This window comes from Calonectris borealis, chromosome 11 (assembly GCF_964195595.1).
Source record: "Calonectris borealis chromosome 11, bCalBor7.hap1.2, whole genome shotgun sequence".
In the NCBI taxonomy this organism is placed as follows: Eukaryota; Metazoa; Chordata; class Aves; order Procellariiformes; family Procellariidae; genus Calonectris; species Calonectris borealis.
The window spans coordinates 19,820,302-19,952,974 of NC_134322.1; the positions used below are offsets into that span (position 1 = coordinate 19,820,302).

General features: G+C 40.1%; 5 protein-coding genes across 9 annotated transcripts in view; 3 read left to right on the forward strand and 2 right to left on the reverse strand.

Moving 5' to 3' along the window:
- The first annotated feature begins 24,285 nt into the window (after positions 1-24,285).
- On the forward strand, positions 24,286-44,875 carry TPM1 (tropomyosin 1). The gene is given in 10 exon segments (XM_075160324.1): positions 24,286-24,640; positions 25,240-25,411; positions 25,414-25,670; positions 32,044-32,177; positions 33,435-33,552; positions 34,008-34,078; positions 34,899-34,974; positions 35,531-35,593; positions 35,853-35,922; positions 43,931-44,875. Coding segments are annotated over 10 exon segments (1,158 nt in total). The 5' UTR covers positions 24,286-24,526; the 3' UTR covers positions 44,014-44,875.
- A 15,138-nt stretch (positions 44,876-60,013) lies between these two features.
- Positions 60,014-72,246, forward strand: LACTB (lactamase beta). Of its 2 annotated transcripts, none has more exons than XM_075160322.1 (6): positions 60,014-60,280; positions 61,306-61,372; positions 63,646-63,836; positions 64,199-64,544; positions 66,200-66,365; positions 68,808-72,246. In XM_075160322.1, exons 1-6 carry the CDS (start codon positions 60,014-60,016, stop codon positions 69,349-69,351), a joined length of 1,581 nt encoding a protein of 526 aa, XP_075016423.1. In that variant the 3' UTR covers positions 69,352-72,246. The 2 variants fall into 2 exon arrangements, with proteins under 2 accessions (XP_075016423.1, XP_075016424.1); XM_075160323.1 differs by lacking the exon at positions 60,014-60,280 and adding an exon at positions 60,597-60,822.
- Positions 72,247-72,255: 9 nt separating this feature from the next.
- Positions 72,256-77,678, reverse strand: RPS27L (ribosomal protein S27 like). The gene is made up of 4 exons (XM_075160325.1): positions 77,565-77,678; positions 76,930-77,038; positions 74,442-74,552; positions 72,256-73,350 (listed from the first exon to the last, which is right to left on the reverse strand). The coding sequence occupies exons 1-4, from the start codon at positions 77,568-77,570 to the stop codon at positions 73,322-73,324; spliced, it is 255 nt and encodes an 84-aa protein (XP_075016426.1). The 5' UTR covers positions 77,571-77,678; the 3' UTR covers positions 72,256-73,321.
- A 7,345-nt stretch (positions 77,679-85,023) lies between these two features.
- On the forward strand, positions 85,024-116,416 carry RAB8B (RAB8B, member RAS oncogene family). 4 transcript variants are annotated; one of them, XM_075160329.1, is made up of 10 exons: positions 85,086-85,301; positions 102,086-102,146; positions 103,327-103,387; positions 104,763-104,840; positions 105,942-106,031; positions 106,833-106,898; positions 109,097-109,147; positions 109,645-109,669; positions 112,104-112,176; positions 116,213-116,416. In XM_075160329.1, the coding sequence occupies exons 1-9, from the start codon at positions 85,178-85,180 to the stop codon at positions 112,151-112,153; spliced, it is 606 nt and encodes a 201-aa protein (XP_075016430.1). In that variant the 5' UTR covers positions 85,086-85,177; the 3' UTR covers positions 112,154-112,176; positions 116,213-116,416. The 4 variants fall into 4 exon arrangements, with proteins under 4 accessions (XP_075016427.1, XP_075016430.1, XP_075016431.1 ...); XM_075160330.1 differs by lacking the exon at positions 116,213-116,416 and adding an exon at positions 112,653-113,850; XM_075160328.1 differs by lacking the exon at positions 116,213-116,416 and having other exon boundaries at positions 112,104-113,850.
- Positions 116,417-128,459: 12,043 nt separating this feature from the next.
- Positions 128,460-132,673, reverse strand: part of CA12 (carbonic anhydrase 12) — a 26,004-nt gene continuing 21,790 nt past the window's right edge. The window contains exons 9-10 of the mRNA XM_075159528.1: positions 129,566-129,650; positions 128,460-128,544 (exon numbers count right to left, since the gene is read on the reverse strand). Coding sequence (XP_075015629.1) covers positions 128,460-128,544; positions 129,566-129,650 — 170 coding nt within the window. The remainder of the gene's footprint in view (positions 128,545-129,565; positions 129,651-132,673) is intronic.

Below are 132,673 nucleotides of genomic sequence, written 5' to 3' on the forward strand. Positions count from 1 at the left end.
TGTCTGCTACATCCTACCGTATTCAGTTTCTTTCAGTTTCTTTCTAGATGTGAAAGCCGGCTGGCCATTAAGGAATGTAACGATTTATGGTGTGAAAGCTGGAAGTAGCCAGCTAGCTCTTGGCTTGGTTCTTTTCATCCCAAACCCACATGTTTCCCAGCCCCTGTGGGGATCCCAGCATTTCCTTTTAAGCTGCTTTAAGCATGATTCTGCTTCTCCATCTCTGCTTTTTATATTTGAAAAAGAAAATGCTTAGAAAATGGCTTTCTTGGAGACATTTCCTTCCAGAGACTAGACTAGAGCAGAAAATATAATTAGAATGGAGGGCACTGACTGAAGGTTTAATATTTCTGTCCTTAAACGGGCTATTTCACCACTGGGGGTAGTATAACTAAGGCAAAATAGGCTGTAAAATCCATTTAAGAAGCTGGCTAAATACATAAGCTGTGGTCTTCAGCTAGCTTTGTACCGCCATGGCAACAGTGCTACCAAGCTAGCTCAGATGTGTTTGTGGGAACTGATGCCATAGGAATGATGGCAGCATAGCCCAGAGGCTTCCTCCCTGCCAGAGAGGCAGTGTCCTTTCAGTGCATCAAACAAGACGTCCCAAGAAATGGCCTGATAATTTCTGAAGCCCCTCAGCACTTTAAAACACAGTTGGTAAGTGAATAAGCCAGCTGGTTTTGGACTTAGGTGGGCATCGGAAAGGTCTGGCATGTGGGAGCTGCTGAGGAAGATCTAGATTTTAATTTCTTCTGTTTGTTGTGATGACTAAGGGCAGAAAGTAGCATCTCTTGAGTCTAATGGCAACTGCCTCTTTAGGAAACAAGTAACCTGACTTGAGATAAATGCTGTGATGCAAATGTGATCTTAAATTAGGACTTCCAGAAAATTCAGACTGGCATATAATCAGGTAGGAAAGAGCAACATAGGAATCTTTATTCTAGCGGCTTATGATCAGCAGTCAGGATTCATCTCAGATTGCTGAGTTTTGTGATTAGTTGATATTGCATTTGGAACTTTCTTTGCCTTACTCTTCTGGACTTTGATCTTATCAAACACTTCAGGTATGCAGGCCTGGTTTGTCTGCAGAACCTTGCAGCATCTACAGAAGCAACAGTGTCTAAAGCAGCAGCTCCCTTTGGGGTTCTGTCAGCTGATCCAGAAGTTGATTTTTGGAGGTAGACTATGCAATTTGCTACTCTGCCAATGGAAGGCCAAAGTCTGATCTGTTTTTAAATTCCTTCTGACACCAAACTGTGATAGAAAAGGGAATTGCTGTGGAAGCCTTGAAAGTTTTCCAGGGTCTGGGTTAGCATTCCTTGACTTCTGGTTTTTGGGTCACTGCAAATGTATCCATACCTGGAAGAGAGCAGGATGTGCCAGAGCAGTGACACAAACCTCATGTTACCCTTGTTTTTGTATAGTTCATCTCTACTAGTTTTATTCTAGAAAACAGGATAGGAATAGTAAGAGCATGGAACAAGTCCTAGGCTGTAGGCTTTGCTGGGGGCTTTGCGATTGGCTTCTTTTGCTAGAAAGCCCAATGGAAGAGCAATAAAATCCTATAGGCAGAAACTTCCCCTTGATCCTTTTGTGAACCTCACAGCTGTAGGTGTCCAATACAGCTTGTCTGCCCTTTCTAGTATGTGAATCTCCTGTCCTTTGAATAGAGATCAAGAGATCCAAACATTTTGTACTGAGAAGATTTTGGGTATTGCTTAGCTGCTAGTGTACTGAGCTGGAGAGAAAGAAAAGCTTGCAGTTTTTTTGATTCATTGATTCATTCAATCTGTAGCATAATGATACATTGTACAGTATTTTTCCGACTGAACTAGAATCAGAATTGTCCTCCTCATCCCATTTCCTGAGACAGTTAAAAATTATTCTCCTTCAACTTAACAAGTAGAACTGGAGTCTCAAGCATTTTCTCCCAATATTAGCAGGAAGGCTGGGGTATCCTTTTGTTGTGCAATAATGTAATATTTGATCATGTTTGTAGAGCTGTTGCAGCATTTTGGTCTTTATCTGATGCTGAAGTTTGTGTCTAACAATGCTCGTACTGCGTTACATCATCATTGGTTATTTGTGGCAACAGTTTATAAAGCACCATCACATCAAAACGACGTCTTCAGTTACTCCTCTAATCTGGATAAGAGTGATGCCCAGGGGCTGGCCAAGGACAAGAGTCTCCTGTACGAGGCAATATAACAGCTCTTCCTCAGAGGTTTATTGAGTGGCCAAAGATGCAGGCAGGGTAAATAATAGAAGGTGACTCGCCAGGGCAAATTTTGGGATGATTAGTATTATAGCTTAGAATTATACCTTTTTTTTTTCCCCCCCCCCACTTTGATCTTTTGTGAATATTGGGTTTATGGCAGACAATTAGATGCCAAGCTGCTTCGGGTTTCCATTCTTTATTGCCAGTTCATATTCTGGATTTCATCTGAAATAATCTTCTCTAGGTGATGTAAATATTTTATTTCTGAGGTGTATTCTATGACCATTTGCTCATTGTGCTTATAAAGCCCCCTTCCATTTTTAAAGAGGCTCTGTTCTTGTTTTAATAAGGGCATAGAAATGTCCCAGCAGGATTGCAAATCCGCTAACAGCTTGATTTATCCTTATTCTTTGTGGAAGCAGGAAAGGAAATTCCTTTCAAAAGATACTGACATTCCCTGCTTTCCCTAGACTCCAGCAAGGTTGTCCTTTACCTATAAATGCTTTTCTGGTCAGCAATTGCAGTTTGCTGTAATGATAGTGGAAGAGTGGCCACACTCTTCCAACCTTGAGCCTAAGGTCTTCTCCACAGTAGTGGATGCCTAGGAGAAAATGGAAGAACAAGGTACAATTGTAGAGATCCTTCCCCAGGTATTTTCCTAGTCTCCAATAATCTGTGGTGTAAGGATCACCTTAATCAAAGACAGTGCTTTTGTGTTCGGTAACAATGGATTTTTTTTCTGTGAGTTTGTCTAGTTGCTTTTGAACCCTTAGAGGTTTGCTCTCCAGCCTGTGTGGAAATGAGTTCCACACTGCGTCTCTGTGTTTCCTGAATATGTAAGCCATGAACAATATACAGGACTCCTCCGTGATCTTCTGTCTCCAAAGCTTTGGTTTGCATCATGGTGAATTTGCTTTAATCTCCTTGGTCACGCCGAGACACTGTTGCTGGGGAAAGGAATACCACAGGCTGTCTGTCCTCTGGCAAACAGCGGACAGATCCAGGCAGCAATTGTTGTCTCTTGTGTGTAGGGCTGGAGTAAAGGCTGACATGAAGCAAGCAGATGACTGGCACCTCTGCAGGAATGCAGCAGAGTCACGGCATGGGTCTATGCTCCCTTGAACTGACAAAGCAAGCTATGTGCTGTGGCATCACATATTCTATGTACTAAAAGTACATGGTACACTCAGCTGGGCCTGCCCAGTGTGCTGGCAAATCCTAGAATGTAACAGTGCTCTGGGGCAAGTTTTTCTGTTTGTCCAAGGACCACCAAGTTGTTTGGAAAACAACAGAAAGACCATTTTACACACTGCACACATTGTCACCGTGATAAAAATCAGGCTAAATTTGAACTGTTCTTCTGTAATGTATAGTGCTCTTCATTTTGTTTGGTGCCTTCCTCAAGTAAATGCATGGCAGTGTGCATATGCATGTTCTGTTTTGTGGGTTTTTTTCTTCCAATTTTGCAGACTTTCTTCTCCTGGCTACCCCAAACTGCCAGTGGTCTGGGGAATATGGGTTAAAACACTGGTGTAAAAGTGTGCTTCTGTACTAATAAGATAAGCAATAGAAAAGTGATATATGGTCCTGACATTTTTTTCAGTGATGTTATTTCCATTCCTCTTCTTTTCTTCAGAATTAACTTCTGTTTTTCTGTCATCTCTCTGATGCTGTCATCCCTGAGTCCCTCCAGCCACCTACAAATTCCACTTTGGAATGGTGTCTGAATACTGAGGAGTTCTTCCATGTGCAGGTATGGGATTATTTTAGTGCAGTAGTTGCTCATTTACCTGAGCTTTGTCACAGGCTCTGTATGCTATAAACTATTTGAAACAGATCAAAATCTTGATAACTGGTTCAAAAGATCCAGGTTTTCTAGCTTATGTCTTCAGCAGAAAAAATCTCGTGTTGAGGAAAGTGGATAGCTAGGGAATTCTGACAGCCTAACAAAAAATTATGCCAAAAGATAAGTGATTATCCTCAAAGCCATAATTAGCTTGTAAGTTAACTTAAATACCTCAAAGGGAGTAAGTGAAGCTTTTTTTGCCACCACATTCATGTGCCTCTGTTGTTGTCACTGAATTTAGAGAGTGACATAATTAATAGGATAATTAATCAAGCAGCTACTTTGTAGTTTTCCTAAAAGTCATTCAACTTTGTTTAGCTTCAAGACAACCAAGTTGAACAGAGGCTTCTGCCAGAGCCATTTTAATTATATTTACAAAACTGCTTAAATTCTCTCCCTCTTTTCTGACCCTGTGCATGAAGGAACAGGAGGAAATCTGCATCGCTCTCTGTGGTCTTGAGTCCTCTGCACTTGTGTTCTAGACCTTATTCCATGTCTCTAAGGCTTAAAAATGGAGAACAGTGCATTTAAGCCATCAGCTGCTACTGCAAACTTGAGATGTTTTATTTTTTTAACTCTGGATTTGTGCAGTTATTGTTTCAGTGTCTTCTGCTACATTTTGGGAAATTGAGAAATTATAGAAATTATTTGGAGAATGAAATTTAGACAGTAAGCATTGAAAAAATGTGGCCTTGGTAAGTTGATTGTATGCATGTAATTTTTGCCTTCTGCTTTGTATGTAGATCTCATAAGGAGGATGACCAATAGTCTTCATGTATGTGTTACGTATTTCTAAAGGAGCTTTCTTTTTTATCTAATAAAGAGCACATTCCTTAGAGAACAGCAAGGGCCTGCAGGGAGCTGTTTGACATCTCTGACCCTTGGTGAGGTGTTACAGAGCAAGCTAAGGTCATTCCAGAGGTTGTGTTTTGATCCTCCGTTCCTTTAGGTCAGCACTGAGTGGAGGGGATTAAGGGATTGTTTTTAGCAGTCTGTACGAGGGGTCTACTGCTGGGGATAGCCTTGAAAAGAATGTTTGTCATTCCCACTGCCTGCTGTGGGAAATTCATAGGATCATTGCATCAAGTGCTGGGATTGCTAGAGAGTCTTAAGCCAGAAAGAGCCTCAGGCAAGATGTATCTTTCTTATCTAGCTGTGACATTTCTACAGGAGATGCTGTTTTACAGCATTTTGATTTAAGATACCTGTCATAGAGAACTGGCACATTTGCTGTGCTTTTTTCAAGTGATTTCTCCTATAATCTTAACTTCAGATTTGGGGGGGGAAGTTAAGCATTTTGTCCCAAGTCTTCCTCTCACTGTTCTTGCTCACGTGAAACTTCATTTATGGCTATCGGATCACAATATTTAGAGGAACAGTAGCTTGCCTTATAATTTGCTATCTGTACCAAAGCCTGCATTAATTAACTAGCTACCGCATTCACGTGCTTAAAAGTCACTTTACTCAACCTACTGGTGTTAAAAAGCGATATCAAAGTGTGAGTTTGGCTTGAGGGAAATCAATGCAGTGGAAACAGGAGATTTTCCTGGGGCACAGCTCCGAGTCCCAGCTCTGGCATTGTTCGCTTTGTACTGTCAGCTGGGTGCGAAACCTCCTGTTCTCTCTTTCGTAAGTTCAGCCTGTCCTATGCAAAGGATGCACCCACACAGCATGATGCAATATAGCCACAGGAAGGCTGCACTCTTCCAGGTATATTAGCTGTGGTGAGAAACACAGTTTATTAGCCGGTGTGGTTCAGGACAATGCAAGTTTTTCCACTTCCAAGATCTGAACTGGCTTATGTTTTGATAAAGCGCTGTATCACACAGTCCGTATCCAAAAGACACTAAGGGTAAAACCTTTTAACAATTCTAGCAGAATTTTAAATATACTCATTTTTTTAGCTTCTACTTTGAATGTAATGCCCTGTTATTTTATACAGAGACCTCTGTGTCTGAAAGTCTCCAAGTGCTTTCAGATTACTAGCAAAATTCTCCACTCTTGTCTCCTTTGTCTGTTGTCTTCTTTCTGCTTGACTTACCTGTTATGTCTCCCAGTGGTCGACAGTACTGCAGTCAATGTCAAAGCAAAGAACTTTTGATTGTATTTGCTCTGCACTATACTTATATACCCTAAGAATAATGAGAAATCTTCTGAATTAATTCTGCCTACTAAATTCTATGATTAAGGACAACAACAGTGCAGCATAAAAATCTCTGAATCCCAAAAGAGAATTTTGCACTTGAATATTTGATGAAGAGAAATGTTCTGATTAGGTCTTTAGTATATTGTGGCTTCATAATTTCGCATCTTGTATTGCTCAAGTCATCAGTTACTAAATGCTATTTGGCACAAAATCCCATTGATATTTCAAGAAATTAATTGTATTGCTTGAAAACATAGTATCATCCTCAGAACAGCCAAAAGGAAACAGTATTGTGTTTGGAAAACAAATTCAGTGGAACCTGTCTAGTTCACAGGTGGGAGGATCATTCTTGTCTTTTTATTGCCAATTGTGTTACAGAGCTGGTTTCATTCAACAGGAACTTATCATGAGATAATCTAATTATGAATAATTTTGTTTACCAGACAGTTTTTCTTTGGGAATAATCTAATTGAAGTCTCAAAAATTTGTCACCTCGAATATGTCCTATTATTGGTTTCCTAGCCCTTCTTCAGTAGTGCTTCTTTCATGGGTTTCTCTCTTACCCTTGATGATTGTTCCAGAAGAATAATCTCTCATTATTTTAATCTGTCTTCCCATTGTGAAGGCCTATCAGTTTAAAAATATAATTCTATTCTTCTTTCCTTATGCTTTCCAGAAGCACAAGTATTTGAAAATATGTATTCTAAAAAATATGTTTGTAAGAACGAAGGCTGGAAGGTGTTAAAAAAGATTAAGTTATTAGAGGCCTATGCAGCTGCCCATCACTGCAGAACATGAACATATTCCATGTAAAATAGCATGACCATTGTGGAGTATCTGTGATCTTCAGGGTGTGTTCTGTCTTGTCCTTTCACATAATTATAAATGGGAAATAAAATTCATGTAATAAATTGGTAGCTTATGCAGTTGAAGAATTACTATATTGGGCTCATGCCTTTTAAAAAAACAGCATTGCATCTACTGGCATGCTGTAATCCAGGAATACTGTTCCATAACTGTCGTCTCTTTCTACATCTCCAACTAAACTGCTACCCTGCAGTTTGTTGTTGCATAAAACACAGCCCTTACTGCTGTCATTTATCACATTAGCTCTAGTATTGCAGGAGTGAAAGTGTGAAGTACAGGATCAAGTCACTCTTCATTCTACTTACATCTCAAATGGATGGATGACACCACCTCTACAGGCTAGCCTTCCTTTTTTTTCTTTTTTTTTTTTAATTTCCCTCTCTCATTATTTCAAAATTAAGCCACATAAAACCTACCCCCAAATATCTGTCTGCTGACCAGAGCTGTTAAATGCTGATGCCAGAGAAATGAGCCTGGCCTGACTGGACTAATTAAGTTGGCCAAGGCACTTGAGAATAGCTCAAAGACGAGTCGCAGTGGGAAAGGGAGGGAGTAACACCAATTTCTTATATATGCACATATTAAAGGAAAGCAGCTGCTCTAAAATACCCTTGGTTAGTGAATGGCTCCACAGGCAGTCTGCTAAGGGAGCAATGTCTGGAGTTTAATAAAACTGACTTTTTAAAAAGCAGTACTTGAAAAATGGAAGGATTGATTTTATTTCCCCCCCCCCTCCACCCTTTATAATCAAAGTTGCTTTCACCGTAGCTTCTAACAAGTGATACTTTTGGCTTCTGCAACCTTTTTTGTGAGACTGTTAAAGGGAATATGCGACCATCCTAGCAGGAGGGCCCTACAGAAATTACTTTACCCTCAGGGTAAGATCTATGTGCTAAAGCCCTCTTCTATTTTTGAGCAATTGAAGTAGACTGCTTCGGCTCCAGAGTTTTTACTATTGCTGCTGATTTTGGGTGCTTTGTTGATTATGCTCCACCACTTTCAATGTTTTTCTGTTTTTATAGAAACAAAGACAGTAATAGCAATGGTTGGAAAATGGAGCCGACAGCAAATGTGAAGCTGAAATTCCCATGTCTCCCTTCCTTGGCATGTCGTTACTGAAGGCTCTTAGAGACTTCTGTTTCCTGTCGCATCCAATATCTCTTGTGGTAAAAGCTACCTACTACTTTTTGCAAGTGCTGATAACTCCTGTCTTCTAGCTGAAGTCCAGCATGAGTAACTATATTCTTCCTGCCTAAAATTCCTCTACAGTTTCAGTTGAACATGTTCTTCACTTCCTGAGTTAAATTGTGCAGCCTGTGAATTGCCAAATGGCAAGTGCCAACTCTTAGCTCTGTTTTGGATGAGCAAATCTCTCTGAGAAAGAGGAGAGAGGGAATGTTTGTCTCTATGAATTTAGTTTGTAGCGCTCTTTATAGAGTCCAATACACATCTTCATTGCAATGAGAAAGAAACACAGTGGGCACCATCTCGTTGAGATTTGTTATGTGATCAACGGTCATGAGGAAAGAAAGCTACTGGACTCATGGTCTCATCAGAATTTGTCCTACAGCAGTTCTGTGCTGAGCTTTGTATTGTCAAGTCCTTACAAAGAAAAATGGCTTCTCTCTTTTTTCTTTTTTTTGTTTTTTTCTTTCCCACTACATCAAAAAAAGTACAAAGGAAAGAGGAACTGTTATTTTTTCAATATTACATGATGTTTTTCTATATCTGGCTGGAGTCTTCAGCTGAATAAGGAAGTCATGAAAGCAAGGTAGGGAGTGAATAGAACTTCCAGGAAGAGATGTTCCAGCAACTGGATCACTGTTTTCATATCTAAGAGACCTGAGTACAAGTTCCTTCTCTCAGGAGAATTTCTACAGTAGGTAAGTGGTTTCGCTTTTCTGTGCCTCAGCTCCTCAGTTCTACGGTAAGGCTAACAGCGTTGCCTTGCTAGAGCTTGCTGTAGTGTATACCAGCTCACTCTGGTTTCAAGTGGATATCCACTGGGTGGGAATCATGGCAGCACCGGTGCTCCTTTTTTTTTGCTGAGGATGTTGGACTGTGGTTCTAGCAAATGCTATTCCAGACCTCACTCAATTCTCACTTCTCTGGTCAGAGAGTATAAGAAAGGGAGAGACCCAAGCCGGTGTGGTGGTTCGTTTTCAAAGGACTGGTGAAAGAGTTAGTGAGTATTTTGGGCAGAGTGGGAGGGTGTTTGGGTTTTTCCTTGCTATTTCTCCTTCTCCACAGAAAATGCTGAAGATTATTTGCATGTGTGTGCACAGTGGGAGAAGATGCCCAACCGAGATCCAAACACAAATGAAACAGAACTTGCGAAGTTCAAAGCTGACACAATCCAAGTTCTTGCTACTAGGAAAAAAAAAAGCTCCTCTATTTTTCCTTTATTAAAAAAAATACCATTCATCTTCCTTTTAAAAAAATGCATGCATTTAAATCAGCACACTGATTTTGGGGAAGGAAGGGAGAGAGATTTCTGTTCCCAAAGCCTGTTTTTAATCATCAGATGAATTTTGAGACAACCTCTGAACATTCAGCACTTGTGGTCAGTTTTCCCCGCCCAAAAAACTAGTGGTTTTTGCAGACATTCTATAAACACAGGAAGCTTTGGCTGTGCCTCTAACAGATAGGGAGACAGAAAAGCAAAATACACACAATATAAAGGCAAAAGCTAAACTTGCCATGCTAGCTCAGAGGAATATAGTGCAGAAGTCTGTCTTTATAGGCAGAGCCAGATGTTTCAAAGAGAATACCCCAAATCTGTAAAGTAGAATTCTGACATAACCTGCCTATGTTTTGGATTTCTTTTTAATTATTGATTTACCTCCCTGAAGCATGGGACTTTATAGTCTGTTTGAGTCTTTGGCTTGATTTTGTTTCTTTGGAGCAGGGAAAGGCTAAAGGAGCATGGAGGGCTAAAAAACTGTGCTGTGCAGAATTCCCATGGTGTTTGGATTCCTGATGATCTCATAACTGGTCCTAATTTGTATCTGCTGAAGTATTAGCCTCAATTTTATCTGCATGGATTAACCATGTTTTATCCAAGTTTTCTTTTCACCCATTTTAAAATTTCTGTCTTCTAGCTCCTTACTGAATGTCTCGTTTTTCTTTTAACGTGAGAGTAGCCAAAAAGAAATTCCTGATTTTTTTCCTGCACCACTTATTATTTTTATATAGCCTAATTGTTGTTAGTCTCCTTTCTAAAATAAACACTTATGTTCCTTTCATCCATGCTTTTTTTCAAAGAGGAGTCTTTCCTTCATCCAGTTCCCTCACTGGTCTCTCTCCTCAGGTTTCTTTTGCCCACGTGCTCACCAGAACTGAAGCCACTAATACAGGTGAAGGTACCCCCTTTCACTTTCAAATAATCGTCTAATATTGTAGTTATTTTCTTTTCTACTTGAGTGTTAACCTTTCTAACCTTGTCAACCCAATGAATAGAGATTTTAACAGAACTGTCAACAATTAGCCCCCATTAGCAGTTATACTTAGTTATTAATAGGTGAAATTCAGAACATTTTTTCCGAAGTACATTACTTCTCTCTGAAAAGTAAAGAATTTGCCTGATGTTAGTCTGTCCACTTTTCTCATTTCTACCCAGTTAAAATTACAGGAAAGAACCTTTGACTGGGAAATCTTTAACAATTTCTGATGATTTCTGTGAATAAGTTGTCATTGTTGAAGTAGCTGAATCTAAGGGCTTTTAATCATTCTGAATTTAGGATTATGAATCAGAATAATTTCATATTTTTTAGAATCAATATTCTTTGATGAACTTCCTCATTTTTGATCTGTTTTCTAAAATCTGTTTTAATATGATTTCTCCCTTCACAATCAAACTGGAACATGTCATCATTATTAGCCTGTTTGTTAACAGACACCCTGTTCCAGAATTTTTTGTTCTGTAGAAAAGTTTCAAAGTAAAAAAATCTATCAAATTGGACAAAAAAATACAGATTTTTGAAATTTCCATCAGAGTGAAACAAAAATAGTAAGGCTCTTTCATTATATTGTAGAATATTGGTGGTATTAAAATAACAGTGGAAAACAGGAAGAAAACAGTTTTACTTTGTAGTTATTATATGTTCCTGCAGATCTTTCAGATTTCAGTTGCATTATCCTGTGGTAAACTCCTCTGTAAAAAGTTTAATTACAATTCCACCAAAAAAGGGCTGCTTAATTTTTGGTTTGGTTTTGTTTTACCCTAACTGCTCTGTGTTAATAAAGACAAGTTAAAATAGTGTATATTCTATTGTACTCTACAGTTAGGAATTACAACATCTAAGGTATTGAATCTTTAACCCTCACTGCATCACCTATAGCTTGTGTTCAGAAAACAATTAACTTATCATTATAGGGTTTCTGCTGGAAGCTATTTAATTTGGTTTGGTCAAACTATCCATTAACATCCCAGACGGTTTCCAATTAAAATCGGCCTTTGGTGTATCCCTACCCCATCCTGCTCCTGCTTTCCCATATCAGCTCAGCCTGAAATCTGGAAATTCCTCTCCCCATGACTAATGGACACTGATGCAGTTCCTCCCTGCAAGCTCTGCGTCCCCTGCTCCTTTGGGTGTGCTTTGAAACTAGTTCATAATAAAGAACGAAAGACTCGTGGCCCTCCACATTGTTTTATTAAACTTGCTTGCGTGATAGCTTTAACACTGTATGCTCCTTTTCCTGTTTCCAACCTTAAGCCACATATGATAAGTAAAGAAATACCTTGTTTTACCAGTCAGTGTAGTTAAATGACAGCATAGTAGATAAGTTGCATATGTTAAAGCAGTTCTAGTGATGTACACCGAAACCTCATCTAAAAAGGAATCTGAATCAGCTATTCTCAAGGGAACTGTCAGCAACTTTGGAGGACTCCCTGCTGATAATCAAATGTCATCTGGCCCCACCAGCTGCAGGCTAAAATTGACCTACATTGGGTTTTTCAGATCAAAACCTTGCAGTGTCTTTGAGTCCTTTATTCTGCTGAACCGTTGTTTTCAGCAATATTTTTGGCTAATTCATATACCACAAGCTTCTATGGGAGATGTAGTCAACACCTGTAAATGCAGGATGCTGAATTAGGTCACGTGCAGATTTTCAAAGGCAGAAATAGAGCAGTGAGGCCCCTTTTCCACTGAGAGCAGCTGGCCCTGAACCCAAAAGGGTTTCACCCAGTCCTGCGTTTTTGCATTGTACTGATGAAGAGCTTGGGGGTCTATGGCCAAAGATCACCTATGTTGGTGTTACAGACATACTGGATCTTTTTCTCGAAAATTAATGGAGTGGGAATTTTTTTTTTTTTTTAATTTTGGCATGATAATTAGGCGTGGATAATTAAATACAAGATTTTAGCAACTTTGTGGAAGTAAAGGACCAGTGTGAATAACTATTACAGCTGTCAACATTTCTATGCTGTTTTTAGGGGATTAATATGCAACCACAAAAATTTGTTCCAGGCAGAAACTTGGCATTAAAAGATGCAGTCCAGGATTTTTTCTTTTTTCCTTAAATTTGAATTTAATCCATTTGGCCATTTTTAAGTAGGAAAAAGACTGTGTTTATTTGAAGGTAGAGATTCCTAACATAGTTCTGGTTTCAGAGGAAATATTTAGGGAACTAACAGGGGCCACAAGACACTGTCTTCTACTTTACCTCCATTCTGCCTCTCTTCAGGAAACCTATTTTGTGTTGTTATGTTTTTGCACTTAATCACAGCCTATGATAGGGATAGGTAAAAGTGTAGTTGTAGGTTTATTCTTCCTCTTTTTTCTCTTTCATTCAATTAGGTATTTGCAAAAGCCCGTAACTGGTTATGCCTATTGACTTTTGATAGCAGTTGAGGGTTTCTTTGGGAACTTTTGGGAAAAAAAAATTCTGTCCTCAGTGAGCGCTTTCTATGCCCACGTGTAATATAAATTAAACACCCCATGATGTCCTGAAAGTTGTCATCTTTCCCCAGTCATCATAACTGTCTTCCAACAGATAGGTTTTCAGCTGTTTCTGGAGTAAATGATCTATTATGAAGACAGTAGCAGCAGAAATTGATCTAGTCCCAATGCTCTTGCAGCTACATTTCTACTGCCAAATTTCTGCTGGGCTGGGAAAGAAAAATTTAGCTTTTACATAGCAAATACTGTATGACTTAATTTAAAATAAGAAGGGAATTCAGAAGAGGAAGAGGGAGAATGTTCAGAATGTTAAGAAAATATCTTCTTAATTTAGAGAGAGAGTAAGAAAAAGAAAATTAGGAAATCTTCTTACTTATAAATTAAGAACCCTCAAATGGAGGGTTCACTCAAGATTTTGTGAGCTGCAAAATGCTCAGCTGGCAGGGAAAATCACTTGGTGACTTGTTCATTTTTCTTTTTATCTTGAGTGTCTAGTTTTGCTTTAAAAATAAGCAGTGTAGGTTCTATGCTGAATTCCAGTACTGAGTAACATAAACCCTAAGATTTTTTTGTAAGTTCAAAAAATGTGCCATGAGGTAACAAAGAATCCGCTATTCTCGGTCTGAGTTTCGCTTTGTACATTGCCTGTGAACTTACAGTATTATTTACTACTGTTACGCTGTCTGTGGTGCAAAATGAGGTTCTGTTGCCCTAAGATCTGAAAAAATAAATGCACTGAGGGATGAGTGCTCATATTTGAATCATAAAAGAGGAAGAGCAGTACTGTAATCCCTGTTTTACTGAGACCCAGTGTTTGCTTTGTCAGAGATTGCTCGGATAGTCTGTGGCAAAGCTGACCAGAGTCTGGTCTGGTAGTCTAATGCCTTGTTAGTCTAAGCCTCTTGTCAGCAGCTGTATTATCTCGAAGACAAGACTCTGTTAAAGGCACTGGTGTGATTCCAGTGATTTTAATGATACTTCATGTTGATGTTTTTAATTTTTTAGTAAAATTTTACCCCTCTTCCCTTTGATACTGATGCTAAGATGTGCTGTATAGATTGCTAGAAATAATTAGGATATATCCTTGATAACAGGCAGTGTAGTGGAAGATGGCAATATACTTAGTTTGTGTACAGTTCTTGCAGTGCTTCACAAATAGCAATTTTTTAACCAGTTTCAAACTTTTTCACAGTATACAGACTTGGAACCAGAGGCACAAAGCAGGTAAGTGACATGGCAAAGGCATCAACTGGGAATCAGTGACAAGCTCTGACTTAGAATAGGGTTCCTTCCTTCCTTCTGATCCCTGCAATGTTACATGGGCTTTTATAAAACTTCTCTTAATTAAGAAAATTATGTAATATTTTTAGAATCCAATCCATCAAAACAGTTACATTTGCTCTTAGTTTACTGTATTTAAATTTAAAGAACAAGATTCAAAGCTCTTATGAAGCTTGGCATTGTCATTTATTGAATAATTTTTTTTTTTTTTTTTTGGGGGGGGGGGGGGACCAAAACATTCTCTCCCAACAATTTTGTCAGAATTTTTGAAAGCTTAAGGTCTTCATGCTTTGAAAACCAGTTGTTAAACAAAATAAACGGCGTGCAGGAAGGAGTGAAATTTAAAGTCACACAAAGTTCAAAAAGGATAAAAAGAAATACAAAGATCTTATTCTCAACACCAAGCTGCTACACTAATACTGAGAATTAATTCACCTCAGATTGGAGGCAGAAGGATCCCATTGTTTTTTTTTTTAAATATATTTTTCACTGAAATGAAATATCCCATACATAACATTTAAGACAAAGTTATCTTTTATTATTTCTATTTTTAACATATAGTGCCGGAGTATATTATATTCCCTGTTTGTAGAGCACTCAACAGCCAGAACTAGGTATTTTTCCTATACATCCATCCTGAGGTTGTATTTTACAGAAGAGAGGAGGTCCTGCAGATACTCGGTTTGATTAGAGAAAACAATGGTCAGGTCTACTCTGCAGAGAAGAGCACCATATTGGCAATTCCAGCTTTAGCTCCAAGCAAGCTGCTGATTCTACATTGGGCAGCATAATATTGTGCAGAGATACTAAGCAGAGTTTGGTCCTGGCAGTGCTGTAAGTGCTAATTAGCCTATATACCTTTCTGTACTAATGCAGCTAAACTTCTTTCAGTTCTGACACTAACTTGTTTAGCACTTGCTTGGGGATTTTTACAAGATGCTCATTATGTGATACATACATGCCCAAAGGATCTGCAAAGTGAACCTGGTAATAAGTGATGCTGCAGGAAGGGAAAAAATAAATAATAACAATACCAGTAAGTTGTAAATATATCATTGCCTTGAGTACAGGAAATGCATTTATACCCTGGAGTATTATAGAAACAGGCACTGATATCTTGCTTTACAGCAAAGTAATTTGGAAAGTACTTGGTGTGAACAAGAAGGGCTCATGTGTGATGTGTATGATGTACTTTTCTGATTTGAGTGGTTGTGGAGAACAACAGAATGAAATTAATGCTCTGCTTTTGCAAGGAAAATAACGTGTGAAACAAATCTGTTTTGTGCAACAGCCCTAACAAAAGCACAGCGGATTGCTTTTCTAAGGCAAGTTAAGATTTAGCTGCTCAGCATGAGCCCCAACTTCTGACACAGGATTTATTTCAGCAAACCAACAGATCTTAAAATACAACTTACCTATTACACACTCAAATTCAAATATATTAATAAAAACCCACCCTTTTTTCCTTAGTGTATACTTGGCATCAGTGTGCACATGTTACATATCTACTGAATGTTACCGGTTTTATTAATAAAAAAGATGAGTGAACACTGGCCAGATCTTGCCTTGAAAACCATTCAGGCTATCAGGAGCAATAGCAAAAACTAAAAGCTGCCTGTACAAAAGTTGAACTGGCAACTTGACAGGGACCCAAAAACTGCCTGTGTTTTACACAGCTTAGACTCGTAGCCGTTGTCAGTTTTCAACAGGGTCTTTAGAAGGAGTAGCTGTTGGCATGCAGAACCTCATTCCGTCAGTGATTAAATGAGTCAGAATGTGCAGTCCCGCTCATCTCTATAGCCCGGATGAATGAGTCTAGGATATCTAAATCTCACTAACTCTCAGAATTTGTATTTTTGAAGCCTTTACTCCAGAGCTGCATGTTAAAGAAGAAAAGCTGTGAGCAGCCTTCAGCTTCATCAGGGTTTGTTTTTGATATGCTGGTGTCAGAAGTAGAACATAAAGTCATGCAGCCTCTGTTAGAAATTATCATCCTTTCTCATAAACAGCTGAAGTGAAATTGTAATCAACAAAGTAAAACTTTTGCAAAAAGGCCACTGGGGAATTCTGCCTCTGGTTAAGCTCACTGTTGGCTGCACTGGAAAAGTGTGCAGCTGATTCTTTGTAAAATGTTAACTCCAGCCATGAACTTGCAAGAATCACTCTGGCAGAGGGCTCTAGTAAAAGTCCAATTGTTTGCTAAGCTTGTTGTCCCTGTAGACAAATGAATGTTAAAATAGCTTCTAATGAAACTTTAGCTTCTGGCTGGCTCCTAGCCTGTTATCCAGCTGTAGCAGCTATGCCATTTGAGTGCCAGTTTTCAATTCTCCTTGATTAACAATTCACACAGACCATGGGATGGTTGAGATGGATGTTAAACAGATTGACATGCAGAGGATTACCGCTTCAAATGGTTTTATTTTTGGCACCTGCAAGCTGCTGTTTTGCTAACCGTTGTTAAGTGCCAGTGATTAGCTGAGAGAGGTGTGACACCAGGTTCTAGACAGATTTCAAAGCAATGTGTTGCTCAGTAAAATTGATCTGGAAATTTGAAATACACAGGCCATTTTACCTTCAGAATGAAAAGGAGCTCTAATGATCTCCAATGTTCTTAATGCTTGAAACTGCCATCTGCATGCTGAAATATGCATGTTGTGATATACTGCATTAGCTATTACAATACCTTTTTGATGGGCGTGCAGAGGCTGTTCTCTCTGCTGTTACCCAAGGGCTGTTGTATGGCAGTCCCGTGGCAGTCTTCTATCCAACATTCTTGCCTAGTTTTCCCAAGCAAATGGAAAGCCATTCATTTTGGCATCATGGTATGTGAGATAATTTTAACTAACTCAGAGATCGTTTTTCTCTGAAGAAAAATGGTATTCTTCACAGAATTTGACAACTTGTTATTTTAGATACTCCCTTTGCATCTGGTAATTTGGTTCTTACATTGGGACATAAAAGTATGTCTTCTGAGGTTTGAGGAAGTACATTCAAATCAGGATTAATTCTAGGAAAATGATCTGAGAATTTATTTTTTCTGTTTCATTGGGGCAGGGAGGAGTGTGTAAATGTAAATTATACAGACCCATGAACTCTGTCCAAACAGTTTTCCATAGCAAAAATAGCATGAAGACTAATGGGAACGTCAAGTAAGTTCTTTAACTAGAAAAGGATTAACTGCCAAGTAATTAGCAAAAGGTTTCAGAGTTAGAAAGAAAAAGGATAAGGAACTAATGAGAGGACAGATTAATATGTATTTGTTATTCCAGTGGATTGGATTTATTGTGTTTACTATTGCTGAATCTCATCTGTCATGTTAATAACATGTCAGGTTGCCAGCTCAAAGATCTCAGTGATACGAAATGCATGTTTGCTAATCAGGGAGGACAGGAAAGAACAAACTAAGGTTGTGGAATACATGGAGATAGATGTCGGAAGGATAGAGTTAGCACCTGGGCTACACTCTTATTTCCTGAACTGAGACTAAACACTTTCACAGTTCTCTTGCTGTGGCAGCAAGTTTCAGGCTGTACAAATATAAGGCCTGAACTGAAGGGGATAAAGTATTATTTGTTCTGCTACATGATGAATGATTGTTTATAAAATAAGACTGAATGCATCTTTCTTCCCTTTCTCCCCTCCCAGAAAAAAGACTCAGAACAGATCAGAGAAAAAAAACTTCTCTAGGTTTCAGTAGAGAATTTTTTCTTTTCTTTTTTAATGTTTTTTTTGTTCCCCAGTGGCTGTAGTCTTCATGGCAATAAGAAACTTTGGCCAGACCTGGTAGGTTGAGAAAAATTTACACTATTTAAAGGCACAGTCAGTTAGGTTCTCAGGATCTTCCCACCAGAAAAGTGAATATTCAGATCAGATGAGAAAGTGTACTGTCTTCCAGAAGTAAACTCTTTACCTTGTAGGCTTATATAATGCATTTTGACAATTGAATTACTCACTCACTTTCTTGAGGTATACACACAGTTTGATTGAAATGGAATAGTTGCTGAAGTGTAATGATAGCTCTATCTGCTATCAGAAAATTTGCTTTTCCTAGAGCTAGACTCACACAGCAGAAGTTCCCCATGCTGGTATTTCTTCTTGACTAGGAATCTCTGAAGACTTCTATCTAGTTTCCTAGGTCATCAGTCATAGGCAGGTAGGTTGAATTTAGGCTGCATGAATGTGGACATATTTTCCTACATCCTGTCCAAATTCAGATTGATGCCTTGCTGTGTGACAACTGAGAACCTCCACAAAACAAAAACGAATTCCTGGCAGGAGAGGAGTGCTCACACGTACAGCCCAGAAGCTTCTGCTGATTCACTTACTGGAGCAGCTTTTTCTTTTCTAGCCCTCTGTGCTGCAGGAGTTGCTACTGCTGTACATTCCCTGCTCTGAACTCTGCTGTATGATTTCAGGACATTCCTGAAACGCTTTCAGTTTTCTCAGTTGCAGCCAAAAGAAGGGAAAGAGCTGTCTGTCCTGATAATGTCTCTACAGCATTTCTCTCTGTACTGTTGTGTGAAGGGGTGGGCATCAGAAATATCATTAGGTTTCTTGTCTGCTTTTTTCCATTCCTGCTCTGTTGCGCTATTTACTGTCATCATATGTTGCTGTACCAATAAGATCAGTAACATAAACCTGTTAAGGATATGTAATGGTAACTGTCCTTTGTTCTGCCAGGAAAAAAAGAATCCCCGACAAAACTGCAAAGCTATACTTCAGTTCGGCTTGTCATCGTGTAGATGTGGCAGTAGATGTCACAACGACAGTGTATTTATCTATATATAGCTCAAAGCATTGGCAAATGAACTGCTTAACAAGGATGAAACTTTTGAAGGGATAGGCCTTCTTGTTGTCCAGGACAGTGGGTCTTTCTACAACTTTTTTCTCACCTTGCATTCAGTAGAACTGGTCTGATACCATTTGGCATAGTGTAAATCAGAGGAGATCCACGAAATTTAATGCAATTTCTGCACCAATGTAAGGTTATGATTGGGCTCTTTCACCAGGAGAGAGTCACTTCCTTTTGGATTTGTTGATTCACAGTTCTTTTCAGTTTGGTGTTTGGGAACACTTGATTTTAGTCTTTCTTTTTTCTTTCCCCCACATTACATATTACTCGCCCTTTTCTGTTTCTTGTCCCCTTCAGCATTCTTCTCTCTTTCACAATAGCATGCTTTAAATCAAAGTGGACTGGGTGTTTTTTTGCAAGACTGTTTTTTTTAAACACCACATTACTGTAGTCAAATTCAAGTAAGTGACTTCAATAGAGACTTCACTGAGTGGGACATAAATCCAACGATGTATAAATACAAGCAAAAAGTTTTAAATGACCTATTTGTCTTTTTTGGCCTAAAACTCTTTAAAGCTATAAAAAGAAGGATGTGGGAAAACATCTTACCAAAAGTGATCTTATTTTTTTGTCTTTCCATTACTTGTTTTTTGTTTATTTTTTCAGAGAATTACATTAATGATTCATAACTACCAGCTAAAGAAAATCTGATTTAAAAAGGAAACACAATACAAAACCTTGGGAGACATGTTTGCTCAGCTCAAAAGTAGTGAATAACAGTAGTGTAATTAGGGTGAAAGGAGTCTTGCAAAAAAAAAAAAAAAAAAAAAAAAAAGACCTTCTCAGAGCTATTTTAAGATCTTAGATCATGAGTTAGGTCATGAGCTTCTTAGCATTTGGTGTGGTATCTGAGTAGACCCTTGGATTATAGATCAGGGCAGGTGCAGAAGATTGTACTATAAATACTTTTACCCTTAAGGGGTTCACAAATTTCTTGAATGACAAACCGGACAGAAACATATTAGTTCTGAAGTCGAAAATTATTAAAATTAATTTTAGAAGAATTTAAAGCTTTATTTTCCAACAAGTCATCCCGTAGTTCTTAATTATAAAAGCTAAAATGCTCTTCAGCATTACCTTAGAAATGTTACGGAAAACCTTTTACAGAGTTACAGCATGTATTTATTAAGCATGACTGGGATGTTCAGGGGTATTTCTGTACTCATTTGCTGCTTACTGAGCTGTGCGGAGAACTGACTGTCAGGATTCCTACCTTCTATTTTAGGGCCTTCTCTAGCCTTATGGCTGGAGCATATATAACCAATTCCCTCAAGGGAAGTTTTGCCATTTATACGCCTCTCTTAGAAATATTGTCCCTCAGCTCCCTTAGTGCAAAGCTCTCAGAGATCCTTACAGGATAAAATACACTAACTGTAGTGGTAAAGCCTGCCTAATTTCATTAGTATCTATTGTTTTATTTGTTTTCCAGGTGAATACAGATGTTTTCAATTTCCTATTTTTTGATGATATGCCACACTCATGTTGCTGCTCCCTTTGCCCAAAATGAACCTTCTGGTTTTACAAGGGCTGTGGAGGTCTTGGAGACCTTTCAGAAATTAGTTTGTATTTTATTTAAATTTGCCTCCCTATGAGGGAACACTCCACTTCTCAAATGACACATACAGGCCTATGAGTTCACTCTGACTGACCTAATTTGAATCCTTAATCATCTTTTAAGAGACATGTTTTCATAGAACTGGCAGAACCAGTTGTAGTATAAGGTTTTTAGGTGTCATTTCCTGCATATTCTTTTAAAAAAAAAAAAAAAAAGAGAGAAGAAGAAAAAGAAAAGGCAAAGGAATTCCAAGGGTATATTTGAAGTTTTTCCAAATGAATATATCCATGTACCCTTTTGTCTGTTACTAGAATCAACAGTGTGAACTCCCTTTGACCAGTCCAATCCATGCACAAAAAAGCAGGTCCCTCTCAAGGCAAATTTCTGCTGATGGCAAGGGATATATGACATGACAGAAACGTCACGATATAAACATGTTCCAGCCTTGCTCTCGGAAACAATATCATATTGTCAGTAAGCCTGAAGTGCAACATCACCTAGTCATAAGAGGAGAAGTGAATTTTAAAAACAGTATATCCCTCTCTGGTTCTTTGTGTTGGCTGTCTTGATTTTCTAAAGAGCCTGATTAAATTAACAGAATTCAAAACGAGTGCAGTAGGTACTCCCCAGAAGCAAGTAGAACTGCTGCTAGGGAGTTCCTGCACCATTTGTCAATGAGATAGCTGCTGTGGTGAAAAACAAAAGGTAACAAGTAACATTACAGAATTGGTATTATGTCAGAAAAGCAACGTTTGTACTGCCTTCTTATTCAGTGTGCAAAAATAATTTATATACAATCTTTCTTCACATATCAATTAAAGAGGGAGAGACTATACAAGCTATTTGATTTCCAAGCCTATCTTTCTTAGCCAGCTGGAACAGGAATTTCCAAGCAATTGAAATCGTTAATGAAAGGTATAGCAAACATGTTTACACATGTCTGTACTTTTCATATTCTCTCTACGAGGAAAAATAAAAAAATTAAATCACCATCAGCCAGTTCAGCCCCATGGATACAGGGTCATCTTGATATAAACACAGCTTATTAGTTGGACATTTTCATGTAAGTGGAACCTCAAGATTTTGTTTTTCTGTGGAGGTGATAGCATCCTCCAGGTATTTTTTTTAAAAACTTTGAGTTCCTTTCCTTCTCCCCATATCTCATACTTTCTCACGTATCCCAGAGGCTCCCATGTCATGGCTAACATTCTTTTAGAAAAATGGAGCTGCACAGGAATTCTTTAAGAGCCTATCAGCACCACTCCCAAATTAGCCAGACAGGATACTGTTTGTTTAATTTCGCAAGACATTTGCTTTCCCCAAAGCCAGAAGAGCTACCTCAGTAAATTCCCAGCCATGATACTCTACACTTTTTAAGGAGTTTTTTGTGGCAGATGAGTAAGTTCTCCTAAATGAGAAACAAAACATACTGATACATTTCATAATGCAGTTAGGTTGTTGAATAATATGTAACTAGGTGTCCTTTAAATATTCACTATACTTATCTCAGAAAGGCCCTAATCTGTTCTAATTGGCTATATTGTAAAAGCACGATAAGTGCAAAGAGAAAAACTACAGACTTTTTCAATACTCTCTTGTCTGGTGTTTTTAAACATTCTGTGACAGTGCAATGCTGTTTATGTTTTGATGGGTTTAAATAGTATTTTTTTTAACTTATAGATGGGGTGAATAAACGATATTGTCTGTATAGAAAAGAGAATTTCACCCTCTAGAAACATTTTACTTCATAATTTTTACTATTATTACTATTATTTTACTATTATTGTCATAGGAGTTTGGTTATTAAACCAACGCAGTGAGAAACCAATGCAGTGAGAAATCATCTTTTCTTTAAGTAGGCATAAAGAAAGCTTCTACTTTGCCAGTGGTCTTCCACGCTCTGTAGCAGCAATGCACATGAATCCCTGTGCCTAGCTGCGAGCCTCTCTGAACTTTGCATAGTTCACAGCTGAAGTCAGGGTATGGCCTTTCTCAGGAGTAGGGGAAGATAACTGTCAGTCTGAACCCTGATCAGGGGGCTTTGCTATCTTGTAGAGCTGAAGCTTCATGGTGCAGCTTGTTTAAGCTCTCCAGGAGCTGGCCTCCAAGGCCAGCTCCGCAAAGCCAGCCCTTACTGCCTTGGCAAGTACAGCGGGCTAGAAGCCGTAGGACATTCCCTCCTGCTGCAAAGTAACATCAGTTCAGCTGATCCAGTGACAGCACCAGGGAGGAATTTTCTGCTGCAAGTACTGAGCGCAGACAAAGAGGCTGCTTAATTTTCTCTTTGTGCAACCCAAATCCTGTGGGGCTCGTGCACATCCGTGTATGTTCTGCACTGTACAACGGAGCGTGCGTCGTGGGGACAGAGCGTGTTGTGTCTTGCTTGCTGTGCTGATGAGACTGTGAGAGACCCGCCAGAAGCGAAAATAGGTCTCCACTTAATTATATGTTATTTTGTTAATTGTCTCTCCCTCTGCTGCCTGTCTCTCGCTGGCGTTGCAGGCAGAGGGTGCAGGCCACCTCTCCAGCCAGTTTTTCTGTCCCAGCTTCTCCTGGGCTCCATCCCTTGCAGCTCTGGCTACCCCCAGGAGGGCAGCCGACCCGCCACTGTCCCAGTTGAGGGGTGTTGTAACTCCGCTGTGCCTTTCCTTTTCAGTTCAGTGTTTGCGCCCCTTGCATGTGCAGCAACGAGACACATCTCCCTGCGCAGCCAGAAGTCCCAGCGAGGTACTGCAGAGGAGGGCGGTAGACATGGGAAGCATTGGCAGCCGCTGGCGGCTCTGCTCAGCCCCGGCACCGCCTGGGGAGGAGGGGAGAGCCCTCCTGTGCCCCCGATGGCCACCTACGCGGGGGGTCTGGGTCGCACCTCAGCCCCTTCCCCCTCGGTGTGGGTGCCGGCGGACGCCCTGCCCTGCTCTGCCCTGCCCGCGGCCCTACCCGCCCGGCGAAGGCCTCGCCGCGAAATCTGGCCTTCGTGCTCGGCGCTGTACGGGCCGGCCCAGCACCCCGCCGCCCGCACTTGCTGCAGCTTGACTGTTCGGTAGAGATGTCCCCTCCTCCCCTGCCTCTGGCTGCCGGGGGGAAGGTCTTAAAACGCATTCATTCCGTACGTGCATACGGTTAACCCCTTACTGCCCCTCCAGCTGCCCCCCCCCCCCCCCCCCCCCCGCAGCCCCGCGTGTTCCCCTGCCGCCTAGCACGGCCGGCTCCGCCACCCTCCCGCCTTAAAACAGATTGATTTCCACGGGTGGGGACGGCTCCAGCACGCGGCTGGTGTCACCCAGACGCCCCGCCGGGCCCGAGCAGCCTGCGCGGCCGTCTCCTCCGCTCCCCGGGCTCCGGCTTGCTGCTTTTTTTTTTTTTTTTTCTCCCAGGAGTAGCAGCGAAACGTCCCGTCCTGCCTATTTGGAAATGGGAACAAATTGCTCCCCCGCCTTACCTCGCCCATCGCATCCCATATATAGTCATATCTACGGTCAAATGGCAGGCAGCAGCGAATGGGAGCGCTGAGCCTCCGAAAAAAGCCGGGGGGGAGTGAGAGAGGGAAGGAGGTAGGGACGAACGGAGGAGGGAAGAAAAAAAAAAGCCCTTTCCAAAAAAGTATTGGATGTCTTGAGGAATGCAGTCAGCCCCCTGGGAAAGTACATATCTGTGAGGCGCTCCCTGCCCGCCGCTTGCACTCCGCCGGCGCCCCGTCCCGCACGGATCAGCCCCGCCGCCCGGCAGCTCCGCGCCGCTCCGCGCCGCTCCCTCGGGGGCCGCGGCTGGGTCTCGGACTCGGGGCTGTCCCGCAACTTCTCAAGTTTTGCTTTCGGGTGCAGTTCGCGCGGGGACGCGCCCTAACCCACCGCCGCCATGGATGCCATCAAGAAGAAGATGCAGATGCTGAAGCTGGACAAGGAGAACGCCTTGGACAGAGCCGAGCAAGCCGAAGCGGACAAGAAGGCAGCGGAGGAGAGAAGCAAGCAGGTCTGCACCGACGGCCCGGGCGCGGCCAGCGCCGGGGCGCAAGTCTTTTCAGACGGCTCCTCTCTCTCTCTTTCCTTTTTTTTTTTCCCCAATGTACTTTGTCGTATTCCCCCCACCCCCTGCAGAACTGGTTGAACTTTTCCTAAGGCAGAGCCTCACCCTGGCAGCCCCTGGATGGAGGTTCCCGGGGGCCCAGCAGGAGGTCCCCAGCTGGGGAGCGGGCCCTGGGAGAGCCGCATGGTTTCTTTGTCATAGGGGCACGGCTGGGAGAGGCTGCCTCGAGCACCTGGTTAGCAATGGACAGACGTGCTATGATTTGGCAAAGGACACTTAAAGCTGTGTTTGCTCCCTCAGCAGACTTGTCCGATTCCAGCTGCCTCCCCTTATAGATGTGTGTCCCATTTTCTGGCCTTCTCCAACCTCCCTCCTTTACACCTAGGACTTTATTCGTTTGGGGGAGGGGGGCACATTGGTTGCACGGTTTTGGAAGATCCTGAAGGAGGAGGGAGGAAGGGAGAGGGATTTAAAAATTAATTTCCCACTTTTCTAAGCCCAGGGAGAAACATACTTGTGTGTTGTATTTCCTCTTGTGCACTTAGTTAGAGGATGACATTGTGCAATTGGAAAAGCAATTGCATGTGACGGAGGATGCAAGGGACCAAGTGCTGGAAGAGCTACACAAGTCTGAGGATAGCCTCCTCTCCGCAGAGGAGAATGCTGCCAAGGTATCGTGCCCTTGCCGCAAGCAAAGAGAATCTAACTGTCTCTCCTTCTCTCTCTCTCTGTCCGTCTGTCCTTTTCTGTCTCTTCTGCACTCGCACTTCTCCTTTTGCACGATCACGTTGCCTGCTACACCTTTTCCTGCCCACCCTCCCCTCTCCACCACTTTCCACCCGTATCACAGCTGGAGGACGAGCTGGTGGCTCTACAAAAGAAGCTGAAGGGCACTGAGGATGAGCTGGACAAATACTCCGAGTCCCTTAAAGATGCACAGGAAAAGTTGGAACTGGCTGACAAAAAGGCCACAGATGTAAGTTACCCCCATCCTTTTCACCACCACCCCAGTACAGAAACCACACACTCCTTCTGCACAGGACAGCCAGGACTCCTGCTAAGTAGCGCTCCAAAGCTTTGCTGAGGGCAGGGTCCAGGCACCTCCTGGGCAGGGAGGTGGGAAACAGCGCTGCCTCCTTGCATGAGGTTTGTACACTATCAGAGACATTTGATTGGGTTTCTGCTCACTCAACACACATGCTGTTCATGTGTAATTGCTGCTCTAGATGTGAAAGTAAAGAAAGGGTTGATTGTCCATGCAGGTGACGGGGAAAATGGCTCAGGCTGGAACAATGCTATCTTGATAGTGAGGCAGAATCGGAGAGTTAATAGCAAGTAGATCCAGGAGAGGCAGATCCAGAAGAGCAAGGGCTGCTAGTTCTGTCTTCAAGAGAGCTGTTTCTAAGCATGCATGCGTTAGAACTGTTGCTACATACTAGTTTGGCTCGCTCACTGGTCCCTGAGATAAAAGATCCTCTCCTAGGGTTTTTTTCCTGGAAATCACTGGAACTGTTCCACTTGTCAAAGAAAAGTTCAGTCTCATGTGAGAGAAAATTGTCCGGAAGATGATACTTGCTAGGTTTGCAGGTCAGAGAACAGGGATCCTGGGAGCAATCTGGGAGATATATATAGCTCAGCACTTTATATGGTAATAATGGAAGAGCCTGTGCCTCTCCCAGGCCCTCATCCCACCCACCTGTCTGCCCCTGACATGCACTTAATGTATTGCATGCATGGAACCATGCAAGTTTACTGTCTTTGCAGTTAAGGTCCAGCTCTCTATGGCTGCTGCTGTACAATTCTGAGTAAATCTCAGGTCTGAATTACAGGATTAGGTGAAACCACAGTATTTCCAAAGCAATGACCATCCTTTTCCTATAACTCAGCTTTAAAAGTTAACCTCAAAGCCATAATAAAAAGAGGAGTTCCCACAGATGAAGCAAGCAAAGTATTGCAGGGTGAGGAAGGATACTTTTAGAAGGGGAGATGTTACAAAAACCAACTTTGCATGAAAGACAACATGCTTTTATCTTATTTTACTTCTAAAATGAACAAAGGATAAAAAAGGTTTAACTTCAGTATGGCAATTAAATTGTACAGCTTTGAAAGAGAACTCAAGAACTTAACAAACATAAGCGTGCATAGGAACGGGAGAGGGGTTCTGTGTATAATGTGGATCAGATGTCTGTCGTCTTCTGTGTATGGCTGCATAGATGAGAGGCAGCTTCCTAGCAGGACGTTTATTTAACTTGTTCAAAGGAACCACATATAGATCCAGGGGAGATATTCCTTATAAGGAAAAGTATGCAGACTATTTGGAAATAGCTCGCCTAGGATGAAGGCAAGAGAAATGCTACTAGATTCCCCTTTTGAAATGAAAGATCTTCCTAAACAATTCCAATGCCATTTTCGTTTGCTGGAAAACAGCATTTGGAAGCTAGTTGAGGGCAATTTTATTTGCAGTCATCCCTCAGGCGGAGGGTAGGCAAGCGTCTGGCTTGTTTTCGTCAAGGTAAATGCTGTATTTAATGGTACGCATGGAATATGTCTGTCATTTTAAGGATGTATTTCTTTTTTGGCGATGCGGAGTATCTTTGGGGCATTGCAGTTGATCCAGTATTTACCGTACTAGTTTGGATAGTTCCAAGCCTTAGGAAAAAGACACGGGCCGGGGAGGGAGTGCCGGCTCCCTGGGGTGGACTCGCCTCGTACAGGGGCATGAGGAAACCTCACCTCGCCGGTATTGCTCACCTCGCAAAAGCTGGGCGCATCCCCTGAGGCCCGGAGCCACCTCACCTGGGAGGGGGCAGCCGCAGCTCCCTCTCCCCTCCCCGTGTCTCAGGAGCTAGGCTAGGTGCAGCAGCTGGCGGCGGCAGGTTGACTCGGTGTCATTTTATTACGCTCATCCCGGGGCGGTTTAGGGGGTGAAGGCGGGTCCTGGCCCCGGTCCCCACCCCGGCGCCGGGACGGCCCGAAGGGAGCCCGCGCGCGCTGCGCCGCCAGGGGGCGCTGCCGCCCCAGCGCGCCCACCTGGCGACGGCCGCCGCCCTCCCGGCCCGGCCCCGCCGCAGAGCCCTCTCCCGGCTGGGGCCGGCCTCTCCTCGGGGCTTGCTCCGTGCCCGCCTCGGCGGTGCGCCGCGCCGCGCCGCTCTCAGCTCGGTGTCGGCAGCCCCGCCCCGGTGCGCGGTGCGTTGCGGCGCGGGGGGACTTCCGGGGCTGGGGCGGGCGGAGGGAGGCGGCGCAGGCCGGGCGAGACGCGGGTATGGCGGCGATGAGCTCGCTGGAGGCCGTGCGGAGGAAGATCCGGAGCCTGCAGGAGCAGGCGGACGCCGCCGAGGAGCGGGCGGGCCGGCTGCAGCGGGAGGTGGACCAGGAGCGGGCCCTACGGGAGGAGGTAGGGCCGCCCGCCCGCTCGGTTCGGTTCGGCTCGGCCTGGCCCGGCCCGGCCCGGCCCGGCCCGGCTCGGGGGCCGCGGCCCGGTGGGAGCGGGCGGTGGCGCCGGGTGTGAGTCCCGGGACACAGCTGATCCTCACCGCTCCTCGGCCGGCGGGTCGGCGGCTGCTTCCTTCGCCGCCGTCTCCGACAAAATGGTTACCTGCCGGCCGCTGCGGCGCCCCCTCCCCGCGCTGCGGGCGGAGGCCGCTGTTCCCCGCGGGCAGGCCTGGGGCCGCAGGTGGAGAGTGGGTCACTGCGATTTTCGGGCTGGAGTGCTGTACAGTCCGGCTCAGTAACCTAAGTGGTGCGTGGGGCAGATGAAGCTGCGCTGCGTAAGTAGACCCCACTAGGTCTGCTGGCCAACAGCAAAATGCTGAGCTGGAATGAACTTAGGTGAGATGTTTGAGATTGGGTGCTTTGTATTAGGTTCTGAGCAAGCTTTTATAATTTTTTTTTTTCCCAAGTGCCAGCTGTCTGTTTTCCCATCCCAATGAGTTCAACTGTGGGAGGTCAGCATGCCAACTGTTAAGATGTTGTGTACTTGGGACTGAACCCGAGATGGCCACATCCGAGTACTTGCCTACAGTACCTGAAAACACCACAACAATGTGATCATATGGACCCTGTCACTATACATCTGTAGTATGTTTAGCTTGTCAAAACCCCTAGCTAAGATGGGAAGGGAACAGTAGGCACGGTTTTAGGCCAAGACAAAATCAGGTGTGAGCAGCACAGACTCACGTAGCAGAGAGATGTAGTTTTGGGTGGCAGTTACAGTAAAAAACTGATAGGGCTGCTGTTTGCCTTGCCACTGACCTTGGGGAATTCTAGCAGCTGTAACTTAATGTTTCCTGCTATAAAATGTACAATGTCCTTTGAAAACGGGCAGTTTTAATGTCTTCAGTGGTCATGTAAAAGTGACGCAAAAGAACAAATTTCTTATTCATGTAGTTTATTACAATGGAAAAAATGGTGATTATTGGATTTCCTTAAATATGGGGCTTTCTGCACATTCTGGGCAGCAAGTTCAAAGGAAGAGCCTTCTGATTACTTCCCAAGGTGCAAAATATGGCTCCTTACACTTGTGTGACTACTGCATTCTTGCAGATCACTTCACATATCCTTTTTTTTTGGTGAGGGATCATGTCACAGTCATTAACTTGTTTCATAAGGGTTTCTGTCTTTAAAAAATCCTGTACTCGTTTTCTAAGTTTTGTGGAGTTAAGCACACCAGTTTTCCTACTTTCAGTAAATATATTGCTCTAAACAACATATTAAGGGACTCCCATTAAAATGGGAAGTTTTGTTGTTAGCTTTTGTGTCAGAAGGAGTAGCACTGGAGGAGTGATTATAGCTTGCTGGTTAAGTCTTTCCATTAGAGCTCAGCCACATTGCTATAAGGCTTAGGATCCTAAAGGTTAATGTTTGTCTCTTCCCTGGAGTTGGTTTATGTGGATAATGTGGAATTCTGCAGAATACATTTACATGGTATTTAAGTTTTTGTTTGGAGGGGTCAGTGCTGGTGTGAATAAAGGCAGAAAACTGAGCTCACGGGCACATGTAGACCTGTGCCTCTTCTATAATGCTAGCTATGTATGGATCTTTTTTATTGTTGCAGCTGTATTTCTGCATGCTTGAGGAGGGAGTCTTTCAGAACATTGCAGCAAACAAGCTGAGGTGTGAATCTGACCCTTCCCTTAGTGTAACGCCTTACGTATATAGCATGTGACCATCTAGGGTAGTTTTGTGGTTTTTTTTTTCTTCCTGTGCAAGGTACAGATACGCAAACAATGAAAAAGCTAAAGCTGTGGCCAAAACGTATCACAGGTTACAGCTTTAACAATCTGTTAAACCAGATTGTTAAAAGTTTCAAGACTGTGACTAGCAGCCATTGCCTTAAAAAAGAATCTTTTCTGTTTTGAGTGCATGCATCTCAAGGGACTGTTGGTAATCACATTTTCAGAATGCATTTTTCTTCCTTCTTCTGGAAAACAGAATCTCTCTTGCAACAGTAATAATTAACACCCAATGGTAACTTATCCATGTCATTGCTCATTGTAAAAATATGTGGTGTATAAGTGCTATGGCAAAAACGCAGAAGGTTATGTTTGTCTGTTAGCTGTGGGAGTGCCCCTTAATGTCACTGGGGTTTTTTCCTTCCTTACCATATAAGGAGAGAAGTCCTGCTCCGCAGAAGAATAACTTGGGCCATATATGGCTGGTTGGTAAACCCTTATTGAGTTACTGGAGCAGGAAGTAAAAACTTGAACTTTAGTCACCCTGTGTTTTCTAAGCATATTGTATGCTCTTATCATGATGAGGAGTCTTGACATGATAATAATTAACTTGTAACATTACAAATTTCCCAAGGGTAACATTTATGAAAGGTTGTTTTCTTTCTCAAATCAGAATGTTCAACTTCTTACTGTTTAAAGCCAGAAGTCTGAAAATACAGGTTTGGAGTACTACTGCTTGATTACATAGCTAAGGATTTTATATTTGGGTTAATCTAGATCTCTAAGGATGAAGTCTTTTCTACTCCTGGTTCCTGTTCACTGCCAATACTCATTAATGTTCAAATATATATTTGCTTCCCTGTTTATGTGTTACTTCCGATCATTCTAGTGGGGCAACATTACTATTATGTCAAACATTACTATTATGTCAAAGGTTGTTTTACTTGTCTGGTGTAACTTATTCTTACTTGTGTTATGTACAACAAAATTTTAGCTGTGACCAACTGTATCTAGCTGCTTCTGGGTAGTAAAAGCAACAAATAACAGTTCCTTAAATTTTTAATTAAAGAAAAAGTACCAAACTGATACTTCTGGTATCTACTTTTGATAAAGGGTTGTTTTTTTCCCCTCCCAACTAGACATCATAGGAAATTCAGATGTGTGCTTCCTCATATATAGCAAGATCGTTTTCAGTACTAATTAAGAATAACTGTTATTCTTGGAAGTAATTAACTTTTTAGAATAATGACCTTTTTGTATATATTTTGCACTTAATCCTTTTGAAAGAAATCAAGTTTAATAATGAGATTACTATGAGAAGGCTATTATAGAACTTACCCTGCAACTTAAGCAAGTGTAGGTTTGAGAATGTCAGAAGTAAAAGCTTGTAATGATAAGAGGCAGATGAGTTGCAAGTGTTATACAGAAGATTAAGTGAACAGGTAATGCAAGAGAGGCAAATCTGGGGGAAGTTTGAGGATGGCAGTATGGGGAAAAAAACAGATGTTTTAAGCGATTGTTGCCTGTACCAGGGCCCTTCCGAGATGTAGCCTCTGCTGGTGCCTTCTTTTTCAGCTCTTGCATAGCTTGCCTGTAAGCAAAACTTGTGGGTACTCGGGCATTTCTTAAATGTTCTCATGCTCTCTCTGTGTCGGCTGTCTCATTGCAAATGCTGATCTAGGTGTATTTTTGCATGTTTAAGCTGAACCCTTCTTATGGAACTCAAGGAATATTGGGACAATTCTTATCAAAATATGGCAAAAGGTCATAAATAAAGGATTTGGGATAACGTAGAAGAATTGGGTAATTAGTTTGTGTTGATTTGATAAAAAGGAGGGGGGAACTATAATTGGTTAACATCTGCAAATACAATTACAGAAAATATTTGGGGAACGATGCATAATTCTTCCAGTGCAGTTCTTTCTAGTACAAATTGTACAGTCCTTAATGTGCTTCATTTAAAGGAAGCATTAATTAAAGGAAGCTTTTTCCTCCGTTAAGCCGTAACTTCACAATTTAATGAGGGCATGTACATCTCTGTAATACGGGCTTTTTAGTGGATGAAGTCAGAAATTACTGAAGTGCTGTTAAACGGCACTAGCAGGTACGTGGGATAATCTTTTACAAGAGGTGATGTGTGCCTTACTATGAATTAATTTCTGTTCTTCCTGTGCTTAGGCTGAGAGCGAAGTAGCTTCTCTGAACAGACGCATCCAGCTGGTTGAGGAAGAGTTGGATCGGGCTCAGGAGCGCTTGGCTACTGCCCTGCAAAAGCTGGAGGAGGCCGAGAAGGCTGCAGATGAGAGTGAAAGGTGGGCGGGGCCACTCTTGAATGGATTGTTACCCTTATGACAAAGATGATAATTGCCAGGGTGTGGATTAGGGAAATAAATTAAACCACTCCTATATCTCTGAACGTGTGTAATCCACTATTCCTTTGCCTACATGGACTTCAGTTACAGCTTGTCTGTAGGGATGTCCAAAATGTGTAGGCTTGAATTATTTTTCGTGTCTCAGTTGTAAAGATAAGATTTAAGTGGGGTAGGGCTTTTGATGTATCATGCCACATCCTGGGAAAACTGCATGGCCCAGCCCAGACTTCTCTATTTGGGTGACAACTTTTTGAGGGTGATGTGTACTCTTGTGCTATCGGGTGATTCTTGATTTCATTGTGAGTACAAAATCTCACCTGGAGAACAGCGAAGTGCTGAAAGAGGATTTGGTTCTCCTGTTGGCGAGATTGGTACATGAAAGTAAGCAAAGGAGAGAGAGCATGATAATTCCTTCAGGTTTAGGCTGGGATTTCCAGAAGTACTTAATGTAAGTTAGGAACTCAAGATTTGTGGCTTTGGAAGATCTTCTCTTTTACTTCTACAAATTGTATTTTCTATCTGTGATAGTACCTTTTATTGGGAAAGAATCCTACCTATTCTGCATATCTATTTCTACCTCACTAACGATGCAGCCTGTTGAAAAGAAAAGCGCCTGAGACTCACAGTGCGTTGTGAAATAGTTAAGAGAACTTCGGTCGAACATGCATGGAAGGGGCAATACACAATGTTTCCTGTTACACAGGAGTTAAATTTTGTTTATGCAGAGCACAGAGAGCTTCAGTGCTCTAGGGCTCTGACATGGCAAAACTCACAGGAATCTGTTTCGCCTGTAAACATAATGCCTGTCAGTCCTGCAGGGGTTGTAACATGCTGTTTCACAATGAACGTAAAAGCACAGATGTCTTTAGTCATCTTATTAGGTCTTTAGAAGCAAGACCCTTTATTTACCTTTCTATAAGATCAGTTTTCCGTCAATTTAAAATGAAAAAGAATAGTACAGCTGAACAGTGGTAAGAGGTAAAGAAATTAAATTTTCTTTGTTCCTAAGACATACTTCTTTCCTTTGATCTTCTGAAGTGTGAATGCACAGGACTAGATCTATACGAAGAGTCAAGTATCTGACGTGCTTCGTTCACCTTAATACACCTGTCTGAAAGTCGCACTCCAGTAGTAGTAGAGCTGGAGATACACTGGCAAGCCCTGAATCTTGCATTTCCTGTTTTTCATGTCTTTCAGAGGAATGAAGGTCATTGAAAATAGAGCCCAGAAGGATGAGGAGAAGATGGAAATCCAAGAGATCCAGCTTAAAGAAGCTAAGCACATTGCTGAAGAGGCTGACCGCAAGTATGAAGAGGTCAGTTCTTGAGTGCAGGTCATCTGTTTCTAAAGCCCTTTAGACTGTGCCTGTAATTCTTTTTTTTTTTTTTTTTCCCTTTGCCTTTTAAGTTCAAAAGATCACAAACACCACTCTTTGCAGCTGTGGAAGGAAAAATGGGCACCCAGATACCTCAGGGGATAAGGTAGCAGGAGATCTGTGCTCAGATCTTTGCACAAAAATGATTGAGAGTATTCCCTGGTCTCTTAGGAAGAAAAATATTTTTAAGTTGCCTTTTGGTGAATGAAGGAGAGGTCTTGAAAAATGTCAGATAACAAAGACTCAAATGAATAGTGAAGATGTCGCATAATCAAAACTCACCTGTTGACCAAAAAACGGAGAGGCCCAACTCCCTGCTTTTGTAGGTTCTAGAAACAGGTGACGTGTGCTGCAGCAACATAATATCTCTGATTGTCATTTGCCTTTTCTTGTAGGTGGCTCGTAAGCTTGTGATCATTGAGAGTGACCTGGAGCGGGCTGAGGAACGCGCTGAACTATCAGAAAGGTAAGCATTGAATTTACCCCAAGATGTGTGCGAGGTGCTACAAGACAACTGTAACAGCATGAAACATTGGCAGTACACTCTGTGTTCAGCTCAAAGCTATGTTTTGCTCATTTACTCTAATGGTTGAAATAAATGGTCAACGCCAAAGTAAATGTGTTCATATGTGTGTGCGCGTGTGTTTTGTCACTGCATGCTGTACCTGCACACTGATTTTGTGAATGGCTTTTGTGCATTTCATGTGTTCACTAACAGCCAAGTCCGACAGCTGGAAGAACAGTTAAGAATAATGGATCAAACCTTGAAAGCATTAATGGCTGCAGAGGATAAGGTACTGATACTAATAAACAGTTTTTAGGTTTAACTGCAACCCAAGTCTTTCAGCTTCCATAGCCGGTTAGCTCACCCAGTAGTAACAAATAAGTCCTCACTATGCTCTTTACTCTCTTTGCATCTTGCTTTGGTGGTTTTCTTTGGTCTCTTTTTTGTTTATTTATTCATTTTTACCTTTAAAACTGATCTCTTGTGCAGCCAAAAAGAAGCTGAACTGTCTCATGTGTAAAGGCTATGTAAATACTTCTGTGTAAGCCAAGGGCTGTAGATAATTTTTGTCTGGTCATCGTCTTAATGTACACTTGAAACGGAATTTGGCATCGGAAAGAGTTGCTTTCAATCTGTGATGGATTCAGCTGCTTTTGAGGCCATTCTTTTGCTCTGTAATTGTTTTCATTTTTCTCTATCTTTTCCCCCTATTTTCTCCTGTTTCTTTTGCTTGACTGAATCTTCCATCCGCCCCTTTCCTGCCTTCCTTCCGAAATAACAGCAAATGTGCTGAGCTTGAAGAGGAGTTGAAAACTGTGACCAACAACCTGAAGTCGCTGGAGGCTCAGGCTGAGAAGGTAGGCTAGAGACTTATGTGAGAATGTGTCCCTTAACGTTGTCACCTGGATTGGCCTGTGGGGTTTTCTTTTTATGCTGATCACTTCGCAGCATTTCAGCAAGGCCATTGTCAGTAGAAGCATTGGGACTTACTATTCAATTCATATTTGGCTCTTATCGGAACCTAGCAATCCTTCCTGTTCCAAATAGGTCAGTATTATTTGACCACATGTTCTGTTAAGTAGTCTGACAGGATTAAGTATTTATAGAATGTCCCTCAAAATGGCACTTGTGTGCTAACATTAAATTTCTCCAAATGCCACTCCTCTTTAAATCTGGAGTACTAATTTCTACTCAAAAGTTCCCACCGTATAGCACTGGAATATAACTCAAGGGAAGTTTGGTTCTTGTAATAAACTGTGTACTACCACAGTCTGGTGAGTGGAATTAATTTAGTTTTACCCATATTAATTTCTTGTATACAGTTGATCTATTAGAAGAGAGTCTTGAATGTGGTATTTTTTTGTAAATTTAGAATACCTGGTCTAATATCAGTGATCCTCTTTCTAATTACAGTACTCGCAGAAAGAAGACAAATATGAAGAGGAGATTAAAGTCCTGACTGACAAACTGAAGGAGGTAAAATTAGAGTTATTCTTTACAACAGATGTTCCAATGCAACTTTGATGCTTTTAATATAAACACTACTTTGATGCTCTAAGGATGAATATGTCATTTTGGAGACAGTTTATTGTTAAATGTCTCTCCTAAAAATTAGTATCGCCTTATTATTTGCCTCCTCTGATTGTACTTTTTTCCTCATTTGAATTGTTGCTCCTCTGTTTGTAAGTACGATGTGTGTGTTTCCTAAAGTAGTCTGTATTTGTCTCAACTTCAGGCTGAGACCCGTGCTGAATTTGCTGAGAGGTCAGTAACCAAGCTGGAGAAGAGCATTGATGACCTAGAAGGTATGGGGTTTTGTTTTTTTCACTTACTGTAGAAATACAGATCTTTTATTTTCCTGTTGTTGTTGTTTTTTTTTTCAGTACCCAATTCTACTCACCTGACTTGTCCTGCTTATGGGTCTGCCTAAAGAGTAAAATAGGCAAAATGTTTTCTGATTGAAATGTATTGATAACTTAAATGCTACAGGTGAACAGTTTTTTGCTCTTGCCTGTTCCTTTTTCTCTCATGTTCTCAAGACTCCTTTCATTTTTTTGCTTTATACTCTTCTACTTGGAGGTATATAAATGTATAGGGTAAATGATTAGATGATAAGTATTATTATTATCTTACTAAAAAGCTGATGAGGAGCTGTGTCATGTTTGTAATAATTAGGAATGTAGCAAGCTAACCTAATTTATTACTGCGATAAGTGTGGGTCAGGGCAGGCATTTTGTGACATAGACCAGTTGCTGTTTTTCAGTAAAGCTAATGGATTGTATACATAATCAGAAGGACAGCTTATTTAACTTCAGAGAGTTTGTGTTAAGGTTTTGATAAATCTTTCAGAACTGCAGTAGAATTAGTAGAATGTGCTTTCTCCCTCCGGAGAAAATAATTCAGTAGTGCTTTGTAATTAAAAGTTATATGGAGTTTACTATTTAGATGCATTACACTAAGTCTAGGATTTTAAAAAGCTTGATTGCTTGGCATGGCTGGCTGACTTCTGCATAAAGGGTATCAAATATGTAGGTAGCTGCTGAAAATTTATGATCACTGACTCAGGAAGGAAGCAGAGAAGAAAGATAAATGCTTAGAAGGAACAAAAATTGCTGTAATAAACTGAGTTTATGACATCACGCAAACCAGAGTGGTTTTAAAAAAAAAATGGTAGAAAATAAATGCTAGCATCCTTCTTGAGCCCCATTTTTTGATCTTTTCTCCCTAGCTCCTATGTGCCCTCCTAATGTGCATTAAAACAAAAATCCAGGGCAGCGAAACATGGATTTTGCTTCCCTTGTACACTTTCTTTCCTTTGTTTTCTCTATATCACAGGTTGCTCCACTGGCAGTGCAGTTAATGAACTTGTCACACAAAACTATTCACTGTTGATTTTTTTTTTTTTTTAATTTTTCTCTAATTTTGTAATTTTTGTTTTGTTTTGTTTGTTGCAACACCTCTTTCTGTGCACTCTTCCCCTTTCCTACGGCTTCTGGATGGTATCCTATGCCACCACCTTCACCTTCTATCCCGTGATCACGCTCCATTTCCTTGCATACCTCTGCCTTCCCTTGGGGCAATGTTAGATGAGCTATATGCTCAGAAACTGAAGTACAAAGCCATCAGTGAAGAGCTGGACCACGCTCTCAACGATATGACTTCCATGTAAATGTCTTCCCAGCTTCTGCCTGCACCTGCTTCCCTGCCCTCATTAATTGCGCAGTTTCCAGCCTTGTGAAATTATACTCCCTCTGTAGCGGGAGACGCATTCCTTTAGCGAGACTAGGTGTACAAAATACCATGAACAATTTCTTTACCGTGGCAGAGTGTGGGTGAGTGTTGTGCCTAGCCTGGTAAATACTCATGGTGATTTTGTAAGCTGCATAATAAGCTCGTGTTTACTCTTTCATTCTGTATCTGCAATCCACAATGTCTTGTGGTTGCCCTTTGTTTGTAGCTCTGCGTTTATCCTTTCAGTTCACCTCTGTTCAAGCATTGTCTACAAAGCCCATCATGTTCAGTTTACCAAAGAAAGTTGCCTCGGTATGTGCTGCATTCAGCAGCAGATACGTATTCTTCTGCTGTCACAGTTTTTCTCTGCCAAAGTTCCTCCAAAAGTTTCAAAGAAATTTAGATTCAGCTGTATTCTCTACCAATGACAGTGGAAAGTGTTTATCTAAATTTCCTTAACTGCTCTGAAAATTTCAGCTGTTATCACTAAATTACAAGTGTGGAAATTGATTTAAAATACTTTGTCGTTTAAACCCATAAAAGTGACAATTGAATTGTAGGTTGCTTTTGCATATTTTGTGGAGGGTAGTACTAATTTAATTTGCATGTACCAAAAATGTGGTAATATCAACTTTAGTCATAAGGAGAAAAATACAGAGTATTAGGTGGCAGGAAAGCAGGAGAGTGATTTTGTAAGGTGTCACTAGTCCATGCAGTGTTTGATACAAACTGACTCTTCTTCCATCAATTGAAAACTCTGAACAGAGGTCAGCTGTGCTAAATCCACCTTCCCATGCTCATACCTTTCACTTGCATGAACCCTGTACAGTTGACATGGGAAAGAGGAAGAGCTGTGGCTCTTGAATGCTTATGAGGTGTGATGTTTAGTCCCAGCATTTCTTTTTGGAAGTTAGCATGCTTTCAGCAAGGCGTAAGCTTTGCTCAGAGCTTGAAATATATTTTGCATGCACCCATATTTTAAATGTTTTTTCTTTGCTTTTTTTCATCCCTGTGTCTGTTCATTACTTCCCTCCCTCTTTCTCCCAACTTTTTAGTAGGGGTCTAATGTTGTCTGCTTTGTATGCTTTGCTTTTTTTTTTTTTTTTTTTTTTTAAATTCCCTCTACCCCCCCCAACATATGCTTTTGCTCAGTGGATTTCTTTTCTCCTCCTCTGTGTACAGAGATTACAGTATTTCTTCAATTTGGGATATTTCTAAATGGAAAACAGACTTTAAAATGTACTCTACTGGTACATGGGGATGTTACTGTAGCATTCCAGTCCCAGCATGGTGTGGTGTTTCTCCAGTAATCATCTTGGCATGCTGGGCTCTGCTGTGCTGTTGCTGCTTTTTTGGAAGTCTTCACTGCACCTTTTTTATTTCCTACCTTATCTCACCTTTTGTTTTCATGCAGATAATTTTCTTTGCTTCACTTCTCCAAAGACATCTTCATCGGGTTGGATAAAACACCTTTCCAAGCTCTGGATGTTTCATGGGTTCATTGTCCTGTCTTCTAGCTTAGTTGACTCTATTCCTCTAGCACCTGTCTCAGAATATGCTCTGTTTGTGCTCTGCTGTACAGAAACTCTACATCTCTCAGTGTAAAATAAACATCCCAGCTGTATCCCTTTTGCTATTCCCTTGCCTTTTATTTATTTAAATAACTATTTCAGTTATTAATAAAAATTGTGGGGTTTTTGCCATTAGGAATTTAAATTTTTTTGGTGTTTCCATTTTTTTTCTGCAAATACTTTTGCCTGAATGTTGACTATGCAAAGCCAGTGATAGCAGTCTATGGAATGAGAATACTACTTTTGGTATTCGGAGGTCAGAACTGACCAGTTATGATCTTAGTCTTTCTCAAAATCTCATGCAGATAAAATGACAAATAGATGTAATGGGAATCTTTTCAGTTGTTATTGTTACACCAAAACTTGCAAGGACATTACTTCCATGGGGTCATTTGGTTGTGGGAGCATGGCTGAGAGACCAGTTAAGTCCTTGATACCAGATTTTTCACTTTAAAGTCTGAAATTTTCTCCTAGTTTGAGCTGAAGACTTCCTGTCTTTATATAAATGTGTGTTCGTTAACTTAAATATTTGAGACAGATTTAAAGGCGCAATATCAAAAACTTTAAATTCTTTTTTTCATGCAAAAATAGTCCTTTAAATGTCTTGCAAAAAACTTTTTACCCTCTTTCATACCTTGATTACTCAGCAAAGATGTTGCTTGCTAATTTTTTATTTCTTTTTTTTTTTTTTTTTTTACAATATACTTCTCTCGAAGGAGATAGGATGATAGGATTGGATTGAAGGAGAGATGATAGGATTGGAAATTCAGCAGGGACATTTCAGTAGCTTTCCACTCTCGTGCTTAGCTCAGATTTGTGAGTTTGAATTGCAGACTCATGAGAAATGTTTCAGAACTGGAGTAGGAAAACTCTCATCATTATACTAATAATGAAATTATTCTGCTGCAAAGTGGAACGTAGATTTCAGGTTTGAAAGCCTAAACATTGGCTTTCAGCTGATTTGATTGTGCCTAATTAAGGATGAAGCATTAAATACTGACATCTTGCTTTTTTGTACTGTTATTTGCAACTAGAGAGTTTATTGCATTATTTTACCTTCATTTTCTTCACAATGAAAGAAGTTATTTTCCAGTTCACATTAAAGTGAATCAGTTTAAACTGGACTGATGTCTGATTATGCCTGTCACTGTATATATTGCTAAAGTTCCTAAGTCACCTCAGCTAAATAAACTCATCATAGAGTAGCCGAGTTTTACTTTTTAGCTTGTAGATAATGTAAATGTGGCTTTCTTATTCAATTTCAAGATTATTCAGCAGTGCAGTCTAGGCTAGATTTCCTCCCCTCCCCAAAACCTGTTTTTCAAATAAGGCTTGCAAGTGGATGCATCGTCTTCCCTGCTGCCATCCTCAGATAACTTCGTCTCATCTTAGTTTTTTTATCCCATGACACATGTCCTAATGTTACTGGCTATGGGGAGAAGCCCAAGTACAGGATATGTATCAGCATCACAGGTAGTCCAGATAGTAAAGTTCAATAACTTACTACTCATCAATTGAGATACAGTAAGTAGGTTTATACACTGTGTGTATTGCAACTGAAAAGTAAAATGTTTAGTGTGAAGGTTAACCAAATATAATGGGATGAGCATTTGTAAAATGATTGAAGCTAACGTGATTAACTTTACAAATGCAAGAGTTATGGGGAACGTGGTCAGCTGTCACTTGTCAGCTGAGCCAGAGTAACTTACACTACAGCAACTCCAACTCCTTAATCTATTGTGTGTTTTGGTTTATTGTGTCAGCAATGTTGTTTTTCCCCTCGATTCCTTGCAATACTGTTGTTTCTTAAGAGAAGTAAAAAAAGCAAATCCAGCGTAGGAACCTGGTACTTTTTAACATGGTAATTTTGAACATCAGTATTTAAATCTTCCCTTTTCCTTCAAACACACATAATCAGCTCTCTGCACTGTAAGGTGATGAATTGCTGGAGAGAGTAGTGGAAATGGGCAATGCAATGCAGATACCCAGGTAGTTGCGTACAGAATTCCTAGCGGGCCCTGCTGCACTGATCTTGACTGTTTCTCACTGCAGCGTATTTCAGCACTCTTGTCACCGTTGGACCTGACCTGTACGTTATGTTGTACATCTTACAAGGTCTGACCATGTGTAGATGTGTAGCTAGTCATGTACATGAGGCGTGCAAGGCTGGCTCTGATGTCAATCATTTGCCTGGGCTCTCTGCTGTGCTGGGGCTGAGCTTGAACTCCCGGCTGGGCCTAAGGTGGCCCTACAGAGCCAGCCCTTGGCTCTACCTCTGTGGTAAATCGCAACCTAGACAGACTGCCTGTGGGTAATCAAGGGCTGACTGTACACTGGGTAAATGCTTTCCATGCTTTACCTAGGGATTTTAGTCTCATTTTGGATGTTGAGAAATACTGTAAATCTCTGCCTCAATTAGAGAGGAGTTTTCTGTGGTGAAGGTAAGCATCAAGTTCTTAGTTCAAATTATGTTGTCATGTTTGAATAACAACTAAATACACTTTGTCAAACAAAGTGAAATTTTAGTCACTCTGAGGTTTTGATGTTTTTTCCATGTATATATGAAATTATCCTGGAAGAGAAACAAGACCCAGTTGTTACCGGTCCAGGATCAGTTCTGAAATGTGCCTTGGTTTTACTGAGCTGGCTGTTGGAGTTTGGGCTGGGGAGGAAGCTGTAAGGAGTTGCTGCTCACCGCACAAGTGTGTCCTACAGACCAGCTCACTGCACAGCTTTGCCATTGCTGTGTCCAGAGCCTGCAGGGGAGGAGGATTTCTGTGGAAGCTGTTAGGAAGCTTGTGGAAAAGATTCAGAAACATTTATTCCTGTAGGAGAATAGTCTGGTATCAAGAGGGCAGGAGTACAGTTTGAATCTAGACTATTGAGAAGAATATGGACAATTTGAGAAAACAAGACAGTCAAAAACCATCACAGAACGTTCTTTCACTCTGCAGAACAACTCTCACTAAATGCACTGTCACAACATAGCTGTGGCTGCTCTCTTTGACCATGAATGTGAACTGTTCTCTCTGTTTGCTGTATTTGAGCAACACAGGTTTTCATGCTTCCATTTCATTTTCACTGAATGTTTGGGTTTGTTTTCTTCTGAAGTACAACTGAACAATTTAAAGGTTATCAAAGTGTGTTGATACCAGTAATAGAAGTATGTTTCCCTACCAAAAATACCATTTCAGCTGTTAGATTCCCCAGGAAAGGAATACAGGCTGAGTCAGACCTAGTGGTAGTTGGCTACCAGCATCTCTCCTGCTGTTACTTACCCTGGTTGTGATGCAATTACTTTCCCTCCACTGACAGATGAGGTTCCACCACATCTTAAATAGTTCAGAAAGAAAAATGGCACGCATAAAACGAATCTTCCACACATTGTACATAAAGATTAAAGCAGGACTTGGTTCTTCTAGGAATATAGCTGCAGTTCTTCCATTTCTATTCCCACTTACCTGTCTCATAGCTGTTCCCCACAACAGGAGTCTTAGCCAGTTCTTCATAAGTTATAATAGCTGTTCCTTGGAGTAGCTATTTAATTACTAGAGTTCTAGAAACAAAGGTAAAATGTTTCTCTGTATGTTACTGAACTGTCTGTGGTGTGACGAGTTTCTTTATTAACTCTTACCTAACTGTTTTCTCTGTCTAATCTGTCTTCATTCTGCCTCTTTTTTCCCTTCTAACCTGCTTGCTGCCTGTACAGACCAACTCTACCAGCAACTTGAGCAAAACAGTCGCCTAACTAATGAACTAAAGCTGGCATTGAATGAGGATTAAACTTTAGTCTGACTATATTGTTAACTTGTTTAAAAACTGCTTCTTCCAAATTTCCTTAAGAATTAATCAGTAAATGTAGAAATAAGCAAGAAACCTAGAAATTGATTTTTTTCAGGCTGTTGATTTTGTGGTAAATTAATGGATGAAATTCTCAGTTTCTGTTGGAAAAATATGAAAATGCTTCTTCTGGATGAGGCTTTTCATTATCTGTATGCACAGCTACTTTGGAGGAGCAGTAAGCTCTTTGGCTATGCATAGCTCCTTTCCTCTTCAGTAAACAGCTACAGCATTTAGCTAACAGTATCCAAAAAGTAACAGCCTGCCTTGTAGAGAGACACTCAGTTTACCTGACATCATGAATTGGCCCTGAGATTTTTACTAGAATGTGGACGAGAGAAAAATGTTCACCAGGATTCATATTTCTGTATTTCAAAGCCAACATAGAGGATACTTACAGCTGTTTTGTTATCTGGAGACTTTAATGCATTAATTTTGCATTGCTATGAATTGGGCTTGTGTTTGACTTTAAAAAAAATCTAAAAAAAAAAAAAAGAGCTATGACTGGGAGCTCCATCTGAAAATACCTGGTCAGTTTAAAGGTATGCTTGCATTAGTATGAAGTTACTATTACTGGAGTCTGGTAGGATGCAGCTCTAGAACATTGTGCTCATTTATTGTATCAAATAAGTGTGTTAAATGACTGTCCTATAAAAGTGTGCATGCAACATAAAGCTACTAACTTTGATTTTATTTATTTTCTAGAAGAAATAAATTTCTTAAAGGTCACGTCACTGACGAAGAGATTGGTTGTAATTTTTTTGTTCTTTGCAAGTTCTGAATTACATGAAACTTAAAGTATGGATCTGCAAAGAACTTAAATTATTTTCTTTATTGCCCTACTTTAAAAAAAAAAAAAGCCATTCACCATCCCACATTTCTGTAAGCAAAGAGCTTCCAGAACATGCAAGAATTGCATCTCTGTTGGCAGTGCATTTTCTTAACAAATGCAGCTGTAAAGAGTTCTAAACTTGTATTACTTGCCTTTTGTTTTATTAATTTGAAATTCTCCCTAGTTGTGCTGTCTGGGGACATCGGTATTTATGAGCATGCACATTTCTTAACTTTCTAAACCCTCCAATAGAAATGATGATTGCATGCCTTCATGTTCTGAGAATCAGTGCCTGCAAAGTACTGCTATTCATGTTTTAATTTTCTAATCCCACAACAGAGAAAGTGGCGCATGCCAAAGAAGAAAACCTTAGTATGCATCAGATGCTGGATCAAACTTTACTGGAGTTAAACAACATGTGAAAACCTTCTTAGCAGCAACCACATTATTTGTTTTATTATTTTTACACCTGCTTGCCATGAAACCCCATAAACATGTCTTTATTTTAGTTTCACCACATTCACAAGAACATCTGCTAAATTATCAGGCAGGGGTCAGGGAAACACCAAAATGGGCAAGCCATATGCGGGTTAACCTATATTACATTATGGTTTAAATGTGCCATTTCCCAACACAAATGTTACCTACACTTTGTAGAGAGTTCAGCAATTCAGTATGCTTAGTCTTTTGAAGAATCCTGGCTGTGGCAGAAAGTGTCCCACCTCAAGTGCCAACTACAATTTTTAACAAGAAGAATGATTCATGTTCAAGAGAGATCAGGTGGAAATGGTGCTATTTTGAACAAAAGGTTCTACTGAAGTCTTTTGTTTGACATCAAACAAGTCAGGAGTTGTCCAGCACAGTAATTTATTTTTATCAGAATTTTATTGATCTGTGAGGATTTGGAGTTTCTGTGCCTTCTAATTCAATAAAACGAAGGTATGTAAGCAACAGAGAAAAGTGAAGGCTTCTGGAGGTTTTAAATTGTGTTCTTGCAACTCAATACAGAAGTGTAGGTCAGCATTTCACCTTGAGTATTCATTCGATTGTATTTTTCATGTTGAAATGAAAGATTCAATAAATTCAGGAGAAAACATAAATTTGGAAGAGATTGTTTTAAAATGTATTTTATTTGTGTGGATTTTGGGGAGGGGGAGGAATTTATAAACCGATATTCGCCTCACTTTTTTTCACACTTTCTTTGAGCAGTTTTAAAAGTATACCTGTATGTAAACATTGTATAATGATATGGAATAAAATGCACATTTTAGGACATTTTTTAAATTTTGCTCTCCTGTGATTTGTTTTTCATCACATCAGCTTTCTGTGTATCGCTGTGTTAAATATGCACGTGTGCAGTGTCTCTCATTGGGATACACCGTTAGCACATTGGCTTTCAGTCTCTTCTGTTCTGTTAGGCTAATGTATAAAAATGCAGTGAAATGCAGTGGTTTGGACTGATGTGGATCCGCAGCTGCTAAGAGCGGCCCTTTGATGGCCATATTGCAGGAACCTGCCCCCATCACTTGAGTGTATTCCCAGATGGGTGCAGAATGCAACTATCCCCTAATGGATGATAGAGTTTTCCAAAATTATTCATTGTTGATCAAAACTCTTCAGTAAGATCATTGCAGAGCTCCCATAGACTTCTGTAGGAAATGAGCCCTAAAGGCCATGCTCTTGGAAACACTACCATGTATTTGTATATCTTACCTGTTAATATGTGTTAATTTACTTCGATGCAGTGATAAACCTTCCAAAATGATGTGTGACATTCATGAGAGATCCTTTCACCCAGATTTTCACTGTTGGTTGCTAATTTCTACATGTGTAGGTATCTTTATTTGAATTGCGAGGTCTGTCAATGAGCAACTTCAGAACTTCAAAAATAATGCTTATTCCTTCTTTTTCTATAGTATATTGCTGAAAGTTGATGCTGTCCATTCTTCTAGCAGCAAGGAGCTCAGTAGGAGACAGGTATAGATAACCTTCCAGATCATCAAAGAATCTCCATTAGTCAACCCTTAGGAAGCAACTGAAAACAAGTGATTTTCTCAGCAGCTGGTGTAGTGGTGAAAGGGTAAAGTAACACATAATATTTCAAGTTAAATGGGAGTCGGAGAGGAAAGATGTACTGGTGTGAGTCTCTGGCTTTTTTTGATTGTGTTATAAAGGGGAGAACTTAGTAACAGTACAAGCTTTTGCATGATTCGTTGGCTGCTGCCAAGTCATCCTGAGTGGAAAGAATGAGATCCCTGGCTTCGTGTTTCCCTCTAAGTGTTTTTGGGAAGCAAAATATATGTTACAAGGCTCCTGCAGTGCCTTAAGCTTGTACTGGAGGCCGACAGTCTGAAGCTCCAAATAACAATTGTGCAGAGGTAAATTATTCTAATCTCTTTCTCCTTCCTTAGCACAAAGATGAAATGTCAGGTAATTGGGCTCCAAGAGTTCAAGCCTCCATGCGCACATGGCTTTGAGTGGTGCTGCTGGAGTCAGTAGGGCTGCTTCCAGTAGGAAGTGCAGTGCTGGGTGGTAGTTTGTAGGGTAGGGCCCAAGGCCACCCAGTGGGAGGCTATGCTGGGAGCCGAACAGAGGAATTCCTGGCATTTGGCCATGAGTCTTACACAGCTGAGTGTGCTGCCTGCTCCACTGGCGTGCTTTTATGGTCCCATGGTCTGTGCTTGAGTCCTAAACAATGTGTCTGAGTGAGGTCAGACCCTTTGTTTGCTGCTTAAAATTGCTGGCTTTCCGGGAGACCACAAACTGCTTTGTGGTTTGGGGAATCTGAATTCACCTCTTACTGTGTCTAAGGGTAAGGAGGAGGCTGTGGTTTTAATGTCTCTTAATGAGATCACGTCACCATTAATAGGGCAAGCATGTGCAAGCAAGGAGATAAGAATTAATCTGAAAAAAACGTGTTTCTAGAATAGACTTCCCCGAAGTGCACTGTTGCAGATGAATCCATAAAGCTTCATAATAGGTAAATAAAAGCTTTCCAATTCCAAAGAGTGCTGAAGGGAGCAGCGAACATAATGGCGAATCGCACCAAATGGCTTTTTTTGCTGACTAGCACAGACACATAAATAGGCATATGGATGTATTTGCTGGAGCAGGAAAACCTATTTCTACCGTATATCATAAGCCACTACCCATTATGGATTCTTTGCATGCAGTGCCTAATCAGACAAAGCTCAGTGAAGCTAGAAAGCATTAGCTTGTAAAGAGAAATAAATTGGGCTCTGATTTAAACCCATTCCAAACAAATGGGAATTTCTCCCTCTTGCAGCTACCTTGTCCTAAACGTTAACTCTAAAAATTTGTTAAATTGCAGAATCCTGCATCATTCAGCATTCCTCAAGATGTGTGTCTTGGTTTGGAGAGCTACTCACCCTTTTCTTCAATGCAAAAACACATCTGGCAGTTTGAAATGTACCATTATTGTGCAGCCATGCTATGTAATTGGCTGGTGGTTTTGTGAGTTGTCCTCTCTCAATGAAATGAGGAGTTCTGAGAGCACCAGAACTGGCAAAACCTCCCTTCTTGTAGATTCATGTGCCGTGGTTGGTTGTAAACTTGCAATGAATTTTTTTTCCAGTATTGAGACATTTGTGTTGTCTCTTCCTCCCTCATGGGATTTTTCTGGTGTCTAATAATGCAAGGCATGCTGCAGGGTGTGCCTTTCCCTCCATCAGGATGCTCATAGGCATGCTCTATCTTAATGGTTCCTTATGTTCACAAAACTTGCAGAAACATAATTTTCCTTTTAGAGTTCGATGTGGTCAAAACTAGTCAATCACTCCAAGAGTTGTTGAATGGGATGAGAGGCCCCAGAGATAAGCATGACATATAAGTCCCTTTTCTTTAAGAAACAAGGCTAAAGCAGTAGCCTGCACCTATAGAGCTCTGCCTCTCAGAGCTCTAGCACCTGAGTGAGAAATCTGAATCTGTAAGGTATTATGCATATTAACCAATTTCTGCTGTCATTGATGCTCCTCAAAATCTGGGTTAAGTTGGCAAACTTCACTGTACTGTTACTATTGTAGGAATATCTGTTACATTGGGCTGTCTTATGACTGCTGTAATATCTGTTAGTGGCAGCAAAAGAAGAAAGTAATTAGCCAACTAAAACATTTAAAAACAAGGAGTAGGGGAAATACATTTTACATGGCACAGCACTTGGCAAAATACAGTATTTTTTTCTCACATGTTCATTTTGTTTTTTTTTTCTTTAATTTCTGAGTTTTTAATAATAAAACAGGAGCATCAGTGAAAGATTAAGTGGGAATTGCAGCAAAAAGGTCAAAGCAGTAGAGAAAATAGGGATAATGCTTTTTATCTTCATGGAGTTTTTTTGAAAATGCACACAGGAATAGTTCCTTTTAATAGAGGAAAGCTGTGTGACTTACTTTCTTCAGTGTGTGTTGTATTCTTTCCAAGGTGTGGAAAATCTGTACAAGTTTGCATAATCTTCCTGGCTTCAGTTGCGAACCTATCTAGTTTTCTGTAAGTCATAGTCTTGCCAATTTGTAAGCTGTTGCTGAGAATTGCATAAATGCAGGATACCCCTCACAATGACAGCAGCTTAGGGAGCAATCTAGAAATGCCAGTTAGTTAATTTATATGAGAGCAGAAACAATGGGAAACAGAAGCAGATAGAAGTCTTACAGGCACGTGAAAAACTATTCCTTCCCATTTATTTCTTGACTTATAATGCACTGAAATGAAAGGACATTACGTAGTATTTTGGATGTGAATATTATGGCCTTTAAGGGCACCTCAGCACTGGTTTCTTCCTGTCTCTTTGCTGGTTTGAGGAATGGCTGGATAAAGATGAAACAGCATCTTTTTCATTAAAAAAAATAGAACTAACACGAAAAAAAAAGTCCTGCAGACCTAGCTGCAACTGACAGTACCACATGTCATAACATACTGGCATGCATGATTGTGGGAACATTTCTCTCATTTGTGTACAGCCAGCATATATGGATCATGGGTATAAAGGGATGAAATATGCTTGGCGCCAAGATCCTGCAAAGTATTTTGAATGCCTTTTATTCCAAGGCCTGACCATTATCTGCTTCTCGGGATTATTCCTTTCATCGATGTTGTTTTCATTTCTTGCTCTGAGATTCAAACAAATGTCAAGGAAGTATCCGTGTGATCTCAGCCAAAGCTCATGGCAAACAGTGTTTCTTTGGATAAAACCTGCAATGGCCTAACACCTAGTGATAGTTGTCCATGCCACTGAGGAAGATGATACAGGTCTGGTGTCTCTACAGTAGAATTTGTGAAAGAATAATCAGGAAGGTGAAACTGCAAAGCTCTGGTAAGTTGTTTTAACTTGCTTAGGACACATTCGTGTTGATACTAACATGGAGATCTGTGTGAGTTTCCAGTTTAAAAATAGAGCATTTCTTTGCAAGTCCACCAATACTTTGCATGTTTCTCTTGACAAGAATACTACTTGGAGAAATAGCCTAGGAAAATGCTTCAAAATCTTTCCTGGATTATGGTTTTCTGTAGCCAGCAAGGAGGAGCCTGCCATACTTCTTTCCCCTTAATCTGGATTGCTGTACTATTTCCTTATTTGTTTATTGTATACATGTAGACTATAAAATAGGCAGAAGGGATGATGTAATTTGTGCAGGCTGTCCGGAAAAAAAAATGTATCTAGAAGATGAACTAGGCGAGAAAGCTGCTAAAAGGGAAAGATAAGATAGAATTGCGTAGAGGGGCTAAAGGCCAGTCAGGAGGGTATAGACAGCATGAAGGTGATCTACAGAAGAATGAATCCTCCCCCTCTAAATGCTACCATGTAGTTATGCCTTGTCCTGCTCCTGTAGCCTCCACTTGTGTTCCTGCAGCCACCGCATTCCTCTGCCACAGAGGAGGGTGGCTGGCAAAGTCCAGGTAGTGGAAAAATTTTTGTCACCCCTCATCGGGGTTTAAAGTACAATATGTGGGAGCTTTTCCCGTAAAAATCAATAAAAATCCTTTCTCTCAGTGGTTCTCACCACACTGGCAGAATCTGGGTTAAATTTATCTATGCTAGGACTTTATTATCAGTTACCTTAACCAGGAAATTATGACACTTAAAAAAAAAAAGACAAAACCACCATTTTTGCTGCTTTTCAGCAGTTAGCAAACATGTAGCAAATGTGTGTGTGCTTTTATTACATTCACATGCAGCCATGTCTGAGTGCAAGGCATTTCCTGGAGATTAACATCTGGGAGGGAAGGATTATGGATACAAGAGGCAGCCCAAGGGACCCAAACTGGTTGTTAATCCATGGGAGGTGCTCTGTGCTGAGACTTACTGTTGTAAATTGAAATAAAAAGCACACGGACTTGTATGTCTCTGTCTGTGGAGGGGAAGCAGAGATTATTGCCGTTTTGAGCAATTAAGTTATTGATTCCTCCCTCTGCTTCCCCATCAGTGTGTGTGCTGCTAGCATTAGGAACACTACAGCTAGCAAAAGAACTGATAGGAAGGGTTTACTTTGGATCCATTATTTTTGTGAATCACTTGCTATTAACAGTTTGGATTTAATTAAGGAAAATCAATAGAATCCAAGTTTAAATTGAGTGCAGATTGTATAGGGGTTTGTGTCATTTTAGCTAAGTTGTTTTAAAGAAGGTCATTTTACCAAACCACACAAGTGCATATACAACTTTGGCCATACACGTATATAGAGTATATACAGCTAAGGCTGCCTGTTTGACTAAGCCATAGTCAAACAGCTCCATTAGAGCAAAGTCTCAGTGTTGTAGAATCGAGCTTTATAGAGTCATTGCACAATGAGAAGTTGTCTCTTGCGTCAAAGCTGCTGGGTTTTTAGCTACTGTGACATTTGGTATGAAGGTTTAAAAAACAAACGGCTGTCCCCAGTGAGGATTGCAATGCTATATTTCAGTTTCTAAAGAAAGAGACTGATGTTCAAAGGCGCTGAGCAGTTCTTTTTGATCTGAGTAGGACACCTGCATACTGTATTAAAGGTGGGAGATTGCATTAAAACCAGAAAGCTCTGAAATCTGTTTTCCCAGTTCCTTTTTTCCCCGTGTCTGTTTTGCCTTTGAAGCAATAATGAAGAAATTACTCTCTCTACTGCAGTGTGAACAGCAAAACTAAGTGTGTCACTTTGTTTCCAGTTATAGATACATTTGTCAGACGGCTTGGGGGTTTCTCTTAGTTTCTATTTTATTTTCCTGTTTCAGAATTTACAAGAACACCAGCTGTCCATATAAGAAATGCTTTTTGCTCACACTTGTTGTTTAAGTTTGACGGCACCAAGTCGAGTAGGAACTTGTTAGCTTTCATTACACCACTTGGAAAAAATGTCATCATCCATTAAGTAGAGCACAGTTTTCCCTCCAGCATCAATACACCTTGAGCTTGATTCTCTTCTGATGCATGCATCAATATCTTGCTTACCTTCGCACTACAATATTGTTTTTATTGGAGATGAAGGGATGAAAAGAATCCAAGCCGAGTGGCAGAGATTAAGATGAGTATGCAGGTAGTAAAACTGTTCTACTGAGTAATGTTAATCACACTAAAGTATAACTGTAAGTAAAGTGTGAGTATGTGTACCTGACATACGCTGCTATACTCCAGAAAATATATAGAATCATAGAATAGTTTGGGTTGGAAGGGACCTTTAAAGGTCATCTAGTCCAACCCCCCTGGCGTGGGCAGGGACATCTTCAACCAGATCAGGTTGCTCAGAGCTCCGTCCAACCTGACCTTGAATGTTTCCAGGGATGGGGCATCTACCAACTCTCTGGGCAATCTGGGCCAGTGTTTCACCACCCTCATTGTAAAAAATTTCTTCCGTATAACTAGTCTAAATCTACCCTCTTTTAGTTTAAAACCATTCCCCTTGTCCTGTCGCAACAGGCCCTACTAAAAAGTCTGTCCCCATCTTTCTTATAAGCCCCCTTTAAGTACTGACAGGCCCTGCAATGAGGTCTCCCCGAAGCCTTCTCTTCTCCAGGCTGAACAACCCCAGCTCTCTCAGCCTTTCTTCACAGGAGAGGCGTTCCACCCCCCTGACCATTTTCGTGGCCTCCTCTGGACCCGCTCCAACAGGTCCATGTCTGTCCTGTGCTGAGGGCTCCAGAGCTGGACGCAGCACTGCAGGGGGGTCTCACCAGGGCAGAGCAGAGGGGCAGAATCCCCTCCCTCGACCTGCTGGCCACGCTGCTGGTGATGCAGCCCAGGATACCGTTGGCCTTCTGGGCTGCGAGCGCGCATTGTCGGCTCATGTCCAGCTTTTCGTCCACCAGTACCCCCAAGTCCTTCTCGGCAGGGCTGCTCTCAATCCCTTCCTCCCCCAGCCTGTCTTGATACTGGGGGTTGCCCCGACCCAGGTGCAGGACCCTGCACTTGGCCTTGTTGAACCTCGTGAGGTTCACACGGGCCCACGTCTTGAGCTTGTCCAGGTCCCTCTGGATGGCGTCCCGTCCCTCAGGCGTGTCAGCCACACCACTCAGCTTGGTGTCATCTGCAAACTTGCTGAGGGTGCACTTGATCCCACTGTCATTGATGAAGATATTAAACAGTACCAGTCCCAGTACGCACCCCTGACCATATATAGCATCTAAAACATGGAAATGGTTTTGGTTTGGTTGAAGGCCAAAGAAATAAATTATAGTGTTTCCAACTCAAGCAGTTGATGGGTTATTCCAAGTGGCAGGAGGGACAAACTGGCCCACACTTAGTGCTTACTGCAGAAGTCAGTCATCCCAGGCAGTTGTCTTCCCTTAGTAGTGAAGTTTTTCAAATTGTCTTAGTTGTTTCCCATAGCTCTGCATGCAAAGGTACAAAATAAATACCTGCTTTAGTTTTTGCAATGATCCTATTGCAGCACAGATCTGTGTAAATGCCACTAACTTGATTTACTCTTATTTTACATGTATGGAAAGGGGCTAGAGTAAAATCCCTTCTTAGTGATCTGTGTAGCATTTAGTAATTGTGCACTTACACATCTTTAGAGAGGCTCTTTTGAAACATGCCTCAACTTGGGAACAATAATACGAAGCAAAGGAATGGTGTTTGTAGTATGCATGGACTCGCTCCCATAAGAATACGCAAGCCCAGTGCCAAATGCCTCCACCCAAATATCCGAGATGTTACTAATTTGATAAGAGGCCTTTTCCTGTTTTTTACTAGCCTGTGCAGTTTCTCAAGCTATCTGTGCTCAGTTCTCACGAAGAGCATTTTTAGTGGCACAGAACATGTCTGCAGAGCGAAATGAAGGTGTAATTGCAGCACAGGTAGGTGAAACCTCACTAGAACGGATAGTCAGAGCAGTGAATGTGTGGAAAATGGGCTGGCAACCAGCATGCACATATAGCTGGATGAGTATTTGGTGTGAACTGCAGAAAAGCATTTGCTTGTGACAGTTATCAGTAAAAACACATGCTGGAGCTCCAAATAACGTTGAATGGTTTGGCAAAATTGCTAGAAGGATAGATACTGAGAAGGATCTAGGGTTTTCTATCTAGAAGAACAGATAAAGACAGTAAATGCAAATCAGGACTGTATTCTTCACACAGCGATTGAAGATTCACATACAAACTCTGGAAACACATTTTTTCTCCTGCTGCTGTATCTGTCAAAGCAAACGTGTCTGTTTTTCTTCCTGACTTGCAGACACCTGCGGTGGAGGTGGCACTGGCCCCTGGCACTTCAAGATGACTGAATGCAGTTGCCTGGTCTGCTTCTCTCTTGAGTAAGTCAGCCAGTGTCAGGCAGTCAGAGTTCTCACTGCCAGATTTCTTGACGCATAGTTGTCTGGGACTTGTTTGTTTAGTTGAGATTTATACTTCGGGGAGAAAGGGTGAAAAGCGAGGTAGTTATCACCCAATTCTGAGGAGCTCTTCCTAGAGCAAGCCAGAAAGCTTTCCTGAGTGCCCGTACTTCACAATTGTATCTTTGGGCATATGAGCTTCAGAATGATACCTTATGGTTAATATGTTTAATCTTTTAGGTGTTTTACACCTTCCGTGATTTGTTACTTTGTTTTGAAGTAACATACTTCAGTCTGAAAAGATATACTTGGAAAAGTCAAGGACACTGATGCTGTCTGGTACCTATTGCATTGTGTGAGTAGTGGTTATGCAAGCCATCGCTTTCCCTGGTATATTGTACCTCTGCCCACTGAGTGGGGAGAAAAGCTGGAGAGGGTAAAAAGGTTATACACGGCAACTGAATTCTAATGATGATAGTGAAGCCATTCTCAGTCCTCTCTGTGCTCAGCTTTCTACCAGAAGAGATTGTTGCCTGGAGAATAACTTCAGGAAAAACAGGAAATAATTCTGTATGTTTTCTTTTTTTTTTTTTTCTTTTTTCTTTTTTTCTTTTTTTTTTTTTTTGGTGGGGGTGGTGGTTTTCTTTTTTTACACTGATGTATTTCACAAATGTTCGTTACTTACTTTCAGCTGGTGACAATTGTATTTTTCTCTGAGTCCCAAGAGGTTTAAAGTAGGCCCTGAATTAAGAGTATGAGGAAATCACCACTGAGAAACTAGAGTTTCAAAACTAATGTTTTTGCAAAGAAGAAAAAGAAATGTGTGTGCCCTTTAGCTGGTCTGTAACCACTGCATGGTCTTTTCAGCATTCCTTTCCATGACCTGCAAAATATTTCCCAAACTCCCATCCTGTTGTTTCTAGGAACTGTGTCAGACTGCATGCAACTTGTAAAACTAAGGCAGTAACAATGTAGCACAATAAACCTCTTTCATATTCTATTTTATTGAAAGTAAACAATCCCCAGCTGACACGTCCTGAGTACACAGGAACATGGAGTAAATTAAGGAGACTTATGTTTCTTTTATGGTGTGTGTGTTGGGGGCAGGGGGAAATTATAAAGTTGCCAACCTGTGGTGCTGCACAAGTCTCCAGGTATGAGCTGCTGCTTGGAGGGCAGGGCCAGCCCTGCTGGGCTCCTAGTTGAGCTTGAGGACCACCACTGCTGCCCTATCTGGTAACTTGTGATGGGGACATGGAAATGGTATGACTGTGCTGCTGGTGTGACCACAACAGGATCAGTATTCCTGACCAGTGTAGAAAAAAAAGTACATCATGTTTAACTAGAATCCTCAAGAAGTTAAGATTAACAAATATCTGAATCATAGTTCAAGTAATCTCACAGTCTAAAGACCCACTGTTTTTAATGCTACTTTTTCTCCTGGTCCAGACAGCTTTCATGTTTAGAGATTTGTTCCTAAAACAAATGTTTCTCAGCTAAGTTGTTGGAGAATTCACCCACCTGTGACCTTAGTTTAGGGGAAAAAAAAAAAAACTCAGAGAAGATTTTAATCTTAAAATAAAGCTGTGAGTATGCACCTATTTATGTACCGTTTGGGGAAGGGATGCCTGGTTTTTGGCTGGGTCTAATTGTCCTGGCATAGAATGTTATTGGTGCGCATTGGTAGGGTTAGCACTGTTACTGAGATACATATACTGTAATTATGCAGGTGTTACCTTATTTGATAAGCAAATAATAATAGTACGAGAACTGCTATACTGACCAAGACCAAGCAAAAAATGTACGTGGGTGAGGAATCTGTAATAACAACTCAGTTCAGTAAGACTGTGACAACCAAGAAAGATCCCACTGCAGTGGAACCACCCCTTTTGCTAACTACTGGTTAAACTGATAAGGTTTCTTACTGCCATCTACTGTAGGAATGCTTCAAGCCAGAGGGGAATAAAAATTCTGTCTCTTAGTTCTCAAATAAATTGAATTGCATCTGAAAAGAGAGAGAGAAAGCAGAGCTTGATTTCTCTCTACATCTAATATTCCCTTTATTTGTCTTCTTTTCAAATTCAGAAAGAATTCGAGTTTTTTTAAAATCTTTCCTATACTGAGAGTAGCAACATCAGGTGTGATCAAGGGAATCATTGTCCCTTTACTCTTTGCATTTTCCATCAACATCAGTTCCCCCTATATCTACGTATACAAACATAGATAATGTTTTTTAATTGCTGCTTTCCTATTTTTCTTCATTTTATCTAGCACAAATGTAAATTACAATCCTTTTTGACAATTCTAGCTTTTGTCTGTTAATTATTTTCCATTAGATTCAACATTTTTAGATCCAGAAGTCTTTAAAAAAGTTACAATCTTTAATTATTGGAATCCAGTTGGAATAATTGGAATCCATTGGGTTAATGGAGCATTTCATTGTTTCACAATAAATCTGAACAAAGAAAATAAAGGCGTTTTCTTACACTGCTACTTCCTAAACTTTTAAAAGCCCCTTCCTACAAACTCAACCTGCAAGCTTCAGCTTGGGTCTGTGACAGTTGTAAATGGTATTTAATAGGATGAAAGAGTAGAGCTGCGCTCATGATTTCAGAACTGACCAGCCCTTTATCAAGTGAATACTAATAGGCATCACTTGTTTCCTATCATTCAAACCTTAGATGTTGTTTGTTAAAAACACTACCCATTTTTTCAATTTCAATGGAAATGTTGAATTTAGGGGCACATCACTGTAGAATTTTGCCAGATCGGTGAGCTAGAAAAGCAAATGAGATCATCATAGCAAAAATACGGAGATCAAAGTCCAAAGTACAAGCAGGAGCAGCCATAATAACATCTGTTAAACGTTGCTGAGACATCAGGATCCACAAAAGCACTTGCAGAAATGGAGGAGGACTGACAGAAGTGATGAAGTTGTTTTTGAAATGCCTCTAGATTTTTTTTTTTTAAAGAGTCATGTTTCAGGAAATACTGATGAAGCCTCACGATTTCCAGATACCTGATGTTTCCACATACTGCTGACCACCAGCAGCACAATGAGCACCTTTTGATGGTGGCCTACACCACTGCAGAACAGTATAAAAGCTACTGCCCACCTTGTTGTTGTTCCCCAGCTGACACAGTAAGAGTATTATGAAAAAGCCAGTGAACGCAGTAGTGTACAACTACAAAAGCAAGATGACTGGGAAGATATATAAGCACTTTGTTTTAAGGTCTCGTGTTGTTGAGCCCTTGGTGTTTGTCTTGCTCAAAGGCTAGAAAGCCTTAAAGGATTCTTCATGGTGAGACTCTAAAGCTGGCCCGCATTGAGGTGAGTGAGCACAGCCCTGCTTTGCTGAGAGACCCATTGTGTCGCGCCATTCTTTATCATCCGAATAAGGCATCTCTCTTCACACAGGCTTTTCAAATCTGGTAAGTACAACTTGGCAAGGAGGCAGAGCAGAGGAAAAGTCAGCTGGTTTAGTGCTAAACCATGTGGAATTTTTCCACCATGCCAGAGGGGTCTCCAGATGGACTTTTCTGGCTGTGTTACATAAGGAAGATGGATTACAGCTGAGAGAGTGTGCCTATACTTCTAAGTGGCTGATGACGAGGATAGAAGAAAAACGTTGGATTTTTTTGTTAAATTTAGAATTGGATTAGCCTAGTGCTTGCTGTCCTCATTTTCTATTGCTATCAGTGGGAGTAGAAAATTCTCAAAACCTTATAAGCCTTATATCTCGACTCAAAGTTAACAAAAACAGCAGCTTAGAGGAAAATACAACAGATAACAGCAGGCCATGTTGTGCTACTGGATTTAACACAAAGCTCTTCATTAAGGCAATCAGAGAAAAATGGCAAGATCCATTTCTGGCTTAGGCCCATTCAAAAGTGTGATGCTAAAGAGTGTTCCTACTGAGCAGGTTAGTGTAAGAATGCAAAGAATCCTGCTGCAAAATGCTTCCAGAGGCAGTTTAACCCAGGGAAAATGAGTTACGAGAAAGTAAATACAGCATCTTGTACCAGTTGGGTATGAAGTTGTACCGTGATAAGCAACAGAGTTTTATTGAGAAAATACTAATGAGAAATAAATGCCTGCAGTGAAAAGTGTAGCATCTGGTCTGCATTTGACTTCATGCCTGAAAGCTATTTGGCCTGACTTCATGCCAAATCCTGCAGTTTTTGAGATCATTGGACATGAAGGAGATTGAACTCCCTAGGTTAGCATCTCAAAATTTTCTCCTAGCAGAGCGTATACGGAATTCTAAAAGGACAGACTTCCCACTTTTGCTTACAAGTACATCTCATTTTTTTGCATTTTTTTAAGCTGTTGTATTCTCTGTCAACATGTATAATAACATTTATGGAGTCGCCATTATTAAAGGTTGTTAGCTGTTGTTCAAGAATCCTTCAACATGTATACATTGGGTTTTAAGTCATCGTCTAAATACCCCAGAAAATCTCCAAGAAAGGGGCAGACCCCTGCACAATCCATCAACTGGACACTGTGGGCTTTCTGCACAAGGAGCTTTCTGCATTGCTAAGGAATGATACCTCCTGGTCAATCTATTTGTGATTTGCAGGGTTTAAGGTCCTTACAACAGTCCAGGCTAAGGCATTCCCTTGAGAGGACTGACTTTGAACAGTTAAAAAGAAAGGCTACTATGAACATTTCTCAACTGTTCAGAGCCATTGCATTCTCCATGGTATGCCAAGGTTCTGCTGCTTTTGGTATTGCCTCTAGAATATTCTACTCATCTTGGACCATGGTGTGTTTAGTTCATATAAACTAGTCCATCCCTGCTCTCCCGTCTTGCACTTGGACTATTGGACTAGGTAGTCTGAAATCCAAAAGAAGAGCAGTAATAGTGCTAAAAAAAGACTGAAATGAACTGTTAATGAGCGCTTTTTTTTAACCTTCTTTGGACCTAACATCATCTGCTCTAGCATCATTGCAATTAGTAATTTCACAGCAATGACATATAGGAAGGTGATGACTGAGTATCTTCATATTAACGAAGATACTTTGATGCTCCAGTTAGACATGTGGACTAACAATTCCACTGACAGCATTGAGTGGCTCTGGATTTGCCTTTGCGCTAGGCACGTACAATCTCTTTAATTGTCATAAAAGGCTGATGTGAGGATCCCAAGTCTGCAGACTCATCTGCTTGGCAAAGCTCACACGAGTCCTGGTCCCTGTGGTTATTGGACATATCCTTGGATGGTACTTGGATCTAGCTGACATGCTGCCTACCTGTCAATCCGAATCTGCTGATGCACTGAAAATCCTTCTTTCCTTCTACCTCCTTGAGTAATATTATCACTATTTGGTCACACTTCAGTCTCTAGCTCGCTGCTCAGTCAACATTCAAATCATTAAAGAAAGCTATGAAAAGTTTATTGGAAACCAAATATGTGGAAGGTTTTGAGATATAGTTTAAAAGCATCAACTGGAGGACATTGTCATCTCTCCATAGTCTCTGTCTAAAGAGAGCAGCTACATGGAAAAATTATTTCTGTGGGCAAATGCTTGCTTTGCCATCGGCACTGCTCTAGGCTGAAACCTGACTCTAAAACCAGTGTTGGAAAATTCATTGTTTGTAAGTAATTCCTCACTAATCTAGATCAAATATGCTCATCTTGCAGTTAAAAGGTTTTATCTTGGTGTTAGCCTAGCTTGCCCTGCTTTACTTCTGCCTGGCATACGTTTAGCAGCAGGCTTTTTTCATTTGATCCTGCAATCATTTGCTGTGGAGTGCAGAGTTAAGATCAGAAATTATGTCGTGGCTTGAAGTATCCTTCATCTTCTCTCTACCCTTTTCTTACACATCAGTGCAATGAAAGCCTTGGTTAAAACCAGCTTATTCTGTCAGAGCCGCCTTGGTGCCGGCAGGAGTGACAAACCTGCTTCCACCAGGAGAAGGGTGGGCGGTGCTGAGCTCGCTGCGGGGCTGGCGGGCGCGGCAGTTACCGGCAGAGAGGAACCGTGCTCCGAAATCTTTGTTCAAGGATTCTTTCTTTCTAAGGATTTGGGAAGGATTCACAGGGATTTGACTCACGTTGCCAAATACTGCCTGTAGCTGCGTTTGGATACACGGGTGGCTTTTAATAAGCAAACCAGCTCTAAATCGCCTTCGCCAGCCAGACGTGAGGAGCCCCGGGAAAGCGGCTCGACTGCCGGGGCGGGACCCGCCAGGCTGCCCGCCAGGCTCGGAGAGGGGCGCGGGTCACGGCACCGGCAGGCGGCTCGTCAGATCGAGCCCGGCTTTAACCTGCAGTTAATCCGGTCTGCGGAAGAGCGAGCTGCGCTGTCCTCCTCGCCACCGCGCTCCGCTCGCTCTCCGGCAGCGCGGCGGCCGCCCGAGCCCGGCATGCCGGGAGGGCTCCGCCGCCGCCCCTCGGGAGAGGCCCTGCGGGGCGCCGGGAAGCACAGGCCGTGCGGCCTGCCAGGTCCCTGCCGGGGCTTCTCGCCCGAGTGGCTCCGGGGCCGCGCCTGCCTCGCCGGCTCCGGCCCCGCCGCCACCGGGCGCGGAGCCGCGCGACGCCCTGAGACGAGCGGCCGCCCTCGCTCGATTCGCTCGGAGCTCGGCCGAGCGAGCGCTCGGGAGCGGCTGGAGCTGCCTGGCGGGCACTCGGTGAGGCGGTGGCGAGGAGGCGCGGCGCAGCCATGTACGGCCTGGCGCGGGCCCTGCGGCGGGCGGCGGCCCCCGGGCGGGCCGGGCGGCTGCTGGCGCCCCGGCGAGGGGGCGGCGGCGCCGCGGCGCGGCCCTGGGGCTGGGGGCTGGCGCTGGGGCTGGCGCTGGGGGTGAAGGTGCCGACGCCGGCGGGCTGCGAGGCTGACGGCGGGCAGGAGGCGGAGGCGAATCTGCTGCCGCCCCCTCGGGGCTTCGGCGCAGCCATCGAGCGGAGCAGGGACCTGCTGCGGAGGATTAAGGTGCTGGGCGAGCGGGGCTGAAGGGGAGCCGGGGGTCTCGCCCCGCGTCTGGTGCTGTGCGAGCCGGCCGTCACCTCCCTGAGGGGGGAGGTGGGCTTGTATCTCGTCCCCGTGGGCTTCGCCATCGCTGCAAGAGATTTCGGTCGAGCGTGGTGTGGGGGGAACGTTTTCTGGGGGCCCCGCCAGGCCTGCGGTGCGCGCCGGGCTGTGAGGAGCCGCCTCGCGCCTGGAGGAGGAGGGCGAACCCCGCCGAGCTGCCGGAGCTCACCTCGAGCCGCTGGCTCTCCGGTGAGGAGCCGCGCCCGCCCGCCCGCCCCGTCCTGTCCCGCCGCGGGCGCTCACGGCCTCCGCCCCGCCCGGAGCTCCTGCGGGTGCTCCTTGGGTTCCCGCTCAGCCATCGCAAACGAATCGCTGAATGTCACGGCAGCTGTCTTACCGAGTATTTCGTTGTTTTTCTTCCTAATGTGGCGTCAGCGGAGGCTGTCAGCCCCTGGGAAGCTTAGGCCAGGCACAGCGTGATGCGGGTGGCTGGTGGAAGTGTGGTACGGTACGGGGTATCTGAGAACGAGGGAAGGCCTTAAAGGCTGTAGGAAGGAGAGAGAATCAAGGGGATTGTTTAAAAAGCACGTTGTAGTTACTTTGAAAATTTAACTGAAGCGCCTTTGAAATTCTGCTTGCTAATAGATGATGCATTTTGCGTGTTGCATATTAACTCTGCAATGTTTTGTTTCTGTTCAGTTTTTCTTGCATGTCCTGATCGCTTATTTACTTAAGTTATTAAATAAATTATTTAATTTAAATTATTATTGTTGTTAGATACATTTTTCCCAGTTGCTGGATTAAAATGTCTGTTTTTCGAAAGAAGTTTATACCAGTTCAGCCCAACTAGTATTTAACAAAATTTCAACTGTAATGTGACAACAATGTGCAGGTGTATTTGTAGGATTGCTTTTGCATTTTTAGGGTTTGGGATTTTTTTAACTGTAAAGATCTTTCTTAATGTCTTCTGTCCTTTTTTTTGACAGGATGAAGCAGGAATCCCAGGTATACTAGTTGGAGTTTCTGTAGACGGAAAGGAAGTCTGGTCAGAAGGTTAGTATATGGGAGTAGTAGTTGTGCATGCTGTTGGGAAGCAATGAATGTTTTAAAAATGAACAATTCGGATGCACTGATCAGGCTGGGATTTCATCCACTTGATGTCACATGTCCAGACAGTGGCCGGAAACCGGTGCCTAGGGAGTATGAACTGATACTTTCCTTGATAAACTTAAATAATTGCCAGGAATCGATAATTTAATAACTTCCTGAATATGCTAGTATATCTCAACAGTTATGTTTAAGAACCTTTCTTCCATTAATCTGTCAGATTGGACTTTGAATATACTTATACTCTAGGCATGCAGCTATACAGTGGTCTGGTAGAATTGTTTATAGGAGGTAAAGAACTGTTCTCCCCACAGGAACTTCTTAATAGTCAAAGTAATAATGGCACACATTTGGCGACCTGTCTCCCATTTGTGGGCTGAGGTGTAGATATTTACTGAGAAGGTACAGAGATTTAACAGATGTCATCCTTCCAGAAATTGCAAGTGATTTTTCTTGTTATGCAGTTTAGTTTTAGAGTCTGTTAATACTGCTCATATCATGTAGACATTTGATGCTTATTTAAAAAAACTACCAAACTGTGTGTCTGTTTCCAGAAACATTTTCACAATGTTTTTGGGCTTTTTGGACAACTTAAATGGTAGTAGTAAATGTCAACATGTTTCATTAATGTGTTATAGATATGAAAAAAAAAATTTTTGTAAGTAAGATTGCTGCTGACTTTCTTCTGACAGTCTGTTGTTGCATTAACTTTTATAGATTTATAGGTTTTCATTTCTCTTTCATCATGACAGAAGTGAGTTGGAGAGCCTCTGGTACCTTCTGTAACATGGCCTAATAAGAAAATTGTGCTAGAAACTTGAATAACAAACTTTCTCAAATCAGATAGCTTTTTCTGGTCTCAAATTACCTAGCAATGAAAGCAGAAGTTTTTATAAGACTTCCGCAGAATCCCTTCCTTGAAGTGCAGGAAAGTGCCTGAGGGAACTAGTGGCCAGGGTTGTGGTTTATCACCAGGACTGCCAGATCCAGTAGCGAGACAACTACATGTGGGAGCATAAGCCATGGCAGAGCTTTCTGTACCCTGCTGCGTATGGACGTAGAGAACAACACTGCCTTGAGTAAGGCAGCTGGGAGGTGGGTCTAGCACCTTCTCTAGCAGACTCCTGGCTCATTTTGTTGTCCTCCTCCCTTCTTCATAGGGGCAAAAATAGGAACAGGTTTAAGTTGCATGTATTTTGTGACCACGGTTGCTAAACCTGCTTTCTTGCTAAACTGATGGGAGCGATTTGAGATTTGGCAGGTATTTTCACTGAGGGGTACAGCATTTGTGTTCACAAGCACCATGCAAGCACTTGAGTAGCAACTTTAAGTAAAAGAAAGGGTCTTGGGCAACTGACATGTCATCTGTTTTATTTCTTGTATTTTGGCAAGGGTTTTTTTTCTGAGTAGTTCATTATTAGACTGCAGTTTTATATAGACAGACATGCGTTGCTTGCAGGCCTTGCTTGTGCTGAGAACTGCAAAGATGTCATTACTGCATTTCATTGCTTTTTATGCTGCAACATCACTTGCACAGTTTCTTCAAACCTAGCTCAAACTGAGGACTAGTATGGGAGGTTGATAATGCCTTATTAATTCCAGTTCTTGCTATCAGACTTGTGGGTTGGTTACGTAGGAAACACTGGTATGGAGACTGTTAAGCTGTCCCTTAATAGAAGTCATGCTGAGTGATGTTGAAACATAGTGTATAACACCACTGTTTTGTGAAGCTTTACAACTTAGGTTATTGCTATGAGTTTGTGAGTGGTTTCCTTTCTCAATTTCTGTATGGACAAAATAAGATCCTTTACTGTTTCAACCATGAATTCAGAATAATAAAAGGAGTATTTGTGACTGTTGATCAGTTATTTTACAGTCTAGATTTTGGTCTCTTTAGTTTCTCTACATTGAATATTTGACCTCAGGAGTAAATTTTGGCTTAATCTTCAATCTCATTTATCATTAGGTTTGTTTTGTAGTCTTAATCAGTAACTTGGGATGCCATTGGCCAATACAATGGGCTTTGATTAACTGTTCCTACTACATTAAAATTTTATTAACTTAATTGAAGCAGGAGCAGGGATAGCCCAATGCTTCATGCCCCAGTTTAGCTAGAGGAAAAATGTTTTAAAGAGCCAGTAAATCTAATTCATTGCAAATAATTAATTCAGCATGTCTCTATGCAAAATATTTACCACAGTGTTTTTATTTTCTTAAAGGTTTGGGTTATGCTGATGTAGAGAATCGTGTACTATGTAAGCCAGAGACGATCATGCGAATCGCTAGTATTAGCAAGTGTCTTACAATGATGGCTGTTGCTAAATTGTGGGAAGAGGGGAAACTGGATTTAGATGCTCCGGTGCAGAAATACGTCCCTGAATTTCCAGAAAAAGTCTATGAGGGTGAAAAGGTATGTAATTGTTTATTGGTAACACTTTTTTTGATTTTTGTTCCTGTCATTGCACAGCCATATGTGTACAGGTGCCTGTATTTGGACCTATTCCTGTAAAACACCAAAAATCATTTAGACAAGTACTGATGTTTGCTGCTCGAAAAAGCAACGCTGGAAATTTGTATCTTCAGTTTTATATCAAGCCTGTAGTGTGCACATATATGTGTATAGATTTTACCTGGGTTTAATACATGATATTTAAAAGGTCTTATGTCTTTGTCTGTTCCTTGTCATGTTGAATTTTACTTTTCTGGTGATTTAGTGTGCATCATATCTTTAATGAAGACAGCTCACATTTAAATATTGTCGTTTCTATCTAGGTCGCTATTACTACAAGACTGTTAGTTTCACACTTGAGTGGGATTCGTCACTATGAAAAAGATATTACAAAAGTAAAGGAAGAAAAGGAAAAGGCAAACAGACCATTTAAACTAATAAAACCCTATCAGGATAAAGAACAAAAAGAAAGAGAAAAAGAAGGGATTGAAAAGACTGATTCTGTCAAACCGAGGAAGGAACATGAAGGTGAGGTAAAAAGCCGAAATTCAAAACCTGGCAGGAGAGACAAGGAATTTGAGCAAGAAGAGTATTATTTGAAGGAAAAATTTGAAAGCGTGATTGAATCACTGAAGATATTTAAAAATGATCCTTTATTCTTTAAACCAGGTGAGTTTCTAGTCATTTAGACTAAAATGTGCTCTTCTGGTGAAATTTTTGTTTCAAATTGTTTTACATGCAGTGAGGCTAGTGAAGTTCGGTAAAGAGTGTTTGTGTGGGTTTGGTTTTTTTCCTGCTCCCCCCCCCCCCTTTTTTTTTTTCTTCTTGTGCCCCATTAAAAGCTCAACGGAGAAGTATTTGGGCTGTTCTGTACAAACCATCTGGTCATGTAATTGTCTTAAAACTGACGTAACTTTTGAAGACTGAACTGATCAGGATTTTATCAGTTCAATTTTAGATAACAGTCTTGTATAGATATCTTTACCAATCTACTGACTTAAAGAATTATATTTATATAGATACCTTTTAATGGTGTATCTGCACCATAATCCAACAGGTTTAAAATGTGATGTAGCCAAGACTTAAAAGGTAATACAGAGTCCCAGGTAATGCAGGGGAGAAGAGAAAGTGGGACCTCAGGCAGAAATAAGACTTTTCTCCCAGGAGCTCTAAGTAGTGCAGTAAGTGCTATGAAATGTACCAGTTACTGGATTTATAAATGCTAAAGCAGATTATAATTTTGGTAACAAATTTGTATCTACAAAGTATTTTGTAAGCGGATACCAACTTGCTGTATTCATGCTCTGGGCCTTCTAGATATGAACCAAAAGCAAAAAATTTTAGTGAGGCACTAAACCAGGGCTAAAAAATTCTGCAGAGAGACCATAGAATCACAGAATTGTTGAGGTTATTTATTGTTGGAATTATCTAAGTTAATTCTAGAGAGGACTTCGAGGAACTTCAGATGTAAGTTCTAAATGAGCTAGGTTAACAGGCAAATGATACACATTGCTGATAAACAGTAAATAATGTGCATTTAAGGGGAGAGGCGTAGGAAAAGGGAGAAGTTAACCACTTACTTGAAATGGTTCCTAGAACTCTCCAAGATGGTAAGAGATCTCTCTCATCTGTAGGCAGTTTGGCAGTTGCTTGGTATGTAGATGTTTCATAGAAGGCATTTCATTAGCACAAGAATGAGATTTAAAAAAATGAAACATTGTTTTGTAAATAAATTGTATTGTCTTAAATAATATGCATGTTAGTGTTCATATAATCTTTCAGGATATTCTAGAACTAGAAAACTAGAACTAGAAACAGCATGATAAAAGTGATCAAGACCTTTGAAAACCTTGAGCGAGTACTACCCTTGTCTTTCCATCTCTAGGGTATAGACACACAAACAAGTCACAGTAGGTGAGCGTCTTTTACAAAGTAATTTTATGGTTTGCTTCAGCTTTCCAAATCCAGACATCCTTCTTAGAACTGGTATGGTATATCTTGTGGAAAAGATGTTAAATGTCAGTCTTCACATCTCGGCATGAAACGTGGCTGTACATGCAGATCCCTGAAAATTTTTTAGCGCTGTCCTCAGAGCTACGTGCACTTAGCAAGCACCTGTGCTGCTGCAGTACAGAAATTCCTAGGCCCCAGTATCATAACCTTGTGATTCACATCATATTAAAATGGGGGTGGAGGGGGAATCTTTTAATTGATTATTCATTGCTATATGTAGTTTTATTGGCACACGTGATTACTTAAATTTTATCCTTCAGATTCCATTTAACTAACTTTTTTTTTTCCCTTTCTCATTGTGTTTCTTCAAGGTAGTCAGTTCTTGTATTCAACGTATGGCTTTACTCTCTTAAGCGCTGTTGTGGAGAGAGTTTCAGGACAAAAATTTACAGATTATATGCTAAAAATGTTTCGTGATTTGGATATGCTATCAACTGTACTAGATGACAATGAAGCAATGATATATAACAGAGCAAGGTAAACAAGGGTGAAACTTTTTTTCCCCACAACAATTGTTGCTCTTTCTATCTTTATTAAGCCAACTGAGTTAAGAATGTGTGATTTTTTTTTTTCACGCTTTTAGATGAAGCAGCTTATGTTATTTCAAAGTTATTCATGTAACTGATTTTATGTCAGCATTATAGTATTGGTTCTGTAATTAGCATGTAAAATTACAGACTAGGAAATAAGTGTTTCCTGTTATAAGAGTATATATGGGGGGGAGTGGCAGGGGTGACTTTATCGTTTGCATTTATTTTGGGTACAGATAAACAGGTAAGTGTAAGTATAGTAAAATAAAGGAGTAACTAGATTATGTTAGAATATATAGTTACTTTGGCTTGCTTAATATAGTGATTTTTTAAGAGTTCCGTGGAATTGTAATAGTCTCACAGTAACACAAGGTTTTCATAAATTAAATTGTAGTATCAATTTTAACCAGAATTAAAATTCTGTTTAACACAGAACATGCTTGACCAATTGATTTCTTTTTATTAACTTAAAAAACCCCACCAAAATACAAAAAAAAAAAAAAACAAAAAACAAAAAAACCCCAGAGAAATTTAAATAACTGGATAATCCATTGCAATATAGTGGATTAAGGGTAGAGTTTCTTGTCTTTCTCTCCAGTCTTATTTTATTGACCTACCCGTCTGGGCTCTGAAATTGATTTATTGACTTACCTCTTAAATTTTGGTGCAGGAGAAGAATTCTAACTGAATCACAAAAGCAGGTTACGGAAAAAGTCTCATGAAAATGAGACTCAAACTTTTTAAAAGTTTGGCTTCTAAAATGTTCTCAAAGAATGAAAATGGTGATGAACATGTTGAATCCAAGGCTTATAGTACTTACATGTAAGTGTATATTTAAAGTGTGTGTGCATTCATACACACACACAAAGCAGTTTGTAATGTTTCTGGGATAGTTTTACTGCTGTATTCTGAGATGCTTTCTGCTGGTGTTTATTTTGCTTGCAAATTTTCAGAGGTTCTTGTGGCTGTAGATCTGGATGCTAGTGATGTTCTCATAAATTACCAAGCTTGTACAGTCAAGTTCTTTTAAATATATGTGTGTATATTAACCCTTTTATAAACTGAAAGATGGTAGGGATGAAAGAATTGGGACAGGTGCTGTTTTGGGGGTCTTTTTATGGGCTAGTTATTGTTAAGCAAAACTGAGATGCTGATGTGATGGTTTTGCTTCTACAAATAGCTAGCTTGGTGCCTCAAACTAGAACATATTGACATGTTGTGGTATGTTTAGTATTTTGGTTATACTATATTTCACTGACATGAAAATGTTTAAAAACTCATGTTCTAGATCTTTTAGAGGTGTAAGTCAAGCATTTCAGCGTCTTTGTAACAGGTTTTATTGTGATAAAAAAACTGACTATAGGGACACCGAGATAATCAAGTCACTGGCAGAGTTGATGGTAGTCTTGGACCATTCATCTCTCTTGCTTTACTTCAATCTCTGATTTTCAGTATTACGGCTTTCAGAAGTTCCCTAAAAGTTTTCCAATGTAAGTGCAGACTAGATGGGGAATGTATCTCTGTACTGTTTGATAGTAGGCTTGCCCTGCCCCACCCATCCACCCCCTTTTTTTTTTTTGTGGTTCCTTTTCACAACTGGTACATGGACCTCCTGTGGTCTAAAGGCCAAAGCTGAAATTCATCAGATTATATAGTTATTCAACATTCCTTTTCATATGTTGTATAAAATGAATCCAGTCATGATTGGACTGTTTCTTTCAAAAGCATAATTCAGTCTGCATTCCTGTTGGGTTGTTCCTGATAGTTCATTCTGCAGTTCTGGTTGGTAGTTTCTAATTTGTATTTTAATGACAGGTTTTGCAAGACTCTTTCTGCTTCTCACTTTTCTTAGTAGTTCCAGAATATTCAGTTGTTGTAGTATATGGTAACTGTAATGGGGCAATGGGGGGAAATCAATCATAAATGGAAACTGCTGTCTCAGAGCAGTCACCTAAGACTTCAGTGAAATTTCAGTTCAGTGTCTGATAATCATGGGGTAGTTGTAGGATTCCTCTTTCTTAAAACACTTTAAATCTAGTACAGGGGTTTAAGAAGAATCCTGTGCTGGCTGATCTATAGATTTCTGTCACATCTCTCATTTGTATATTGCCTTTACTCTTAGTATGTCCTAAGAGTAAGTAGAAGGATTAATACTTTTATTGAAACTAAGCTTCTAACCTAAGAAGTCACCTTAATTTTTGTTTTCCTGTCTGAATTTCTTGTCGATTTTTCTGCAAGAAATATATTTAAGAAAAATACATTTTTAAAAAATCTAGTGTTTCATGAGAACAAGCTAATACATGCTCAGTTTGCTCTTTTAAGGTAGGGCAGCTTAAAATAGTTGTGCATAGTATCTGAGAATGACAAGTTGAATCTTCTTGAATTCTAGGTGTTATGTTTACAACAAAAAGGGACGGCTGGTAAACGCACCGTATGTGGACAACTCTTACAAGTGGGCTGGTGGTGGCTTTCTGTCATCAGTAGGCGACCTTCTGAAATTTGGAAATGCCTTGTTATACAGTTACCAAGCCGGACAATTTAAAAACACTAATGGCAAATTTCTTCCTGGGTACCTCAAACCAGACACAGTCGCAATGATGTGGACCCCAGTGCCAAAAACGGAAGTATCGTGGGACAGGGATGGTAAATACGCAATGGCTTGGGCTGTAGTAGAGAAAAAACAACAATATGGCTGTTGCAGACAGCAGAGACACTATGCATCTCATACAGGTGGTGCAGTGGGGGCAAGTAGTGTCCTCCTCATTCTTCCTGAAGAGCTGGACTCTGAAGCTATAGATACTGGGCTGGTGGCACCACCTAGGGGAGTAATTGTTAGTATTATCTGTAATATGCAATCAGTTTCACTCAACAGCACTGCCTTAAAGATTGCAAGGGAATTTGATAAAGAAAAATGGGCACAATATATAGATTAAAAAAAGAGATGCGTGTAACTGAACTCACTGTACTGAAACATGAAAAACAAATGGAGAAGGGTGTAACTGGACTCCAAGATCACTAAGAATGCGTGAAGAAAAAGCATAAAAAATTCACTTAATTAACTTCTGCTAGTGGTGCTAAACTTACGTGTAACTGGAATTCATCTCTCAGGGAAGTTCCTAACTTACAGAAAAGGAGAATGTAACAATCAGATTTGACTTCTGTAGTACCTGTGTAAATTATGATTAGATTAGCAGGTTTTTTTCATCATCCAGTCAAGCACTTGACCAAGATTAAAAAAACTAGCATTGGTTACGTGCACTGAGAAATACAACAACAAATTATCTACCTTAAATGTTAAACTTCTGAAAAATTTAACATCTTGATTTGAGCACACAAAGACGTAATTCATTATTCTCATAGTTCCAGTCCGCCAAAACTGTTCAGTATTACTTTTTAAAGAAAAATGGTTTTACTGTTTATTTTTATATTTTCACATAGGGCTTTTCTTATTTGCTTAAAAAGCAAAAAAACCCAACAAAACCCAAATCTTGAAGCTACCTCCAGAATGCAGATTTATACCAGAAGTATGCTTTTGTCAGAGCTGTGGATGTTAAGAATTAGAAAAGAATGAAGCTAGAGTAATGTAAGTAAAAATCTTGTTGTTATTTAGATGTCCTCTCTTCCAGTTTTATTGGACACAGAGAATGTGTGAAACTAGTTTACTGTGAAATAAGGGTATTTCCACAGTTGAATATGCCCGAATAGCACAACATGGTGAACTGTTAAGCTGTCTCATTGTTTTTGAATGATACACGTGCTAACTTTGGTAGCCAGCAATGGCACTGTATTCTGTAATGTAGATACTCCTTTAGATATAGGAATTAGGAATTGAAATAACTCAATAAAATGTAAAGCCCGTTCTTGAAGCCAGTAGTAGAAGTCTCACAGACTTCGAGAGGCTTTTTTTGAAAATCATCCTTTTTTCCATTTGGGGACCTGCCTCAAGGAGTTACTTTTGCCCAAGGTTGAACAAGAAATTGTGACAGAGTTCCAAGGAAGCATTTTCTAACCTTCAGTTTTACTACAGGAATACAATAACATCTGAATATGTTAATTTTATATATTCCATAATGGCATGGAGTGTCTCTATGATCTCCAAGATTTACCCCCACCCCACTTCCCCTGCAGTAAATCAGACAGTATTTCCAGGCTGAGACAAAACAAAATATCCTTCAGGAAAGGTTTGAATACTTATATCCCTGCACTGTTTAGCAGCTCTGCTTCTCTGAATTTAAGGAGCAAGATGTCTTAGATAACAGCTAGCAGAAGATAGCCTTACCTGCCTGTTTCCCAAGTTAGTGCTTTTAGTATTAACTTCATAGTTGTTACCTGCGCTGTGATGAAACATGCTATCATCTCTGTTCCCAGTATGCCTATGATAGCACTTATTACCGAAGACTGACAAACCAGGAAATTTAGTATTTTGGGGTGTCAGTGTTTTACCTACATTTTTAATTGAAGCTAGTAGGACTGGTTTAGAACTTTTCGTAATTATAATCATTCTTGTGCCTTAAAACAGTAAAAGCTTACACCTAAACTATTTGCTTGGGTTTTCTGGCCCACTCACCAAAACTTGACTTTTTTATTCATTAATGGGTTGTCTTTATCTCAAGAATATAAAATCAGTAGAGACAACAGAGAGAACCTTTCTGAAAAAACTTTCATTTGGTCAGGCAATAAATGATCTACTCTTCCACTGAAGTCTTCGATATTGTTTGACAGTTCCAATACAGAAGTACTGGACGTGAGTGTCTTCTACAATAGCAACATTTCTTTTTTTCCAGTCTTGAGTCTACTAGCTGGGTAAACATGCAGCAGCAGAAGTCATTGCCTGTTTTACACAGGGAACAAGAGTAAGTAGTTCTGAGTTGTCTTCACGTTGAAGAATACATGAATAGAAATAGGCCAAATACAATGTTTTAAATACAGAAAATCTGATTATTTTAGGATTTATAACATCCTTTTCTTGTATGATGTATCTGTTTTGCAAATGGTATTTATTGTTCTTGAAAACCATTTTGCACACTTGAGAGAAAACAAGTTTCGCTCACCAACCATTGTGTTTGGACAAAGATTCAGAATGTAGAAGGCGTAGGTTTACCATTGTGCTTGTCTGCATATGACCAAACACTAATAAATGTAAACATTTGAAGTATGTATGAAAGTGAATAATGGTTAAGAAGTGTCTAAGGCATTTCTAACACTGAGGTATTAGTGACAGTGAGTGTCTCACTCCCCTCATAAAATACGTTTAGCCACCAACAACTTTTTATATGCATACCATGTTCTTTATACTGTATCTCCTGTAACTTCAGGTTTTTAAAAAACCTCAGTTGTCACATGTACAGTATTGGAGATGCTATGATGTCTAAATTTCATCTTCCAGTACCTGGAACAAAATGGGTCACTGACTTTCTCTGATTTGGTATTTACTTAATGATGAGTTCTTATCTTTTAGGGTGGAGGCAGAGAAGGCAGAGATATGGAGGACTAGGAATCAATCTGGTCTTAGCACATGTATGTAGGTCACAAGTGAATTAATGTTGCTACTTTGATCTTTGTTCTGAAACCAGTTATTTGATGGACTGGCATTAAGTGTGGGAAACTGGTCAATTAAGAGCAGCTTTCATGATAAACTTGCTCTTAAATTAACCTTTATTGTGAAAACACAGTATAGCACTGACATAAAACTGTACTTTTCTTAAAAGGCATGTATACTAAATTGGTGCATCTATTTCTGTATCAAACATCTACTTTTTGCATCTGGTAATTATAAGTGTTCACTGTTTGAATTAACTGAAATAAAACTTATCTTGCAAACGCAATGAATTGTAATATCAGGTTTGGGTTTTTTTTTTATTGACTAGAAACATACAAGCTTTAGAAGTCATAAAAAGAATACAGGTTAAGTAGAAATTCCCAACAATAATTAGCTCATCAAGACACCTGATACTTTGAAAGACAAGCTGATACATAACTTGAGATATTATTTAGTAAAATAAGATACACATAAGACTTTGTTTGAATGTTTTCTCACGGTTTAAAAAAAATTCACTTTTTAACAGCCATTTAGAAAGGGATGGCTTTTAAAGACTTACTAAAAACCTGTTTCCTCATTGCGAAAAGGTCATTATTTAATGTCAGTATTTAATACGGAAAGTATGCATGGTTTTGCTGTACTCGTTTTTTTAATGACTGGATACCATTCACAGCTGTTAGTGTAGTTTGCTGACTTACTGTGGCTTACATACCATATGCCTTCTCTATATTGAATGCTTTCAATGTTTTGCAAAAGACTCCTTTTTTTTTTTTTTGTGTATAGAAATCTCAGTATAGAATACCAAATGCAGTTTCAAGACCAGATTAGAGGGAGGGAAAAAACATGCATTCCAGAAAAACAGCTGAATGTAAGTGAGTAACTTTATCTTTTTATTTATCAGCATGTTACTCAACACAGTAAAGGGACTAAACCAATGTTGAAAGCAAATGAACCATTGAAAATCTATCTAGCCTTTGCAACCCTTGCACTTAGGGTAGCTGCAGTAATAAAGTACACAAAATGCATTCTTACAGCAGTTTCTGTCACCGTATGCATTACACTGCTGTAGTTGATTAACAAGGGGAAGGATGCAGCAAGTCCAAGGCTTTTATATTAAATGACACCACCCAATTAACAGTACACTGTTTAAAAGAAAAATCATAAAAATAGAGCTCAGCTATCTGCAAACTTGCAGGAAAAACTTGCACTTCAAATCATTTATTGAAAAAGAGATTCCAGCTCATTAGTCACCAGTAGCATGAAATTTTTACAAAATCAATTGTAATTACATTGTTGTATTAACAGGCATTTTTAAACCGGTAAGGCTTTCAGGAACACAGATCCAAAACAACATGCTGAAGTGTTCAGTGTTGCTTTCTTCTAAATGAACAGCCTGTAAAGAAATCACACGAGTATAGATATGAATAGTCCTTAAATTGTTAAACTGCCTTGGAAAATTGCCCACGCAACTTAAGTAGGAAAACTCATACAATAAATTTAAATTTCATGTACCACAAGAGGTGAAGATTTAGCACTTTGAGTCTTCTCTAACTCAACCAGAACAACATGGCTGTCGTATAATTCATCTTAAAATAAGGCTAAGGTGTACTATTTCTTTTCTTCCACACACCTTTTAAAATTTCAGTCTACTGTTCCATCCCCTAGTGATACAAACCCCAAACTGGAAGAGTTGCTAGGAGTGTTGATACCTTTTCAACTGCTCAACAGCCTTAGTTCAGGTATTCCGTCCTCATATAAACTACAGCCATATAGTAGCACGTGGTATAAGCTCTACTATATGTAATTTGCATATATAGTTACCTTTTGTCCTTTAAACAAAACATGAATAAAATCTGGATTTGTTCTTTAATTTTTTTTAAACCCTCAAGTGTTTCCAGTGTTTTTCGTATACCTCAGACATTGGGTTGCATTTCAAGATACTGGTGTTATACCAGTTATCTGTATATAATTATCAGTGGTTATTTGTTTCCTTATAATTTATACAAAACAAATTTTGATTAAGTAACAAGCCAGGGAACTGCCTTACAGTGTTTAAAAACAAAAAGGCAAGCCAACACTGACTAGCAGTGGCACAGAATCGCTTTAGCCTGGCACAAGTACCCTACTCTCTTAATGGTGCTTTTTAACAATCTAAACTTAACTCAGAATTAAATAGGCAGTATTTATTACAGATAGGCTAAAGGAAACAAAAAGTCAAAGCACCTAAAATCAAGTGTGTTTGATCACAATGTAGCTGCTTAGCTGCCTGGCATATCTGTATAGCCATTTAAAAACAAGAATCTGAAAAAAAATTTGCAATTCAGGGCCCATTAACAATGTTTTTACTAGCCAACTCTAAGCAATTTGCAAAATAAGCATTCCATTATCAGTTTTCAAAATCAAAGCTAAAATATTTGTAGGCTATAAATACATAAATGCATTTATGTAAGTGGAATATTGAGGCTGCTAAACTTTGCCCCTTACCTTCTGTGAGCCTGGCTTTTCCCCCAGTAGGCTGACACAGGACAGTTGAGCACCCTACACACAGAACTACTGTCTGAGCGTGGCTGAATACAGTGGTGATCTTGTAGCATCCTGGAAAACAGCATTATTAAACTTTCCATTGAGTATTTCTAGCATTACTTTTTTATTGTATGTGTAATTGCATCAGATACTCTAAATACACTTGTCCAAAAATGGATCTATATTTCATTATACAGCACACCAAGTAAAACAAAGCAAAACATTGTTATTGTGGTCTAAAGTACATGCTTTTACTAACATGCACATGAAAGCAAGTTAGTTAACTGAAACTGTTATGACTCCCCATATGAAAATCAACACAGCCTGATGGCTGACAAGCCCTGTAGTATGTCTTCTGCAAAAAAGTGGAGGAGTTCTAGACTAGCCTTCTCTGCTGAACAGAAGAACCCATCTAGCTAGAGAAATATTTAACTTGTAATAGGAGAACATTGCTGTTGACAAAGTCCGGCAGCTGTGAATATAAACACTGCTGTTCAAATCTGTGTTTGCTTTCTGTTTAATAATTGGTACACATAAGGCATGTGCTTGGTTGCATTCTACAGAGCTAGCATCGTATTTAAACGAGAAGATTTGCACAGAATAACTTCACTAATTCCAGATCCAAGACGAGGAATCAGCAACACTTTGTCTACAACTTCTAAATTCTATGACTTAAGAAAGAATGAAATCACTCTCGTACATGGCTTGGACAAAGGGATTTTCACTGCTTTCATTCTTTTCCCTGAGAAGTATTTTTAATTAGCCAAGAGGAATTTTTGGAGAGAGAAAACTTGTAAAGGATTTAATCTAGATGTGGATACAGAAAATAGACAAATAGATAAAGGTGAGCATAGATTCCATTTTCAGCATGTGTGGACCAGAAAGATAAGATAGAATAGTTGTGAGGAAGGTCCTTGGAAAGCTCTCTGACAAGAGAACTGGTTGGTAGAGAGAACTCCTGTGAGACGGAATAACAGATTTCTGCTTTGTTTAAATCACAAACGGTAACTGCACAAATCTTTGTTTGCAAAAAACTGCTAGCAGCAGAAATTTAACCGTAGGAAATGTTGTTTTCCCCCCATGAATGTAAACTTCCACGTTGATGAGTTTTTAACTTTGTGGAGTTTTCAGGGAAATGAGCCCGATCCATTTCAGTAACTAAGTAGCAACTTCCCACAACACTGAACAATGCAGAAGGCTGGCTGATACTTTCAGTGCCTCGTGCTTAGCACTCTGTCGTTATTGAAGCTCTCCTGCTTAGCTCTATATATCCCTCAAACTCAATAACCAATTAATCCAACAACAATGAAGATACCAAATGACCTATGGGCCTATATTGACATTAACTGTATCTTAGTATATGCATGCATGTACACTGGTTTGAAGAAAGTTTAAAAAAAAAAGAATCAGTGACTTAGCCTTCAACCATGTGTTTTTTTAGAAGTAACCACAGTTTACTTTCAGTTTTAATGAATTTACCTCACTTTTAGATGGAGAACAATGTCTCAGAGCTTCTTAGAAATCTAAGCTACTAAGAAAGAATAAGATAATAAGAAAATCTGAATACAGCAACAATTCCCTGCTTCTAGTCAGGATGATCACTATTGTAAGTAAGTCTATGCATTTTCTTACTGCTATAATCTTCTTACACTGCAGTAGTTCCTAGGAGATAAGTGACCACACCTGACAAATTCTGTGCCTTGATATGGATGTAGCTGTGCTGATCAAAGAAGCTGTTCGGTGGTAGAGCATACTCCTGTAATTGTGCTAGAAAATCCCGTGTTTTAGTTTATAGAAGAGAAGTTGCTTATACAGATGTTTCTGAGCCAAAGTAATGAAAATTTGTGAAAAGCGGACACAGGCAACACCTTAAATATAACCCCTGTATATGCAAGCTAGATGTCAGCTTACTTCTTAACGGCAACATGCGAAAAAGACAGTTGGGTATGTTTTACTTTCTATGTAAAGTCCCAGTGTGCCTGCATATATCCTTGTGAAAGTTTTTCTGGTTGCTCTTCCAGAATCAACCAACTTAAAAAAGGAAGAGAACAATGTTGTCTTCTATTTGAAACTTATGCCATGGATGCTTTAAGGCATCCATTTCATCTCACTTCTTATACATGCAAATCTGGGGGTTTGTTTTTTTCCCTACTTGCCAGGATTTCATAAAGGAAAAAAAAAAAAAACGAACAACCAAAAAAATCTCATGCAAGACCTCTAGAAAATAAAATAAAAAGCTGATTAATTAAATTAACTTTTGAAAAAGGTTGAAAACACTTTTATTGTTAAAAAAACCCAAAGCAACATACAGAGTTTTTCTTCCTCTACAGAACAGATAAATCACATTTAGATAAGAAGGGGAAAAAAAAGTAAACATCACACTTTTTTTGAAGATGAACCGCATTTAGTTTCGTTCCTTCTGTAAGATGCAAACATTTTGAATATTTACCTGGACATTTTACATCCATAAAGTAGGAGTTCGGGCTCTGCACAAGACGTTTCTTTTTGTGCTTTCTCTTCTCGTCCTCCAAGGAGGGATGCACCAGGTCTTTGGCCAGCTGGGTGGGGCAAGAGGAGAAACGCACTGCGTGTTAAACAGCGCTCAGCCTACTCGGACAGGCTGGATGCCGCGAAGCCGCCTTCAGTCTGTTCCCGAGCACGGCCGCAGCGCCAGAGCCAACCGCCCCGGCAGGGCCGAGCGTGACGGGGACAGCGGGACCCCGCTCGCGCCTCCGCAGCCGCCGGCGGGGTGCCGGCGTTTGCCAGTGCGGCGGGAGCGGCCAGAAGCCTGAGCGACCGCAGCCGCTTCTCGCCCGCCCGGGCTCGGGGCGCGGCGCCGCCAGGTCCCTCGGGGGGCGGCGGCCGGAGACGGGCGCGTCCGCTCCGCTCCCCGCCCCTGGCCCCGAAGGCTACGGCGCGCGGTACCGGGGCGGCTCCTGTCACGCGGTGCCCCCGCGCGGGTCTGGCGCGAGCGCGCGCGCCCCGTCCCACGGAGGCCCGAGGGCAGGCGTCAGCCGGGAGCGGCCGCCCGGGGACGGACCCTCGGCCGCCGGCCCGGTCCCTGCCCCATGGTGAACAACTCACAGGCATGTCTGCCGCGGAGCCCCGCCGTGCGCCCGCGACGCCGGCCCCCCGCTGCTACTGCTACTACTGCCGCCGCTGCCGCCACCGCCGGCCCGCCCCGCCCCTTCCCCGCGCGCTTCCGGCGGGCGCGGGGGCAGCGCCGCGCTGGCGGCGCGGAGCCGGGGCTGCTCTGGGCGCCCGGCGGACTCGGGTCTATGGTGTGTTCCGCGGGGGCGGGGCTCGCGGCCCCGGAGCGGGGGTGCCGGCGGGAGGGCGGCGGCGGTCCGCCACGGGCGGGCACCCGGGCCGGGGGCTGCCGCGGCGCCGGCGGTTGCTGCCGGGCCTCTCATCCTCGTAGGGACGTCGTTTGCAGCACTGGCAAACCGCCATCCTGTCATTGCCCTGCACCGAACGTGCTTTGTTTACCCTCCGCTGACGAGGGGATCAGCGCAGCAGTACGCGCACGTGCGGTTACCTCCTGCGGGGGAGTTTTGTACGGGCTCACAGCAACGCGCCGGCCGCTTTCTCAGAGGCGGGGTGGCGCTGACGGGAAAAAGCGGCGTGAGACCTTTTAGTGGCCGTTAGTGTTCGCGGTAGGGCAGTACCGCGGTGCTCGCTCTCCCTGGCATTCAAAGCCTGATTAGGCACAGAGAAAGACAGAGTCTTAATGCGATTGCAGTTCTCTTTTCGAAAAACCTGCTCATTTTCCCCTCTAACAGATTAATACATGACACAGGTATTTTCAGGTAATAAATGGCATTTAGAAGTCCTGTTTTATATTAGATGCTGACTAAATTGTCACTTATATGTCGTTTCATTCGAAATGACACATTGTGTGAAGTTGTACCGATGTGCATATTCTTTTGCAGCTTCCCACCCCAGTTAAAAAGAAAAATGCAGAGGAATTTCTGTTAGTTATCATTTATGTGTTTAAACCGATTTAGAAAACCTATGAGAAATAAAAATATCGCAGATAGTGGGAATGAAAAGAACACTTTTCATTATTTTTTTAGTAAGAAGTTGAGAGATTTTTCCCATAAATCAATAAAAATAATTACAAATATAATCTGCAAAGGCTCTTGGATTTAATTTGATCAAGCCCGGGACATTTAAAAGTGTAATTCACAGGAAGTCCAGTAAGTGGCACAAATAGACCTTATGAAAATTGCCTAGCGTGAAAGGTCTTACAAAACGTACAACAGGCAGCGTGTTGAGCCACATCCTTTTTGAAGAGAGAATTGATGCATTTAGCAAAAATTATTTTTAAAGTTTGCCATGAGCACAAGTGAAGATGTAAGTTTTATAGAGGCATATCTTTCTGACAATAATATTCTCAAAGCTGGGATGGCCTCTCCAGTGCTGACACTGTACACAACTTTCAAAATACTTTCTTCCCACCCCAAAACCCTATGTTATTCTGCAAGAATAGACCCATGTGTTGTAGTGCTCCAAGCCATTATATTGGTTTTCCTTTTCTCACCATCACAACCATTGTCTTGTAACATTGTAATGTTATGTTACCATTTTTTCCTTATGTGTTGGAGTGGTGATGACACACAGATAGAGGTATTTTGGAAGTATTTCTTGTTATATCATGGGGAATTTAATATGAAAGCCTCTGACTCATACTTTCCTCTGCATGCTGTCCTGTGAAGCTAGGAACATAAAGCAGTTACCAGTACAGAGTCAGTTCTTGAGTCTTAGCTGTTCCTACTACCTTTCAGTCTTTTTCAAATGTATGTTATCTGCAAGCAGAAAGGAAAGGGGAGAATCCATTAAGCCTGTTGATTCAGCATCTGAAGGAGAATTATGTTTTTCTTTGTTTAAGAAAATACCTTCACAATGTATAAAGCACCACCAACAAAAAACCAGAACTTCTGAAGTGCCGCCCTCCTTCACCTCTTCCTCCTAGCTTTTCCTTCTTAAATGTTTTTCCTGCAAGGAGCCTCTGGTGCTTGAGGAAGACTTTAGAGTCACAATTTACATTAAAACTTGGTTTCTGTGGAAGGAGGGGCACACAGGGTGATCTGAAAACAGGATATGTTTTGGACACATTCCTCTGTTCGGTTCTCTATTTTGGTTTTACTTGAAGATTCATTTCCTTTTCATAACGGCTTGTAGTTCAGTGACCTGCTGAAGGAATCAATTCTAATGCATTACTTTCAATCTTATGATTGAAGCTTTTTTTGAAGCATAGTCTTTAGAAAACAGAAATGCAGCACTAGGTTTAAATTGGGAGTTAATGAGGAGAGAAATGCAGTCTGTACCACAGTGGCGTGGCCTACAGAGACGGAGATACATTCAGGTCTAAGAGAATGACTTCCCCTTTCCAGCCTTCTCCCAGCAAACAAAGACTTTGATCTCATTTTAGAGAAAAGAACAAGAAACATTATCTGTCTGATAGAATGACAACAGAAAATTTCCAAAAGCTGATCTGGAGATGTTTAAAAACAACATAATGACAGTTGGGGTTTTTTTCTGTATTGCGCGTGGCAGTCTCTTGCTCTTTAAAAGCTGAATCTGTCTCTGATGACATGCGTTGTGGTGGTCTCCTGCTGGGCTGGTACAGCCAGCAAGCCCTCCCCGCGACGAGAGAGGTAGCGGCAGAGCGCCCACCAACACCCAGTGCTACTCTGTTCTGCTCCATTTGTGGCCTTCTGCCGCTGAGTTTGGGTGGGACCTTAGGATTTGCTGTCTGATGTTGCAAGAATACAGGCTTTTTGGGGGGTTTACTACAAAACCTCATTTAAACTGACTGTAGTCACTGAGGAAGTGAGTATTGACATTTTAAAAACACAAATTCACCCTAATAATGCTTGTAGTGGTTTGTCTAGAATACTAAAATGTATTTTAGAGAGGTACCCATACAGAGATGGGTATCTGTAGTACTATCAGTAAGACCGTTTAGATTTCCATACACTAACCAGCTCCAAACTGCGCTCAAAATAAGTAGGTTCACTTCAAGTGGTATGTTTGATCTGGAACGCAGTCTGCTTGTGGTTTTGCCTGTACTGCAGAATTAAGTATTATAATTTTAATTGATTATAAATTAATGGTGTAAACCATGGCATGTAGTCATTTGATTTAAATATGCTTATGCTGAGATAGTTTAGATTAGTACTGGTACTTGAAAAAGGTCCACTTTTAGCACTGCCATAATAGCAAACCCTGAAATTAATGGAACTTACAGATAAGAGTCTTACGGTGCTTTTCCTTTTTGGAATTGAACTGTACATACTTTAAGTAATTTTTTTCCAATAATGACTGGATTTAACCTCTCCTATATAAAGTTCTGCAGCATATACATATGGAAAATCAATGCATTTAGATCACTAGAGTAAAGGAGTACTGTTCTTTGTAAAGAACAAAAAAATTAAACCTATGCACTGACCTTCTTAAAACTAGGACTTAAAAGCAGGACATGCTGACATATCAAATGCAGTAGGACAAAGTGTAGAATGAGCATAGAAGTATCTACCTGCAGTGAAAGACATATTTACTGGAACTGGGGAATAAGCGACATTTTTTTAAAGGAGTGTCACATGATCATCATCAAACAGTAATAAATTGCAGAGGCATCTGCCAAAACCAGCGTTGTTAAAGATATACATCAAAGATATTATCATATTAGCTAGCAGAGTCCAAAAGCTGAGGAGCAAAGCTCATGTTAATGATTTGCGGTTAGGTGGCATTCAGGGCAAGACTGCCTCATAAGATTATCTTTTGTAGGACTTGGACCTGTGGATTCCAATTAGTGCCAAAATAACAGGATCCTGGTTCTACATGTTTTAAACTCTATTGGCTTTTTGAAACCTTGTACTTAAGCAATTAAGATGTAGAATTTCCTACAATTTTGTATGCATTGGACAGAAGTGCTTGATTAAAGACAGATTTTTACACAGTTCTCTTTTTACTTAACCAGTCTCACCTTTGAACTGAGGGGAAGAAAGGATATTTGAAAGTTGGAAGTAATGATGTCTATCATTTGAGAAAGTAAAAATGAGAGTGGGAATGAAGTAGCAATGTAATCTGTTTTTTCGTAAAAATGTAGGTGTTGGCAAACTACTCACAAGTATTTTCTGGGTTTTCTAATGTGTATGTAAAAACTGTTGAATGTATTGCATATGAATAGAGGGAGTAATTGCATTTTGCTATTCATATTAGTGCCTTTCTCAAACTGAATGCAGTTTACATATACCTCAGTGACTAATGGAATTCTGGCATTGGGACTCAACATCTGTTTACTGGATGAGCTTCAACTGTGGTACTCAGGCAAAACTGTCAGGGCAGTCATTTAGGCGTTGTAAAGGGTTTAAAAATTCTGCTTTTTTGAAATGTACAAATCAGCATCATGCTGTTACGGTGCTATCTGCTTTTATATAGTGACAAAAGGTAAACCATAGTATCAGACATTTTCTATTTCCTACATGTTCAGTGTTCCTCCCAGTGGTTCTCCCATGTCAGAAAAATTTGAAATGTTTAATTGTAGTTGATCTATTTGACTGTAATGCAATATAAAACAAATGTTGCCTTTTCCAATTCAGTGCAATAATGAAGACTGAGCTTCAAAGTATTTTCATGGAACAGGTATCGTAGGGGCTTGGTTATTGAGCCTTAACAGCTTTGATAGTACTCAAAGTTTTACTAATATATTGCAAGGTATACAATTGTACAGTTACAGTTTTCCCATATTGTAGAAAATAAAAAAATGTAACTCTTAATTTTTATATCTTGTTTTTAAAGTTCACAGTTAAGTAAACATCTGTCCCTTGAATCTGGCAAACTGGCGCTTTTCCAAATCAGAACAGAACGCAATATTGCAAAGCACCAGTGTAATTAAAAAGGGAAGTAATTTGCATTATTTTTCTATAAAACTACTCTCGAGTAACAGATGGCGATCGCAAACATATTGCTCCAGAGACTGGAAGCCTATTTGTTCCATAAAACTCAAGAGTGAATATTAACCCCAAAATTACTCTCTTCAACGCTGAAATATGATTGTGTAGTAATCTTCAGTATGGCCATAAATACAGTACATAGCAACTCATGTCTCTGAAAATACAGATACAGTGAAATGTTTCAGAGATTAGTTTTTTGTCTGCAGTTTCCTATAACCTGATTATTCATGCTAGTCTGAAATAATTAACCAATTTGGTTTGACTGCTTCAGTGCTAGGTGGCCATTATCATTTATAAACTTAAATCTTGTAATAAGTATTGTAACAACCCATCTTAACATCTAAACAGCCCAACTGCTAATTATACAGTACAAAAATGAACCAAGCAGCCATGTTTCCAAATTCCATCCTGAACTGGGCAGAGGTTTGCAAATGTGTAAAAAAAAAAAAAGAACCGGCACTTGCCCTCATCCTTGCTTTGCTGCTTTGATTCTGCTCTATCAGATGATATCCTGGTCTCCCAGAGGTCTCAATCCACAAACTATGAAATTTTTACTTGAATCACAACACAGCGTCTATGATATAAAATTAGATTTTGATACAGTTAACTGGAAGTTTGATTAGCATTCATGACAAGCTCCTACTGAATTCGCCTTGTACAGAGATTTACATCAGATCTGTTACTGAATTTTTGATGGTTTGTTATCACAAACATATATTGGCCAGGAATACCACCAAACTGAGACCCTTAACAAGGAAGATCTGGAATAATTAATAACTAGGAGCAGAATAGCTTTTGCTTTTTCAAGGCTTATAATGGCTGAAGGCATTTGTTTAGAGAGATTCCTCAGAATACTTTGCACAAATACAGCAGTAGCCAGGCGTTGGACTAGGTTAGCCCTATTTCCCCCCATCGAATTGTACGCTAACGTCATGCAGTGATTTTTTGTGTGCTTGGAATATGGAGGCTAACCAGGTATGACAGAGCTTTAATATTCAAAACTAATTTTGTTTAATTCTGTATAGAACTCAGTATATATATTTGCCAAATTAACACCAAAAAAAAGTGAGAAAGGACCTTTTACAGTTGTAGGCTGGGTTATAACTAATAGATCTGGCTGCAGATGGGAGACGCTTATGAGCAGGTATCTCTGGACTCCTGTTAGGCAGTTGAATCACATTTGCACCCCCCAATCCCATCTAGAGGGTGCTTGAAATGGTTGCAGCTAAGGAGAAATCACAGGGGCCCTCAGGGCCTCCTGATGCTGCACCTCGCTCCTGCCTTGCTCCAGGCAGCTGTGGAGCGCGATGCCCTGCCGGGAGACTAGCAGGAGCAGTGCCTGGTCAGCGGGTGCCAAAGGGCCGATCCTGCATGGAGGCGAGGGGAAGCCTGGAGGGAGCGGAAGAGGAAGGTGGTGGTTCAGGCCTTGCAGGATGACAATCGCTTAATGAATGATTTGGGGAAAATGGCTCTTTTTCCTCTGTTTTCCTAAGTGGGAACTGAGAGCTGTTGTAGTCATTTATAGTGTTAAGGATTTCTGCTTATAGCTTGTCTAAAGGCTACAATTTTTAAATTAAATTAAAGCAATAACTCTTTGCTCTCATTTTAAAGTGTTTCAGTAGTGCTCTTTATTTTTATAGTGCCTTGTGACATCCTGTGAGGAACACAGCATAATGAATACATAATGAGGCTGCCTCACACCAAGAGATAATTATCAGTGGAAAAAGATGGGAAAAATGTTTATTGAAGTGCTCTAGGATAGCCACATGTTGTTCTAGAACACCCACATTTTTAGTGCTAGTTGAGACTGTGTGAATAAGCATTTGAGGCCACATACGCACTCACATTTCACCAGTGCTTGTTGGTGATGTGCAGTGTTATGCCATTATTTATTGTGTCACTTGAGCAGATAAATACATGACTCTATTTACAAATCTAGCTGGTTTCCAAAGAGAATCCAGCCCAGTTCCTTGTAGAATGAGGCCATTTGATTGCTCAGTGATAGCAATTCTCCAAGTGTCATTAAATTCAGGATGCGTGCGTTTCTATGTAGAAAACTCATGCATCTACTGCCACTTGAGCACCAAGAACGCAAGGGCTCAGACCTAACGCTTTGAGCCTTAACTTGCTTGGCGTCAGTGCGTGTAGGTTTTTAAAACTCAAGCTCAAAGACGACATCTGTGTTCACACGGAGACGTGCCTGGCAGACTGCTCCGCTCGGCGGGGCCGCGCGTTGCCTGCAGGGTCCGCCGGCACCGCCGGGGAGGGGAAGGCGGGCGCGGGGCTGGCCGCTCTCCCCCAGCGGGCCGGCGACGCCAGAGCGGCGGCTGCCGCTCGGCACGCGGCGCCCGCGCACGAGGGCCGCGCCGGCAGCGCCTGCCCAGCCTTCGCGTTAAAGGCTCCTGACTGGAAGTCGCTCAGCGGTCGCGGCCGTGCGGGCGGTGGCAGCGCGCTGCGCTCCGCCCCGCTGCCGCTCCCCGCGGCGGCCCCAGCCGGTGGCAGGGGCGGGACTCCCGCGCGCCGCCGTCGCCCGCGGACTGCATCTCCCGTCGGGCCCGGGGCGCTTCCGGCGCGCCGTGACGTGCGGCGGTGCTGCCTCCCGTGAGCGGGCGCCGGGCGGGGCGGTGCCTCCCTCTCCGCCCGCGCGCCTCCCTCTCCCTCTCCCTCTCCGCCCGCCCGCCTGCCTCCCGCGGTCGCCCCCTCCTGCTGCGGCGGCGAGCCCAAGGCCGAGGGAAGATGGCGAAGACCTACGACTATCTGTTCAAGCTGCTGCTGATCGGGGACTCGGGCGTGGGCAAGACCTGCCTGCTCTTCCGCTTCAGCGAGGACGCCTTCAACACCACCTTCATCTCCACCATCGGTGAGGGGCCGCGGCCGGCCGCCGCCATCCCGCGGGCGAGAGGGCTTCTGGCCGGGGCCCTCCCGCCGGGAGAGGAGCCGCCGGGCGGGCGGGAGGGAGGGGCGGGGGGGCGACGCCCGTCTCGCTGCCCGGGTCTGGGGCCGCGCTGGGCGGCCTGTGCGTGGCCGCTGCGCGGGAGTGGGCGGGCGCCCCGCGGCCGTTACGCGGCCGTTACGGGCCCCGTGCGGGAGGAAGCGCCGGGGCGCCGCCGCCGCCGTGCCTGGGCCGCCGCGGGGGTAGCGGGAGCCCAGCCGGCCCGCGCTCGGGAGCGCCGCTCCCGCCGTCCCCGCGGAGGCGGCGGGGGGCCCGGTGCGGGCAGGCCGCGCGGGGGAAGGGTTTGTCCCCGGTGCGGAGGGCCGGAGGGCGGCCCGGTGGCGCGGCCCCTGGCAGGGACCCGCAGGATGCGGGCCTGGTCCTCCAGCGGCCCCGGCGGCAGCAACAGTTGGCTCGGCCACGGCTGGGCGCAGCCTTTGGGCCACTTGCCTGTTGTTTCTGCTGGTGGTGGAAGTGATGTTTCTGTAGGGCTGGCCGAGCAATGGCGTGTACGGGACTGCATCGGTAACCAGTCCTACGCAAAGTCCAGAGCGTTGCACTGGCTGAGTTACAGGATGATCCTTCTGTTAGTTTTTCTTGCTCTTTCGTTATTGGTCGTTTCATGTTTAGATGTAAATTTTCAGAAAGTGGAAGAGGGCTTGGACTGCTTAAGCTAACTGTGGCTCTCGCGAAGCTGCACAGGGACGGTGGCCAAACTGCTCTCGGCGGATAGCTTAACTCTCTCTTCTTTTCTCAACTCTTCCAAGTGCTGTGTGTATTCATATACATGTAGCTTACGTTTCTGAGATTTGGAGTAGTTCTGTTCAAGCTCCTTAGTGACTAGATAGAGGAACCTCTGCGACAAAAGTTGAGTTTGGTTATAAATTTGGTGATGAAAAGGGGTTTCTAAAGCTCAGCTAACCTCTCTTGATGACAGCGAGATGTGATATATCAAAACAGACTGATGTGGCTTGTATTTCTGTAAGATTTGTCAGTCTTGAAGTACTTTCTGCTGAACTAAACATAAGCAAAATTTTCAAGTTCTTCACTGAGATGTCGCTGAATTGAAATCTCAGTCTGACAAGACTTGAGATTTATGGTTAGCTACTCGTAGTTGAGGTCACTTCTAAAATAAAATGAAGTATCCTGTTTTCGAGATGAAGGGGTAAACTGCAGTGGAGGTTGCTAGGAGTATTTAGGAGGGCAAAACTAATGCTGGCTTTGAAAAATAACACTAAGAGAATGAGTAGACTCTCTATTGGAAGGAAATTGATTTAAAGATGAGGTGGAATAATGTGTGACTTGTTTTGTGTTACCCAAATGCCGTATCCTCTTCAGGCATTTTATTGTGCTGAGCTTGGTGCACAAGGAAGAAACAAATTTTTATTTAGGCAGATGCCATTGACTAAATGAGGTATGGCTAGCATTTCTAGCGCTTTAAGAACAGATTTTCTGCATTTAAAAAAATATTTCTGAAGAAAAATGCGCATTCCTTTTCTCTCTGCAACCATTTTCAAAATGCTGTATCAATAACACCAACTAATCAAGGTCTGAGGAGCATTTTACCTAAAAAGGTATTTTGGTGTATCTATGGTAGAATAAAAGGCTTAATAAACATTAATAAATGGTGTATAGTTTAAAAAAAATGCCTACATTGGTACTGTGCTAAATATAAAATACCTCTTCATATTTTTAAAGAGATAGCTAACATAAATGGGTGCATCTGTCTTCCAACCATTTTCTTGATATTTCTTGAACAGCTTAGCCCCTTAATATTTCTTTTTCTCACTGATTCTCTTTGAAATCTTGAGGATTGTAAATGTGATGCTGTTTTTTCTTAACTTACTCAGTAAATATAGGATTTGCTCTCATTTCCTTCCTTTATATTTGCTTTCACAAGGGTCTTAGTTTCAACACTATTCAACTTGAAGAAACTTACTAATAATTGAGGCATACTTCTGATTCCATAGGTGATTTCACAGTTACATTTTCCTTCTTATAATTTGTTTCTTCCAATCCCTTTTATTTTTTAGCAAAGACCTACAAACAGGAAAGTTGACAATGCAGGAAGTAGTGAAACTGTTCATAAAATGCTGACGTATGCTTAAATAAAAATACTTGGGGTTTTTCAGTCTTCCTCATGTATTGATTGTATTACTTTTAGGTCAATCATATAGATCTAATCTGTTTGTTCTTGAAGACACGCTCGCGTGCTCTCTCTGTGAGTGCATGCTGGCTGCTCAATACTAGTCAGTTTTACAATCATAACTAATGCATCTGATGATCTTGGGGGCATTCCACTTTTAAAAATTCTGATTTTTTTTCCTTGACTGATAAAGCATAGCCAACCACGGTGTGGAGGGAGACACGGGGATGCACTGCTTTTCCCAATGCCGCCCTCCCGATTGAAGTTTTAAGCTCCAGATTAGCATTCCTAATTGAGTACACTGAGTCTTCCTGAAGTATAAGCTGCCAGGTTGTTTGTTTTTATGTTCTGCAAAAAGTGGATTCTGCAATATGATGGTACTTACTGTTACGATGTGTGTTCAATTCACAATTATTTTAATTAGCACGCACGATATTATGTGCTCTTAGTGGTGCCATAGCTCTCCTCTGGTCCATCTCTCTGCTAACGAGATCAGAGTTGGTTTAACTGTAGAAGTCTGAGAAGGCATATGCTTGAGATGTGTTGACATCAAATTTTATTGTTTAATCTTATGTATGTAAATGCTATCTGTGAGTGAGGTGAGTCATTTAGAGGTTTTTTCTTAACTACATGGGGTTCAACTTTTTTTTTTTCTTAGATTCTACACCCAGAAATTAAAGCAAACTTTCTTGCTGTAATGAAAGGGCCCACATCATGTCTAAGCACCAAATCTCTTTCTTATAATTTCCCACTCCTATTGTTGTTTAGATGTTTAACTGGGCTTAAACCACAACACTTCAGTTACCAGAGCAATGGAAACACTTTCCAAAAGGAAAAAAAGGAAGTAGAAGAAGGGTATGGAAATACTGCTTTATTATAGAATCTTTGTTTTACTTAGCCTCAATGTTCATATTATAGGAACAAGTCAATAATGAATTGTAGTTACTTTGTCATCTTGCATGATATACTTGTGTCGTACTTAGCAGAAGAGAAGGGAATCTGCGGTCATGCAAAACATGCCTGTTAGGCTACATCCGTGTAGATTGCTTGGAGGTTTGCAAATGGTCCCTTGACTTTTCTCCTCAAGACTTTGGTCATGCTATAATGATGGCTGTACTGATTCAGACAGTGAGGTCTTCCAGCCTGGTGTCCTGTGGCCAACGGTTGCGTAAGAAGTAGGATAAAAGTGTAGTGCGTGTATATTTATAATTTATCAGACTTCTTTTATTCCTTCTTGGGCGACTCTTGGCGCAAGAGTCTTTCTGTCTTTGTCTTGGCTACCTGGCATAACTAATATCTTCAGCAAACTTTGCTACCTGTTATGAGAAGTGAACCAGCAATCTTTCTCTCAGATGATCCTCTTGGTTATTCTAAGTGATGTGTTTTCAATCTGTGAAAACACAGATTGATCTTCAGCAACTTCAGGCAAGGCAGGTCCTTGGCCTTCAGCAACTTTAAATTTTTTATATAGGGCTTTGTAGCTCTGTTTGGAAAATTTCTAAAAGGGTTGACAAGTCATAATACTGCTGTGGTCCCCAGTGAGGATCAGCTTTTCACTGTTAACATGGGATAAAACTTTTTTTACAACAGGAACATGTTATGTAAGGTTATGTTGTTTAGTTTGCTTCCTGAGTGGAAACTTCTGCTTTTGCACAGTTCTACATGGAAAGTTAAAATGCAGTTGAGTCAGCTCATTTTCACACTTCAGCAGCTCCTAAAGCAAAACTTATCGTGGAGTATTTCATGTGCATTTTGCTAGTAGTTTCAGTGCAGCATATCTTTCAGAATAAGAAGCATTAATTTAGCACTCTCTAAGTATCTTAACTTGCTGTTCAAGTAGTGCTGTCTGGTAAAACTGGATTTGTTTATCATTCCAAATAATAAGGTTTATTCTTTGCATTCCTTTCAACTTTTTGTTTAAACTGGTTTCTATGAGCGTAAAGTCATATCTTTTAGCTGATAGCATTTCTGACTTAGTACAAAGGCTTGCTGACTCTGAAACAAAATTTGTCATATTTATTTTTTTTAATCCAAGATGATATCAGCATTTGGCAGGAAGTTGCCCACACAAGATAGTACTGTATCTGAGAGTTGAAACAATTTGTTGATTTTACAGAAGTAACTTTGCTTTAGCCTACATCTTGCAAAATAGGACACTACTCCAGCAACCAAGCACATGTATGCTGACCTTTGAACACTTTGATGAAAATCCTTTGATAAGCAAAATTATCAACTTCCCTTTTGCACTGAAATTTCCATGTCTATAATGTGTAATGGAAATTATTTTAGTGTACTCAAGTCAAATTATGCCTCACTGAATATTTCTACTCTTCTTCTCCATGGTTACTTGTATGATAGACAAAAGATTGGTTGTTGGTTCGTTGTTTTTTTTCCACCCTCCCATTAAGCTTCAGCATTCCCTATCATTCAATCAATTTCTTTTGGGCTTCTCCAGATGGTAGGAGCTGAAGAAGAAAACACACATCAATGATAGATGAACAAAGGGAAGGAAGAGTCAGGAAGGCGTTGTCAGTAGTACTTTATTAATGGTCGTTATAATAAATGAATTGTAAGTAAGACTTTGAAGTGACTGAGACTAGTTTAAGTGTCTCAGGTGGCACCATTATTCGTATCTACAGAATGGAAGTGCATGTTCAAGGTTTGTAGGATCTGGGACTTGGGTATCTCTTCAGTACAGTGTGAGAAGGAGGTCAAGGGTTTACATGGGAATAGGAGCAGACAGCATTATGGAGGTAAATATGAAACTGGAAGAATGATTCCGTTTTCAAGGTATGTGGTGGATGGTCAGCAAGATGTTATCCTGATATTGATCAGAAAGCGTTGTAGTTGGAGACATCGCAGGTTAAAAGCATTAAAGTTTGTCTCTTGTGACATTAAATTTGATACTGGTAACAAAAGACATCTTAGACTTTGATTTTCATCTGCTGATGAGATTGGGTTACCCTACTGTATTCTGCAACAGACCAACAACGTAAGTGAAATTGTTTGGCTTTTATTAAAAATGCTGTTGCAGTTTCTTGCTGCATGTTACTCTGAAACAGTGTGGCAGATGTCTTACTGGTTTATGCCTATTCCTAATTGGCAGATGGAGGTCTATCTTGGTTATGTGTTATCTGGTTATTTGAGTGACAGGAGGACAGCTTAGAGCTGCTTTTGTGACTTGGTGTGAATGCAAAGTTAAGAACACAGACTAACATTGAATGAATGTGGGGAAAAAAATTTATTGACTGATTGATACAGGCTTTGAGAAAGGTATTGAAGACACATAGCTTTTGTTTGGGAATTTTTTATTGACTTTTTTGGAAGGATTTCCTAATCTTTCTGCAATAGGGCATCCTTTTAGTAGAAATACATCTTGAACTGACTTATTCATAAGAGGTGATGGAGAATACATGCAGTATTTATAGTGATGCTTTATTTCATGTTTTGTGGTAGAAATTAGGTGTTTGTTTGTAATTCAAAGTATACTATATTGCTTTTTATCTTTAATCAGATGTTATGGTAGCTTAAGTGCCCAGTCCATCAAGCTGACTGTAGATATATAAAATAGATCTGATCCTTTTCTAATGTGAATGAACTATGAATAACAGTAACTTCAACGGAGTTGCACTGTGTAAGACTCTTGTACAAGCAGAGTTGATCCAGAGGCTTTTAGTTGCCGGACTTGCAACTCCAAACTTAAGTCAGCAACTTCCTGTCCCCACAGGTGTTGCAGTGGGATGTAATTTAGTGCCTCTTAAAGGGTTTTGACCAATAATTGCATGTAATATCAGTTTAATCTTGTGGTTTGTAGTAAGCTTTCCTCTTAAATGTAAGCTATGACACTTCTGACTAGACTGCATGTAGTTTTAAAGGCAACTAAAGTACTGCATGTTTCGGAAGACTTCTCTTCTGCTAGGGAGAACAAACAGTTGACCAAGTTTAGGACGATCTTTATTAGTTTTGCTGCTGCTGTGCCCACTCTACTGCTTTGGGCACCAGAGAAAAAACCTGATGCTGAATGTCAGTGGCATTCTCTTATATGTATGGCAACATCTAAGAATGTGTAAAGCAGACTGGTCACTAATAGGAGTCTGGCACCAAATCTGGGGAACTCGGGAAGAGCAGGTTGAGTTTAAGAAATTGGGCAAAGCTAAAGTGGCTGCCAGCCAGGGAACACATACACTGCTCCCCCCCTCCCGCCCCAACAAAATCTCCTTTCTTTCATCTGCCAGAGAGAAATAGCTTTCCTTTACTGAAACAAAATATCTTGTCTGTATGGTGTGACTTCTGATGGGGTTAAAGATGAAGTAAGGTATCTGTGTCAACCCAGGCAGGAAGGAGGAAGATACAGTAAGCCAGAGAACTCTGGCTTAGCAGAAGTGGCTAGAGAGCAGTACTTAGAATATGCAATGCAGGAAAAGGAGTTGAAGTGGCCATTAAAAGAACCTTGCCTAATGTAGGAAAAGAAAACTGTTATGTGCCAGAAAGACAAGTATGGCCTTCGTTAGTAAGTTATGTGGTTTTGCCTGTTAATTTAGGTAGTAAGTCTTTTAAAAAAAGGCCTATTTCATCATTCACATAAGAAGTTAAAGCAGCCCTTCTTCCCTCATGTCCTTTGCTTCCCAAACAAAAAAAACCCCACATACTTACCCCCACGTAAAAACACGGGTTTAAAAAAGCCTCCGATAACAATGATGTTCCCAAAGTCTGTTGAGAGTGCCATCCTTAAAAATAACTTCAGTAACTTTAAACCTTCTGCTTTGACTTTTGGCCTAATTTTGCTGCCTCACTAGGTACTTTACACACTTGCTTCTAAAACACGACCATATTTCAAACTCTAACTGAAATTCCTAGATTAGATGATTTATCTTAACAAAGATAATTCTTACTGGATGAGACATTTTGATCTTCATAGATAACCAAGGTCCTTTTGGCCAGAGTAGCAGTTACAAAGCTAAGAACTGTCTTATTACCATTGTTGATGTGTTTTTTGTGTGTGTTTTTATCTCTGTTTATGTTGCTGGTAATACCCATATTCTGTGGGTACTTTCCCTTCCAGTTTTTGCAGGTCTGTGCCCTCTGAAGTCTCGTCTGTTTAATGAGTGGGATGTTCCTGCATTCCTATAAAACTTTGAAAAATTTCATCACTGCTCATCTTTTTTAATCACTTCTATCTTTATAGTGGTCATGTGTAATTTATACCTGCTCTATCTAACATTATCCAATTTAACTTTTTTTTACCTCTGACCATATCTTGATATCCCTGAATCTCTCAAGGGGATGCTTGGCAGTCCAAGTTGTTGGGCTATAGCAGTGTTTAACTGTACATACTAACTGTTCCCATCAAGTCTTCCATACCTGTCTTAAGTCTGCAGCTGACAGGATATGTATGCAGTACCTATCATAGGTACTGCTGGAATAGAAGATACAAAGTGCATTGTTTGTCCCGTGCAAGGGGTTTTTATCTCTAAGTGATCAATGACTAACCAATTCTTCCTTTGCTGTATGAATTCCGGGACACTCTGTATGCTTACTTTTCATGTAGCAGCTCTTGTGTTGTAAACAGATAATGGTATGGCCCCCAAAAGTCTTTATTTCTTCACTTCGAGTAACCAGTATAGACATCCGAATCAAGTGGGAGCCCTAAAACTTTAAGAGGCTTTTTTAAAAAGAAGTAGCATCTCCATTTCTCACTGGACAGTCATATAGGTTCATCTGGACCAAAAGTTACTGAACAAAACCAAACCCAGCCTTTTTGGCCTGTTCTCATCTTCACAACTGAAGCGTACTATATGAATAGCGAACAATGAACTTCAAATCATGGTGGCAAGATAGTATTGGTTACATAGGATTTTTTTACTAAGGCATTTTTTTGGCCTTTTGGATGCTTAAGATGCTAACTTTTGGATGAAGCAAGCTTGCTTTTTTTTGCTGATAGAAATATTCAATTAGAGTTATCTTGGTTAAAGACAGCATTTTCTATGTTTTCTATATCTACAAACATATCTGATTTACAGGCAGGAGATTCAGGATCATCTTTTCCTGTTCTGGGGGGTTCCGCTTTCAATTTTTTTTTTGTCTTAGGTATTAAATGATGCTTTTGATAAGCACTAATCACATGTCATCTCATATTAAGCACTGGGCTTCTGAAAGAATAATCAAATATTTGTATTCCTAAGCCACCTTCTAAATGGGAAAATCTGGTGTCTTACCCATTAAAACGTGTGGCAAAGTTGTTTTTCTTGTGCAGTAGAAAGCCATGTGCCGTACATCCCAGAGACCTGAGGGGAAGAAGAGCTTCAAAGTAGGCGACAGATGCACAAATCTCCCATTGCTGCATTACAGGTTAAGTGAGTATGAGGCTGGGTGCTTGGGAGATCGCTGCAGCCGTTTCTGTTCCATACGTAGCCATGGTTGGAGTGTGAAATACAGAGCAATTCCTGTACTAGCATGGGGCTGCAGCTGGTGCCATGTGTATATATAACATATTGGAGCTGCTTGCAAGCTACTTGTGGGCCACCTTTTGGTCTGTATTAACTAGGGCTTTAATGATCGGTTCAACAGAGTCTGTGGTCTGCTACTCAGAGGAGGAGGAGAGCGGTGACTGTGTGTATCTGTTCTTTAAGTTACGCCATCAGTTGTCGTTACAGATGATGGTAAGCTGAATTATGGAACTCACCCAGATGAAAACTAACCTGATCAAAAGAGAAAAGGATTTGGTCATGACTCTTCAGTGGCAGCACCTACCCTAGTCTCAGCTAGCTGTGAAACTGTAGCTGGCAGCTCAAGTCTGTTGGCTGATTTTAACATTTGTTGCTCTCCAGTTGCATATTGGTTTGAAAAGAATATGTTCTCAAAGCAGCTAAGTTAGTGCATTCCTCTTAGAGACAGTCAGTCTATAAATAATCCTTAAAATAAACAAACTTTGCTGTCTGCATCAGTAGTGCAATTTTAATCTATTTCAAAATTATTTTAGATGAAACCGAGTTACCACCAAGTGTAGCTTATTTTACATTCAAAATAGAACGAGAGGTAGACATAGGTAAATTTCTATGCACTTTCATAATGCTGTAGTACCTGGGTTGTAAACTCTACAAGACATTCTGCAGGGACCCAGCCCTTTTAAAGTTGGGCTGTTGTGACAGTTGGTAATTTTACTCATGTCAAGCAGTAATAAGTTTCTATTATTGTGTTGTTTTGTAGTCTTTAAATTTGGATCAAGTATTTTTGGTGTTTAAATCATGCAATTCAAAGGCTGCTCAAAGCAATCTGTAAATTCTGAATTCAAAATGCTGAGAAGAGAATTTCACTTTGCAGGATCTTCTAGTGTTCACACTGAAGCACTGCAGTGCACGGTTGTGGTGGCAGAACTCATAGGAGCACTGTTATGAACAAGTAGCTGAAGAGCACTGGATTCAAATCTTAGTATGATAATCAGATTAGACTGTAGATTATTGAATTGTCAAAAACCTGCATGTTTCAAAGTGTAGGTTGGTCTAATTCTGATGATTATAAGTTGTATTCCAAATCCCTTGTTCTTTTTTAAATAGAAAGTAGTTTACCTTAAGAAAGGAAGCTGAGAGTGGTAGCTGTACTGTAGCTGGGGAGACACATACTGAAGGAAGTGGCAGTTTGCTTAGCATTATGAGCATTGATCTGATCTTGGTATTAAGTTTCAAGGTCTTATGAGCAGGAAACTGCTGTATGTTATATATACACATGGCACCCGCATTCTTTATTGCCTTACCTACTTTAGCCATTTGCATATATTTATTTTGCCAGTGTATTTAAACTTTAAGAATCTTACCGTATTAATTCTTTCAAGGTGCAAGACACTGCTCTGGGTATCATTGTGTAGGACACCAGTATTAGATTCTTTGTATGGGTGAATAGTAAGATGAAGAAAGGCCAGTTAACCTGAAGGAGCCTATTCAGCCCACTCTGAACACTTTAGTAGTGTTTTGTGGATTCTTATGGGCTGTCCAGAAGGAATAGAATACAGCTTTGTCCCTTTAAGTTGTGAAAGGATGAATAAAACTGGTTGCACTTGTGTATAATTCTAAAATAAATTTATCTTACAACTTTTAAAAAATGTTGACCTTCACCCTCGTGTGTTGCTTCATGTTAATCTGTATTTTTGAATGGTCGCAATAAAAGACTATTGCGTCTTTAATTTACATAGTGATACAAGACATTGCTGAGATCATCTGAAAATGCCTTGCAGATGTTACTAGGGACTAAAGCCAAACGTTCAAGTTCAAAATGATTAGACTTTGTTCTTTTACGTGAGGCTGTGTGACACACTGGTGTGTTGCAAGTGTTCCCCACCCTGCCTTTTACACTGATCTTGTTTCCTACTTGGTCATTTCTTATATTTACTGAAATCCTTCAGGAAAGATCTAATATAAAAGCAAATTTCTGAGGCTTCATTCATCTACCTTTATAGATTGAGACAGTATACTGATGTAGCGCAAGAAAATATTTCCTTAAAAACACCATTAAAAAAACCTAGTTGTGTATTTAATCTGAACTGTGCAATACTTACTGCTGAGAAAAAAAAAATAGTAATCCCTGGGTAAGCTTGTGGGGAAAATCTAGGGGAACAAATTGGTGTCCCCCAGCTGTTGGATGCATACTGAAAAGAACAAGTTTCTGGAAGAGTGTTGTCCTTGCTTGGAATCTGTATGGAAGATGTTGAAACTCTTCAGCAATGTTCACGTGTGTCCACACAAAGCTCGTGTGTGTGATAAGTGCTGATATCTGCATGTCTGTCATCTTGTGGTGGGCAAGGGGTGTCAACGAGCACTTCAGTGTCCTTCAGTACCGATTGCTTACAACTCTTCAAAGTATAATGAAAAGCAAATGCACTGGCAGCAGTTGATTCTGAAACACATACTGCTGCAGTATCTTGGAGATTACAGGCTTGCGACGGCTCTCTCAAATTCAAACCCATCCTTTGGAGAATCAGCAGAAAAATACCAGCTGTTACAGCTATGCTGTAGAAGTACTACTGCTTACTAGTTCTGATGCTCATCTATGCGACTTAGTCACTTGCTGTTCCCAAGAAGCAAAGCCTATAGGGAGAAGTATTTTCCAAGTAATTCTCTGTCAGAATTCAACAAACTGAAGGTGAAGCATATTGATTTTCAGTCATATGCCTCTTCTCACTTCCTTTTTTTTGAAGGTAGGTTACAAATCTGCTTGCTCATTTCTGAGTTGCTTTTAATTCAGCCTTAACTCCGAGTGACTGCAGGAAAATGTTTTCCTTTCCTTTTGTATATCTTGAAGACTCTTGCGTGGTGTGTCTTGCAGTAAAGAAGTTGCAAAATTTTCTCCCTCTCCAGCTCTGCCTATTGAAAAAAATCAAAACCCCCACAGCCCCACATGTAAACACAGTAGGATAGGAAGGACCAATGCTGTAGGAAGGAAGTTGGAGGAAGCCCAGCTTGAAAGTTGATGCATAAATTCCAGTTGTTCTGATGCTGTATTGCTCAAAAGGTAACGAGACTTTGTACCCTGACTCCTTTCCCCATCTTGTAATGAATTCCTTTTTATTGTGATCTACGTCCAATGGTGATAAGTGTCACAAAGTTTCTATTTCTCAGGGAATCCCATTGGAAAAATCTCTTATTTCCATTTAATTTTACGTCTTCCATTCTTAGTTCAAAAGAGTAAGGTAGGATTTAGATAAGTAGGACAATAACTTCTTTAAGATGGTGGGGGTTTTATTATGTGCAGGTCATGCAAAACAGATCTCTTAATTTTTAGTTTGATAAACAAGATCTGATACTATGGTGCATCTTTCACATTCTTTGATAGGTGAGTCTAAAATGAGACTCTTTCTAGCAAGCAAATCAGGTATTAATCTTTTGACAGCTGCTTTGCCAATTTTTAGTGTTTAATCACTTTTTAAAATTCTCTTGGCTTGTATATTTAAAAACAAACAAACAAAAAACAACTAAACCATTTAAAATGCTAGTACATTGAGTACTAATTTTTTTTTTTTTTTTAATAAGGTATTGCTTTGCCAGAGATGGAGAAATACTCTACTGTGGTAGATATACAGGCTAGTGTACGCTAACAGAGATTGACACTTATTTGCATCCTCAAAGGGGTTGATTTCCTGGCTGATTTCTTGCTACAGCTGAACCAGAAAGATGTTATTAAATATACAGACTCTATGAACTTAGTGAAATGGGAAACCTGTTAAATCAATTTGAGTTAAAATCAACAGGAATTGTCATCGGATCATACAACTTCCTCACATGTAAGGTCCAGCTGCTGCAAACTAATGTTAAGCCACATGAAAAATTAACTTAAAATACTGGTTAACTGTGTAATACAGGTAAACATTAAGAGTTCTAATATTTGCTTGCCAGTGGCTGCTAAGTGATTTTTTTTTTTACATTAATTTGTATGTGTTTCTTTTTTGTCTATCTTTCACTACTTGTATTATTCAAGAATATGGCCCTTCCAGTACCTTCTTGCTAAGCAGACTGAAGACCAGAGAAACCTTTACCTTCAGGAAGTATTTGCTGGTACTGTTGTAACAATTTACTTGCTCCAGCCAGAATACTTTGGTTTGGTTTCTTTGTGCTGTAGCGTTTTCTGCAACAGGAATTTTCTTCAAAAGAAGAAACGAGACAATCCGTAAGTCCAAACAGTGGTACTGTGTAGGGAAAAGTTGTAGTGGACACCTAGCTAAGCTGATTCTGTAGCACTGGAAAACCTGAGATACTAGCTCTGATGACCACAGGGTTAAAATCACCGATGAGGGGAGAACAAAAGAGTAACAGTGATGCCTTGAGAGTAAGCTACTGTTCTAAAAACTAAAGTAGCAAAATGAACTGTTTCAGCATTTCTGCTCAGTTTGTCCTTACATTCCTGTAAGAATTGCGTCAGACAAGTTTTGTTAAAGTTCATAGTAGAAAACCATTGGTACTAAAGCTGGAAAAGGAACCTCTCAACATGTACTGCTGGGCAGTCCTGTATATTTAGTATTGTAATGAAGGTTTCCCAATATCTCTTTAAAATGATTGCATTACTGTTTAATTATGGGCAAAATCTGCCCAGGTTGGCTGGAATAAGAAGGGACGTGTAACTAGGGAGCGGAGTGGTGGAAGAAGAAGTAGTGGCAGAAGAGCTTTCGGTGTATGAGATGAACATGACTTCTTGGCTTAAACCAAAAGAGGCTTAGGTGAGGCCAGTCTCCCTGGCCCCTGATACTTGGCTATGTGGTGTTGGACAATCGTATAGCCTAGCTGGTGAATTTTATTAGCTTTGCGTAGAGATATAAGGTAAATATGGCAACATGCAGCTCTCATGGGGTTTTGTGTAAGTCTTTGTGTGGCACTAATGACACTGGCTTTTTTTTAGTGTGCAGATTTCTCTGCTCAGTGTATTCTTTGACAGAGTTTTGTTGGAAGCTATGGGAGAAAATACCCTTGGTACAGTGAGGAGAGAGGATGCATCCCTGGCCTGTAGTTAGCAAGGGTCTGAAAAGGATTTTGAAGAACAATAAGCCCTCAGCTACTTTTACCCCATGCTGCAAGGGAAATGCAAGCAATTACTGTCCTAACCAACGCAGAGTTTGGTCTGAACTTGGACTTCATCCTTGCAGACTGCAAGTTTGTGATTCCTGCAACAGATGCTCTTCTATCCATACATATCTAATATGTACTGACTTGCTGGATAGACACCAGTGTGTCAGACTTTTGTGTGGCAACTCTGCTTTAGCAGTTAAAAATAATTATGCTGTTAGCCTTTGCATTCTAAGAATCTGGGTCTGTGTTTTCTAAAAGCTTCTAAAACTTAACTTCAGATGGACGTCCAAATGTTTCTGGGCTTTTTCTCCCTACTGGAGAGAACAACATTGCACATTGCATTTCAAAACTGTGAAAGCTGTGTGGTCCTTTGCAATCAAACTTTCTGATTCGTGAATGACACTTCTTTATTAGACCAGAGTATCTTTTCAAACTTTTGTATCCAAGCATGTGACTGTGCAAAATAAGAATTCATTGATAAAGGAAACTTTCTGTCAATAATTACTTTTGAAATACTATAGTCATTGGAGTGTTTTCATGGCATAATTTAAATTTAACTGTAACCAAAATGTTGCTCGTACTTAGCTATGCAAGTATACTTGGCAGGAAGTGGTAGCACATGTCACCAGGCTTGCTCTACGAATGTTTCCAGCTCACCACTTCCTGTCACTGACGTGAAAGAACAAAAGAAACACCAGTTTCTAGTTCATTTTAGCCTCTAAACAATTGCAGTTGCATTAGTTAAACTTCTTAGTATCATAACAGAGGTATTTATGGCCTTCCCCTTTATATTCTTCTTTTAGCTTTGAAATTCATCTTTATTTGAGAATTTTGGTGGAGTTCCTACTAGAAATCTTAAGTTCCGAGAAGGTATTTTTTGTGCAGATCCTGAGTTTTAGACATGATCAAAGGAATGGTTGTATAAATCATTTTGGTGCTGCAAGGGAAATTACTAACCGCAAGAAACCAGTCTGTGCAAGGCATGGATTGGTGCATATAAATATCTAACTGCAGCGTAAGCTTGCTTTCTCAGAAAACCATCCCTACAAGAGTCTTTCACTCTTTATGCTGATATGTCTTAGCTTCAGTAGTTGACGGTACATACAGAATTATCTTTAAATCACAGTAGTCTCTGAACCTAGGTTTCCCAAATAGGTGTTATACTTAATTCTAAGACTTCAAGCCTAGACACGAAGGAGCTTTTAAAACTGATTTATTTTGCTGTTGTCCACAATACAATACCCTTTCCAGAAAAATCTGTATTTGTGCTATATAACACTTGGGGTCAAAAGAAAATCTGTTCAGAGCAAAGGTCATTTGTTTTCAGACCTGAATACAATTACCTGTGATTTCAGCAGGTGTTGCATCTAGTTAGGAGAAAAATCTTTACAACAAGGGAGACACAAAATCCTATCAAATGTAAAATGGAAGCACTTGCCAAACTTCTGTTACATGTAATAAGGATTTTTTTAAAGTACACATCATTCTTATGTCATTTTTAGAAGAATGTGAATTAATGAAAGTATCTTTTTGCCTGTAAATCTACAAGTGAATCTTGGGAAATTGCAGTTGTAGCAATAGTCATGGCATTTTAAATGAATGCAATTAATTTCATATGCTGTTAAAAGTGCTGACGTGATATTTCTGCTCATAAATTGTATTCTAACTAATGGACTAAACTACGTATCCATAGCACATCAAGATTAAGTGGTTGAAACTTGGTATTTTCAGTATATTAAAATACTAATATCGCATGTGAGAAGAATGAAAGTCAAATAGTTAATGAATGTCCATATTTCATATTCAAATGCTACTGTAGTGTATTAAAAAATCCCGTAGCTTCCTGTTTAAGTGATGGATGAATTCTTAAAGCTAGAAACAGCATTTTCCCAATTAAGATAGTCTTGATAATTGTCACTTAAATTATATCTGAGGAAAGAAGACATTAAATAAATAAAATAACCCATCCTGCCTCCCCTAAATCTTTTACAAACTATGACTAAATATCAAGTAACTATTTAAGATTCAGTGAAGAAAAAATGGGCCATTAGTTTCAAAACAGATTAATTAGGTGGTACATGGGGGTGTCCTGGGATTCAAAAATCTGGCAGTCATGTAGTGGGACTTGAGCAGTCTCAATATGAGCTATGTTATAGTATAGGTTTAGAGATGTGAAAGTTAAAATAGTCCAGGGTAAAGGCTAGTCTGTTTGGAAATCATGGCTTTGATTCATAGATCCATTTGATCCCTCTAAATCTTAAAAGACGTTATTAAGCCCTTCTGAATTAATTCATTTTTTTCACCCATGGCTTAAAATCTGTCTTGAAAATCAATCTCAGAACTGATGGGTACCATGTGGAAGTGTAAGGGGGGGAAAGGAGAGAATTGTTTTCTTGATACCTTTTGGAGCTTCCTAGAAAATGTAAGTTATTCTTAAACTGGTGTTCTTGAAAAAGTCCTATGAGTGATCTACTTCAGCCACCTTCAGTAACTGTCTGTATAGCTTTTATCTCCTGTGATGCTTTACCATTTACTGTGATGTTTGATTAGATTGCTGATTGATTGCTGAAAACATCAGTTTTCAAAAGTAGATGCCAGTTTTGAAAAGGAACTAAGGGGTCGTAGTATGTATTTTTTTTCTCCAAGCCAGCAGAGGTTCTAGGGAATTGACTTGAACTGCAGGGGGTAGTCAAAAGTTGAGAAAAATACACATTCAAACTAGTGACCTTATTGGTGTAAAATGGAAGAATTTTGAGGTTAAATCTTCCTCTCATAATCTTGACTACCTCTAGTAGTGAGTCTGAGTTTGGTCTGTTTTCATTGTGCAGAATAATTTATCCTTGACATGTTGGATGCAGCTGAAAACCTTTGTGCATCCTCAGCACTTCCTAGTGTTTGGAAGAAATTACAACTTCAGAATAATTCTTTTGCCTAAGTTTGCTCTTACCAAATTGTGAAAAGAAAACTGAACACTTCCTTTCCATTTATTGCAAGACTTAGAGTATCTCTTTCTCTGGCAGGAATTGACTTTAAGATCAGAACAATAGAATTAGATGGAAAGAAAATCAAGCTACAAATATGGTGAGTATTCCAAAGTAATTTAAGTTTTCAGTGAGTATTGAATTAATCTTTGAGGAGGAATACTTCATAGCTTTTGAGCCTGGGTGTACCACAAGTTTCATACCTTTTATTCATTGGCTGTCCATAAGGTTTATGCTTTCTTCTAGCTTGCTCTTGGAGTGGTTCTGCTTCAGTAGCACAGGAAATAGCCTGTTCACATGTGAACGTTACAGCAACTTCCCATTTTATCAAACGCTGTCCTCTTACACGCGCTTTTAGCTATTCCGTGTGGAAGAGAAGTATTAACTCCATAGCTGTAAACTAAAATACGCGACCCAATAAAATGTAATCTCCTCTGATGCTTTGATACCTAGTTGTACTCACAGAGGCACAGGTGAATGATAACGCTCCCACTCCTTGCATGGTGGGTTAGTAGAGACTGAGCCTCCTGATAGCAGCAGATGAGTATTTTTGGAGTAGCATTATTACACGTGCCAAACTCATTAAATGCTACTAGTGAATGTAGGGCTCCTGCTGATTTCTCAAGTTCTAGAAAATATAGTTGTGATACTTGCATGCGAGCCAGAATTCTTGTGACTAGGAAGTGAAGTGCCAGAAGTGGTTGGTACAAATTTTCTGTCTGTAGTGTAAGTCAAAAAGCTGTTTTTTGTCAGGCCTTTGGGGTTCAGCTCCCCCTAGGTGTGACTAGTAGCCAAACACTTTGTCCTCTTGTTCACTCACAGCCAGATACTGCTTTGAAGTCATCTAGGATAAAATATCAGCACACTAAGGTATAGTGGCTGATTTTAATGGCTAACTGTACGTGAAAATGCGCTATCCTAAAATATTTTACTGCTGCACGTTTTAATTTTTGTTTAATGCAGGACTTGGATACATCAGAGCTGCCTTTTTTAATTATTCTAGGGAAGGCTGTGTAGTGCTGAGTTTTATTGCTTGCATGAAAACTTAAATGCTTTTGTGCCATATTTATGGTGCTGCTGTAACCACTGTTGTAAGTAGGATAGCTTGGGAGCAAGGAAGATGTTGAGGGCGGAAGAAACTTGTGCAAACAGCTTCTAAATGGTATTTTTTCTTAATGAGTGAGTATCAATGTATTGTTACTCTGTTTAAAAAGACATTTCTAAGTACAGAAGAGTGTAAAGATTACCTCCAACAAATACTTGTTTTCACTGAATTTTAGGGATACAGCAGGCCAGGAGAGATTCCGCACAATCACAACAGCTTACTACAGAGGAGCCATGGTGAGTGCTCTCACTTCAAAAAAAATTAGGCACAACTAGTGTAACTAGTTTGCTGTTCTTAAGGTAATATCATGTAAGTCTTCAACTGGAGGGTTAGATAATTGTGGCTTGAGATGCGGGGAATAAAGTTTGTGGTTTGGTTGGGTTTTTTTATTTTTCATTTTTTAAACATGCTGGTACTTTGTCTAGTCCTGTTTTTGTGATGAAACCTCAAGTCGTATTGTCTTTTTTAATATAATTAAAATTTCTGCAGATTATAATTAAAAGCTAAGTTGCCAAGCTTTAATCAGACAAATTTTTTTTAATGCAATCAACCCCTTTAAACATTTGAAATATTTGAAAAATAGGTAATCAATGATTTTAATATTAAAAGTGTATTTCACTGAATTACTTTTCCTTCAGCCAGTAGAGAATGCAAAATCTGGGCTAGAAATACAATTACCTACAAAAGCTACTGTTACTTTTTCCTCCATTAAGAATGACTTGAAGTCAAATAACTGACTTAGAGCCTGGACTCTTTGTGGTACAACTGCTTGTAATGGTTCTTAATGCTATGATTTGAGATACTTTACGTTGGGACACTGTTCATTTCAACTTGCAAATCACTGGCTATGCTGCTACTACACGTTCTTACTGCTTTGTATGAACAGATCCGTTCCATTCATAGGCTGGCTGTGGGTCCAAATAACTCCACTGTTACGGAATACAGATGGGGAAAACTAGTAATGGTTGTGGCTCTGTGTTAGAGCTTTCTAGTACTTAAAAAGGTTTTGGCAGTGACGTGGTCTTCTCCCCACTTCCCAGTCCGTAGCCAAGGACTTTTCTTTGTCCTATGAGGAAGGATTGGAAAGACAATAAGGAATGGAGGTGAACCTGGCAATCCATCCTTAATGCAGCAGTTGTGTGGTTTCCCATGCTTTGCTAATTTTGAGAGTATACACACATAACTGTCAGAAAGAGCTAAAGCTTCTGGGAGAGCACCTAGTGTCAGCTTTGCTGTAAGTATCTACTGGCCCCAGCAGATTGGATCTCGCAGGTTTGTCATCTTTGACTACTTAAAGCTGCTGCTTCTAAACTTGACTTTAACAATAGAGTCCTGGTTCTGTTGTAGCAGAATTTCTAAACTTTTCCTGACTACAGGCTAATAATTTAAAACTTCATGTAAGTGGTGTGTTTGACCTCTAACAGTGGCAAAAGATGTAAATAGTAATATTTTGGGTAAATTCTCAGCAGTGGCGTAATGCTTTGAGAAAGGACTATAGGTGCATAAGTTGTATGTTAACATTTCTTGCAAGTGTAATCAAACCAACAGCATACATCAATAGTCAAACCATAGTGCTAGCTCATCTAACTAGATTTTCTTAATTTTATTTAGGGAATTATGCTGGTGTATGACATCACAAATGAAAAGTCTTTTGACAACATAAAAAACTGGATAAGAAACATAGAGGAGGTAGGTGCTTTGGAAAGTACTTCTTACTCGTTCTATCTTGTGATTTCCCTGGGACAAATAATAATAAAGTAATTATTCACTTTCATTATAGTAGCCAACATATATGGCCAAGTTAGGCTGTGCAGTGAATGCAGCAGTGATTAGTAATGGGGAGAATATTATCTCGTTCATCTAGGGATAGAAAGTAGAAAACTGAAGTTTAAAAAGTAAGCATAAAGTGTTTCAAAACACTCTTACTATATGACTTTTATTGTTCTTTTTGGCTTTTGGGTGTGTCTAAGGAAGGAGCAAGATCTTAGCGTGTGTACCTTTCAATGAGATGATGACAGTTCTGTCTAATTTCAGTTGTTACTGTGTTGTGTGTTTGTCCAATTAGAGATTTTTGACCTTTTCATTTGTTCTTGGTAAGCTTCCTTCCTGCTAACTTATTGTAAATTATTTAATGGGACATGCTGTCAAGTAGGGATAGGTCATTATGAAGTTAGAGGAGAAACCTTGATTTTAGTGACGCTGTAGTTAATTAACAGAATCTTACTGTTTTTTTTCCTTAAACATAAAATCCATGGGCTTTTCTTTAGTATTGTTCTTTGTCTCTTAAGCAAAATTCCTGTATTAGTGACCAATTTGATCCAATAGTGACTGGCCTAGAAAAGTTCTCTTGTTGAAGTTCTCTTGCTGAAGTGATTATTACTTGAAGTCTTTTATTAATAATCTATTTTAAAAACGCAAATGTATCGCATAATGATACTCCAACCAAATACCCCAGATGTCCATGCACCACTTTGATGTAAAGTATGTACCGTTACATTTCCAGAATAGCCAAATGCCTGTGCATGTGTGCAACCTGGTACAGAGCTCATGGTACTGTATTTGATCTGTAATAACACTTAGGCAAATTTAATCTAGCAGTATTTATTCCAACCTATTTTAATATTTAAATATTAAATTGCCTGTTTCAAAAGTCAGTCTCTTTCTGAGTAATGCCTTCACATTAGATAACTTTTAAAAAATAAAATATTCATTTGTGGATGAGTTTGACACATAAGTTTCTTCTAAATAATGATGCATTTGTTTCTGAGAGATTACTTTTTCTTCTTTTAGCATGCCTCTTCAGATGTAGAAAGAATGATCCTGGGTAACAAATGTGATATGAATGAAAAAAGACAAGTCTCAAAAGAAAAAGGGGAGAAGGTAAGCTTTGGTGGCTTACCTTATTTAGAAGTACTCTTCTTAGGATTTTGGCTGCTGGATATTTGGTATGTTTCAGGCATATGAGAGATAATGGGCCTCAAATCTCTTGTTTCAGAAACTTTTATATATTATAGGATGCCAGGTTTGGGTTTTTTGTTTTTAAATAGCACTTGGCTGTCTTCAAGTTTGAATAAACTTAATGGTACTATTGTCTTGAAGGGGAGATCCTGTAAAGAATGTTGACCTTTGCTATAGCATGAAGCATTCTCAATCTCAATATAGAGCTTTGTATATAGTTTGATCATGTTGGTACTCAATTCACCATGGTGATTACTTACTCTTCTCGTAAGTACTGTTATTAAAGCTTAAGTAATTAGTTATTCTGCAGAACAAACAAGCAAGTAAAAATACTGTATAATCTATCATGTACACGGCTAAAGTAGTGCGGTTGCTAGTAACACAATTCGTGGGATGATTTTTATGTAATTATCTTGTCCATAAATCCATATCAATGAAGATTCTATCTTAATGTTCTTTTAGGTCCTAAACAAGTCTTTTTGTGAGCAATTAATCTCTGTGTTGGTTTTGAATTTACATGAGGGTATGGCCTGTTCTAATATTTTGTCTAATTGTCCAGTAACTTTAATGTTTTTGCAAGAGAAAGGCAGAAGTGAAGCTTGTTTGGCTTTGTTTTTAAAGCTTGCTGCAGCATACAGCATCTATTCTATTATGAACCTATGTGAAACATTACTTTTACAAAGGAACTTCAAAAACACTGAAAAACTTTAACCTCTCTTCCAGTTAGCAATTGATTATGGAATCAAATTTTTGGAGACAAGTGCAAAATCCAGCATAAATGTGGAAGAGGTAAGAGATGGGTGTTACTCTTAGGTGTGTTTCTTGAACTACTTCTATGGAGGCATGTTTCATGATCTGTTAGGCTTTCTGACCTGATCTGGGACCTGAAGTCCCAACTGTGCTCATGGGTCACCAATCTTGTTATATTTAGAGAGCTACTGTAAAATCTAGCATTTCTTGTTTTCTGGTAATGTCTGGAATTGTTTTTTAAATGGGTGTTAACAGACTGGTTTACTATTATTGTAGCAAACAGTTGCTTTAGACTTCTGTGCCTTGCTACTTAAATTGCAAGTGCTTTTGGACAGGGAATAGGTGTAATTTTAGAACAATGCTTTGTACAGGAAATGGGATTCAAGATTCTTTACTTTCAGAATAACATGCTACTGTGTCAAGGAGCCTTCGGGTTACTACTAAATATGTGCTATGCAGATGAGACTGAAGATTTGTATGTTAACTGGAACATCAGCATAGACTGTCATAAGCTGATGTTAGAGGAGGAGGAAGGCTTATAATACTCCAACTATAGACTTGCAATCTGTTTTCCTGCAAGAAAATTTTGTGCTAGAAACACAAGATCCCTATTTATGAGAGCATAAGGAAATAGAATCGGAAGGAAGAGTGGCTCAACTCCAGTCTATCTTACCATGAATCACTCTTGTCATCTCAGGGAGGGTGGGGGGAGGATCTTAACTCTATGAAAAGCGTGGACAAGAAAATAATATCATATCAAAAGGCAGTTACATTAAGATTCATTCATTCAGATAAGGCAGACTTGTTCTTAAATGTTGTTCCTGTACCTAATAATCTAAAAGTCTTTCCATGTGTATTGATGGGATATCTTTTAAAAGTCCTCCAAATACGTACTTAATTCAGATCATGCAGCTAACAAATTAACTAGAAGCTAAAGAGATTGTTACTTTAAAATAACATGACTGATGCTGTGCCTCCCAAGCGTTTTTTTCTGATTGCAGGATGATTGTTATACAATGCAGTGAGAATGGACTTATTTGCATTGTGCTGCATCTGGAATAGTGCTTGACCTGATTTTCACAGTGTCATTATGATTCTTACAGCAGACAATGGAAGTGTGAACTTTAGCAGTTAATACCGATGGTGGCTAACTATAGTCTCCTAATAAAAAGCACCTATCTTCTTCATTAGTTCCTCCAGATGGTTGACTTGCTCTTTCATGACATGCTCTGCAATTTCATTTTAACGCCTGTAGGTCACTAAATGTACAATGTTAGTTTGTGCTTACTCCAAATGACTTGACTATCTGAATATGTTTTTTTGTCACATGAATAGTGAAGAAAGCATTAAAAAATGCAGCTGGTATAGGCATTCAACAAGTAATGATTTAGTCTTCTTTCCACCAAATGCTTAACTTGTGGGAAATAACACAATTGTGATATTCTTGTGATCACAAGTGAATTAATTTATTTTATTTGTTGTGATTTATTTGCATTAAATGAGTGTCCATCTTTGGATATGTTCCAAACACAATGAGAGGGGAAATGTTTACAGTTTTTTACATTCTGGAACTGTCCTTGGATTGTTGATATCTCCAGATAGCCTAAAATCTTGCTTTTCCCCGGAGAATTTTTTTCTGGAGAATTGCAGAATTTTTCTGCTACGGAAGTTTCTTTACTCCTTCATACATTGAAGTCTGAGATGCTGAGATTTGCCGGAGTGATTTTTTTTTTCTTCTTTTTTTTTTTTTTTTAATAGATACTTTGGAAGCATAAATAACAATATAAATAGCCCAGGAGCAAAACTTTTGGAGGACAGAAAGCAAGCTAACCTTAATGTGAATTCCCAGGCATGCCATCCTCAAACCTCTGTGGGTTTCTAGTTGCGATGCACAGTACAGTTTGGGGGAAGGAGAAAAACAAAATTAGTGTATACAGCCTTTTCTTCAGCAGATTTTTTTTTTTTAATTATTAATTTGCCCAAGAGATATGTGATGGGAAAGTCCGTTCACTTGCTTCAAAGATTGGAGGGATGAAGACTAAAAATAAATAGTTTTTTTTCTAAAGCATGCTTATGGCAGTTTTAAGTAAACAGCTATTGTACATGGAGTGCCTCGCTACTCGAAGTGCTAGCAGTGGCCTACAGAATATTGTTAATGTATCTGGCTACTCCAAATCTATCTTGTCTTTAAGGTGTCTTGTGACTAACTTTTTTTTTTTATTTCCGCTCCTCACCAGGCATTTTTCACACTTGCACGGGACATTATGACAAAGCTCAACAGAAAAATGGTTTGTATTTCCAATTGGCTTACAAACTAGATACATTGAAATGACTGCTATAATAATTGGCTGAGTAGTAGCCCTACCAAAAAATTCTGAGAATTACAGTGGATGCTAGATCAAATTTGAGCAAACAGTGCTTTATCACACTTTATTACACACCAGTGTGTAATTGTTCTTTATTTTGCATGAACACTAACATTGGGGAGCCTGAAACTGATGTGTTCTTTTGAAATGTAACAGTGTGATCCTTGCTTTATTAAATGTCCAATTATGTAGTCACTCCTTCAGCTAATACTTGAGATCTGGGTTGTTGGATAAATGTTTCTTCTTAAAATAGGCAGTTCTATTGAGTGATTAACAGAGTCTAGATAATTGAGGAGCTCAAGTTGCAACAAACCTCTGCTCTGGTAGTTGCTTTGCAAGGGTGGGAAGTGGGGAGGGAAACTAGGAAAGCTAGACTTATTTTTTCTGCATTTTACGATGTTGATACTCTTCTCTTTCAGAATGACAGCAGTTCATCAGGGGCAGGTGGGCCAGTAAAAATAACAGAAAATCGATCTAAGAAGAGCAGCTTCTTTCGATGCACGCTACTTTGATGAACTTCTAATGATAGACTGCAGCACACTTAGAACCTTTTCTGCTTCTTTGAAAGCACAGGGTCACAAAGCCTCAGAAATAATACCACCAAGCTGCTGCTGAGAGCTCCATTGAACGTAGACTGCGATACACAAAATACCAAGCGGATTTTGTTCACTAAGCCTATTGACCTGTCAGGCTCTTCTTTCTCAGATACGGAAGCTATGAAGTGGAGACACAAATGCAAGAATTAACTTGTTTTCCTTTTTTACTTTCTGTTTTATTGCCTGTTGCAAAGCTGCTATGTTTCTTTTAACTTTGCACATCCATATTGGCCTCTTACTGCCTGTTACAGCACAATCTTACATTTGTATTTGCACAGTTTGACTTACAAGTAAGATTCTTAACAGATTTGTGCAGGTTTTTCTTTCTCTTTTTAAACATTTATTTTCAAGCAGAAGAACCAGGGGAAAAATTAAGTCTCACTTCCATTATTTTCTATGCTGTATACTTGTGGCCATGACTGCAGTATGGATGTTGATGCTCTAGTGATGAGAATTACTGTAACAATTGGCATTTAACAATTTGTATAGGTTTTGTCTCTTAGATGCACAAATCTGTTCATGCAGAAGCTATGGCTTCTATTCTGAATGTAGTATGTTGCATTTCTTTCTTTACCAGACTTAGCAAAGTTGTGTTCTGAATTGCCAGTCACTGTCTGATTCACAGATGCACCTTTCAGTTATTTGAATAAACACAGTGTCTTTCCTCACTTAACTTCCCTTTGTTAGCTCAAACTGTCTGCACCTTTTTTTGTTTCTGATGAGGAAGTACACTCTGGAGTTGAAATCATCATCACAAATTGGCCTCATCGCTATCACTTAAGTGGCTTGTGGAAGCTGAATGCATGAGTTTTGAGTAACCTCTTTGTGGATTCGTTTGTTCAGAAATGACTGCTTCTAAAGGTGACTTCCATTTCTACTGTAATTCTAAGGATAGTTCGTTAATGTCTGTAAGCGTTGACCCTTGACAAGAGAGGTGTCCAAAAACTAGCTTCCGGTGCAGTTGCTAAAGTGTATCAAGTTCTGGCACTAAGGAAATGGTCACGTTAGGGCTATAATGTACTATTAGTTATGCAGTTAATGCTGAATGTGTGAAGCCCTCTTTGGGCTGCTCAAGCAGTTAAGTTATTTTTTCATCAAAAACTGGTACAGTGACCTAGACTGTTAGAAGCAGAGTTGAAACGTAGTTGCCTTTTTTACTCAACTAAGCATTGTATAACCTAGTCTTTGTTCTACTACTTTTTTATTGTCTTCTGAAAAATTTTCTCAATGAGCAATTAAAACAGGTGCTTTAGTTCTGTTGATGTGCCAAACTTGGACCATTGTAAGCTTTAACTACAAGTTTGTGTCCAGCATATTTCTTATTAGGGGATAGGTGCATTGTCATTGTCAAAGTTAACGTCTGACGTGCTTGCTTTTGCTTCACTACATTGTCTAGAGTTGTAAACAGTGAGTTGGTTGTTACCACAGATAACCACTTCATTTTGTGGTGTCAGGTACTGAATTTGTCATCTCTGGGTCTGTTGTAAATATTTTGAAAGTGAATGGGCCAATAGCGTTAGATTTAAAGACTTCTGATTTTAAAAAGTTTAACATTAGTAACTGGTTCCATAAAGTTTTAAGTGGTTATCAACTTGTCCCCACATGTAGTTTAATAGAAATAGTTATTGTAACTAGATGGTGAATCTCATAAACTGCTGTTGCTGCACTAAAACAGAAAAATCTTCATGGCAACAAGGTTTAGTGAAAAAACAAAGCAACCCTAACTGCTCTGTTGTCTACCCTTGATGTTTTTCTTAGACAGGCTAAAGCAGTTATGTTTTCTGTATGGTTAAAAGAAGTGCTTCTATACAGAAAGTGTTGTGACACCAATTATGAATGTTGTTCATTTTCAGTAATTTACCTCTGACTTAATTTGGTGTCGTAATACTTTGATTTTTATCTCAGGGGTTGTCTGCAAACCAAAACTGACATGTTCTGTGTTTGGCACCGTTTACAGAATGCTTTGTATTGTTTTTCCTGTCTTCGCTGTGTGGTTAAATGTTCGTTCAATATTAGTCTCCATGAACTTCCCTTTGAAAGAGCCTGTAAGTAGTAGAGTCTATGAAGTGCTTCTTGAAGCAGCAGCGAATTGGGGTATCTGCTTGGGGAGGGGAGGGCGGGGGGAGAAAAAAACTTGCTATTTTCTTACATTTAGCTGTGCTAAACTGTACATAAATGTGAGGTAAGACCATAGGAAATTCACTTTATGCATGATAAAATAATGCAGTAAATATTTCACTTTGCTTAATGTTCATGTAAAGTTCATCTTTTTCTATTTGTAGAAGAATTTAATGCAATTTTGTTGTCCCCTGCTGAAACTGAAGAATTCTAATTTCATGTGGTCTTATGGATAAGGTAAAATGCAGATTTCTCTCTTTCTTTGTTGTTTTGCCCCCACCCTTCTTCTCCAGCAGTATTAAATGGCTGAGTGGCTGCACTTTATCGGTGTGCTAACTTTTGGTCAGTATAGACCTCTTTCTGTGTACAGTCTGCCTTGTCAGACATTGAAAAACGTGCTGTACCTTAGCGTGCAAATCAGCTGTATGTTTTATTGGGAGTTTTTTTAGCTATATTTTCCTTTAGACAAGCGGGTGATGATAAATGGTATGTTCTGCCTATGCATCAGATGCTGGGTACTACAGGCTTTCCTAATATCACTATGATTGTTTTGTGCAGTCTCTGTTGCTACTTTGCTCAAGACTATATAACCTAAATTTTGAAGGACTCTTAACTATACCTCAGTCAACTAGTTAGTATTCTAATGTCCATTAGAATGAAAGTCATATAATTATTACTCATTAAGCAGCAAATATATTTCTGTTTTGTTCCAGAAATTGCCATTAACCTTTCGGGAAAGGCAGACATTTTTTGGTGGATTTCAATAAAACAAAAATGCTGCTTATGCTCTGGAGTTTTATGAAATCTTTCCCTCAGCCCCATGTCTGTGCGCTATATCTTGACCAATATTTTTCTAAATGGTTTTTAAAAAAAAAAAAGTCAAACAAAAACCAAACTGGTCTCAGTGCTTTGCAATTTTAGCTTTCAGTCTGTGCTCAGCAAAACATGCACAAGAAGTTTTTGTTGAGTGTATATAGAACATTTGTTTTACTTACTGTCTGGAAGTTCTATTCTTGCTAAAGCTTAAACGACTCACGAAACTTAACGCAGCTCACTTTTCGATTTGGGGGACAGTCTCAGAAAATGCTAATTGACTTTTCAGACCTGTGGTTCTTTTTACAGAAAGTATTTCCCATTGTAAGTATCTTTCCCATACTAGTTTGCTGAAGTCAAGTGAATTAAGTGGATCATTTTCACAAGTGAATAAAGGAGTCTTGAGTATACATATAACATTAAAATATTGTGAATGGATAATGATTTGAAAGTACATGAATAATATGTAAAATGCATAAATGTGTTATTTGTGAAAATGCATCTGTTATTTGGTTATCTATTAATGTAACTGAAATTTTGCAATGTTAAACTTCTTAAGGATTGGTCTGTAGGTGATAATAGGTCTTTTTTTTCTCCTCCATTCACTGAACTGCTTATGCCATTCTCATTCTTATAAATAAAACTTGTATTTCTTTCTTACACAAAAGCAGGATTTCCATTGATTTTTCTTGTTTCTGGTGAATTTAAGTTTTTTAGTGCATTCCTATGGCCTTAATGAACATTTTTGCAAATAAAACTTCAATTACAGTTATTTTAATGCTATATAGCTACTAAATTCAGAATAAAAAGTATAGTCCTTGAGAAAATGCATAATTTTGAAATAGAAGTGTTCTACTGTGTGTGTTTAAGCACATTTTATCTCTGGTATAAAGGTGTAATGTGAAAAGCTCCTGCAGATAAAAGTGAACTTGTCATGTGGTTAACTTGTAAACCTAATCATTAATTGTATATTGATGTGTATAGACAAAAAAGCCAAACCCAACCCTTAAAAAAAACTTCATACTCCAATGGTTTTATTATTCCATGTGAACTTTTTTACAACAATGTGTGTCTCAAATAAAAGTTACATAATTAAAAGTATTTGGAGTATTCTGTATGAAATATTCCATGTAGTTTTTATGCAGTTGGCATTTCCACTCTATTTTCGACACATCTGTTGTGGAAAGGTGTCCAGCTGGGTTGCATCTGCTTAACTTCAGTGGCAAACCACAAGGGTTTTTGTGTGGCTTTGCTTGTTCCTAAACTTGACTGTTCTTTAGATTTCTCCTGAAATATCCTCTATTCCTGTAGTGATTGCTTAAATCTAAGTATATTATTTCACTGACCTTCAGCTTCATAAGGAACCATTTTTCCAGACATTTCGTGTCATGAAATACCCTTCCAAAGTAACTTCTGAGCAATGCCAGTAAGGATAACATGAGACACAATCTCCAATTTGATTAAGAATTGTCTACTCACTTAAGCTGTTAACATTTTCTCTTTTGTTGTTTTTAATCAGCGTTATGTGAAAGGTATGACTCTTAAGTAACCTGAGGCACAAATATAATTAATTAATATAGCAAATATTGTTTGTCCAGCTTCCTTCAACACTGAATATTGAGGGATTTGACAGAAACATTTGTTGGCTATTGTATTAGCAATAGTTCTTGACTTCCAAATTACTGTGGTTTGTCAATAACTCACAATTGGTATGAAAATTAGTGAACCTAAGGAAAGAATGGTTTTGTCTACCCACGACAAAAGCAGATTAATGGTTGAGATGCCCAAGTGGGCACCCTAAAGAATAAATGGGAAACGCATGGATGACAAGTAGCTTCTAAAGTTTGTGCTTTTTACATGTTTATCTAATAAACTATTTAGCTGAAAGGCTGTTTTGCCTCTTTACCTTAAGCAACAGAAAGCTGAAGTTACATTCTTGTTACACCTTATTATTTGTTGGTTTTGGTTTGTTTTGTGTGTTTTTTTCAGACTGCTTCTGGCAGACAAGTTTGCTGCTTTAGGACCAGCTGTTTAAACATTATCTTGCAGATCCCTTTGATCTGAATTTGTTCTAGATGCTCAGCAGTCCTAAAATCACTTCTGCAAGTCCTTCAGTTCTCACAGAAGTTAGTGGCATGCATCTGCATCCCAATAACATTTTAAATACATTTGCATTCTCCATTTGTTAAAAGGAAATAGCAGGCATACTTACACTGCTTAAAAATGGTGATTTGTTACAGTTCTTGGATCTATTTTTGGTTGCAGACTAGCAATTACTATACAAATAGTGCACACTTGTAGACCAGAGGCAAGTAGTTGGTACACATGTAGAATGTATCCAGCTTTTATAAGCTGGTAAATTGCCTTTTTCCTAAAAGATTCTTTTTCCAACTTGGTTGACTAGTGGCTCTTTAGAATTCTTGAACTATACTGAAGTCATCAATATAATATAAGATTTCAAAATCATTTTTCTTCAGAAAGATTCTAATATTCAAGAGATACCTAGATGAAGCTTTTATGTTGCATAATGTTATTCTTGCCATCTAGAGGTTTAAAGAAAGGGCATGAAAGGGAATGCAAACATACTGAAGAGAATTTTTAGTGCTCTAGGATGTTTTGTAGTTGTTTCAAAAATTTTTTACTGTCTTCAGCAGAGCACATCAGCACTAAGCTTCTGGTGTGAACAAATGTTACATAAATTCCTCTGAGCACATATTCAGTACATATTGTTCCTTCAATTTGTGAAATAAAGTTGTAAGTTTTGAGCAGGATATGAGCATTTTCCTCATCTGAGGAATTAACATGTTTAATGAATTGTGGCAAGCATGTGTAACTTGAACTCTTACTGAATACATTGTACTGACTTCAAAGTGAAGAAGAATTCTGTAAACGTTCACCAAGTGTTGAGAATTTCATCCTATTTAGTCTTAAATACCTTCCTTGAGTAGATGATTGAGATGACTTACTGCAGCTGTGACTTCTTCTCCAAAGGAGTGTCCATGATACACAGCTACCACAGCCTTGTGTCAGGCTGTGGTCTCTCAGATCGATGGTTTTTGATTTCTCAGGGAAACACTACCACTGTGCTCACTAACCTTTCTGGCTTGGTTTAACACACCTTTGTGGAACAGCATAGAGATGCTACTGTGAACATGCTTAGCTTGAGACAGGAAATGGCAGGCTCTAGAGCTGCAGAGCTCGTACCTTTCTCAGCTGCTTACATTCACAATTTGTGACACTTTCAGCACTATTTCATCCACATGCATACTTTTGTGCTCCTCTCTAAAGAAAAGTGCAGTCTTTACTTACCCAACTAACTACAAGTGAAGTGCAAATTATTATGTCAATAATGCTTTTTTTTTTTTTTAAAGAAAAGTTGAATGTTTAATTTATTTTCAAGGCTGTTTGTAAATCCTTAGTGTTACTTTACTTTTACTTTCTTTTTTTTTTTCCCCCCTAGGCAACGTAGCAACTAACTAGCTCTGGTATGTATTCTAGATGAAGGACGGAATTTTTCCAAGAAGCCTGAGCAAGTTCTGTCCATGAGATTAATGTCTAATGCTGCCAAATACTGCTTCTGAGCTTCCTCACCTGAAATGCAGACTTTGTAAAACTGACATTTATGCTCTGAACCAATAAAATACAGGGAAAAGGCAACCACGTGTGTCTTAAATACTGTTTGTAAGTAATTTTCCAGACTAGCACTGGGCCTGGGCCCTCCTTTAAAAATAGTATTCAATTAATTAAAGTGCTCTTTGAGTGCCATGTCCTATTTAGCACACACTACTGCATTACTCTACAGATATTTTATCTGTTCCGAGGGAGGGGAGGAAAAAAAAAACAGCGAAGCACAAGCTAGAACCGAAGCCGTTTCCCTTCCCTGTCTCCCCGAGGAGGTGCCGCGAGACCCCGCTTCCCGCCCAGCGCCGCCTGAGGGGAGCGCCGCCGTCCCGCGGAGCCTCGGGACGCCTGCGCCCGCCTCCTCACAGCCCGGGGGCGGCCGAGGCCGGGGCGGCAGGTTGGTCCCGGTGGGCAGCCGCACACCCGGGCGTCGGGAAACCTCCCCGGCTGTGGGGATGCCGACCACTGACCACCTGACGGCGCTGCCGGGGGAGGGGACGGCGCTGGGCACCCTCCGCGGAGCCGGGCAGGGCTGAGCTGCCGGCAGCTGCCCCTCGCTCAGAGCCTGCCGCGGCTGGCGCCGCGCTGTGACAGCGGCCGCCTTCCCCGGGCGCGGGTTCATCGCCCTGGGCCGGCGCTCTGCAGCGGCGCGGCGCCTCCCTCCTCGCGGCAGGGGGCGCCCTCGGGGGCAGCGGGCCCGCCTCGCCCACGGCCGGCCGGGTGAGGGGTGAGGAGGCCGCCGCGCCCAGACCCAAGCGGGCCCGAGCTCCGCTCTCCTCAACCCGGGCAGCCGCACCCCCGCGGGCGGCCGGCGCAGTGCCGCCGTCTCGGTCTCGCCCAGCCGGGCCCTCCCTGCGGGTAGGGCGCTTTTCTGGGATGGCGACGGCTGCTCATCACCGCCCCGGTCTCTCTTCAGACGTTTCTGTGGGGCCGCCCCCTCGGGGTACCTCACGCCCACGGGCCGGGGGTGCAAGCCAGGGCTGCCGGCCGCCCCGGGTAGCTCCGGGCATATCTGCGCCAGAAACCTGGAGCACGGCCTCGCAGGCCCGGCTATCCGCCGGGGTCCTCCGCAGGCTCCCCACAGGGGTCCTCGGCAGCTGCGCCCGTTGGCCGTGAATGTCCCCAGCCCCGTATCCCACGCTCTCAGTCGCTCTTCTGGGGCAAAGCGCTGGGGATGCCAGGTACAGGCTGTGCCGTGTGGACACCTCACTGCTGTAGTGCTTGGGGGTAAAAAAACAGCGATCTCTACGTGGCGGTGACTGAGGTTTGGTTACGCCTGGGGCATTCATGAGGAAGCTCCCCCTGCTGCGTTCAGTAAGTGGGCACGGGCGTGCAGGCGTGCACAGCCTTTGTCCTGCTCCAGCTGCCCCGGAGGGCTGGCGAGCCCTGCGGAGGTGCCCGGGGTGTCCCAGCCGGGGAAGGCCTGGCCCCGAGCCCCCGCTGCGCACAGCCCCGTGCTCGCCAGCTCCGATGTTTAGGCAGGCCCTCCATTTTCATACGCACTTTTTAATTCATTTCAAGTCACTGTTGTTTCATTTTCGGTGCTTAGCAAGTATTCCCAAGATCCGTAACTACGGCAGGAAACAGAAGCTGGTCCTGCTTTTCTGTATTTTCTCACACAGTGTAATTAGGCTAGTCCTTCCTCTTTCAGTAGTAATGTAGTTTGCATAAATGGGTAGAGTTATTTAACATGTTTTTTAACCACCCTGTCCACATCAGAGATGAAATTGCTAGTTTAATTTTTCTTAAAATTAAAAAATAGTTTCTTGTCATGGGAAATGCACTCTTCTTTAGAATATTTCTTTTGTGGTATTTACTCTGCAACTGTCTACCAATTTATTTGCCTCATGGAGATCCTTATTAGAAATTTCAGATGCTAGTGGAAAATGCAATATGAATAACAGTTCTTTGGGTTTTCCCCCCCCTCTTTGATTCAAGGCTTTCATCTGGCTGGTCTCCCTGCTGCTTTCTTCCCGTGTGTGGTTTGGTGCTGTGCAAACTGGTGGTAGCCATTAAGCATTAGTATGGAAAAATGTGCTCATCTTTGGAGTGGTGTGTTCTGTTCTGCTCCAGGAACTATTCCGATTTACCTACGACAGACTTTTGAAGTAAGTCATGTGATATTTCCCATTCACTGGAGATTCCTTAAGCGTGGAATCACATTGGACAAATAGCTAACAGTATTCAATATCAGCAGTTCTTTTGTGGCAACATACCTTCTCAAGAGTTAGGTTTAATAGTAGAAATAAAATGATCACAGCCTTAAAGCAAATAATAAAACTTAGGAACTTTAACTTTTAAATTTGCGTCTATGATGCAAATTGGAAATCAAACACAGCTAATAGGGTTAACCCTATTAATTAACCCTTGAACTTCCTTCCATAGTAAGGGCCACCTCTTGGAAAGAAAGAGAATTTGAAACAAAGTAGTTTATATTTTATTTATCATGGCTCTTCATTAAAAGTTAGTATTAGTTAGAGCAAACTCCCTTTCAACCATGTATTTGGAAGTTTTCATGAGTTATTGTTATTACTGCCTGCCAATTTTGTTCAACTTCTGACACTGTAGCTCTTTCTGTAAAGATCAAAGTGATTAAACAATAATAAACTTTCCAAACTGCATTTTGCTTAAGGATATAGAAGGAAATATTTAATTTGACCTTTAAAAGTGCTTTTTCCCTTTATTTAAATTCCATATAAATGAGAACACAAAATTAATAGAGTCAGGTAAGTTTTCTGAGAAGTGGGTTGCAGTGTCATATGGTAGCCTTTGATATCAGGATATGTTGTCTTGTGACTGCTGTATAAAATGTCAGATGAGTGGCTATGGTTAAGTACAAAAGCAACAGCTTGCTTCACTGACCTGGAATTGCATGCATAGCATTCTGTGATACTTACCTTAGCCTTTAATTACCATTTTATGACAGAAATGTATTTTTTAGTAACTCAAACAGTAAATGTCCTTTATGGATAGCTTCTTATAATTCAGGTAATATGTGCAAAACGATAATGAGGTTGTTTTTGCCAGTTATCTTTCAAGAGATTTATTTCCGATATTAAACCAAGAGAAAAAGATATTTTTATTTTCAGTTTCCAAATAACAAGTGAAAACTTTGATATGTGTTCCAAAAATCTTTCCAAAATTTTCTTGCTTTGGGGAAAAGGTGGCCAACACTGGTTTTGATCAGTGTATATTTCTCTGTACCAATGAATTAGATACCTGATTCCACTGGACTTTCGACTGCTTTTGTCTTGTGTGGAGACATGATTGTGTCTACATCATGCAAAGAAGTATGAAGTCAGTCAGAGCATTTCCTGTGCGACCAAGATGAAGACTCTGTTATGATAACTATGCTAATTATTGGATTACATTAATAATCAAAGATTCAGCTACATGGTCAACACCTCTATATGTTGACCATCTTTCTGCATTTATCATAGTTAGAATATTTTAAGTGATACCATTTATTAATAAAATTGCTCTGTGCTTCTGATTTTCAGTTGGTCACCAAAGACCCCCCATAGCCTGATAATATACTACCATGTTCCTAGTTTCACTAATTCAAGATCTAAAGGTTCATGCTCCTTCTATTTTTAAAGGACATGTCAGATGCTTAAGTGCCTCTTGAAAGACTCCATGGCAAGTCTGTCATTCTTGATCTAGAGCAGTGGTTTCCAACAAGTGAGCTCAGCCTCCCCTGCGGAGGTTTACCTACATCAAAAGCGAAGTTTAGAGTGCAAGCAAGTTTTCCTGTGAAATTTTCTGCTACTTTTATTTCGAGACATGCAGGGTCTTAAAATTTAAATGTTAGTGAAGTCTCTTATTATTAGGCTTTAAGTAGTAGAAATGATCTTTTTTCCTTTTAATTTTAGAGAGCAGTTTAATGTATCTATTTTTAGTTATGTAACTAATTCAGTGGGTGAACAGTAGCTTATCGTAAGTTTAGTGCAACCAACTTAAAGACAAAATACAGTAACAGCTAGTCCTAAAAAGGCATATTTGTTCAGCATTCTCTTTGAATTATTTGCATGCCTTTTCCTTCAGGATATTCATAAAAAATTTTAGAATCAGAAGATACTCTAACATGTCTTTTGCTTATTTTACTGCTTTTTATGACCAAAAGCATTTGCTATTTTAGTCCCATGACTGTATCTGTAGCTGAGATTGGAAAAGTCATCATTTCAAATGGGAGTCTGTGGACTTCCACTATGTTTGTCTCCATGATGGTTAAAACAAGTGACAATTATTTTTTATAAATAATACCCCCACATATTTGCAAACAAAATTTTAAAAAAATCACATTTTGAAAATCATACATTTTTTTGTAAAAGTTAAAGTGAGCTCTACAGGTGTTCTCAAAAGACTGATTACAAAAGTCCCACTTTTTCTGTGTGTCAGCTGAAAACCATTCTTGCAGGCAGAAATTTCAGCTTGAACTGAAATCAGTTTTGAAAGAGGAAGGACAGTCTGTTCAAACACATGTTTCTGTGCTCTGCTAAAGCTAAAATAGGTATCTGTGTGGTGAAGTGGTTCATAGAAATAGAGAAATAATTTGATCTGGGCCAGCTGCGTACGTTGAAGTTAATAGGTAAAATTAAGTTGTTTGATCCAGTGCTTGTTCTAACCAGAAAGGATTTTATCCATATGTTTTTGAAATATGGCCCATACCTGTAGTAGCTTGTAGTAGCTTGCTCTTCTGTGATTTTCCCTGACGAGTTTTTTTTCACTTGTTCTTGCTGAAGGTTGCAGCAGTATGAAGCAATGCCAGCTCTCCTGTCTGTTGCTTTTCTTAACGGCTTTTGACCCTCTTACAATAAACAGTTAACCTTATTTATCTTGTTTTTATTAGGTATAGGTAATATTCTTTGCCCTGCCATAGAGCTATGGATAAACAAGAAGCCAGCAGACCTACAGATCACTGCAGTGTTCTTCACAAAGTATTTTCAGTCTCTCAGTGTGTAAAAAAAGATTATTCTCTGATGCTATAATTTAAACCTGTCCCACTTTTTAGGGTGGGACACCCTAGAAGTTTAGAGTGGTGGGTTTTGGTGGGTTTTTTTTGAGTTGCTAGAGACTTAACTTTTCCAGCAGAGAAAGCAACTGTTCTTTGTATTTATTAAATACACACAGAAAGCAAAGAACAAAAGATTAAACATTGGTAAAAAATGTCTGAAGAGTATAGAATCTCCACTGCGCAACCTCCTTCACTCTTTCACTCTTTGTATAGCAATTCTTAAAGGAAAGGCCCTCCTTGATAGTCTCCAGAGGGCATGTGACTTCTTGTTGAGAAAAATGTGACTAAGGTTTTTTTCCATATAGTCCTTTAAGAAAAGCACAGAGGAAAAAAATACAAAAAGTAGCAAACATTCTGCTTTTGTCTATATTTTTCTAGTGGATTAATTCCTAGAAGGTTTTATAAAATGTATGCAATCTGTACAGAAGCAGTTAAAGTGTAGTTCTGTAAAAATAGCTTAGAGATGTTGTATGCCAGCAGCTTTTAGGCAGTCTGCTGGAAATGTGAATCAGTGAACATATATACGTAGGATCCTGGTGCCTGTGCAAATATGATGTGTTGTTATTAATTGAAGAGAAGGGGCCGCTGCCTTACTTGATTTTATCAGTGGAGAGTTAGATGCATCCATAGTTACTCGATTTTTATTCATTAATTTTGACGGCTATGTGTGTTATCATTAATTGATAGAAGACTCCTTAATAAGCTGTTGTTGCCATTGCTTAAAAAGCATTTGGCTTTCCTGGGAAGATATTTGGGTCAATAGTATGTGACTATTAAATGTATATTGTATGTGCCTCCAAAAACATTTTAATATACTAAAGACTATAGGTACCTAGTTTGGTAGAAAAATAATCTTTGAGTAATAACACCTGACTTTCAATTCCTTGTTCCATGGTAAGTGTTCCAGCATTCATGTTTATTTTTACATTTCCTTTTGCTATTGTTTCCAAACTTGAACGTGTGGTGTGAGGAAGTAAAAGAAGTGACAACTTTTCTGACTTGATTTTCTCATCTGTAAGTCACTAGATGGTGCCATTTCACTTCTCTGGCATCAGAAACTGTTTGTCTTGCGTATTATTTTTAGTAAGCTGTTAATTATGTTTTTAAAAGAAAACAAAGTAATTGGACTTTTGAGTTCTTTTTTGGAACTATCGCTTTTTTCTGAGACTATGCAATATGTATATTTTGCTTAAATAAAACCAATGTATTAATGAAAAGGTTAAAATTTCCAAGTTCTGTTCTTTTAAATTGCCATAAAACTTCTAGTTTTACATTCGTTTACATGTATTTTACTGATTTTGATAATGAGACCTGATTTGACAAAAATGCACATTTTAAATGTAGAATTGTTTGAGGGTCTTTTTTCCTTTATTTTTTCCTGGGGTCTAGGTAAGCATCTGCAGCCAATGTGAATTATGATACGAATTACTTCAGTTGAGGTATAGCGGTTTTCATCCATGGACAATTGCGCTGTATTTCTCAATGGCTGTACTGAGAATTGAAAAGAAGAGAGTTAACAGTGGCTCATTTATGTATCTTACTGTAGTCCTAGGATACCACAGAAGCAACTTTGTGGAGTTTCATGTAAACAGGCTAAAAGTTGTCCAGGGAACTTTTGTTTCATAATTTCACATTAAAAAGCTACGTGGTAATTTAGTGTATTGTCACAACTCGTGTGCTGATTAAGAGTTAGGTACAAGCGATGGGTATTATTTCCAAGTTTAACCACTTACTTTTCTGTTTAGCTGGTCAGAAATAGAAAGGCACGTTTTTGTAGTAGCTCAAATTGAGAAAATGGCAAAGTAGAACTTAACATTCAGAGGAATGCTTTTTATTAATAAAATTACTTATTTTGAATGATCCTAATATCAGGTGTTGATTTGCTGGCCAGCAGTCTTTTCTCGATGAGGAACGATGTTCTAGAACTGTGGCTGCCACATCACGGTAGAAAGTCTTTTTATGAGTGAACAAGGTGCAATGAGTTAGGTTAGTTATAGAACAACTTTATAACTTTCAGAAAAAGTAGTGAATACGTAAGTTGTCTAAAGCTATGCAGTAAGTGGGTTACGGTTCTAGGTTAGAACATGGGCGGAGCCTCCAGGACGGTCAAGAAAGGCTTTTAATGTAATCAAATTTTCTAAAACCAGTACCACCAAAACATTTAACTGGTTGTGTGAGCTGCTTGGTTCCCTGAGGCTTCCAAGCCACCATCTCTTTGTTACTTCTTACTTATTTTGTGAAGAGCCAAGCACATACTAAACGTTCACGTTAAAGAAATAGAGACTTCAGCATATCCTGGTGCTGGATGCTTAGTCCTGTCAGCCTGCACTGTTCTTGGCAGTCGGATGCATCCACTCCAAGTGTTGTACAGCCGTGTAAGGCCATCCAGCAGTCACTGGTGTTTTTTCATCGACTCTGAAAGATGAACATGGTGGGAAATTTTGTGTTACAAAGTCTTCTGTTTGCTTTTGTTGGGCTTAATTAAAGTACAGGGAATTTGAAATCTGTCTGTAAATGTTTGCTTGTTGAATAGGCAGCCAAAACTGAAACAAGGTGTCAGATTTTATTTTTCTGTAATGTTTCTGATTATCTGGCATTTTTGAAATGTAGAACGTGAAAATGTTGCCTTCTCTTAAAGAGATCTGTGCGGTAGGTTAAGCTCCAGTTTACATTTTCTAGTGATGAAGAAAAATGTTTGTCTTTTTTTAAGTAGAAGGAAAAACAAGGAAAATACAATAAAGTGAAAATGTTAATAAGATTTAAATATTCTTTGCAAGGTAATAATAGAAACCTCACAGTATCTGTTTGTATTTTTATGTCCCAAGCTGTATTTGTGGTTAAAAAACCCCCACACCACAATTAAGTCATAAACTCGTTTTTCAAAATATACTCAATGCATAAAAATAACTATTTCCAGTTTTCTTTTAGAATTTCAGGAAATTTGATTACTTGAAAATAATAACTTGGAAATAATAAAAAAGCAATAGTTGGCAGTGGTGCTGGTTGTTCTGAGCCACTTGATGGCATCGGGTCTCATGAGTTCACTAATCAGTTGCATTTCCTTAAGGTCTTGACAGTAGGAGAAGTGGGAAGTGGGGCAGATTATCAGGCCACTATAAAATGATCAGAGGTACAAACTGATGATTTATTTGTAGCGTGAAAGTTGAGGGGAATATTCCACCCAGCAGCTGTCCAGTTCTGGGTATCCAGCTACCCAGCCACGGGATAGAACTAATTTTCCCATGTATCTTTGTAGTTTGCTGTGTTCCTTCAGTTTGGGGTTACTGGGTCTGCTGATCCTGAGCGCTGAAATTAATGAAACTCTGGGACAGACAGCTGCATATTACAGCACTCTGGGTTTTTGAAAAGCTCTAATTTCTTTAAAATGGCATCTTTTCATTTCACCTCTCCAGCTGTTTGACACCAACTATCTCTTCTCATTTGAAGAGATGTTACATTCCTGCTACTTGGTTGAACTATCTTTATTTTTATTTTTATTTTATTTCCTGCATCCTCACTATGAAGGTAGCATAGCGCCATCCTTTATTACCCTGATCCTCATGAGGACTTAGACTTTCTTCATGGCAGGTGGCTCCCTTCAAAATCTGAAACACTGCTTGTTATGCAGGGACAGTGACTTCCTTTTAGCTCATCAGCATCCCGGATAGTGTCTAATATCCTCTATAATCTCTCTACGCATTTAGAGCAACTGACGCCTTCTTGAATTTAGGGGGAGGAAAAAATCAATATTTGTTTACTTCATAACTTGGCTTTTGTCAGACAGCTGTTTGAAATGCATGATTCAAACCTCCTCATGGATACCACACGTCTGAGAACTTAATAGTTCAGTTGTAGCTTTCTGCAATAATAAGAAAAATGATCCAATATTAAATTTATATGTTTAATTATGGGTAACAGATTTAAAGTTGAGGAGTGGGTCTTAAACTTAGATAAGAATTCATGTATTGATCTTGCTATAGAATTAATGAAAATAACATTTTACTTCAACACGGTAAGCTTTGCAATAGCAAAACAGCTCCATTTTCTTCCACCATTTTAGCCGAAGTCAAGAAGCCTTTTTTTTTTTTTTTAAACCTTCTATATTTAATATGCTTTTTCAGAAGTTAAAATTTGCTTTTGTTGGGCACTAACTTTTAGGTGTATATATTAAAAATAATCCTTTGGGGTTTGTTTTCGTACATTAGATACGATACACGCAGAACTTTTTGTGACTCTGCTTCCTGAGCAAATTTTGAAATACACTTAGTTGTGCAAGATGTGTTGTACCCCTACGCTGTTCATAGTGGAGAAAATGAAAAATAAGATATTTGTCATGATCCCACTGTACACACCTTTTAGTAGAATAGTCTTGTGACTGGTCCACCAGTTCGGACAAAGTTGTACCAAGCTGACCTCAAACTTTGTTATATAAACTATGATAGAATGTCCTGAAGTAAGTTCTCCTTCCTGAAGAAAAACAGAAAACCTGGTAGCTGCTATTTTGATAACCTCTTCCTGAGAGGAGAAATTCTTGACTAAACCAGGAAGTAAGACAGTCAGTAAAGCACCTCTGTGAGGATACTCGTGTTTGCTTACAGGAAGTGAATGCTCTTGAGATCGGACTTGAGATTATATAGTCACGCTATAAGCGCATTGTAACACAAAGGAATGGGTTTCCTTTTATCACAAGGAAATGGAAGGAGAGCTCTACACCCCTTGTGGCATCTAACTTGCTTCTTTTCTGGCTTAAGTTATTTAGGTTTAATTTCTGCTATTGGAGCCTCACAAATGGGTCATTCCATTTTAAAAGGAGTGAATTGTGATTTTTGTAACTTGATTTAATTTATTATGGTAGCGTGTTAACTACATCCGTCTTTCTGATCATGCTTGATTTTTCTGGTCATCTGAAACGTGCATGTAAGAATGACAAAAGAAATGTCCTGGAAAGTATTAAAGAAGAGTGATACTTCAGTAGGTTTATTAAATAATAGTGGCTAAAGAGCCCAGAAAACATATGGGTTTAGATTCTTTCAGCTCAGGGACCACTGGCACTGCTAATTGGTAATACAGTATTAAGGAAAAACAAAAATTGCCATGTGCTTGCATTTTTCAAAGGCAGCATGGATTTTATAGGAGGACTCCATGCAATTAGAGAGTGTTACAAGTGGGAGTAGCAGGAATATGATTTGTGTGAATCCCTCTTCAATTTGTTCTTTTGCTTAAGAAATAGTTCTGAAGGAGACATTTTTTGCCTAATGTGTAATATGTTTTCTTTGCCGGTAATGCGAGCATATAGTATTTGGCTAAGGTTTTTATGCTGCTTTTTTACAGATGCCAAGGATGTCGCATGCAAAAGACAGTGATTGATCAATGTTTCTAATCAGCTGAGATGAAGATTAAAATACTAATTAAAATGTTACTCTTCTAGAAGAAATAAGAGAAACCGAAGAAACATCATAAAAATTTATTATCTATTCTTGTCTTTCGACACCTGTATTCAAAGAGTAAGTAACGTTCCCCATAGCACACAAATGCTGCTTTTTAAGTAATTTAAAACATTTCAACAAGATGATCTTCATGTGCTTGTTTATGCAAGATAAAAATGCTGGCAAATGCAATGTACTTAGTTGTAAGATTATGCTCCTAAATTTCATGTACAGTAAGTATTAATAAGTTATTTCTCCTTTCACTCAAAAGCTTGCTTTTGACATCAAACAATTTTCTTGGGAGTGGAAGGGGAAGAATATAAACCATAAGTATGCATCTGCTGTCTTTAAAGAAGAAAACACATCAAATAACAATTTATTTATTTAAAATCACAAATGTGGTGGTGCTACTGAATGTAAAATGGATCTAAGTGTAAAGTTTAGATTGGAATTTCCCCAGTAGTGTTTAGCAGCATTCAGACCTGAAGTTATTTTAGGTATAAGCTTGTCCTCAATCACTTTCTGCTTGTGTACTGAAGTACAAGCATTTCAGACCCTCACTTTAGATGTCAAATTCAAGAGGAATTCTGTATACCTCTGGGGCTAGGCTAGCTAAACCCTATTCTTCCTGAAGTCAATGACATTTCACATTGTCTTCAGTGGAAACAGAGTTAGGTTTGTGCTTCTCACTTCAAAAATGCATAATGAGACTCAAGAGTATCTAGCTTATGAGATTTGAAAAGATAATTTTGATTACTTTCTACTAATTAAATTACTAAATTCAGAGAACTAAGTCAGCGAAACCATCTACTGTATAATTGCAGTTTTAATATATACTGTAAAATCAATTAAGATTTCATGATTGAATGGCAAGTCTGTTTAAAAGCAGCAAGAAGTGCATTATCTCCACATCATTCATACACACACTATAAATAAGAGCAGGATAATAAGACAAGATGCTTCTCTAATTCCAATGGCAGACAGAGGCTGATGTCCGTAACAGATTTGTCAGGCTGTGTAATAGCTTGAAAGTGAGCTGTTCCTCTAGCAGTAGTGTTTTTTCAGCACTGAGTTCCTGGGTTTGAACCCATTAACAATCCATGTGGCTCTCATTGCATTCACGCTTGTCTTTTCCTCCAGTCTTTCTGTTACAAAGCCACTGGTGAATGTACCAGCATCATTTGCTGTGATTTTAAAAACTGTATCTGCTGAACAGCCTAATTCAAATTCTGATCTCAAATACACATTGCCCTTTATCCTGTTTATATTCGTGATGGTAAAACCAGTGCCTTGACTTAGCAGGGAAGGGTGCTTATAGCTTGATGAGTGTCTTCAGATTTGAATACCTGTGGGAAAATCTGTGCTAAACAAACCATAAAATTGGAGTTTAGGATTAACTGTAAAATCAATTAAAAGACCCAGACTCAGTAAGCAGCAAACATGAAAAGAATGTGGTGAGGAATTTAGCTCAGGAGTGTTCACTGATCATATCTCCCTGGAAAACAAGAGAACAGAAAACTTTTGCCTGGTACGTTTTTAGAACACTCTTGAGGCTTATCACTAGCCAAGAACAAGAGATGTGTTCCACCAATGCAAAATAAATCAGTGCTATGAATGAAAAGGGGCTTTTGTGGCAGAGCACGGCATCAAAGTTTGGAGATATCTTCTTCCTCCTTGTACGTGCTTGGTTTGTAGATAACTCCTCTGTTGTCTTTGCTTCCCTTTTTGCAGCTAAAATAAAACAAATGTATTAAATAATTGTAATTCCAATGAAGGAAAAGCACCATTGGTTACTTAAAATGGTCCATTATGCATTCATGAGATTATTTCTCTCTGTACCAGTGCAAATGTCACAGTAGCTTATTGTTACAAATATTTCAGGAGAACGCATTTTGTGTGGCAGAGTCAATGCTGATCGCAAAGACATCAGGCTGTAGGAAAGTTTGTAATCTTAGTCTTTTTTCCAGAATTTGGCTTTGGTGGCAAACAGTCTGGCTAAATGATCTCTCGTTAGTACAGATTTCTTCCCCTTAAATGATGTGACCTTTGGGAGAGGTTCTTTCTAAAACTCCATTCCCCTCTTGTTTCACTTACTGTTCTAGGAAAACATTAAAGGATTCAAAAAGCAATTAGAGGCAGCAATGCTAGCAAAAAGAACAAGAAAAAGAACAAATGGCAATTGAGAAACAGAAAAACTGGGTACGTCTGTTTTTGACCCAGCCTGCTTGTCCCACTTAGTCTGGAAAGGGAGTCTCATTTCCTAACTGCTTGTGGGAGCAGTCAGTACGTAGAGTGGAAAGTGGGTTTGTGTTCTCCCCAGTACTCACATACAATTCCCTATTTCCTGTTCTTCTATCTTTCAAGGGTTTACATGAGCACTGTTCCAGTAATTATTATTTTGTGGAAAAACAACCTTATATGGTTGCTTTTCACAAAAAACAATTATTCCTACAGTGGCAGAATGGTGGCTACTGCGGCACAAAGGTAGCAGCAAGTAGACACCTTTAAGCCATATAAACATATTTTGCTGGCAATCAAATAGAATTACTTTGGAGTGTATGATACAGGAGAAATAATGTCTACAGTGATAAAAACAAATCAAAGCTTGTAGGAAGAGATCGTATCTTATAAAAGATCAAACATTACCACTATAAAAAATGTGCAAGGTCTTGAACACACAAGCACTTCTTTGTGTCAGGAGAAAAATTTGGTTTAACTTCTTTTCCTGTGATGTGACAGTCGGACATCTTACCTTTTCCTGTTCAGTAGCCAGAGGGCTACTGCAAGAATGATGAGAACTCCCAAAATGCTGGCTATCACAACAGAAACAACAAAACCTAGGAAAAGACGGAAAGCGTACAAAATAGTTAATTTCATTTACTTGAGAGGAGAAGGTTAGTCTCTAATCTGTCATAACATTTGCATTCTGCATCTGCAACTTTCCTACCGCCTGCTCATACCACTTTGCAATTATGGAATGGATAACTTGCACAGATGTATACTGGAAGGTCCTAATCCCACAACTGGATCCACAGTTCACAAGGCTGTGAATTTAGACACCCGCTGAAGTCATAAAGCCAACATGCAGGCACAGGCATAGCAGATCAGAAACTCTTTGGATTTCAGTGCTATAATGTATAAGAGAGCATAAGCAAAACTGAAGAACTAAACCCAGGCAACTAAGGATGTTAAATTTGATGCCTTTTGTTTTTTTCAAGGCAGAATAGCACCATTGAGTGTGGACAGCTGAAGAGTGATACGCTTTGCTGTTGAGAACATTGGTTAAAGGCATCTAAGAAGGTAAGAATGAATTTAGGAATGAAGTATGAAGAACTGGGTGATCTCATGTTTGCATTGAGATGTTAAGCATTATCATTATAATGCTGTCTTTGATATTGACCTTCCTATATATTTTTGGCAATGAAAGCATTTTTATTTCTTTTGGCCTTCCCAAAGATCCTGAAGGTGACCACTCTTTTTGTAACTGCATTTTCATAAATCATTTACACATTGTTTTTTATATTTTATCAGATGACTGTTTCTCTCTAAGCAACATCAGAACCCTTTCAGAGTGAAGCTGATATGTTTAAAGTATTCCATCTAAATATTTTCTCTTACTAAATCAGCTGTTGAGAAAACAGAAATGTAAAACCTGGAGTTTAACCTTATCCCATTTAACCCATTAGATGCTTTGTTAATTTTAAGTCCAGCTGAACAGAAGCAGCTTGCAATCCATGGACTTGAAGAAAAACTGTATTTTAAAAAAGGGAGGGCTTGTTATAGTAAAGGTGCATCAAATGGACAACAAAATATAACACCAAATAGATAATTGTAGAAAAAAAGCTTGTAGTTTGAAGAGGAAGGGTAAGGGGCATTTCTGTTTGATGAGAAGGCCTTCTTGCAAAATTTAGTTAGATAGTATTTCAGCATGGTGCTATAATCAAAACTAGACACCAGTTCTCATTTAGCTTGTGCGCAGTGGAAGGTTTGAACATTGTAATAAATTTCAGCTGCATGTATGTGAAACTGATTTTATTGGAATAGATTGCTGACAGGCAAAATACATTACAAACACGTTTGAGTTTTGCTGAATAATCCTTTAAGATTAGAGACATTTTGAAATGTAGTATTTGTTTAGAGTGAGAATGAATTTAGATTTTAATTATTGGCATCAAAATGTGGATGACCGAACTCTTCAGTCATTTGCATTTTTGATACAAAACACAGCTCAATGGCCCCATCTTGTGGCGTCTATGCCCAGGTGAAGATGGCAGCCCTCAGTCTTGACACTGAAAAGGCAGAAAAGTTGCTCTGAAAACCTGCTTTAGTAGGGGTGTAGGGTGTGCACAACAGGATTTCTTTCACAAATTTCTTCACAAATTGCCTGGCCCAAGCCATGATTCTGTGTATGGCCTCTTCTTCCCTTCTTAAGAAGCATGGTCTGTTCTTATCTGTGGTACAGGTGGCTGCATCAGGCTGGGCACTTGCAGCCAGCTACCAGGTGCACTTCAATTGTGCTTTGATAGGAACCTTTTTTTTTTTTGTTCTTTCCCCCCCCTCCCTCCTCGGTGAGGGGCTGCACCTGTGAGGGAGCCTTTGTGACCATAGTAGGTGGAACGTGAGATTACAGGGGTGATGAATACCTTTTTTGAAATGGCTAGAACATTTTTCTATGGTTCACTGATAGAGTCAATGAGCTTTTGTAATTAAATGTACTTAGACTGAATGGGGTTTCTATTAAAGTAGCACTGAGCAATGCCTTTCATAGCCATAAAGACCAGTTCTTGGGTGAGAACAGCAGGATGGGCAATAACCCATACAATTCAACTCTGGTAAGTCAAGCCAACTTTAAAGATACACTGAAAATGCTTTTGTAGCTGGTGTCACCTCTGCATGGAAGCCAAATAATGTGGCTTAGCAGAGGGAAAGCCAAATGTTATTCTTGGGTTTGGCACTGGTTCACAGCAACAATTTTGAGAAAGTCACATCTGGGTCAAATTTTCCCCCATAGATGGAAATAATAATGCTTACACTATTTCTGTGAAGTGTTTAGAGATTCCTGGATGAAAAGCATAGTATCTGATTTTCAGTTACTGGGATCATGGATTGTAACTCTCCACCTTTTACTTTTAAGCATTGAGTGTGATTTACAGAGAGAAGGTAGTCAGGTGCTGAAAGGTGAGCTTAAGAAACAGAGAGAAAACTGCATTTCTCATTTCTGACTGACCAGTCTGACTCAGAAAATCGCTGGCTCATAAATGCGGTTAGCAATCGGCAATGTACCCTTGCCAAGTCCACCAGGCTTTGAATCTTGACGAATTGAGAGGGTAAGAAAAAGTAAAAAGTTGGATCTCTAGATTCCATGGTGAAGCAGTTTTAAACATAAGGTAGTTGCTCACTCCAGAACTTCTGTTACTTCAGTGTTTTTGCTGTGGCATTGCTATAGTAGATTGTTTGTGCATGGATTTAAGAAAGACCCTGCAGAGGAAGCCTTACAGTCTCAGAAACTTGGCAGCCATATTGCAAATCCTGATTCTGCTGTTTAAAATCATGGTACATAATCTGACTTGAGCAGCGATTTGAAGGGGATTACTAAAATAGCCATCTGGACCCAACAAGTTCTCTAGTTGGCAGCTGGTGTTTGAGATTGGAGGTTTGGAAAGAAAGTTTTAGCCCTCTTCCTGGGTCAGATAAGAATGCCATGGGGGAGAGGGATATTTCTAGTTGGCCAATCCACCAAAGCAGAAAAAGGACTGACATACTCTAACTCTTTCCCTTTTTCACTATTTAGCCATCTTTTAGTTTACTCAAAATATTGTTTGTGCAACTAATACCAGTTTGTATATTAGTCACAGGGCTA

Bases quoted from the DNA above. Each gene is read 5' to 3' on its own strand.
- RPS27L (XM_075160325.1), bottom strand. The intron at 74,553-76,929 runs GTAAATATTCAA...GCTGTTTTCCAG, and splicing joins TATGGATGTAAAATGTCCAG to GATGCTACAAGATCACCACT. The intron at 73,351-74,441 runs GTAAGGGGCAAA...ATTTCTTTACAG, and splicing joins AAAAGCCAGGCTCACAGAAG to GCTGTTCATTTAGAAGAAAG.
- LACTB (XM_075160322.1), top strand. From the start codon at position 60,014: ATGTACGGCCTGGCGCGGGCCCTGCGGCGGGCGGCGGCCCCCGGGCGG. The intron at 60,281-61,305 runs GTGCTGGGCGAG...TTTTTTTGACAG, and splicing joins ACCTGCTGCGGAGGATTAAG to GATGAAGCAGGAATCCCAGG. The intron at 61,373-63,645 runs GTTAGTATATGG...ATTTTCTTAAAG, and splicing joins AAAGGAAGTCTGGTCAGAAG to GTTTGGGTTATGCTGATGTA.
- RAB8B (XM_075160326.1), top strand. From the start codon at position 85,178: ATGGCGAAGACCTACGACTATCTGTTCAAGCTGCTGCTGATCGGGGAC. The intron at 85,302-102,085 runs GTGAGGGGCCGC...TTTCTCTGGCAG, and splicing joins CACCTTCATCTCCACCATCG to GAATTGACTTTAAGATCAGA. The intron at 109,148-109,644 runs GTTTGTATTTCC...CTTCTCTTTCAG, and splicing joins CAAAGCTCAACAGAAAAATG to AATGACAGCAGTTCATCAGG.